Below are 144179 nucleotides of genomic sequence, written 5' to 3' on the forward strand. Positions count from 1 at the left end.
TCTTCCTAGAAACATCATCAAAGGCAAGGGAATCAAGGGCAAAAATGAACTACTGGGACTTCATCAAGAGCAAAAGCATTTGCACAGCAAAGGAAAGAGTCAACAAAACCAAAAGACAGCTGATAGAGTGGGAAAAGATATTTGCAAATGACATAACAGATAAAGGGCTAGTATCCAAATCTATAAAGTACTCAACAAATTCAACACCCAAAGAACAAATAACCTAATCAAGAAATGGGCAGAAGACATGAACAGACATTTCTGCAAAGAAGATATCCAAATAGCCAATAGACACATGAAAAAGAGCTCAACATCACTCAGCATCAGGGAAATACCAATCAAAACCACAATGAGATACTACCCCATACCAGTCAGAATAACTAAAATTAACCAGTCAGGAAACGACAAGCATTGGCCAGAATATGAAGAAAGGGGAACCCTCCCACACTGTTGCTGGTAATGCAAGCTGGTGTAGCCATTCTGGAAAACAGTATGGAGGTCTCTCAAAAAGTTGAAAATAGAACTACCCTATGACCCAGCAATTGCACTACTGGGTATTTACCCTAAAGATACAAATGTAGTGATCTAAAGGACACATGCATCCCAATGTTCATAACAGCAATAGCTACAATAATCAAACTATGGAAAGAGCCTAGATGTCCATCAACAGATGAATGGATAAAGATGTGTTATATATACACAACAGAATACTATGCAGCCATCAAAAGAAATGCCATTTGCAACAACATGGATAGAACTAGAGGATATTATGCTAAGTAAAATATGTCAATCAGAAAAAGACAATTATCATATGATCTCACTGATATGAGGAATTTGAGAAAAAGGACAGAGGATCATAGGGGAAGGGAGGGAAAAATAATACAAGATGAAGCCAGAGAAGAAGACATACGATAAGAGACTCTTAAACTCAGGAATCAAACTAAGGGTTGCTGGAGGGGAGAGAGGTGGGAGGAAGGGATAGGGTGGCTGGGTGATAGACATTGGGGAAGGTATGTACTATGGTGAGTCTTGTGAATTGTGTAAGACTGATGAATCATAGACCTGTAACCCTAATGCAAGTAATATATTATATGTTAATAAAAATATTTCATGTAATTAACTGATTTTGTTAATTAAAGACAATTCACATTAAAATTCACATTAAATTCACATTAAAGAACTATTTAATCAACTGGATATCATACAAAATGAGTGCTTAAAGGTAGTATTTAATGTTTACAACCATTTAATAATCAATAATTTATTTTTAATTAATAATCAATAACCATAATAGATTGTTAGTTAATAAATTATCGAATTATTTATTTAATAATAAATAATTTTATTAATTATTAAACCATTATTTAATGACTTATTGAATAATTAATACTTAATGATTAATGGTAATTATTAATGTTAATAGCTAATTAATAATTTCATGTTTGAAATAGGTACCAAAGATTGGGATACTCCTAGGTATGAATTAGCATTATGTATTGCCACTCTAAGCATATCTGCTAATGACTGGTCTGATTGTGGACCATGCCCTGGGGAGAAAGAGTCAAAAGTTTGAATTACTGTTAAAAACTATGCTTTTAAGTTCATAAGAGGAAAAAAAATATGGAAGAGGTGGTGCTAGTATGAACAAAATCTTTTCAAAAATTAATTAGGTATATATAATCAGTAGCATAAAGTGTAAACTTCAATGTAAAATAAAACAAAAACATTAATTAGGTATCATTTCCTTAAGGTTGCAAAATATTCTGCTTACAAGGTCACCGATGATAATTCATTTACTATACTTCCCCTTCCTAAAAATGAATTACAGAGAAATGCACAGTAAAATTTGTTTCCAAGGTCTGAATTTTCCCTACAGTATCTACCAGGTCAAAAAATTGTTAAATCAATAATCAATTCTTATACCTATACAGATATTTAAGTGAATATTAATTACCCAAGTTTATGTAACAGACTTAAAACATCTTATCTTGACCAGGAATTAAAGAAGTTCAGATAGAGGTAGAAAGTAAAAATACTTGTGCCCACTTCTCTAAGGGCTTTCCAGTTTGGGTGTTCTCCTTTTAACTAGCAGCTCCTTCCTCTTTTCATCATTTAGAAGAAAATGTTACTTAATGGCTTAGCATGATAAATTAAATCTCTCCTAAACTTTCTTACTAAGTTATCTAATCCTGCTTTGTATCCAGGCCACCCAAGGAGGATGCATGTTCTTTTATTAATCAGTACAGGATAATAGAAAAAGACAATGTGGTTGCAAATCCAATTCTGCCATGCAATAAATGACTGTAAGCAAATTATCTCTCTAAGCATTCATTTCCTTATTCAAGATACGATAGATAGTAAGAATGCCTTTCATTTTAAAAAGAATTGAGGGGGATACAAAGACATGTATGAAAAGTGAAATATAGAATCGATGGGTCTGGTTTTAAAATTCTCCTCCTCTTCCTCTTCATAATAAAAACTGTAAAACAAACTTCCAAATAGCTATGAGTGTCCATTGCTAACCTATACCTGCAAATTGTTCAAGCCATCCTTTTCCATTAAGAAGGAAGTTCTCATAAATATCAGGGTTTCTGTGCCCAGTGATTTTAACAAAAAGAGAGGCTAGAATAAAAAAGCCAACTGCCTTGTGACACACCTTTTATTTAACTCAGATAACCCATCCCTCTTTGCAGGATAGCTACTGCATTCTCTCTCATGGGCTAAGCTCTATTTCTTTAAAACTGGAGCCAACAGAAGGTATTGTGTCGTTTCTTCATAAAATGCAATATAAAGACTGGACTAATCATAGTTATTGTTTTTTTTCTGGGGCTTGACCTCCACTTTACTTCAAGCATTCATATTCAATTTGCCAGTATCTACTACTGCTGCTTCTCTAGTCATCATCAGATTGAATACTTTATCCCCACTTCTGACTACTAGTTTGTTATTAACCTCACTTTTATTAACTACTGTTTTTTTTTTTTATTTAATTCAACAACTGATTAGTTGTGATATTTTAGAAAATGTGTTAGGTTCCAGGGATTTAGGAATGAGTAAGTAAAATATTAAGTATAAAGGCTTAAGGAGCATTGCTGAGGAGATAATCAAGTCAGGAAATGTAGGCCACTGCCCTGTGAGCCAGGTCAGAGAGTTCATGGCTTCTGACAGCAATGGTTTGGAATTTTGCAAAGAACCACAAAGATTTCTAAAGTTGTGAGAAGGACTTAATGAAAAAAGAAGCACAAATTTGCTTTTTAAAAATATTGGCATGTACTCTAGATGGCTCAGCTAGAACTGAAAACAAATACTGAAGTTGTATCAACTACCATTCCAAATATTTTGCAGTTTTTTCTAAAAGTAATCTTTTAGTGCAGGAAAATAGAAAACGAGTGTTGCGGGTTGAGTGATGGAGGCAGTAAAGGATACAGGACTGTAATTTTGAAACTATTAATAAGGTAGTAGGCCAACTCATCACCAGTATGAGGGGGAAGTTAGACTAAGGTGACCATGTTTTCTTGGAGAACACTGTTGAGAAAAGCACCGAGTATCTCAATAGATTATAAACTAAACATTAAAGGATTTGGTCAGAAACTGAGGTGCTAGCATGTAAATATTAAACATTAATTAATCTAGGTGATTATAGAATCTAAAATGTGGCTCTGTGATGGGGTTCATGATCGGTGAGAATGCTGTGAGATCTTCTCCAATAATTGCACTGTAACTTGACTAGATCTCTACTTGTCTTTTACATGAATATTCTATTCCCTAACGTTTAGGCCTTGCCCATGTAAGTATGATGTCATTTTACATAATGCTGGATCTTACCAGGTTAGTATAATTCCTTATGTCTTCCTCATCATCAACTTATTTAATCAGTCAACACTTAATATCACTGTGACAGTCACTGACAGAAGATGAATACATGGAATCATCCCTCAATGAGTTCATGACCTAGTGTGGGACAGAATTAGTTACTGGTCTTTTTGGGTCTCAAATACTTCATTTGTAAAATCAACATCCTAAGACTGTTGTAAGGATTAAATGAGCTGATCAATAAAAAGCATTCGGCATAGTGCTTGGCACATTCTAAGAATATAATAGTGGCTAAAGCTAACATTCCTGGCCATGAGACTGGCCAGGACCAATGTACAGAAGCAGCTGAAGAGACAGTGTGTCCTGAGAATGACAAAAAGCCTGATGCGGCTACAACATAAGTCAAACTTATTATATAAACTCAAATTAGTATCAGTGCAAAAAAAGCAATTGGTAAAAAGAATCTGCATTGATAATTTTTACTAAGCATTCCAAAGTCATACTAAAATTATTTTTCAATTTTGAGCTCCCCAACTGTGGCTCCTTTGAACAATTTTGGTAAATAAAGGCTGATCCTCTGAGTGCACATGTGTGTGCAGGTGTGTCTGTGTGTGCAAAAAAAAGGAATAAAAATTTAGGAAACAAATACATTATAGGGAAAAGGAATTGCTACTTAAAAATAATCTCTTTACCCTTTTTTGGTAAACACATAACCTTAATTTAGTCTTTCTACTTGCTGATCTAGAATTCAGTTTCACTAAACAATGCCCCCTAAAACAGACTATCACTGTCATCCCTCTGATCAGAATGATGAAGAATCCATATTCTTAAGAGGAAGATATCCAACTTTTAAAACTGACTTTTCAAAATCTTCTTAATGTACATGCAATTTACCTGCTACCACTTCCCAATGAGATATTCCTTTCCCATGAAACCAGATGCTCTATGAAATTCTGATTTTTTTTTTATTTACTTCTATGTTGCATTCTCTGTAATTTCTGCCACCACTCTCTTTACTCCAAATCTTTTCCATTCTTCCTAAAAATTCAGCTTAAACTCTCATATTTTACATTATTCTTTTCTTGAACCCCCAAGTCTGCTGCCTCATTTAAAAGAACTTTGCATAATATAAGATTCATCTTACCAGTAATTATGCTGACCACCACTTTCTACCATTTAGTATTTTCAGAAATATAATATGTCCCCAACCAGGACCACAGACTCCTCTAAGCCAAAAGTTTTATTTTATAGTACTCACACTTCCAACATTTCTAGTCTGGTAGATACTCTATAACGGTTTAGTAAATTTAAAGACCATTTCTAAGCAAAACAATTTTGAGCACAAGTATATAATTTTATCTATGATGAACAAGCAACTGAAAAATACAGTTTTGACTCTGTCCTTTCTATGAATTTTCATACAGTTTATAGAGGATGTGAAAATATGTCATGGCATAATTTATAAAAACAGATCACAATTTACAGCTCTGCAGTGCCTCATTCCTATAACTGGCTTTTGGAAAATATGAACACTGTCAATAAATGACTAAGAAAACTAGATTAAGAGAATTATATAATTTAAATGACTATACTACATCCTGGCAATTATATTTGAAAGGACCAGGACTCTCATTGACTATCACCATTGAACTTTGTTTTGTTTTTCTTTATTTGTGGAAATCAGATGAGCATAAAAGTGTTCAAGTTTGTGTGTGTGTGTGTATCTCTTGATTTGAGAACTAGATACCCCATGGCAATTCAAGTTATTAGTTTACCAGTATTAAAAGTCAAGTTCACCCCATTCATGTGTATAATTAATACATTAAGAGTAATTTATTTGTTAGAAAGCTGAAGCAAATTTCATCTCTCCCTATTGGTACAATGCAGATACTACAAGCATAAAATCAGTTATCTTCTGTCTCAACTCAGATATCTGTTATGCCATATATCCAGAATTTTTTTTTTTTTTTTAGGATGTTGTTTAGTAATTAGAGAGAAAGGAAGGGGCACGTGAGTGGGGTGGAGGGAGGGTAGAGCCGAGGGAGGGGAGAGCAGAGGGAGAGGGACAAGCAGACTCCATGCTAAGCATGGAGCCTGATCTCATAATCGTGAGATCGTGACCTGAGCGAAATTAAGAATCAAATGCTTAACCAGCTAAGCCACCCCAGCACCCCCAGAAATGTTATTTTTTAAAGAGAATTTAAAACTGTGTTACTTTACGCATCTATTTAAAGGAGGTGATCGAGTATAACTGATTTATAATGAGATCTATATACACACACTCAAAGAATTGTGAATTTTCTGCATGAAGGGAAGGTAACCATGTGTGTTACCTAAAAATAATTTCTATGGGTTTGGAAAATGCTATAAGTTTAACAGAGAAGACTCCATTTACTAATTATATTAACACTCCTATTAAAATGAGTTAATATTCCCTGGGTACATATCCACAGAACATATTCTATGTATGAATAAATAATTCACATTGTGAAAGCAAAGAATAAACATCAGTTTAGTAGCAAGGCATTTTTCCTCATGTTTAGATATTCATATCCATAAAAATTAATGCATGCTCAGAACACTTAACAAATATACAAAACTTAATGATAGCTATTTTTTGCTTTTGAAATGGACTGTGCACAAGTAACAAGCTTTTTTTTTTTCTTTAAGATTTTATTTATGTATTTGAGAGAGAGATCACAAGTAGGCAGAGAGAGAGAGGGGGAAGCAGGCTCCCCGCCGAGCACAGAGCCCCATGCGGGACTCCATCCCAGGACACCGGGATCATGACCTGAGCCGAAGGCAGAGGCTTTAACCCACTGAGCCACCCAGGCACCCCAAGTAACAAGCTTTTGATGATAGTTTATCTTTTACAGTAAAACCAGCAAATAAATAAGATGCTGCTATAGGGGTGACCAATTAATATTGGGTAAAATATTTTGTGATTCTAAGAAAAAAGTGAACATATATTAATTTTACGGGTTTTATATAATTTTTTCAGAGAGATTCAGGTTTTTCCCTTATTCTAAAAGAAGAGTAAATTTTTCTCTCAGTATCGAAGGAAAAAAATTTAGTATGATTTGTTTCAGGTAAAATTGGAAATTCTGAAAGATCAATTACTGTCTTAAAAATATACTTTTCTTTTCTAGTATAGGTAGCTAAGAGCCATAATTCAGTAATGTCCTGGAAAAAGCACCTTAGAATATTTGGAATTATTTAATAAGTTAGGGGAAGAATACCTGGGTTTACTGTAATAACCCTTTCCTTTCTTAAACTGTTTGAGACAGCAAGGATTTTTCTTAGTTGAACAAAATCTATACATATAATGTTAATAGGATTGGCATGTTTTCAATGAGCAACCATTTTGTAAAGATGTTCCCACATTTACTGTTTTTGCCATATCAAATATGTAACAGTCATTCGGTACTTCCCTTCTTTCTTAGAGGCCACGCCTGGGTTCCTAATATCCAAAGCAAACCATCATTTGAGAGTGATTACATAGTTAATTCAGAAATAAGCATTAATTAAATTTCTGTTTAAAAGATCATGCCTCTCTACAAATTAAATTTATAAGTTCAATCAAATATTCAATTACCTTTTAAAATTACATATTGCCAAATTAAGTAATGTAGCCGGATTTGTCACTTCTTAAACTGTTAGGTTTATATCATGTAACTCTATCTCTGCGATCTCACCCAGAATAATGGGCAATGAGCCAGACTCCCACTGAATCATTTTGATGTAAATGATGCTCTGGGTGACCTGAGGCACAGTGTAGAATGCAGCAACCAAGTACCTGCTCATATCCAAATCTTCACATACCTGATTGCAATTTCAGTCTCAATAGCATCTTTAAAATAGAAATTTAGAACTGAAGTGTCTTTCCAAACAAAGAAACCTTGACATTAGAAACTCTTTACATTCTTTCCTGTTTGCTTCCTATTTACATGTAAAAATCCCATGAGTACAATAGAGTAAACAATTTGTTTAACTTAAATCCATCATGAAAAGGAAGTGTAATATTTGATGACAAAGCTCATAGTATTATCAACACCAAAGAAGTTATATTTGATTAGAAAAGTTAATTATATGCATATGAAGAGTTGAGATGCTAACAGCTAATTACTCATAAAGGGAAATTAAATCTAATTTTCTAACTGACAGTTGCTATCTGGCGATATTTTTATTAAACAAAACAAATTCCAATTTACTACAGTGGAAACTCTAAAATTTTATGGGGCACAATCAGATGTATATAAATTAGGTTAAAAGCCAATGAGTACAGAGGGCTGCAGCAAGTCAGCACAATTTTTTCAAAACATATTTTTTTGTTGTTTTGGTTTGCAATGTTAGCTGTTAGCAGCTAAACTAAACTGCAGTGATACACTGCAAAACCCTCGGGATCTGATTCTCTTTGCTGTTTTGCCATTTGTTTGCCTTGAGTTTTATGGTAAACTAAAGTGAGAAATTGCCGGGGATACTGAAGCCGGTGCACGATTACAGCTACTTTTTACTGGTGATCTTAACTGTTTGGTATTCAGTCTTTACTAGTGACCCAGAGCTTATTCATTCATCTCATAATGAAGCAAGGCCTCAAAAATGTGCTGAAAAATACACTCCTAATTAGGAAAACATCGCTGCAGATCTTCCCAACAATGATACAAAAAGAGAACAATAAGAACAAAAGCATGAAGAAAAAGTATTATTCTGAGGATCCAACTGTTTTAAATACTGGGATATATAAATTTTGAACTAAACGGCTCCAATTCAGAGTAATTGTCCCAGGGAAGGCATGACTTCCAGACAGAAGACATTACTAGACAAGATGGCAGGAAGACTGTATTAAGTCCTTAGGAAATAAATACTAGCTTACTAAGAAAGTGTGTTCCATCATGGAAATATTGGGGTTGCACACATTTTTTGAAGATGATTCCCTTTCCCTTTGTTTAAAGCATGTATATTCATTAAAAGCTAAACAGTGGTTTGAAGACTAGCCTTTGTCTTTGTTCCAATAATCTAGTTGCAGTTGGCCTGTTAATAGTACCCAATTCCTGTTTGTCCTAAGTCAGTGGGAGTCATTATAAAATAAATCCTAAAGGTTTTCCCACATTACTATAATTTGCTGCAAAATCTAGCAAACAAAATAAACATGTTCTTGACTCTCATTTTATGAAGGCTCTGACAGTTTGAGTCCACCTGGCAGTATGAGTAAAATTTTGATGGAAAAAAACAAGAAAAAGAAAAAAAAATGAAATCAAGAGATCAATTATTCTGGATGGATAAACATGGCTGCTTATTAAGTAAAAGCCACTACATCCAAATATGGTGCACACAACCGAGCTGTAGCACCTTTATAACATGCATGGAGGGTATTGGTTTTGTCTGGGAAATAAATTTTAAAGTAACCATGAATTAACTTCAAATTTCCCAGTAAGCAAACAAGAATCACGCTGTATATTAAAAAGTGTGATGATCATTTATGATCAGGTATATCAGGATAATTCCATAGAAATGTCTTAAATGTTGTCATAATTTCATAACATCATCAAGGAGGCTTTCTGAAGAGTCTAGATCAGAAAAGGTGAGAAACATTGAAGCCGTGCTCTTTCTAGAATCCATGACAGGTGTGAAGAACATTTAGTAAACATGTGACTTGAGGTTTGAGTGGAGTAGAAGTCCAAGGATAGATTCCTAGAAGCACTGTGAAACATGTGAACTTCTTTGATTCATTTCTATCTGCCTGCTCTCTGGTAGTCTGGCAGTTGGGGTGATTATGGTGACTATGGAATATGTAGGAAAAGTATTCTTGATGGAACTTCTCTCTTTTGACATTAATACTATAATGGGAGAATATAAGTGCATAGGAATTGTCAGAGAAAACCTGAAAATCAAATATTTAAAAACAACCCTTAGCATACTTATCAAATTTTCTATCACCCATTATTATACATATACAAAGCAAAGTTTAAAACAATTAATAACTTGGACTTCTGAACTTTCTCCAAAAGATTACCCAACCAAACACTTACCTCAAAGCACTTTGATGAGATATCCATAATATAATGCCTAGCATAGAATCAAACAGTATTTTTGATAAGTTAAATTGAACTCTGAGTTTATTTTCTTATTGCAGGAATATTTTAGTTTTCCAATTATAAATTCACACAGATGAATTTTTCTCTCACTGTTAAATAAACCCCATCTCCCTCCAAATTCACTCTTCTGATTCTATTGAACCTTATATAAACTATATAAAGGCAACAAATTACTTTCCAAGACAGACCAAGCTTCTAGTTCTATAAATCTCTAAGATTCAAATTACTGGACATAAGACCAGCTAAAACCCCAACTACCAGACTACCAGAGAGCAGGCAGATAGAAATGAATCAAAGAAGTTCACATGTTTCACAGTGCTTCTAGGAATCTATCCTTGGACTTCTACTCCACTCAAACCACAAGTCACATGTTTACTAAATGCTCTTCACACCTGTCATGGATTCTAGAAAGAGCACGGCTTCAATGTTTCTCATCTTTTCTGATCTAGACTCTTTCAAACTCTCTCCCACCCTAGTTCTCTAAAAGTAAAAAAGTCTTCACAGTCTATTCTACTCTTCACATTCATTCTGTTTCCCACCACCAGGCACATCTTTGAGAGGGAAAAATTCATACCGACATTTTCAAAACACAGTCATTTTAAGATGCAAGTATGTTTAAATCAGTTAAAAGAATAAGAGGAAAAGAAGTGTGTGTTTACACTGTTTTTTAGAATTCCCTACATAATTTCTTTTATTGTAGTGCTTTCTTTTTTCTCATAAACTTGTATCAATGTCTGGGGCCACTTTCTTTCAGTTTAATTAATTTCCTTTAGTATTTCTTTTAAGACCGGTCTTCTACCAACGGAAACTGTCAGTTTTGTTTATATAAAAATATTTACTTGGCATTTTTTTAAGATAGCTTTGCTGAATATAGGATTCTTGGCTGAATTACATTATTTCTTCCAGTGTGTTGAATGTATCTTCTGACCTTCATTGTGTCAGATGAAAAGTTTTTTAAAGTTTTTTCATCTTCCTTCATAAATGGTAGAGTCATTTTTTTCTACTGCCTTCAAAATTTCATCTTTGTTTTTCAACATTTTGACTGATATATCTGGGTTTGAGTCCCTTTGGGTTTATCCTTCTTCAGTTTCATTGAGCTTCTTAGATGTGTAAAGTAATGGTTTTCATCCTCTAATTTGGGACATTTTAAACCATATTTCTTCACATTTTTTTCCTGCTCCGTTCTATCCTACCTTTCCTGATATTCCCATTATACATATGTTGATATTCTTGGTAGTATCCCACATGTTGGAGACTGTTCATTTTTCCTCATGCTTTTTTCTTGCTTAGAATATACCATCTTGGTTGGTCCACTTCAGATCAAATCTGTTCTGCAACTCAAATACACTGCTCAGATGCTTTTATGAAATTTTCATCTGGTCATTGTAGTTTTCACCTCCAGAATTGCCTTTGAAAACTTCATTATTATTAGCATTACTATATCCTGTAATTTGTATAAAGTGGTTTTAGTTATTTGAACATATTTATACTAGGTGTTTTGAACTTTTGGTCTTCCTGGTCCAGCATCAGGGCAAGAACTAATCTCTAAAATTAGTCTCTTTTGCCTTTTCTCCCCCTACATACAGGTCAAATTTTTGGGTTTGTGGGCCTCATAATTTTTGCTAAAAATTTAACATTTTATAAAATATACTTGATTTTATATAAGTTAAATATATAATTTTCTATATTACATAGAATATAATTTTATGTAACATATTGTAACATCTCTGGATCCTGAAATTCCACCCCTCTTTTCTTGGGACTTGCCTTTATTTGGTCTTTATTTAGAACTGGCTAGATAAATTCCTTGAAGTCTATTTCTTCCACACTATACAACCTTTAATGGCCCTGCTCAGAATTTTTCCTTTATTTTTATCCTAATCTGGCTTTCTATGGTCTACATAAACTACTTATTAATCAAAGGCTGTACTTAAGCCACCACAGGCAATTACATGTTTACCCTTTACTGTTGTATGTAGGTGTGGCTTGCAGTTGATGGCAAGTTTACAGTTTTGTTCCTATGTTCACCCAGAGACTAGTAGTTCAGAGATTATCTCTTCAGACATTCTAAGAGTTGTGCAGACTTGAGCATGTGAACAGTCTTCCAGACTACCAGTAATTAGTGTGATTTTATTTTTAATCCAGGACTCAGGATTTATCCTGAGTCAGAATAATCTATTGTTCACCCAGTATTTGTTGAGAGTTTGTAAGCCACTTGGGCCACTTGAGCCCCTTGTGTTTTGCTGTTGAAATGGTAAGTGGCATGGGGAACATTTTACAGTCTTTCTACTGTGGGAAATCTGATTGCTCCTGAGTGGGTACAGTATAGCTAATATACTATCACAACTGCCAGACTCCCAGGTAATAATGATACCAGAAAAGTATCTTATTGGCTTTCCCTCTCCCAGTTCTTTCTAACTATTCTGCCATTTTGATTGTTGTTACATCATTAAAAATAGTACTATAAGTACCTTTTAGTTGCTCACCAAGATATCTTTTGTTTTTGAAAATATCATTAGGCTTGAACTTCTTCAGGCTCTATTCCAGATATAGACATATCTCCTTTTATTTTGCTTAATATCTGCTTCACAGATACTGTGTTTTACAAATTGAAGGCTTGTGGCAACCCTATGTCAAGCAAGGGTTATCATCAATATAATTTTCCAACAGTATTTGCTCACTTTGGTAATTTTCACAATATTTAAAACATTTTCACTATTTTTATATTTGTCACGGTGATCTATAATCAGTCATCGTTGATGTAACTATTGTAATTGTCAGGGGATGCCATGAACCATGCCCATAAATGATGGCAAATTTAACTGATACATGTTGTATGTGTTCTAACTGCTCTACCAACCTGCCAATCCCCCATCTCTCTCCCTCTCCTTGGACCTCTCTATTCCTAGAGACACAACAATATTGAAGTTAAGCCAATTTATAACTTTAGAATGGCCTGTAAGTGTTCAAGTGAAAGGAAGAGCTCAAGGTCTCACACTTTAAATCAAAAGCTGGGAATGATTAACCTAAAAGAGTTAGCAGAGCTCAGTGCCAGTAAAAGGTTGATACCATAAAGTTCTAACTTGGACATAAAACCACCTTTGCCTTTAAGCTAGACTATAAAAACTCATCACAATGCATACTACATGTTTTCCCCTATATATGTTAAAACTTTCCTAGTATTTGTGTTTGTATTTACATGTGGTCAGTTTGTGATTTTTAAACCAGAATTTGGTTAAAAATATATACAGATATATGGAAAATGGTTTAGTGTCCATCTTCTACACACAGAGAAGAATTGAAAATGGATTTTCCTGGTCTGAAGTGCTTCTCACCAGAGTTCAGTATGATACACTATTTTCTATATACTGACAGGTGGATTATGTATAGTCTGTATTGTCTGTAAACTCTATATTGTAAACCACATTCTAGGCAACTGTTGACTTTTACATTTTGAGTAGTATGTATTTCTGTATGTGATTTCTCTCTTGAAAGTTTAAAGCTATAAGGATGTGCAAAAGAAACATAAAATTTATAAATATTAACTATGTAATGTGAAAATCAACCATGTATGCAAAAATACTTTTGCTAGTCTTTCAGGGAATTAAAGCCAAAAAATTGAAACAAAGATTTGAATGATCTGATATACACTGAATAAATATAAAGGATATCAATGAACAGTTAAGATACTTCAAAAGAAATGATTAAATTTAGGGAGGAAGACATTTTGAAAGTGAAGAGAGGCTTAAAGTAGTACTCTGGTACCTAACAGCCAAGTTATGAATGCAAAGTAAAAGGTTTTGAAGAAAATTAGGAAAGCAAAATAGCCTTATTATTGATATGGAGAAAGTTTGAGCAGTCTGGATAGAAGATCAAACCAGACACAACATCCCTTTAAGCCAAATCCTAAGGCAAAGCAAGGGCCTGCCACTCTTCAACTCTATGAAGTCTGAGAGGTTAAGGAAGCTGTAGAAGAAAAGCTTAAAGCTAGCAGAGACTCATTCCTGAGATTTAAGAAACCGTCTCAGTAACATAAAACTGCAAGGTGAAACAGTGAGTTCTGATTTAAAAGACACAGCAAGGTATCTAGGAAATCTAAGATAATTCATGAAGGGGGATACATTAAGCAACAGATTTTCAGTGTATATGAAGCCTTTTATTGGAAGATGATGCCATCTAGGACTTTCATAGCTACAGAGGAGAAGTCACAGTATCTGGCTTCAAAGCTTCAAAGGACAGGTTGATTCTCTTCTTAGGGTTCAATGCAGCTGGTGACCTTATTTGAAGTCAATGTTCATTTACCATTGTAAAAATCCTGAGGTGCTTAAGAATTATGCTAGATCTACTCTGCCTGTACTCTATAAATAGAACAACAAAGCTTGGATGACAGCATATCTGTTTACAACAAGGTTTACTGAATATTTTAAGACTATTGCTGAGACTTAATGCTCAAAAAAAAAAGATGCTTTTCAAAATATTACTGTATTACTGCTCATTGACAATTCACCTGAACATCCAAGAACTCTGATGGAAATATACAATCAGATTAATGATATTTCCATGTCTGCTAACACAACATCCATTTTGCAGCCCATAAATCAAGGAGTAATTTCTACTTTCACTTCTTACTATATAAGAAATAGTAAGGAGTACTATTTTGTAATGCTCTACATGTCATAGATAGGATTTCTGTGATGGATCTGGGCAAAGTTAATTGAAAACATGGGGAGGGATTCACCACTTTAGACACCATTTAGGCCATTCATGATTCAGTGGAAGATCTCAATATATCAGTATCAATAGAAGTTTGGAAGAAATTGATTCCAATCCCCACAGATGACTTTGAGGAGTTTAAGACTTCAATGGAGACACTAACTTCTGATGTGGCAGAAATAGCAAGAGAACTAGAATTAAAAGTGGAGCTTGAAAATGTGACTCAAGTACTACAGTCTCATGATAAAATTGTAGTACATGAGGAGTTGCTTCTTATGGATGAGCAAAAAAAAAAAGTGTTTTTTTGAAATGGACTCTACTCCTAGTAAAGACCCTGGAAAGATCGTTAAAATGACAACAAATGATTTAGAATATTACATTAATTTACTTGCTAAAGCAGCAGCAGGGTTTGAGAGGACCTCAATTTTTAAATAAATTTTATAAAGAAAAATTTTATTGTGGGTAAAATGTTATCAAATGGCATCATATGCTACAGAAAAGTCATCCATGAAAGGAAAAGGCAGCCAATGAAGACAACGTCATTGTTATGTTAAGAAATTACCACAGCCACCCAACCTTCATCAACCACTACCTGACCAGTCAGCAGTCATCAAATTTGAGGCAAGACCCCCTACCAGCAAATGACTCACTCAAAGCTCAGTTGGTGGTGACCATTTTTAGCAAGAAATTATTTTTTAATTTAAGTATGTACATTTTTAAGATTTTTATGTATATTTTTAAGATATAATCATGTTGCACACTGCATAAACTACAGTATAGTGTAAACATAACTTTTATAGGCACTGGGAAACCAAGAAATTCATTTGACTCATTTTATAGAAATATTTGCTTTATTGCACTGGTCTGGAACCAAACCCACAGTACCTCTGAGGTATGTCTGTATGTATTTTCTGTCACAAAAGCCTAGAGGTAGGCAGTTCCAGGTTGTTGTTGTTGTTTTTTTTTTTTTTTCCCAATAACTTGATATTATCATGTCACTAAAATTACATTTACAATTGCCTTATCACCTTTTTTTCCCATAGTGGGTAAAATATAGTCACTTTGGGTCCATTACCACACCCTTATTCTAGCACATAAAGCAACAGAGGCAGAGTCTAAAATCTTCCTCAATTTGATTTATTTTCTTTATACTACACCACTTCAGAAGACTTTTTCTATTCCATTGGCCAAAAGGTGCTAATAAGATATATTGCACATGCCCTTCTTATTTTGAAATTAGATCACACACTGAGATTGAGGGCCCAAGTAATTCCTGGCTTTGACTTGGAAAACACAAAGTATATATTTTTGGCAGTTTAAATAAACATAGCTAAATTAAAAATAAAAGGAATTTCTCATGCAATCTAGGACATTTGGATTGTGACAGTGATGGAAAAATTATCAATAATATAAATACTAAACATAATCAGTTAATAAAGATAAGATAGTTATAGGCAAGAAAGCTAAAGAATAGCTTTGCTAATACATCTCTTGGGTTTATTTATAAATTAGGCAATGAAACAGTCATCTTATTAGCTAAACATCATCACTTGTAAGTAGTACATGGTTGTGTGTCTTGATTATCAAATGTTATTAGATCGTTAAAGATAAAATTATGCATATATCTGTAATTTATGCAGAACAAATATCAAAATAAATCTATAATGAATGTTTACAACATCATCATATTTGATTTATTTAATATACACTTAAAATGAAAGCATTTTAATTGCTTCTTCAAGCAGATTAGCTCTTCAAACAAACTAAATGGAAGAAGTCTTATGATTATATTTATACATACATTTTTTGGTATGTTAGACACTTCCTTTATGAAATTTTTCGTGTAATAGTTTCAGCAATGCCAAAGTAACAAAATATTTTGTTACTAAGTGTAAAGCTTCTAATCTAAGTTCCTGCACAATTTAGTCTATGCATTACAAAAACAGCCATCAGCAGCACCTTCAATACATGCCAGTTCTACTTCAAAATACATGTTGTTTCCTCACCATAATACACAGAACAGTATAGCTTGGTATCAAATTAAAGTGGATTCTAAATCCCGAGATAAAGACTATTAATTTTACCCTACAAAAATTGATGAGACTTTATAAGAAATCATTATTATTTAGCTTATTCATCTAATAAATATGTGTGGTATAAGTGGGTAGTATGATATATAGAAACAAAAATAATGCAGCTTCTAAAAACACATAATTTTTACTATAATTTATGGTTGTGGATGGAGTTACTTATAGTTTCTGATAGTTTCTATATATATATTATATATGTAGAAAAAAATATATATATATATTCTATATATATAGGAATATATATATTCTATATATAGAAACTATCAGTTTCTAATACTGATAGTTTCTATCATCTATATATATAGGAATATATATATTCTCTCTCTATATATATATTCTATATATATTCTATATATAGAAACTATTAGAAACTATCAGTTTCTAATACTGAAAGTTTCTATCAGTATTTCTGATAGAAACTAATAAGAATTCCCTGCCTTTCCTAAAAATAGGAATCTTCTCATTTCACAGGACAATTGTTCATGATAAATCACAGCATTTCTAAATTGCTGGTAGAAGATTTTCCTCAACAAAACATCTTCAAGGGGCACCTAGGTGGCTCAGAAGGTTAAGCCTCTGCCTTCAGCTTAGGTCATGGTCTCAGGGTCCTGGGATTGAGCCCCTCATCAGGTTCTCTGCTCAGTGGGGAGCCTGCTTCCACCCCATCTGTGCCTGCCTCTCTGCCTACTTGTGATCTCTGTCAAATAAATAAATAAAAATCTTTAAAAATAAAAATAATAAAATTTAAAAATAAAAAAAATAAAAAAATAAAAATAAAAAAATAAAAAAATAAAAATAAAAATAAAATAAAAATAAAAATAAAAAAAATCTTCAAGATGTGATTTTAAAACCAACTTAAATCTGCTTAGAGGTAGTTGAAGTATTGTTTTTTGTTGTTGTTGCTGTTGTTTTGTTTGTTTGTTTGTTTGTTTGTTTTAATAACCTAAGGATTTGGCCTTCCATGGTGTCTCTGTCTGATACAAAATTATAGAAGAAATTCATGTCACTTATCAAAAATCTCAGATTTTGGAGATGACCAAGATGGTTACGAAATTTTGTGAAACTTGGAATCCTGGTGAGCTCTCTTAAGATTTTCAGCTTCTGCTAAAATTATCGTTCTCTTTAAAGCTATCTTTTCACATCTTTTATTTTTCTCTGCATACCAAAATCCTAAACATCTTAAATCCAATCCCATCCCTGGTGAGGAGTCTACACTGATATATCACTTTTTAAAATTTCTATGTGATCTATTTTCTACTCCATGAATTTGATATTTGCTGATTCACATATCCCAAGGGAATGTTTCATGGCTCAAAGATCCTAAGGGAAAACACTGAGAGTAGAACTGATTTCTGTTATTATTGGAATTCGTCTAACCTCAAAGGATATATTAGGTAACATCATAATTTAAGGAATAAAGAAGAAGATTTGGAAAGAGGAAATGAAAAATACTACACTTTGATTTTCCTCTATAATGGCTCAGTCAAGCTTTTCTCATTTAGGTTTTTTAGTAGCAAATATCACTTTGCCTCACAAAATATCTATGCTTATATTATGTCTGAATTTTCTTTCTGAATGGTCCATACAAAATATTAAAAGAAAGTAAAGCAGGGCATATAGAGCTGATACAGTTGGATTTCAGCATGCAGTGAAATCCTTTGAGCCATGAAGAAAAAAAATAGACCTTTTTAATTACATCATCCAATGAAATACTTAAAAAATACTACAAGAGAACTTCTGGGTTCTGTGAAAATTAAATCTTTCTCTTTCCTCTTAAGAGAATACAATACATGTTTCCCTCCTGACCCTAGTCTTTGACCATGAATATCATAAACTACTTACACCAACAAACTCACATAGGTAACTTTGCCCAGCTAGTGTTTGGCACCATTTCAAATAAGTTGTACTTTTTGAATTACTTTCAGTGATATAAATGGATTAAGTAAATTATTTTTTAAGTAAAATATACACTTATAAAAGTGCATAAATCACAAATGAACAACTTAATTTTTACTAATTGAACATATCCATTTACCCAGTGAGCAGATCAAGAAATGAGTATTAGCATTACATCTGAAGTTCCCCACATATTAACTCTAATAATTTAAAGTCTAATGAGACAGAAAAACGTAACTATAAAATTATCACAAATTTAAAACAAGTGTATTACAGATATATTTTATAAAATGTTATAAAATTGCATTTTTATTATATTGCACGTTATACTGCATATAACACAAATATATTACACATGCCGTATAACAGATATATGTTACATACTATAAATATAATGCTATATATAATACCAGGAACGTTATATAACATATCCGTTCTATAACATATTTTAAATTTGTGATAATTTTATAGTTTTTTTCATTAGATTTTAAATTGATAGAAATTTTATTTTTACATTGCTATATTTCCCACAGAAAAGTGGTAAATGTGCTTTGTAGAAAATTAATAAATATTTATTGAATTATTATTTTTTCAGTGAAATCTCTACAACACTTCACTTTGGGGATTTGCTAAATGTTTACATGCTTTGTACTGCATTTCATGTGCTGCTGATGAAAACTGGTTTGTGAATAAGTTAATTTTATTCAATGGCAGATTTTGAAAATTTAGTATCTCAGTCTTGTATAACTTAAGATGATTTTTCTCTATCTGTATGTCAAATTATGGCATACAGATAGTTTGTTCTTTACAAATTATTACATTTTCAACCCTATTCTATTTGCAATATTAGTACTGATCATTTAAAGAAACATTAGTTTCCAAACTGATTTCAGGAACTTAATATTAAGTCTCTCAAATAAAGCAATCTCTACAATGTGCAGCCAAGCAAATGCATCCCTGGTTATTTCTTTATGGCAAAAGATGATAAAAAGTCATGTTTAAAGTTGTGTAAAATGAGGGGCACTAGGGTGGCTCAGCCAATTTTGCATCTAGCTCTTGGTTTTGGCTCAGGTCATGATCTCATGGGTCATGAGATCAAGCCCTGCATGGAGTTCCATGTTCAGTGGGGAGTCTGCTTAAAGGTTCTCTCCCTCTGCGCCTTCCCTCACTCATGTGCACAGTCTCTAAAGTAAATAAATAGATACTTTTTAAAATGTTACCTAAAATGAGATTTTAAAAAAATAATCCAAACAACCACTTTAATGGGAACCTAATTTAAATAATTATTAAAAATCAAAATAAAACACTTCAAACTTAATTATGATTCTGCTATTTTTCCTCCCTTAATATATTGGTATGAAGCTTTCAATTGGTTAATTTTTTCATTTACAACAAGTTCATTATTATTTAAGTAGATCTTTAAAAAATAATTATCATGGTAATTTTTGTGAAAAATGATTAGACTTACAAGACCACAGAGTTAAACCACAAAAGACAATGTAATATATCTCCAAGGAAGACATTCCCCCTCCAATTCTTTTTAATTTTTCTGAAATGTCAATCATTTTTACCCAAATTCTGTTATATTTTGCATACTTTTTACTTGCAATATGCAAAAACCATCATATACCTATTCATTTTATATTCTTTAAAGTGATATATGATTTAATGATCAAGAATATCATTCACATTCCACCATAAGCTTATCAAAAATTTAAAAGACACAATTAAGGAGTCAATACAAATGTACATGCAAATGAAAAAACAAATACAAATTATGAAATCAAGAAAGCAGTGTGGGAGTAGCAAGAATAAAAAATAAAGATAAAAATAAAGAATAAAGAATAAAGATATAGAAAGTATGTAATAGAAATAACTCCAGACATAACCATAAAAATGTGAATGGATTAATATGAAAAATTAGAAGGTAAAAATGAAAATATAAAGGAAGAGATTCTATATATTTATAAGGAAAGACATAAGTTTAACCAAACCATGCATTATAGAGAAAATCCCAAGGCAAATTAAAAAAGTTAGGGATGACAAAGCAAGAGAAGGATCACATATCAAAATTTATAGAATACAATGGAAGTGAACATTATGGGAAATTTTTTACTCTATTATTCCAGATGGTGGAGACAAAAAAACAGAAGTAGCTCTGAAAGCAAACATAAGGTGCTCAAACAAAATGAAAAGGAAGACTACTAAATTGGAGAAGAATTTTGCAAATGATATATCTGATGAGTGGTAATATTGAAGATAATATAAGCAACTCATATAACTCAACACCAATAACCCCCAAAATAATTTCACTGAAAATGAACCTAAAGAGACATTTTCCCAAAGAACACATACAACTTAACTACACAGCAGAGAAACCTATGGACAGCATGACAGAATGAATAGAATAATATAGTTTCAGGTGTCACACTCTTTGGTTTGACTCAGGCATCAGGCTTTCTTTCGGGCTAAGTTACATAACCTTTCTAACTTACAATGTCATAATTTTTACAATAATATTTAGATTATTGTATTGTATTGTAAAATCGGATGATGTAAACTTATTGTTCTAGTATCACTGCAGTAAAGATTTTCAACAAATTTAGAACCCCTTGTCCACATTCATTTTTTTCTGCCCCTCATTCTTTAAATACCAGTATTTACAAAGGACTCGACCTCTTCCTTAATTTTCACTGATACTTTCTCAGAAATATCATGAATTCTGGTATATCTTATTAAGTAGACAGCATCCAAAATTTATCACCACCAGACTACCTACTTGACATATGACCCATAGTCATTTTCAAATGGACAGAAACAAACAAACAAACAACCATTATCTAACTTCAAGAAACATTACCTCTCAGGCCCTTGTAGTCATTGTTTTTTTTTTTTTTTTTTTTTTAAAGATTTTATTTATTTATTTGACAGAGAGAAATTACAAGTACACTGAGAGGCAGGCAGAGAGAGAGAAGGAAGCAGGCTCCCTGCCGAGCAGAGAGCCCGATGCGGAACTCGATCCCAGGACCCTGAGATCATGACCTGAGCCGAAGGCAGCGGCTTAACCCACTGAGCCACCCAGGCGCCCCCCTTGTAGTCATTGTTTTAACCTCTACATTAAAGTAATTATTGATTCTCCCTTTTTATTCCAACTTTCACAATATGATAATGCTGTTGGGTTCTGCTTCAAAAAATGAGTTACATCCATGTTGTCGCAAAAAAAAAAAAAAAAATGAGTTACATATCAAGACCCTTCCCTACACCCTGAGTATTAGTTCTGACTAGGTCTTTTACACCAGCTTTCCATTTGAGCTGCCTGGCACCAATTTAAATAAGTATGGCTCATCTATTCTGTGTTGACTTTGGAGGATGCAACACTGAATATAACCCAGTACATGCTCTTCAGGTCACTGGACATTGCAATGTGGCAGAAAGGCTTAACAGTAATGATAAAGAAGCACTTGGGGGTCTAAACTAGTCTGGCAGTAAGATTTCCTGAATAAAGTAGACCTCAAGTAGAAGTTCACTTTTCTACTCTAGCCTTTGATTATTTATTAATTTTTTCTTTTTTTCCTTACTGGGCTTTTTTAAGTATATGGCCTTTTCACATATTATGATGTTGCCTGAAATATTATTTGTTCTCATCTAAATTCATATTCTTTAAGAGATGTTTTAAAATTCTACTACACCTTGAAATTCTAACTATTGCTCTTTATTATCTCTTTAAATTATAGCTTTCATTCTGATCTGCTCTTATTTATTTATTAATATTTCTCTTCTAACACACTGGGGTGAGTGTTATGTTATTTCTGTATCTACAGAGCTTGGCATAGTTTCTCTCCCTCAATAGGTGCTTGATGATATTAATATCAACAATACTAACACAATAATTGTACTTAAAAATAAATTGTAAGCTTCACATTTTGCTGGTTGAATAAGGGCCTCTTATCCTATTATGCAAGTTCTATTTTTATTCCCATTCCATATTTAAAAGAGAAGAGGACAGTGGAAGAGTGAGAAATTTGCCCAAGTTCACAGAGCAAGTGAGAATCAGATGGGAAGGAACCAGAGCACTCCTAACTCCTGAAGAGTAGCTCTGAACCATTATGTATAATGAATGAGCACCAAAAGGTGTTCAGGATCAAAGTTGCTTAAATACAGGGGCCAATTCTAAGTCTACATGTCTGATCGACACCTTTTTACTTTTAAACTGCAAAAGATGAGGTCTTTGAGATAGTCTCTTAGTCTTACTGCAACATTTTTCTTTGTGCATGTGACATTTTTTTTCTTAGGTTCATAGAAAATCAGTTAAACTATATTAGATTGTAGACTGAATTTTAAGATAGAGTAGGAACATTTTGTGAAGAAAATATTTTTTAAATTACACCAGCATCTTTGCACATTATTGAGATCTAGACTAAAAATCATTTATTCTGTTCACTCATTTATTAATTCTATGAGCATGTATTAAGTTGCCACTATGTGTCTGGAATTATCCCAATTGTTGGGGAGTTTACTGTCCAACTGGAGAATAATATATGTAAGTCACCATCTGCGATAGAGTCTTAAGAATCTATGATGGAGGTATACACAGGTATAATAGCACTTTCAAAAAGGATTATCTATTTTAGCTGTGGATGAAGTAACCTCAAAAACCTCCATGAAGCATGAAGCAGAAAAGAGGAACAAAGGGGACAACGGATGATTCAGAAGTATGGTAAGGAAAGGAAGTGATCATATGAAAGAACTGCAAATAAATCAGTGTAACTAGAGCAAAGGGTACATGTTGGAGAACAATTGGGGTGCAGGCTTGAGAGAGGGAAGTTGGGTACTAAATAATCTTTTGTTGTTGTTGTTCTGAAGATCTTGATCAGCTGATGAAGAAATTAAATGGAATAGGGACATAATTCAATTTGTATTTTAAACTGAATGCACTGGGGTATAGAATGGAGAACATCTGAAGTAAACATCTTGGCTGTAATTACCATGTAGGTGTGGTTATTGGTTATCAAGAGAAGGACTATGAAAGAAGGAACAGGTTTGACATATCTGTTGGATATCTTGATTATTACTCTGGCCTCAGACAATCACCTATAGCCCACCCTGGGGAAAGGACTGGTCAACCATGGCCTTTATGCCAAATTAGGCCAGCTGTCCATTTTGTATGGACCATGAGCTAAGAATGGTTTTTATAGATGAGCATTTCCATTTAATTTGGTGATAAGAAACACTAATTGTAAAATTCAATTAGCAGTATGTTATCCTCTCCGCCCCTGCAAAAAATAAAGTAAAAAAAAAAAAAATCCCATTCTTATTAACAATTACTATACTATTATTTTATATATATACTATATATAATATATTCAATTATTACTATATTTTGAACACCATCAAAATATATATTTTTAATAAAAATTCCTAAACTACTTACTATTTGGCACTTTACAGAAAAAGTTTGCTGACACTTTCTCTAAGGGAAAATTAAAATATTTAATTAAAGGACTATTAACACAGTTATGGGCAAGATTAATAGGACTAACAGGGAACATAAAGCGCTTAGGGACTGTGAAACAGAGAAACTCTTCATCATCTCATGGACCTAAGGGGGAAGAAGAAAGAGATTTTATTGGCACTCTGTGGGAGATGTAGTCCCAGAAATAAGCCTACCACACAGAAGCCATGAACTTAATGAACTCAGATACTGGGAAACCTCTTCACAGCAGGTAAGAGTAAGTCCCCTGACACATCCGCAGAAATGATACCTTGAACTGTTTTTGTTTTGTTTTGTTTTTTCAGTCTCTCACAATGCCTCCCATTGGCCTAACACATCAGAGAGTCAAGGGGCAAGGAGGAATCATGATACTGAATCCACAGAATTAAACTTCCCAGGACAAAGAGTATGATGGAAAAGAATGGAGCCTGGATTTGTAGGGGCAAATAAACAAAATGCCGGCAGAAATTTCAGAACATTAATAGGTATGTGAATGTAAGTATATGGAATGCAGAAAAGAAAACTGGACAGAACACATACATTTTAGAAGCCATAGGCACTTCGGTGGTTATTGAATTTATTGATATAATGCTTCTTAGGCAGATTTTTCCAGTAGAAGAGGATGTGGGCTGAAAACAAAACCATAAGTAACACAGACATTTAATAAATAAAGAAGAATAGCTTGCAAAGAATAAAGAGAAAAATATTAAAAGGTAAAAAGAATACCTCTTTAAAGTTATTATAGGAAAAAATAAATAAAGTTATTATAGGAATTTAATAACAATGCATGATTTAACTGATTGTTAGCTAAATGCTTTGGTTAAAAAAAGGAAGAAAAATAATGTATGAATTCAACTGCTTTGGTTCAAAAATTTGTGTGTGAGTGTAAATATAGACTCTAACTTCAAAATAATTCTTAAATTCTACCATTTTTTACCACCATCATGGCTACCATCCTACAAGAGTCAACAATTCTTACCTTAGCTACTGCCAAAACTGATTGTCAGTTGCCACATATATTCTAAGATCCATTTACTCATCACAGAACAGCTTGAATTAACTTCATTCTTCTCAAACCCACTTGAAAACTCCCATCACACTTTAAATGCAACCCAACTTCTTACTATGATTCCTCCTCAGAGAATAGTGCTCCTCAATTTTCAGTATGAAGATCTTTTTTCCATTTTGTGTCCCTTACTCATTTTCATTCTCTTTCATAGATTCTACCATCACTTGAAACTGTTATTTATTCACGTGTTTTCTTATTTTCTGCAATTTCCATTGGAAAGGAGGCTCACTGAAGATAACAACATTTCTTTTCTTGCTCATAGCTCTATCGCCAAAGCTCATGTGTTCAGTACAAGAATGAATTCCATTGTGCCTATGTCTCTCTATTGGCAAAAGACACATCTGTTATGCCGAGATTCCCTTCATCTCATAGTTTCTGGTAGCTCTTCTTGGTATGCTTGTATTTATTTTTTTTAAAGATTTTAGTTTTTTATTTGCAGGAGAGTAGGTAGAAGAGGGACAAGCAGATTCTGGGCTGAGCAGAGCCCAACGCAGGGCTCAATCCCATTACTCTGAAATCATGAACTGAGCGGCAATCAAGAGTCTGATGCATAACTGACAGCCACCCATGTGCCCTCTGGTAGGTTTTTATTATATGTGGATCCAAACTTAAAGCAGTATCACATCTGACTACTGTGCATTTTTACTATCTTTGATAAAACTTCAGACTCTCTCATCCAGTTACTGTTTTTTTAATCTAGTCTAAGTGTGGAACACAAGCCACCCCCTTAATTTCCTGAAGGCCCAATAAAGGCCAAGACTATACTTATTAATAAATTGCAGCTAATGCTGTGTTCAGGGCCCCATAGGATTAACAGGTCCTAATAAATGTACCTGAGGGCCTCATACTGAAACCAGTTAGATAGTTTTATGACAGGATCCAAGAGAAATTTCTACATCATTCCTTTCAGAGACCAAACTTCCAAATTATTTGGACCTCAAAAGCAAGAGCATCCTCTCTTCTTCAGATAAAGCATTTACATTCAATATCAAAGGGTCTCCAAGTTTCCTCAAGAGGAAAATCTTATACTCCTGAGAAAATACCCTACACCCATCGTGTGGTTGACTTCCAAAGACCAGAACGAAATAATCAGAGTAATTGATGGTGCCATTTCCCAAGGTCTATATTTTTGTATCTTAAATAGAATCATTTACATCAATTAGATTTTAAATAATATCTGGCCTAATCCATAGTGATGAAAAATGCATTTCTGATTCTTCAAGGGCACAGCCTAGCTAAAGACAAACTTAAAATATGTTTCTCAACAAACCACATTAATATCTCCCAGTCTTCAGCTTCTGAATTCAGATTTATAGTGACATCTCACTTTTCTCCAAGAATAATAGGCAGGCACTTGCTTTAAATTAGTCTAAAAAAGGCCCACCGTGGTCATTTTTTCCAAAACCTAGGAATTCTCTTCCAAAAGTAATTTATTCTCTACCTCCAGACGCTGAAACTGCCAACAATTCATAAATGCCATTTCCCTCAATTTGAACATACAAAGAAGTTAATAAATCAATGTGTCTCTCACCAGCTACCTAGTTATACATATATCACATAGAATCACTTCCTACTACTTAACAATCTTGTAAGTCTTCCTTCCCCTACTAAAATTTCAAGTCCTCACTTCACAAGGTATTTATTTATTTATTTTAAAGATTTTTTCGTTATTTATCTGACAGAGATCACAAGTAGGCAGAGAGGCAGGCAGAGAGAGAGGAGGAAGCAGGCTACCTGCAGAGCAGAAAGCCCGATGTGGGACTCGATCCCAGGACCCTGGGATCATGACCTGAGCCGAAGGCAGAGGCTTAACCCACTGAGCCACCCAGGTGCCCCTCACAAGGTATTTAAAACATTTCTGCAATCCACTTTCCTTTCAGATTTCCTGCTACCACCTTACCATTCTATTCCCTATTTTGCCAAGTATTTCTTAAGGGAGTTTATGAAGCATGCCATGATGTTTGGGGGCTGGGGATCCAGAAAATGTAAACCCCACCCATACCTTCAAAGAGCTTAAGGTCTAACAAACCATGCACTAAGACTTAGATAACCATGAAAGCTTTTGAAAACTAGAATAGGGTGATTCAAAAATTTTGACATGGGAATATAAACTAGTTTTAGACTTTAGGGGGAAAAAATCTCCTTGCAGAATTTTTTTTTTATCATGAGAAATAAAGAATGAGTAAAATTTCCCATATTCCATGCTTAGGGACTAGGAAGAAATGGTTCAAAGGGAGAAGGAATTTAATGTGCTATTACTTTTTCTGGCCCTTTCACCTTTGAAATTTGTTCTCTCTCACATGTCTTTGCGACCTTGTATAAAATGCAACCCCACTTTGAAAGCCTTCCCCAAATCCATTTAAAAACAAGAGTTAAAATAAATACCAGATTAATTTGTAGCTAGGATATACCTAAAATTAAGATTTGCCAATTGGCTGTACTTGTGTGAAAATTAGACAATGCAACCACTGATAGTAACTTTCAGATGCTCCAGGAAGACATACATCCTCTGGGAGAAGTGAGTGGTGGCCAGAAATGTCCTGTATATCCTAATGCCCAAACAGCAGTTTCTCGAGTGAGACTGTGGTAACCCTGACCTTCAGGTAGTAGCAGTGCTGGTGGTGAGGTCTGAAAACGAAAGGCCTGCTGGCAATGTACTAAATTGAACTCCTCTATCCCTCTACCCCAAAGATAGGTAAGTATTCGAGTCCCTGGGTTCAGTCATTTTCTGCTAGAAGTACCTTGGAAAATTTTTACTTTCTGAGCAGTCCTGACTGATGGAATGTTCTGTAGCATTTGCAAGCAGATGCACCTTTCAAAGATCTTAAAGTGATCTTTGTATCTTTATTTCCTTGTATATTGTCCATAGTTGCATGGCTCTGTATTAAAATAGGTAAGATGACACAGAGATTATGGATGTTCCCCAAGGACTAACACCAGGGAGTAAACTAAATCTGAACACATTTTATGATTAAAAGGACTTCTTTGGATTTAAGAGTAATCTTCAAATGCATAAATAACAGTGATTAATCAAAATCCTTTCATAATTTCCCAAACTGCTTCTAATTTGTTAACCTCTTAACATACTTTAGTATTTTAGAATTTTAAATATGACTCACAATTATTATGCATTTTTTGACCTCTAAATAGAATGCTTAAATGACATTGAATGTCATCAGAAAATAATCTCCTACTGTTTCCTAAATGCTGAGTCAAAGGTAGGGAAGTTATGAAAAATAAATGAGGTAAAGCCTAGATGTGTACTCTCAAAGCAGGAGGCACTAATCTTGTAACAATGCTCTGTTCCACTAGCATTGTTATTGCTGCCACATGGAGTGATTGATGGGGATTTAATCATTTTATCTAATAGCTCTGGGTATTAGAAAATGATATATACTATGCTACAGTTTTTAGAACATTCCAAAGTTTTCTAAAAGTAAGAAATCAGGTATGGAGTTGCATTTTTTTTTTTTTTTTTTACTTTCCTACATCTAAAATAATGTGTGTGGGGGTGTCCTCAGATATTAATTACACAAAATTCAAGATTATGTACTTCTATTATAGAGGACAAAAAAAGCAAAGGAGTCCATAATGTTAGATTATTCCTACTAACATACGAAATTAACACACTCCTAACTATGTGCTTTAAATGATGAGCATTTAAAATAAACCAAGATTGCTTTTATCGACATGAGACAGTTTAATACAAACTCTTGTAAACATAGGCAAAATTTAAATGATGTTAAGTGACTGACCACATTCCTTTTTACTTTAAGAACCATTTTTAAAAAATGTTTTAAATTATTAACATATAATGTATTATTTGTTTCAGGAGTACAGGTCTGTGATTCATCATTCTTATATAATGCACAGTGCTCACCACAACACATACCCTCCCCAGTGTCCATCACCCAGCCACCCCATCCCTCCCACCTCCATCCCCTCCAGGAACCCTGTTTGTTTCCTGAGATGAAGAGTCTCTCATGGTTTGTCTCCCTCTCTGGTTTCTTCTTGTTTCTCTATTCCCCTATGATCCCCTGCTTTGTTTCTCAAATTCCACATATCAGTGAGATCATGATAATTATCTTTCTCTGATCAACTTATTTCTCTTAGTATAATACTGTCTAGTTCCATCCATGGCATTGCAAATGGCAAGGTTTCTTTATCTTTTTTGAGGGGGGATGCCTGCACCCCAATGTTTCTAGCAACAATGTCCACAACAGCCAAACTATGAACTATGGAAAGAGCCCAGATGCCCACTGACAGATGAATGGATAAAGAAGATAAGGTACACACACAAAATGGAATATTATGTAGCCATTAAGAACCATTTTTTATTACGGACATTTCTTTAAAACACTAGATTGTTAAATTATATTTAGTCTACTTGATACCAAACAAGCAAATGATAACATATCAAAATGCAATAGGAGAGAGAGATTGATCTCAACTCTCCTGAAATAAGACGTGGGAGTTTCTTTCAAAGCAGTAGTGAGCTAGTGGGAAGTACTAGTGGATTCTGTGAAAAGTTCATCAGTGTGACTGGATCTGTATTTGCTAATTGGCCTTTATTGAATTAGGGCCTTACCCATCCACAAAGATCAGGAGATAGAGGCTCTATTTTTCCTTATGACTGTATTTCAAAGGGATGGATCTTGGCTCTGACATTCCAGTGTATAAAACAAGAGACTGGGAGATTGACATCTCAAAGGGACAGAGAAAGAATCTACAATTGCAAATTTTCTGAAGTAACTGGTGTAACGAAACAAAAGTCAGGGCCAAGAGTCAAGAAGAAACCTAAAATTTAGTCCAGTTAAGAGAATGCTAATACCACAACATCTTGCTCACTAATCATGTAGAAATATAGCAATAATTGACTGGAAAATTCTTACTTGATTAGAAAGCTATAAAAAGTGCTTATTAAAGAAAATAGGACTTTTAGAATTTTGACTATTTTATTAAAAAGCAAAAAGACAATACAGATCATTCCAAATTTATGCTATCACCAATTCATTGATATTTCCCTTTCAGAGTAACAATGTGAAATTTAAGTTACATTCTTATTTATTTATCATAACTTAATTTATTATTAAGATATTCCTAAAGCATGCTGACCCAACAGTTAAGAATTAAAGGCACATAATTAATACCTTTAAATTCCTACTTATATTATGAAAACAATAAATTTCTATAAATTCATCAAGTGATTTAATATTTGGTATTTTAATATAAAAATATATATTCTATGTGTTTATTATTGATAGGCTTATTTTATTTGATCTAATATTGTGTTTTCATTGTAATAAATTATACTCTTTTCCAGTATTCTGGTTATTTCTTGGTGATAAGAGTCTCTGCCTTATTAGTGCAACTTAAACAACATGCCCACTTAATTGTTATCTCTTCTAGCCTTGTCTTAATCTTACAAAGACTTTGATATTTAAAATTATAACTATAATCTGCATTACTTTCATTTCTTTTGTGTATTTTCTCTAGTTACATTTCTTCTTTCTTAAATGTTTTGGTAAAAAGTTTCAGACTAACAAAATGCTTGAACAAAGATTAGATTTTTTTTAAACAAAATTGTATTTCCTATTTTTTTTTTTTAATTTATTTGACAGAGAGAGATAGCAAGAGAGGGAACACAAGCAGGGGGAGCAGGAGAGGGAGAAGCATGCTTCCGGCTGAGCAGGGAGCCTGATGTGGGGCTCGATCCCAGGACCCTGGGATCATGACCTGAGCCAAAGGCAGCCGCTTAACAACTGAGCCACCCAGGTGCCCCAAATTGTATTTCCTATTAATGCCCTTCGTTATACTTCATATTTCAGGTCTACATTTTGAGACATTGTTAAAAAATGGGTTTGTAGTGTAATCTTTTCCAGCTCTACAGTTAAAGAATGACATCACTGTTCTATTAATTTAACTTTGACAAAATGTACAATTTATGTCTGGTACTTCAACTCATGCACTTTTTATTTCTAAAATTTTTTGAGAAAATATTAATATTGTTGAAAACACTATACAAATGCTTTTTTTTTTTTTTTTGGAGTACCCACTAATAGGTGCTATGATAAGCAATTTACATGCACTGCTTCATTCAGTTCTCAGAACTTGACTATTATATTAGTTGGCCATCTCATGGTAGTATTCCCATTTATTATTAGAGTATATATAGTAGTCCTCATAGTTTGGAATGTAAAACAAAACAACAAAAACAAAAAACCTCACATCAAAACTTGCTAAAACACAAACTTTCTAAATCCATCAAGAGATTTAACTCATATCTCTGGAACTTAAATATATATATTTTTTATTTGACCCAAGTGATTCTGAAGCAGATGAATTTCTAACCAGCTCTTAAGGAAAACAGTTCTATAGGAAATAATTTTAAGATGAATTAGTTCACCAGTTCTCTATAGTATTTAAATCAAGTACAAATAATAGTATATGTATAATCCATAATCTTATATATTTCTCAATGTTCTCTGTAGTATTTATACTCCTTAATGTTACACATACTTTAATAAAAGTATTTCTTAAGATTTTATTTATTTATTTGAGAGAGAGAGCATGAGAAGGGGGGGGGTCAGAGGGAGAAGCAGACTCCCTGCTGAGCAGGGAGCCTGATGTGGGTCTTGGTCCTGGGACTCCAGGATCATGACCTGAGCCAAAGACAGTTGCTTAACCAATTGAGCCACCCACGTGCCCCTAATAAAAGTATTTTTAATTTCTTTCAAATAAAGCATATTTGAAAGAGAATGTAAATGTGACTTCTATTCTCTACTAGTCTTTTTGTCCTAAGATTATTTGGTACTCAATATTATAATTTTAAATTTCAGCTTTTATCAGTCAAAATAAAGATACTCACTTTTTAAATATGAATTCATTATGTAATTTCTTTACATACATCCTGGAAAAACTTCATCAGATTGATTTTGCATTCTTTGAGATTCTCATGTGTTTATCTTAGATTATTTAACTAGTGTAGTGGTGCATGTGTATGTGTGTATGTATATCTCTGTGTGTATATGAATTGTCTTTATCTGAGCAATAGAAATGAAAGTTGTTCACTTCCTCAATTCAATTGTTTCCATATCTCTTCCAAGTAGATTTAATTTACATGCATTGAATATCTTTTAAATACATTGTTTTGTTCAAATTTTTCTTGCTTTCTCAATTAGAAGGGAATAGTTATGTCAGAGGCCTGCAAACTATTCTTTTCCATATTGGAGATTTCCCTCTGGGAAAGAAAGAAAGGTGACATAATATATTTACAAATCCATGCAAGATAATAGGTCTCCTGGCAAACACATTAATGGTTTCGCTAGTAAGAAAATTTTTCTATGAAATGCTATTAGTGGGATGTACCTAGTCCAAGATTGCTTATGGCCACCTGGAATGTATAGATTTATGGAACATAGCTCTTTAGAAAATGTCATAAAAGCTATGCAATTATATATTTATAAAATGCGCAAGTTGCGTGATCAAAATAGTGCTTCCCTCTTAAGTAATTTATATGCAGGCTTAGAAAACATGGACATAAATCTTGGCCAGTGTACATTTAGATGTAGCACAGAAGGACCTGCATAGCTATGGTTGGTGGTCTGTCCTTTCTCCCTGCTTCACTAATAACTTGTAAATACTTGTATTCTTGATATGTAAGATCATTGATTTGTGTGAGTCTCATTTGAAAATTAAATTGTCTTCTCACTCATCATACATGATTTCTACACCAAATGAGCATACCTCTCAATAATGTGTGTTGATACATATTATTAATTAGAATGACAGTTTATTATACTAGTGTAAAGAAATTTATAAGATTAAATATCTTTATTTATTCATATGTATCAATATTTGTATTTATATCTATATATTTTGCCTCTACAAATATTTCTACATATATAGGTGTGTATATGTACAAAGATATCTATGTGTATATAAAGTATATACACATAATATATACTTATATTTTATATGAGTAGATATGTTTCATTAGTGAAATATAATAAGTAGATGTTTGAGAATGTACATTCCGACAGATATAAGGAAAAATTTTGAAGATTTTACATATTTGCAACTTAAAAATGAGGTGTGGCAAGGATATTTTTGAAGTCTGACTAAGTCCCCATCCCTCTCTTGCTAATGGAATGCAGATGAACTAAACCAATGCAAGAAGGTAATTGGGATAAAAGTGTTTCATCTTGGAAAGGGACTTGGGTGAAGATATTTCATTAGAGATTAAAGAATAAGATGACACTGGGATATGCATTAAAATAAAAAATGTGTGCTTATCTTGCACAATTGACAGTATTACGTGTGTTTCAAATGTCTATCAACATCCTAAGGTTCTGCAACCAGCAGTAACAAAACAGGTATACATGAATCCTCATTTCGTTTCCCAAGTATTCTCCTTATGGCCTTTACTATATAAAAGGAATCCAAACATGGTAAATTCGGAGTCTACCATTTTGATATCCACTCTTTTGATGTATTCTTTTTAATTAACAGAGGCTGTTAATAATTTTAATGATTTCTTCCTTCATTTCTTTTTTTCTATTCTCTTTCTTTGCTGAAGAGAGTTATGATTAAGAGACTAATGGCACAAATTATTTATAAAAAGTATTTTACTTTAGCAAATAGAGTTAATAAACTTTGGCAAACATGGACATACAAAGAGAGCAGCATCTCCGAGTAGTACTGTTATGAATTCAACCTATATTAACAAGCAAGTTTTTAAAATCTTTTAAGAGCTATTGCTCCCTAGAAAACTGTCATACAAAACATCACTCATGTTTTAGTGACCACGAAATGTTTGTTTTTAGTCCATGATGACTTAAGGACAGAAACTGAAAGTAAGTATTTAGAATCTGTTCAAGCAATTTGACATTGGTCCAATAACCTGCATTGGGACCAGTGGGCTAGATAGAGACTAGTTAGTGTGCTGTCAAAGTCACAAGTGCAGAAGCTATGTGCTAGGACCATTTTACAAAATACGATGCTTTAAGATTAGTTTGCCAAATGTGGAAAAAAAAAAAGAAGAAAAGAATTCACATAATTATTTCACAGAAAGATAGTTTAAATGTAACTGTAAGTTTAATAACTGATCAAAGATTGAAGATGGGGGTGGTGCCTGGGTGGCTCAGTCATTAAGCATCTGCTTTTCAGGCCATGATCCCAGGGTCCTGGGTTTGAGCCCCGCATCGGGCCCCAGCCCCATATCATGCTCCCTGCTCAGCAGGAAGCCTGCTTCTCCCACTCCCCCTGCTTGTGTTCCCTCTCACTGTGTCTCTGCCAAAATAAACAAAATCTTAAAAAAAAAAAAATTGAAGATGAATTGTGAAATGTAATCACACTGAGAACTTCTTAAATAAAACTTAAGTGAACATTCTATTTTGTTCTTTGTTGAATTATGTTCGACAGTTAAGCAACTGATGCAGCTTTGGCTCAGGTCATGATCTCGGTTGTGAGATGGAGTCCTGGGTCAGGCATGCTTCAGATTCTGTCTTTCTCTTCTTCTGCCCCTCTCCATCCCCTGCTCATTCATGCATGCTCTCTCTCTCTTAAAAAAAAAAAAAAAAAAAAAAAAGGAAAATAAATCTCTTTTCAGTTCCTAACAAACTGGAAATGAAAAAAAAAAAAAAAACAAAAACAATATAAGTAAACTGGTCATTCAACACGTATTAAGAAGCTCTGAGCTACAGCATAGTCTGTGGCCACCTGAATCAAGGCAGCAAGGCAGCAAAAGTTCTCTTGAAGTCAGCTTGGATCTGTTGCACAAGAAAAAAACTGGGACTCTTTTTTTTTTAACCTAGAGAAACAAGCACTAGGCCTAACAGCAAAATGGTTGAAAAAATTATCAGAATCAGAGTTGACTCATCTCCAATAAATATATGATGCATATTAACAATTGCATTGCTTATTTTCATGAATAAATAACATCACATATCTGAATCATTATTTAATTAAGAAAATAAATAACACTGGTTGTCAGGAGTACAACTGATGGTTTTATTATCTAACTGGAAACAGGTACCACAGCCTTCAATGACTGAAATTTTCTATAAGAAAAATTTCAGATGTGTTTGAGAGGATCTCCTTATCAATAAAAACTTATTTTTAATATTTAAACAAAATTTCTAGGGGAAAATTGTATTTGATATGTAAAAAAAGTGGAGGACATTATTCTCAAGTTTAATATTTTAAATATAAAAATCCTAACAACCAATAGCTGTAGAGATATAGACACTTTTTTTTTTTTTAAGATTTTATTCATTTATTTGGCAGAGAGATAGCAAGACCAGAGAATACCATCAGGGAGAGTGGAAGAGGGAGAAGCATGCTTCTTCTGCTGAGCATGGAGCCAGTGCGGGGCTCAATCCCAGGACCTTGGGACCATGATCTGACAGAAGGCAGGTGTTTAACAATTGAGCCACCCAGGCACCCTGACAGACACATTTTTGTCTCATCTTTTTTTTAGTATGTTGTTAATGAACTATCAGGGTTACTGAGGACTGTGAGCTGTACCAATTTTTTTCTACTTGTACAAATTTCTAATTTTTATATCTCCAGGGACAAACCATATTTCTTATTTAGCTGCTTAAAGCACAGAGACAACATTTATAAATTGGTACACAATCTGAAGATAAACAATCCATCATATTGTATTAGATAACTCAAACTTTAATTACACAGATAAAACCACTTTCATTAAGAAACATGTTATATATTATACAACCAAATCCCTTCATTAAATTCTATTAACACAATTAATAAGCAATTCACCTGATGCATTGCTCTCTTTATCACTGGTTTACTTTGAATTATTAAACAAACCTCTGAGTAGAAGACCCCATATGAATTTCAAATACCACTTATTTATTTAACCAATATATACTACACATAATGCCTTTTTATATGCATGTAAAAAAAATCCAGTATTTGTTTATCTTTCAAGGACAATAGAATTGCCTAGATTTAAATTCAATTAATAAATTGTGCTAAGGAATCGAAATAAGAAAAAGAAAATTGGTTGCCAACTAAATGATGACCTTTTCCTTCTCCAGAAACCCTGGACACCCTAGGGGAAAAAATACTGATTTTTTTTTTTTTTTTTTTTTACTGTTATATTACTGCTATTTACTAAGTATCCCAGAATCAGGGTCTGGGCAATTTAAATGGTATCCTGTGCTCTCTGTGGTTTGGTACATTTTAAATATATGAGAAAAAGAATTGGGCTACAATAATTATATTTTGCAAATTTAGATCAGACCCAGCTTCCAACTTCAAGAGTTTCTGATATTTCTCATCCCCATTCCTTGATGTTTCCTCAGTTAAAATGTCAGCATTTCTTTTGCAGGACAAATCACATTGGTAGAAAATGCAGTACTGTCCAGGAGGCTGTTCTGATTAGTTCAGGATAGTTGGGAGGTTTCGATACATAGCTCATTTTATCAACCAGGAAAATAGATTTTTAGACAAAAAGTTGATGGTTTTCCATCCAAAAAATATTCTGAGTTAGCTAAAGGAGGAAGACAAACAGATACTTGCTATATTGGCTTTTTTATTTCATTTATAAATAGAGAAAAACAATTTTTTATCAACTTTGGTGTATCTTTTTTGACAAACTTTGCTTCATCTATAACTTCTTCCAAGATGAAATAGACTTTAACAGGATATTGTATTTTAATATCACAGTTTTAAAGTTTTAATGACATCATTTTCATTTGCATAACATACCATTAGGACCAAATCAAAAAGTAGAAAGTGTAGTTTTAGTTAAAAAAAAGAAACTCAATTCCTATCAACTCTACATTTAATATTACTTGAATTCATATTTAAAATTAAACTCAAATTTAAACTTCATGCAAATCTTAAATCAATCTCATACTTCTATACACTCATTTGTTCCATATAAATATATAAAGAAATATGTGTGTGATTGTATAACATGGGTATCTCAAATTCAGAACAAAATATATTTTTAAAAGTTTGATACTAAGGTTACTATGGAAAATCCCTACAAATATAAATGAAATAATCCTCACAGTGCATTAAATTTTAGATTAACAAATGCTAGGTTTTGTAACTGTGGGGGAAGTAAATACAAACACAGATCATTAAAACTTGGCCCTGAGCACCCCATAACTTTTCAACTGAGACCTAAGTTTTGCCAGTTATTCTCCCCAACTGTAACAGCCTAAATTCAATAATTTTTTTAAGGAAGTTTAGATATGCAATTTCAAAGAGCAAAGTGAAAGAATAAAATTAGAGTGGAACTGATTTTGATCTCTTAATTTATACAGTACCTTCCATATTTAAGAAAAAAATCTCCTGAAATTCTGGAATGATTTTTAAATGATCAAGTTCATAAAATGACCAAAAAAATGGGAAGGCCTTTGAAATATATTTTATCAACTTATCTTATTTGTCTATATCTGTAACCAACAATAGAAACTGTGACCAGCTGTCATAGGTTTTATTAACTTGATATTTAAGAAATCTTTTTATAACTTGAAAGACTGAATAAGTGAAAGAATATCAACAAACATTGCACCTTAAAAAATAAAAGATGAAGTAAGGACATTCTTATTACTAAAAATATAAAGTTGATTCTATCCAAGTTATGAATTACATGCATTACATTATTATATCATTATATCATTTCATATTATGTGTATATGTGGACAATATTACATACTTATACACACATTTTCTTGTAAATAAACAATCAATATTTAGTATCAGGCAATACATATCTTATATAAAATTAATTTTATTTAAATAAAAGAAATATCAATTAACGTGCTTCCTTCTTTGTCTTACATATCAAAAAATTCAAAATTAAATACAGCACTTAAGGTAGAAACTCAGTTCCCAAGTATCTTGCGCTTACAGTGACATACCCAAACATATGACAATAATTTTTTAAAGCATATTATTATATAATGTGTTTAGTCTTTAAGGTAGTAATTAAATTTAAAACAAAAGTTGTACATACACAAACTTTTCTAGATTTTTCTTATTGTTATTCTCATTTCTGGAATGTTTTCTCTGTGTCTCAGGACTGAGATGCTTTTTATGTATTGAGAGTACCTGGGCTTCAAGGTTAATCCTCAGTGTTAATATAAGTCTTATTATATATTTCAGCCTTAAATTCTTACACATTGTACTATTACAGTCCACTCTCAGCATACCTCAGTCATGAAGTTACTCACTGTTTTTCAGCCATATCAATCTGTCATAATTTTGCCAGAGACACCTCCAATTTATTCCAAAGTTTCCTTTTATAATCCAACTCTTGTTAGTTCTTATGTAAAAACTTTTGTAACAACACTTGCTATACAAAAATCTACACTAGTAGTCATAGAACTTTTGATCTTATAGCTATTTTTCATATAGCAATGCAAGCTCAGAGAAATCAAATGATTTATAAATTGTCAGGTCTAGAAATAAAAATTTTCATTTATTCAACATGCCAGGTTTCTGTGTTTCTTTTCTGATATATGAGTCACTTAGTCTTAATAGAAAAAATAGTTATAACCAGTTGAAGTTTATAGTGTAGAAATTTTCCTCTCACAAGTAGTTTAAAAAGTTTTAAGAAGCAAATCAAAATGTTAGCAATGTTGTATAAAAATGATTGTGAGTAAACACAAATTGAGGACAATGACACAATACTTTGGGGGCTTTTTGGAACTTTCTAAATTAATATCAATGTGTCAATATTTCTGTACATTTAACTGAAGAGGAATACCAAGTTTTGCTTTAATAATTTTAATAACTGTTACTTTCATAGCAAAATTAGATTCTCAACAATACCTCTGCTTCTAGCCAAGATACAGTAAAATTTACAGGATTCACACTTTCATTGAAAACAACCAAAAATTGAAGACAAAATGGGGAGAATGATCATGGAGAGCAGAAAAGGAAATAAAGTGAATACTATGCGTTCTCTTACTTATAGCTTGAGAGAATTTCTAGGCACAGGAACATGATACCCACATTAGGCTGGAAAGAATCATTGAGATGACAGATGAAGTTGAAATTCTGGGTGAATACAAATAAAATTTGTAGAATAAATACAGGAGAATAAAGTGTTGTGCAAATACAGAGCTCTAGATAAATGTGAAGGGCTTACCCCCACTATCCAGCAGAGTACTGACTATTGTATACATAAGAGAAAAGTAACAAAGGACAGGTAAATAAATGTTTGAGAGAGAGAGACAGATGTAAATTGTCCAGTGCTTATACTGGGCTGAGAACGTGGCATAATCCTATTGAAAAACTAGGAAATTATAATGAGCTAGCACCTCACACTTATCAAAATGGCTAAAATCAACAACACAAGAAACAACAGGTGTTGGGGAGGATATGAAAAAGTGAACCTTCTTACACTGCTAGTGGAAATGGAAAATGGTGAAACCACGGTGGTAAAAAGAATGGAAGTTCCTCAAAAAGGACTATGACTATGATCCAGTCATCACTCTACTGGTATTGAGCCCAAGAATACACATACAGTAATTCAAACAAGTACATGCACTCCTATTTTTATTCCAGCATTATTTATAATAGCCAAGATATGGAAGCAGTACAAGTATCCATCTATAGATGAATAGATGAAGAAGTGGTATATTGGAATATTATTCAGCCATAAAAATAGAATGAAATCTTGTCACTTCCAACAACATGGATAGAACTACAAAGTATAATGCTAGGCAAAATAAGTGAGTCAGAGAAAGCCAAATACCATATGATTTCATCGATATGTGGAACTTAAAAGAGCAAAAGAGACAGAGAATGAGAGAGAGAGAAAAAAATCAAGAAATAGACTCTTAACTCTAGAGAACAAACTGATGGTTACTGGGAGTGGGGGGAAGGGAGGATGTTGGGAGGGCAGCTGAAATAAGTGATGAGGATCAGAGAACATACTTATCTTGATGAGCACTGAGTAATGTATAGAATTGTTGCATCACTATATTGTACGGCTGAAACTAATTTAACACTGTATGTTAAATATATTGTAATTAAAATTTAAAAAATTAACTAAAATAGAAGAAAGATTTGGAAATCTCACAATTCATGAAGCAGTGGATGAAGTACATCAGAGACAAAAAAAGGTTTTGTCTCTGAACAGAGACTAATTAGCACTGGGTAAAGCATAGCTCTGGTCCTTCCACCAAATAGTAAAAGCAAAAATAAAAAATAATAAACCATTTTTAGATAATTTAACTGCATCTCAGAACAAAGGTGATAAAGATCTACAAGAGAAAAAACAAATCGAGGAAAGATTAGGGTAATAAAATCTAATAAAAGATTGTCAGTGAAGCAAAGATTAAGAAAATTTGACCAATTATGAGGAGAAAAATCAATGAAGTGAAACTGACACAAAACTAAACCAGATGTTAAAATTAGCAGCCAATGACACTAAAAGTACTGAATTTGTATTCCATATAATAAAAAAAAAATTATAGAGACATGAAAAAAAAAATGCTTTAAAAGATTCAAGGTTAAAATCCAGAGATTAAAACTATACTGTCTCTGATGAAAAATACACCAGATAATATTAATGGCAGATTAGATATTTTAAGGAAAAAATAGTGAACTTGAAGTTATTGGGATTAGGAATTTAGCAAATGAAGACAGAACAAAAGAAAAAAATTAAAAATTGTTACTGGGCTGTAGGTAAACACTGAGTGGCCTGGAGACCTAATATGTAACTGGAGACTTCAAAGGAGAGAAAAATGACAAAAAAAAAATGAAGAAAATATGGCCAAAATTTGATGAAAACTATAAACCTACAGATCCAAGAAGTTCAGCAAACTTAGAGCAAAAGCAACATAAAGAAAACTACATCAATGTGCACTCTAACCAAATCATCCAAATCATATGACAAATGTAACATTATAAATTTATCCAAAGTATTTTCAAAAGACCAAAAATAAAGATGCCTGCAGAATCATTCTTGGAAGTTATCCATTTTTTAAGAAACGAAAAACAGAAAAAAGAAAATTATGTTATGAACTCAATGAGTTCATATGAGATCATCCAAAAATGATGATAAAATAAAAATCTTTTCAGACATACAAAACCTGAAAATGTAATTACTACCAAACCCACCCTTTAAGAAGTGGTAAAGTCTTTTAGGCAGAAAGAAAATGACAGTAAATAGGAATCAACACAGAAGAACAAAGAGGACCAGAAAGAGCACATAAGTAAATAAATTATTCCTTTTTATTTAAATATATTTTTAAAATAACTGCTTCTATAAAGGCAGCAATTTATCATATAGTTTATAACATGTGAACAAGTAAAATATATGAAAATATCATAATGGCTAGAAGGGAGAAATGGGAATTTTAATACTGTAAGATGATTATACTGTAGGTAAAAGTGGGATAATACAATTTGAAAATAGATGGTATTAAGTTAAAATATACATTGTAGAGGTTAACATAGCCACTAACTTAACAAAAATAATAATAGCTAATAAGCCAACAAAAGAGACAAAACTGATCATAAAATTACAAATGATGGCAGGAAAAAAAAAAACAGGTAGCATAAATGTTTTTTTTTAAAAAGCAGATGATAGGGTGCCTGGGTGGCTCAGTGGATTAAGCCGCTGCCTTCGGCTCAGGTCATGATCTTAGGGTCCTGGGATTGAGTCCCGCATCGGGCTCTCTGCTCAGCGGGGAGCCTGCTTCCCTCCCTCTCTCTCTCTACCTGCCTCTCTGTCTACTGTGATCTCTGTCAAATAAATAAAATCTTAAATAAAATAAAATAAAATAAAAAATAAAAAGCAGATGATAAACACACTTGGCCTTATGAATGGTCCCATTAATTAAAAAGGACTAAATACCTCAATTAAAAGTCAAATACTATCAGTATAGATTAAAACCAAGACCTAGTTATACGCTGCTATTAAGAAATATGGTTCAGAGGTGCCTGGATGGCTCAGGGGGTTAAAGCCTCTGCCTTTGGCTCAGGTCATGATCTCAGGGTCCTGGAATCGAGCCCCACATCGGACTCTGCTCGGCAGGGAGACTGCTTCCCCCTCTTTCTCTGCCTGCCTCTCTTCCTGCTTGCCTCTCTCTCTCTCTCTGTCAAATGAATAAATAAAATCTTTTAAAAAAATGGTTCAATAAAAAAATTAAGTTAGAAGTAAAATGTTTGGGAAAGATATGTCATGCTAACAGTAGTCAATAGGAAGCTGAAATGTCTATATTAAAATCTGATTTCAGAGCACAAATTATTCCTGGGGGTAAGAAGCTTATTTTCATGATGATAAAAAGGTCAATTCTTTAAGATGTTTTAGAAATCTTATAATTGATGTACTTGGATAACAGATTCAAAATATTTGAAACAAAAATTGGTAGAACCAGAAGAAAAACAGACAAAAATTTAATTGTGTTGATGATGTCAATACCCCTGTATCAACTACTGCTAGAATGTGTAGATAGAAAATCAGCAAGAATGAAAGAGTTGAGAGAAGGAGGCTATGAAGATGAAAGAGTAGGAGGACCTAAAGCTAGTCTCTTCAAAGGTATATGGCTAGATAACACTCACATAAGTGTAAATAAGAAAATTATCCAAAGACAGCCAGAGAAACCCTAGAACTAAATGTACAGAAGAGGCCACACTGAAGAAGGTGAGAAGGGTAAAGATGTGCTTTATGAGTGAAACAGACCATAGTTGTCTGTTGTGGGGAGAGAGCTAATGCCATGGAAAAGGACAAAGACAGACTTTCAAAGTGGGGATCCCAGATATGGAAGACAAATCCCCATAACATTTGGCTTCGAAAGTGAGAAGGTTGAATTTTGTGAGTGCTTACAAGCAGTGGGACTTAAGCCCTGGAATTTTTAAAATTGGCAGGCTTGGCTGTGGGAGAGTCTGAAGGGTACTTCTCACCCTTAAAGAGGTAGCAAAACAAAAAACCCTTGCAGATACAGCTATAAACTGGTGGTTTGAAGAATAGCAGGAGCATACAGGGTAAGAGAGTTTTACTATCTCAGAGAGTAGACCTGAGAGCGAGGGAACACAGGAAATGGTACTCACCATCCCCCAACCCCAATTCCCAGTATAAACATATTGCTACCTGCAGAGATGAGCACAGGGACATATTTGCTACCTAAGCTGCTTATTCCTAGCCCATCCCTCTGAGTGTCTGTGGATCTGCCCTTTACAGTGATGTTTGCCTCAGTCCTGGTGCTGTGGGACCTTTTCCCCCAGAAGACCAGCACAAACCCCACCTTATCTTATCTTCCAACCTACATGTTTTCTGGGATCTCAGTTCCAGGGGTGGTGGTGAAAGCAATAGCAGATCTCATTTCAGAAGTACACCAGCCCATACCTTGTTAAAATACACCTGACCCCTGCTGGGGACCAAACATTGGCCACAATATACAAAGAGAGACTCTGCAAACAACTGGACTAAAGGAAAAATGGGCAAGAATTCAAGAGCAAATGACCACAACACACATAGGAAATACTTCCTAAAGTGTCAGGCCCTGGGGAACAGGGGACACTGAACTGTAGAGCATGATAAGACTCTTCTTCATAAGGCCCTTACCATCAAGAGCAAGACATAGTTCACATTGCTAAGACACAGAAACATACACAGAGAGTTAGAAAAAATGAGGAGACAGAAATGCATCCCAAATGAAAGAACAGGACCAAACTACAGCAAGAGACCTAAGTGAAACAGGTATGAGTAAGATGCCTGATGAGAATTTTAAGTAATGATCATAAAGATACTCACTGGACTTGATATAAGACTGGAGGATATCAGTTGAGACCATTAACAGGGAAATTTAAAAAAAAAAAAAACAAGAAGAAATGAAGAATACAATAAATGAAATTAAAAATATGCTTGATGGAATAAATAGCAGGCTAGATGAAGCTGAGGAACAAATTAATTCTGGAAGATAGAGCAATGGAAACTGACCAAGCTGATCAAATGAGAGGGGAAAAAACTATGCAAACAGAACAGTCTTACAGAAATCAGTGACTTTTCAAGCATAGTAACATTCCCATTATAGGTATTCCCATTATAGAGAAAAAGGGGCAGAAAATTTATTTGAAGAAATAATATCTGAAAACTTCCTGAATCTGGAAAAGGAAACAGCTATCCCTATTAAGGAGACATAGAGCTCCTCCCAAAAAATAAGCCCAAGAAGGTCCACATCAAGACACATAGTAATTAAAATGGCAAGAAGTAGGGATAAAGAAAAAATTTTAAAAGCATCAAGAGAAAAGAATAGTTATATACAAGGGAAACCCCTTAAAATTTTGAGCAGATTTTTCAGCAAAATCTTTGCAGGCCAGAAGCAAGTGGCATGATAAATTTAAAGAGATGAAAGGGAAAATCTGTAGCCAAGAATATACTATCCAACAAGGTTATCAATCAGAATACAAGGAGAAATAAAGAGTTTTTCAGACAAATGAGAACAAAAGGAGCTAATGGCCAATGACCCAGCCCTACAAGAAGCATTAAAAATAAGTATTTCTGTAAAAATCAGCTAAGAAATTAATAAATTAAAAGGATGTAAAATATGACTTCATATCCCTAAGATACAGGGAGGAGAAGAGTAAAGAATGGACTCAAATTTAAGTGTCTGTCACCTTAAAATAGACTGCTATATGAGGAAAATGTTATATACAAACCACAAATCAAAACCCAGTAATATATGCAAAGAATAAAGAGAAATAATTCAAGAATATCAGTAAAGAAAGTCAACAAACCATGAAAGAGAGCATGAGAAGGATCAGAGAAAAACTACAAAAACCAAGTAATAAAATGGCAATAAATACATACCCATCAATAATTACTTTGAACTTTGAATGTAAATGGACTAAATGCTCCAATCAAAAGACATTTGATGACAGAGTGGATTAAAAAAAAAATCCATCTATTTGCTGCCTGTAGGAAAGTCATTTCTTTCCTAAAGACACATGCAGGTTGAAAGTGAGGGGATAGAGAAATATTTATCATGCAATGGCTGTCAGAAGAAAGCCAAGGTAGCAATACTTAGATCAGACAAAATAGACTTCACAACAGACTATAACAAGAGACAAAGAAGGACACTATATAATAATAAAAGGGACAACCCAACAAGAGGATATAACAGCTGTAAATATTTATGCACCCAACATGGGAGCACCTAACTACATTAAAAAAAAAAGTTACTAACAAAACTACAGGAAATAATCGGTGGCAATACAATATGAGTAGAGTACTTTAACACCTCATTTATATCAATGGACAAATAACCCAAACAGAAAATCAACAAAACAATCATGGCTTTGAGTGACACACTGAACCAGATGTACTTAAAAGATACATTCAGAACATTCCATCCTAAAACAGCATAATACACATTCTATTCAAGTGTACATGGAACATTCTCCAGAAGAGATCATAAAACACAGTCTCAACAAATGCAAAAAGGTAATTTTTGTACCATGCACCTTTTCTAACCACATTACAAAAGTAGAAATCAACTACAAGAAAAAATCTAGAAAGAGCACAAATACATGGAGGTTAAATAGCATGCTACTAAACAATGAATGGGTCAATAAAGACATCAAAGAAGAAATAAAAAATTATATAGAAACAAGTGAAAATCTAAACATAATGGTCCAAAATCTTTTGGAGGCAGCAAAAGCAAATATGAGGGAAGTTTATAGCAATACAGGTATACCTCAAGAAGCAGAAAAATTCCAAACTAATCTTACCCCTAAAACAAAGTAGAAAATGAACAAGTAAAACAAAACCAACAGAAGGAAAAAAATAATAAAAATTAGAGCACATCTAAATGATATAGAAACTAAAAAACAAAAACAAAAAAACAAACAGATCAATTAAATTGGGAGATGGTTCTTTGAAAATGAAAAAAACACAAAATGATCAACATCTAAAAGACTCCTCAAAAAAAGGAGAGAGAGGGGGCACCTGGGTGGCTCAGTGGGTTAAAGCCTCTGCCTTCAGCTCAAGTCATGATCTCAGGGTCCTGGGATCAAGCCCCGCATCGGGCTCTCTGCTTGCAGGAGCCTGTTTCCCACCCCCCTCCCTGCCTGGCTCTCTGCCCACTTCTGGCCTCTATCTGTCAAATAAATAAATAAATAAAATCTTTAAGGAAAAAAAAGGAGAGAGAGGACCCAAATAAAATCATAAAGCTGAGAAATAACAACCAATACCACAGAAACACAATTTTAAGAGATTATTATGAAAAATTATATACCAACAACATGGACAACTTAGAATATATAAATTCCTAGAAACATATAACCTACTAAAACTGACACAGTAAAAAAGAGAAAATTTGAACAGACTGATAACCAGCAATGAAATTGAATCAATAATTTAAACAATCCCCAAAAATGAAAGTCCAGAGCCACCTAGCTTACAGGAAAATTCTACTAGACATTTAAGGAAAAGTTAATACTGATTCAAACTATTCTAAAACCTAGAAATGGAAGAAAAAAACGTCCAAATGCATTCTATGAAGCCAGTTTCACCCGATAAAGACACTTTAAAAAAAGAGAAATTTACAAACCAATATCTCTGGTGAACATAGATGCAAAAATTCTCAACAAAATACCAGCAATCTGAATCCATCAATACATTAAAAAAAGTACACCATGATCAAGTGAGATTTACTCCAATACAAGGGTGGTGCCATAGTCACAAATCAGTCAACATGATACAACACATCAATAAGAGAAAGAATAAAAACCATATGGTTATTTTAATAGATGCAGAAAAAGCATTTGATAAAGTACAAAATGTATTCATGATAAAACCCTTTACTAAGTAGACCTAGGGGGAACATACCTCAACATAAGAAAGGCCTTGTATGAAAAACCCACAGCCAACATCATAGTCAATGGTAAAAACAACAAAAACAAAAACAACCTGAGAGCCTTTCCCCGAAGATCAAGAACATGTCAAGGATGTCTATTCTCACCATTTTTATTCATCATAGTACTGGAAGTTCTGACCACAGCAACAAAATGAAATAAAAGGCATCCAAATTGATAAGGAAGAAGTAAAGCTCTCATTATTTGCAGGTTACATGATATTATACATAAAAATCCCTAAAAAAACATTATACATAAAAATCCCTAATAAACATTATACATAAAAATCCATCAAAAAACTACTAGAACTGATAAATGAATTTTGTAAAGTCCCAGGATACAAAATCAACATGCAGAAAGCATTTGCATTTCTATACAGCATTAATGAAGAAGCAGAAAGAGAAATTTAAAAATCTATCCATTTACAACTCACGAAAACCAGTAAGATACCTATGAATAAACCTAACCAAAGAGGTGAAAGACTTGTACTCTGAAACCTATAAAATGTTGGTGAAAAAAACTGAAGATGATCAAAGAAACAGAAAGACATTCTATGCTCATGGGTTTGGGAGCAAATAGTGTTAAATGTTTGTATTACCCAAAGCAATGTATGGATTTAATGCAATCCCTATCAAAATACCAACAGCATTTTTTTTTTTTCACAGAACCAGAATAAATAATCCTTAAATCTGTATGGGGCACAGAAGACTCTGAATAGCCAAAACTATCTTGAAAAAGAAAAATAAAACTGGAGCCATTACAATTCCAGATTTCAAGTTATAAAACAAAGCTGTAGTGATCAAAACAGTATGATCCTGGCATAAAAATAGAGACATAAATAAATAGAACAGAGTGGAAAACCCAGAAATATATCCACAATTTATGGTCAATCCTCAGTGAAGCAAGAATGAATATACAATGGGAAAAAGAATGTCTCTTCAACAAATGGGGCTTCCTGCTCAGTGGAGAGTCTGCTTCTCCCTCTCTTCATCCCCCTACTTGTGCTCTTCTCACTCTTGATTTCTCTCCTGCTCTCAAATAAACAAATAAAATCTTTTAAAAACAAAGCAAAACAAATGGCATTGGGAGGGGTGCCTGGGTGGCTCAGTCAGTTAAGTGTCTGCTTTGGGTTCAGGTCATGATCTCAGGGTCCTGGCATTGAGCCCTGCTTGGACTCCCAGTGGGGAACCTGCTTCTCCCTCTTGCTCTGCCTCTCCCTTCCACTTGTCTCTCTCAAATAAATAAAACCTTTTTAAAATATGGTGTTGGGAAAACTGGCCAGCTATAGGCAAAAGAATGAAACTGGACCACTTTCTTTCAGCATACACAAAATAAACTAAAATGCATTACAAACCTAAATGTGAGACCTGAGAGAGAGAGAGACTCTTTGCAGATCACATGTGGGAAAACCCCAAAGACTCAACCCCCAAGTCATTAGGTTTCATATAACAATTCAGCAATGTGGCAGGATACAAAATCAATGCAAAGAAATCAGCTGCCTTTCTATGAACTAACAATATAAATGAAGAAAGAGAAATTAGGGAATCAATTCCATTTACTCCAAAAACCATAAGATACCCAGGAATAAATCTAGCCAAAGAGGTAAAGGATCTATACTCTAGAAACTACAGAACACTTATGAAAAAAATGTAGGGAGATACAAAGAGAAAGAAAAACATTCCATGCTCATGGATTAGAAGAATAAACATTGTTAAAATGTCTATACTGGCTAGAGTGATCTACAATTTTAATGCCATCCCTATGAAAATGCCATTGTCATTTTTCACAGGACTGGAACTGATAATCCTAAAATTTGTATGGAACCAGAAAAAAAATCTAAATCACCAGAAAAATGTTGAAAAAGAAAACCAAAGCTGGGGCATCGTGTTGTATATGAAACAGTTCCTATTAATTACAGGGGTGCATGGAAAAGATACAGTTATTTTTTTTTAATTTTTTATTTTTTATAAACATATATTTTTATCCCCAGGGGTACAGGTCTGTGAATCACCAAAGATACAGTTATTTTTAAAGAGATTTTATTTATTCATTTGACAGACAGAGATCACAAGTAGGCAGAGAGGCAGGCAGAGAGAGAGGGGGAAGCAGGCTCCTCGCTGAGCAGAGAGCCCAACACGGGGCTCAATCCCAGGACCCCGGGATCATGACCTGAGCCAAAGGCAGAGGCTTTAACCCACTGAGCCACCCAGGTGCCCCTAATTTTTTCATCTTACATAGGTTGCCATGGACTGATGTTGTATGATTTTTTTGATGATTAGAGAGATTGATTCCATCTTTACTGTAGGAAAAATTTTTAAGCATCAACTATTTTATCAAAAAATAACCTATGTGCTTTCCAAATTACTGGAGAAAAACACTGAAAGAAAATACAGTTATGGAGCAAGAAATGGAATACAAGGAAATAAATAAGAAGCATAAGGTGTGAGAATAAACAACCGCATACAAAAAAGACAATATGCTGTTTTGTGAAACAGTACAGTGTAATGTTTAAGAACATAAGCTCTAGGGTTTAACCACCATGATTTGAAATCTACCTTGGTTTCCTAAATGTATAGTCTTGGATAAGTGATTTAATCTCCCTATGCTTCAATTTCCTCATATAAAATACAAGTGGTAATAAAATATACCTGTTTGGTTTTTTGATGATTTAATGTATTTTGTGAAGACTGAAGCCCTTAAAATAGTGTCTACTTTTTATTATCACCACTTATTCTTGCACATAAAAGTAATGAATTAAATATACCCATTAAAAGAAAAATCACCGTTAGAGTCAAAATAGGTTATAAAGATTCTTTAAAGATTACATAGTTAACACAGTGATAGAACAAGAAAGCAGAAGATAAATGTTTCAGAAGACAGGAAGCAAACACAAGAGAAAGGTAAAGACAATTAGCAAAGTAACAGAAAGTTGCAGAGTTAATCAGGATGCCTAAATAATTATTAATCTAGAGTGAAGAAGACTGATAGGAAATCCAGTAGAGACATCTCAAGGGGAAAATATCTATTATCTGTTTAACTTGACTTTAAGAAAATAATGTTAATGTATGTTATGTTAAGGTATGAAGAGACTGAGTCAAATTAAAAGAAAGAAGTAGAAGAACAGGAGGAGGTGAAGGAATTAAACTAATGAAGCAGTGAGTACATTATTAATTCCAGTGGTGGAATGAAAGTCATAAAGAAAATATAATCATAGTATACTATTCTGACTAATCAGTGAATTGTTAGGTAATGGTATGAGTTAAAATCTTTAACATAATGAAGTATAAATAAACATATCTTAAATTTATGAAATAAGAGCAGTATATTAAACTTAATTAGAAATACCCAAACAAATAGCTTCTAAAGTTGCTATTTTTTGCCATTAGGGTTGATAAAAAGGAAAGAAGGAACATAAATTGTGTTTTTGGTTCTATGGTTGTCAAGTGATCAAACAGTTCTGGTGGTGGCCATTGCTAGCTTGTCCTGCCATATTTTTACGTAAGTAGTCAGTAAGAAGAAAATAAGCCCAAATGAAATTAGTCATTTTATTACTTAGAGAAATTATAGTAGCCAAAATCCTGTGTTTATCTCAGTCTCCCTTGCTCCTATTTTCCATCAGGGTGATGCAAAGGCAGAACAGGTGGGTGCTGTACACAACATGCCTCAGTGTCACAGCTAAAGATCACTCAACTCAGGATAGATCCCTCACCCATTTTTTACAAGGACTACTGTAAATCTGATTATTTCCTTTGAGAAAAGACATTATATTTCTTACACTAACACATAGCATATTTTTTACAAGAATGTGACTGATGGACTTTTATTTTTACTGTCCTGTAATGTCTCTGAGTGAGACCTTTTCTATCTTTATTATCTTTTAATAAGAATAAATCTTAAAAAGTGGCTTTTTATGCCTGGAAGTAAATGAACATGACAGAACCTTCCCCAGTAGTGACTGCGTCCTTCTTCCCAGAAACTTTAATCACCATTTACCAATAAATGTTCTTGAACTGGAGGAACACATAATGATGTAATATGCTATGTCTATTTCAATTCACTATTCTCCTGGACTTGAGTGTAACCTAACAAAAAATAAATATATTAACAAAAAGGTAATAAAAGTACCATAATTTGTGGATGACAAAATTGTCTAGGAAGATTCTCCTAATAAATGAATTCAGCAAAGATGTTAAAATTCAATATATAAAAATCAATTAAATTTTTATATTAAAAGTAAACAGTTGGAATGGGAGAATGTATTAAACAATTATCAAAAAATGAACTAATATCCAAAACTTATAAAGAACTTATGCAATGCAAAAAACATGATTAAAAAAAAATGGGAAGAGGGCCTAAATAGACATTTTCCCAAAGAAGATATATAAATTATAAACAGATATATGAATAGATGCTTAACATGACTAATCAAAGAAATGCAAATCAAATCCTTAATAAGGTAACACCTTACACCTGTCAGAATGGCTAGCCTCAAAAAGACAAGAAGTAACAAGTGTTGGTGAGGATGTGGAGAAAAAAGAATCTTTGTGCTCTGTTGTACATGTAAGTTGGTGCAGCCCATTTTTTGCAGCAAACAGTATGGAGGTTCCTCAAAAAATTAAAAAAAGAAAAAAAGAAAAAAAGAGAGAGGGGCACCTGGGTGGCTTAGGTTAAGTGTCTGACTCTTGATTTTGTCTCAGGTCTTGCTCTCATGGTTGTGGGTTTGAGCCCCTCATTGGGCTCTGTGCTCAGTAGGGAGTCTGCATGAGATTCTCTTGCTGTGCCCCTCCCCCAACTCTCTCAAATAAATAAATCTATAAAAAATATTTAAAAAATAAAAAAACAAACAAAAAAGATATACCCTCAGATTCAGTAATTCCACACCTAAGTATTTGCCCAAAGAATACAAAAACACTAATTTGAGAAGATATATCTACCCCTATATTTATTGCAACATTATTTGCAATAGCTAAGATACGGAAACAACCCAGGCATCCATTGATAGATGAGTGGATAAAGAGGAGGTGGCATGTACATCTCATATATATACACATATATGGAACTGGAGGATATTATGCTAAGTGAACTGAGTCAGAGAAAGACAAATACTAGATGATTTCACTCATGTGGAATTTAAGAATCAAGTCAATAAAGAATGAAAGAAAAGAGAAAAATAGATTCAAATACAGAGAACAAACTGGTGGTTAGTGGAGGAGAGGTGTGCGTATGTGTATTGGGGGAATTGGGTGATATAAAGGAGATTTTTTTTTTTTAACAAGTGAAAAAATGAGAAAGATAGGCAATTCCACCCTCTAATGTAGAGCATGTTGGTACAAGTCTTCCATGGGCCTCTAGGACTGCAAACTTGGGAATTAATCAAATTTCAGTTGTGAATCTCATAAGTTTCAGTTGTGAATCTCATAAGTATGAGATTATTCTTGGTAGAAAAGCAGTGAATAATTCACTTTAATAACCTACAGAAAAAGCAAGAGAAGTAACCCAATAAAAGTACAAGAATGAATACCATTAAGAGCACAAATTATTGATATAGAAGACAAAAAGGCAAGACATGATGAACCCTGGTTCTTTGGGAAAAGCGGTCAGTAAATTGAAAAATTCCCAGCAAGGTTGGACAAAAATAGAGGCTGAATAAATAAAATATATTAAGAATGAGAAGGAATACTATTACATATGCCATTAATTTTTAAAAATATGCACTAGAAGGGTCTACACTACAATAGTGAATACCCTTAGAAAAACAATGGCATTTGATAGGGATATGGAAATTTATTCTTATTCTCTAGAATGTACATTAATTATGAAATGTTAACTTAAAAATCATCAAGCAGATGGTCAAAAACATGAATACACAATTCCACACTTAAATTGGAATTCTAACTCCAATTTTTAATTGTTGTGTGACTTTGATCAGTTTACTTAAGGCCTAATTTCCTTATCTACTATATGTGAATAATAACAGCTGTTTGTTCTGAAAATTAAACTTAATAAATTTAATATTTATGAATAATATGTATATAACACTTATGTAATAATTTTAATACAAAATATATTTGTAGAGAGCAAATCCTCAATAAATAGGTTCCAAGTAGCAAACTACACATTGATATGTAGATAGTATACTCAAGACAGGGACAACACACAAATATTGAGTGTAAGAGTAATTATTATGAACAAATACTCCTCTGAGAATGTGAAAGGTCACCTAACTCAGACTACAGAGATGCAGGATGTGGCAACAATAAGCAAAGTCTTCCAGAGGAATTTGATATATGAGTCTGGTAGACAGAGAAGCTACATCATTCAGGGTGTAGAATGTCATTCTAGAAAGAATGGACACATGCATGTTTTGTATGGTTTGAAGCACACATATAAAATATAAAATTACATATAAAAGGGGATATTCAGAATAACTGAAGTCACAACAAAATACAAATTTTTAAAACTTGGCAAATACTCAAGAACAAAAGCAGAAAAACAACTTTATTTTTCCTTTAGTCAATACCAAATAATTTTCTCTGAAATTATATGTACAGTTTTTGGATACATGCTTTTGTCTTTTATGTAATAACTATTTTGTAGTGTCATTGTCTATAGAGATAATGGAAATTTCCATTCTTTCTCTAGCACAGTTAATGGCTTCTAAAAAAAGATTTGTTTAAAGAGAGAGAGAGAGAGAACATGCCTGTGCAAGTGGGAGGTGGTGGAGCCTAACCTGGGGCTTGATCCCATGACCCACAAGATCATGACCTGAGCGAAAACCAAAAGTTAGATGCTTAACTGATGCAGTCGCCCAGGTGTCCCTAAGATAGTTAATGGCTTAAAAACAAAACAAAACAAAACAATGGTTTACAACAGATTTTCTGAATTCCTAAGTTATTATTCACAATATCACAAAATTTCAGAATTTGTTTCCAATTTGAGAAGAGAAAGCCACCAAATTTCTTTATACATGGATGAAAGATTTCAGGATATTTCAATTCATTTTGTGTAAGGAGTAATCTTAATCTTCGAACTGGCTCTACATGTTTACCATCCATATCCTTCTTGGAATGGCATACTGAGAATTTATCTTTGGTGCTTTAGTATTTTATGTTAAATTTGCTAAAAATTAGTAAGAACCTGTACTGTTCTAATTAGACAAGGCTATTACAGAGCAAAAGTACATGTATTGAGGCTTTGTCACCATAAGAAGTTCGGGACTTGAAGAGAAAAAATGGTAAATTGTGTCCAGTTCTCAACATTGACTAAAGGTAGACTACTGGGTTGCCTGGGTGGCTCAGTTGTTCAGTGTCTACCTTTGGCCCAGGGCATGATTCCAGGGTCCTGGGATCAAGCCCCGCATTGGGCTCCTTGCTCCACCGGAAACCTGCTTTTCCCTCTACTGTTCTCCCTGCCATGTTCCCTCTCTCACTGTGTCTTTGTCAAATAAATAAATAAAATCTTAAAAAAAAAAATAAGTAAAGGTAGACTACTATGTTTTGGGATTAGAAAAGCAAAAGCCTGGTGATACGTTGAGTTAAAAAAGTGTACATTATTCTGTAATTTTAAGACGATTAGCCTTTGTAAGATTTATTGCTCACTATCCTAGAAAACCTTCTAGCAAAAGATTAACTAAACCGCATTGTGATTGCAGGCTATATATTTATATCTCAAGGGAAGTGAATTTAACATTGAACTTATAAAGCCTAAATTTTTTAGGACTCCTAACTTGCACAAAGCTCTGTGAGTAGCCCAAGGAATTTCACATATTTTTTCTAAAGAATATTTTTATTTATTTATTTGTTTGTTTGTTTATTTATTTATTTAAAATATTTTTTTATGGACATATATTTTTATCCCCAGGGGTACAGGTCTGTAAATCACCAGGTTTACACACTTCACAGCACTCACCAAATATTTTTAAAGAATATTTTAAAGAATATATTTTTTTCTTTTAAGAATATTTTTTCACAATATCCTCTCAAATGTCATAATCTACACCCTTTAATTCTAGAGCTATTCTTAATTCCAGTAAACTGAAATTGAATATATTCCCAAATCAAGTTTTAACCACAACCCCAAACTGCCAAATATGGTCACTACAAAGCACCCAAAATGAAATAAAATGTGACTTTTGTCAGAGAGTAAGGTGAAATGTAAATGGCTTAACCAACTAAATGTTTCAATAGTTTACTGAGACAAATTTTACAAAAATGCATATGACTAGGTAAAGATAATATTAGAACCTTTTTCAGGTTCTTGAAAGGAGGATAAACAACTCAGTGTCTTAAGTTTCACTAACCTCATGGTAAATCTGTCCTTGGCTAACAAGTTTTAATGTTTAATGTTATCCGGAAAACAGTATATGTTCTATAAAGATCATAATTAAAGGATTTTCATTAAGTAAAAGGACAATAGTCCCAAGTACTTTTCTATTCTCACATCCTTCATAGCATGTAATAGTTTATAACACAATACCTTAAACCTAGAAGTCATGAAAGAAAAACATGAAGAAATGCATGTAGATGTTGATAGTAATTTTAAATCTACACACTGATATTTTTTTCACTAGTAATAAAAGAAAATTGTATATTCCATCAAAGGTAAAGAAGAATTCACAAAATAACGCATTTAATTTGAATCCTGTCTTAAAAGTACAGTAGTTTTCCTAGAGATGTATTAGATTAAAATGTTTCCAAAATAATCCACATAATTTGAATCCTCTTAAAACTACAGTAGTTTTCCTAGAGATACATTAAATTTATATATGTGTATGTATATATATTTATACTCATATACATTTCACATATATATACACACACATGTATGTGTGTGTGTGTGTGTGTGTGTGTATACCATGCCATTTTCAAAAACTTAATTCTTATTGAACTGTGTGAATTTGAATTATTTGAAGGTGGTATTGAATCTATAATATTTTATTCTATTTGGTTGAAACATAAAAATGATTATTTTGTTTTTCAAATACATATAGCTTAAAATGATAAAAAAAATAACAGGACAGAGAAGAATAGAATATTTTCATTGTTTGAAACAAGGTAGAAACTACATTAACCCTGGAATTTAAAGACTGAGATTAATGTGCCAACTCTGAGATATAGTAGTTCTGTATCTATGAGCAATCACTTATTCTCTTTATATGTAATTATAATATATGTGCTCATGTCTGTAAATTTAAGAATGTATTGTTACTAATTTAACTTGAAATAAATTTCTTTAGGTAAAAAGGACAAGTGAAGACTTTTTATAATACTATAATATGAAATATACAATATAAATACCCAATCGTGTTTCAGATATTAGACTACACACTTTCCATGTATTATTTCATCTAATTATCAAATCATTCTTTTAGATGCCAACACTAACATTTTTACTCACACAAAAATTTGGATAAAAGTAAATATTTGCCCAAGACTATCATTATTTGAGGATTTTTAACAGTATACTTGGCTTTTCTAGCTGGTCTGTTTGTACAAATAGATACATGTTGCCCTGTATTTTTGTTGCAGGTGAACTCAAAACTGAGTTTTTTAAATGTTATTGAAAGTAGTAATAATAAATGTTTGACTAAAAACTATATTTAACAACAGAAAAGTTTAAAATTACCTAGAATGGTAGCACCGTAAAATTAATGTTAACCCATGACTTATGAAATTAATTGTGACATTGTTTAAAACACAAATGTTGTTCAAACATAAGATGAGAGAATATATACTTGAATTCTAAAATGGATTTGCATATAGCCAAAGCAAACTGTGGCTATTGTGGCTAATTTATAAATCCTGTTTGTAGATTATTGGTTGCTTCTAATTTGAATATTCAAAGACAGTATATGGTTCCTCAAATAATGATTTAACCAAACATCTACCCTACCTTCCCTTTTATCTTTGAATCCTGAGATTCTTTCCTCTTCAAGCCCCTATTGGATTAGAAAAAGCAGAGGAAAATAATTTAAAGGTTGAAAGTAGACTCTACAATGTCCTGTCTTTCCTTTAGGCTTATTTCCAAGGGAAGATTCTTACTTTCCTTTAATTTACTTAATGAACATTTATAGTTCTGTGATGCATGAGGTACTTAACACTAGGGATAAAAAATTAAGCCCTCACCATCTGGTTAAGAAAGGTTTAAAAAAAAAAAAAAAGAACTTACAAATCAGTATAGAAGGACAAAAGAGGATTTACAAAGACAAAGCAAAAGTATTTAACATTGATTTTAAATGATGAGTAGTGTTTGTTAAATTTTTTATAGATGAGTAACATTTGTTAAGGGTTTATCAATTTGTTTTATTTTTTTTGTTACATTTGTGAAGAGAAATTAGAAGAGTAGAGAGTAAGAATAAAGATAGTTTTAGTAGCCTCTATAACTTCCTAAGGATAGAAAAAAAAATAAAAACAAGATGTGTTTGATGAATTAAACAAAAATCATACAATTTAGGGTGACTTACAAGAAAAGGCTGGACTAAATGCTGAAGTAAGCAAGAATCATATCATGAAGGCAGAAATGGAAGTAATTTTACCACACAAGTGAACAGGAAACCATTAAGATGAGCAAAACCCACAGATGTGCATTTAAGGAAGACTTTAAGGAACAAAACCCACAGATGTGCATTTAAGGAATAAGACTTAAAGGTGTATGTTAGTTATTCAGAAGAAAGATGATAATGTCCTATTCTGTAATGGTAGACAGTGTAGTTGGGTATAAGAAAAAAGACTGAATGGTGCCAGGGAAAGTAAAAGCAGCAGATATTGGATGTTTAAGTGGAGACAGATGACAAAGTGAAAAATGAAGGAGTTTCTGAATTAAATAACTTGGGTGGATAATTATGCCTTGAGAAGAATAAAACTAAGAAGATGGGATTTTTATTCAGGTTTGGAATTGTAAGTAGGGGTTCTATATAGATGGAAAGGTAGATAGGTACAATAGAGAGATGGTACATAAATAGAAAGATGATAGATGGTATCATCTATTATCTATTTATCTATATATATTTATATATATATGAAAGACAACAGATAGATGTTAGATAGATGACAGATGATGACAGATGATAGATAGATAGATAGATAGATTTGCCCAATAAAGAATTGCAGAAACAGGATTTAAGTCCCAGAATAAACATGGACTTAAGATATTGGTTTTGCAATTAAAGACATGTTGATCTGTCATTTTCACTGAAAGAGATAAATAAAAATGTCTGAAACACATTTGCAAACTCTAATGTCCACATGACTTTCATGCCCGATTACTGTGAGAAAAATGAAAAGAAACATTGATTCTCACTCAAATCAAGATAGAAACACTAAAAATTATAGATTTCAACTTCACCATGAAGATGTGGCTAAATATAAAAACAAATAGACAAACTGAATTCCAGAAAAGGGCAAGCCCTTCATAAAAGAGAAAAAAAGTACAACTCCCCTTATCTGTGGTGGCAGGTCCAGACAAAGAGAAATCTACCCTAGATGAGGAAAAGCAAAAGTGGGTGCTTATTTAACTTGTAAAAAAAAAGTTTTCACCTACTAAAAGATGGAGAAGAGGGAGCTGAAATAAATCTATGTAAGTTTTATAGTCCTGTGTAATCCTACAGTCCACCTATAGAAAACTGGGGTCAAGTCAGGATATTTGAAAGAAAAACTCCTTTAGACACATCAGGCTTTTAGCTACAGAAAATGAGCTAGGACTGCTGAGAAAGTACTCTCTAAGCCATTCTGGGCCCTTACAAAATATAAGATGGGAGGCTAATAACAGAGCACAGAGAGATGGCCCAAAAGACACAAAGACACACAGATGAGAATAGAAAGCAGAGAGAATTTGCCAACAACCCATAAAACTGACAGCCAGAATCCAAAGTAGAGATATCTCATTATGTAAAAAGCTGATGGATATCTTGTAAAGGTTAAAGAAATTCCTCAAACCTTGACAGTTCAAAGAAGACAAGACCTTTTGAAGAAGTAGTCCAAAATAAGCATCCAAACATTTTAAGTCAGTAGTAAACTGAATCAAACTAAAGCTTTAACAAAGCCTGAGCAGGTTCAGTTGCAGATTAGATTCATTTAGTACCACACTGTAGCATCAAAACAGAAAAATTGATGTAATGTTGTCTAAGGATATATATATTATTTGATATCTAGTAGTCTTTTGCATAAAATATATAGTGTAAAATTTAGAAAAAATATATAATGAAAAAGCTGTGTCTTATCATCAAGAAAAGGAATAGTCAATACAAATAGACCCAGAGATTGAGCAGATGGTTTTATCAGATTTTTAAAAATTTTTTCAGATAGTGTTTTAAAATAACTATGATAAAAATAGCTACAAAAGGTGTTTGAAAAGGTAGACTTAGTGTGTTCACTTCAGCAGCACACATAACTAAAATTGTAATGAAAAGGAAGTGAATAAAATAGAAAATAAAACAATGTGTCCAAGATACGTAGAGTAATATTATATGGTGCAAAATGAGTGCAATTTAAATCTCAGAAGGAAAAGAGAAAGAAAATAAATCAAAATATATTTGCAGAATTATTACATCATAAAATATATTACAGATTTGCTGGCCATAAGTTTTCCAAATTTGTAGATAGATATAGACAAAGAGTCATAATATTCAATGAAATAAAAACTAATGGGTCACTTAAGAATCACATCCAATCATATCGGCATATTGTATCTCAATTGCTGAAAAAATAAAAATCAAATCACAACATAAAGTGCATATTTTTGTATGCAGTTAGAGAAAAAATAAACAATACATAAAACAATAGAACAAAGGCCAATTTTGAATGGAAAGAGAGCAGAAAATAATACACTTATTTTGAAAGTTCTCAAACATGAAAACTGTGTCTAGAGTTCTATATTCAACTATAATTTCTTACTATAAGAGAGATGAAGATATTTTCAGAGACATAAACCGAGACAATGTGTCATCAGGAACACTAAGCTACAATAAAAACTAACAAGTTACTCACACTGATGTAAAATGGTATCACATAAACTATAAAACTGAAAGAAGGAATGAAGAGAAACAGAAAAATGCAATATTGTATAAATGTTTTAAAAAATTTATAGCACCGTTAAAGTAGAAACAATGACCATTTATTTTAAGTTTGTAGGATAAAATATGAGTTAATAAGACAAAAAGTGAAACTAACTATACTCTTGTAAAGTTATTACACTGTAAAGTACTTAGCTATCATTTGAATAGAATTAATAAAAAAAACTAACATACATATCTTATTAACCATTAAAATATTACACTGGGAATATAAGGCCCCATAATATGTGGCTTTAAAAATCAGTGGGGCTTAACTCTCAGGGAATGGAAAGACTTTACAAAACTAAGACTATTCTTAGACGGCCAGTATGCTATATCTGTAAATTGGAGACCCAGCATAGAATCAGCAGTTTCAAAAGTACCTCAGTGATATTTTAAGGAGATTTATAGACTAATTTGAGGTTGTACGCCAGAGAAGAAGGTATTATAGGAGCTTCATTCAAAATACAAAAGTGCTAGTAGTGCCATTTTTCTTGTCCTCCTTCAGCCTTGCTTGTAGATGCTGGTTCTGTCATTTTCCATCTACCTTTCTAGCAATGCTTGCCCTGTCCCCTGGTTCCCATGCAGACCTGGCCCACTCATCCTTCCCCCCATGGCAAGCACCCCTACAAAGCTTTTCCTGCTCAGCCACACCTGGTGAGCAGACTTGGTCAGGACTAGCATCCCTCCAAAATGACGACCACATCTCCCTCCACACCCAGCAGGCAGCCCTAGCTAGAACCAGAGCCCCCTCTGCACACCCCCAAAGTCACCCCATCCTGGTTGAGGGACAGCCCTGCCCACTAGCACACCCACAGTAGCTACATCAGGCACTCTCAGCCAGTTATAGGAGGAGATATCTCAACCCATCAGCAACTCAATAGAATTACAGCTGTTTACTACATGCACCTGGGTTAGGGGCAAGCCCAGGTACTTCCAGTGAAACTACAGTTAAGCCTCACTGCCAGGCACAATGTGGGACAGCCCTGTCCCATAGGGTACCCACAGCAATTGTGGCCCAGTAGCAAAAGTGGGTGCATGCAGTCCACACAGGGAACATCCCTGAAGGACCTGGTTCTGGTGACTAGGAGGAATTGTGTTATTAGGCCCCAGAGGACACTCTCTACATAAGTCTACTGCCTTTAAAATCCTAATCTAGGGAAGGAAACAGATGGCCAGGCCCAGGAAGCACAGAGTCCCTAATGAGATTAAGCCAAGCAGATACACATCAAGACAAAAAAAATTAAAATGGCAAAGATTAAAGAAAGATTCTTAGAAGCAAAAGGAGAAAAGCAAAGTTATATACAAGGTAAGCCCCCTAAGACTACCAGCTGATTTTTCAGCAGAAATTTGATGGCCAGAAGAAATAGTAAGATATATCCAAAGTGCTGAAAGGAAATTCTACAGTCAAGAATATATCCTTGGGGTGCCTGGGTGGCTCAGTGGGTTAAAGCTTCTGCCTTCAGCTCAGGTCATGATACCAGGGTCCTGGGATTGAGCCCCACATTGCACTCTCTGCTCAGCAGGGAGCCTGCTTCCCCCTCTCTCTCTGCCTGCCTCTCTGCCTACTTATAATCTCTGTCAAATAAATAAATAAAATATTAAAAAAAATTTATCTTTGTTGGGGGGCAGCTGGGTGGCTGTGTCAGTTAAGCACCTGCCTTCTGCTCAGATCATGGTCCTGGACCTGGGATTGAGCCCCATGTTGGGCGCTCTGGTCAGTGGGGAGTCTGCTTCTCCCTCTCCCTGCCACTCTTCCCGCTTGTGCTCTCTGTCAAATGGATAAATAAAATCTTTTAAAAAAGAGAATATTTACCTTATGAAGGTTATCATTTCGAACTGAAGGAGAGATAGTTTCTTAGAAAAACAAAACTTAAAAGAATTTGTCACTACACAATAATTCTTATGTAAAATTTTAGAGGGACTTCTCTTTTTTTTTAAGATTTTATTTATTTATTTGATAGAGAGAATGAGAAAGAGAGAGCCTAAGAGGGGGGCGGGTCATAGGGAGAAGCAGACTCCCTGCCAAGCAGGGAGCCCAATGTGGGACTCGATCCTGAGACACCAGAATTATAACCTGAGCTGAAGTCAGTTGCTTAGCCAACTGAGCCACCCAGGTGCCCTAGAGAGACTCCTTTAAATGGAAAAGAAAAGGCCAAAAGTAAAAAATAATGAAGGAAAAATTTGCACAGATAAAGACAAACATATAGTAAAGGTAACAGATTAATTCCTTATAAAGTATGCAATCAAAAAGACTCATAAGAAACATAAGTCCAGGACTGCATGGTTTCAGAGGTGAAGCCTACCAAAAATTGAAAAGAGTTAAAACCTATTCTTCACTATTCCAAAATACAGAAAAGGAATGAGTGCTTCCAAACTCATTATACAAGACCAGCATTATCCTGATAAACAAAACCACACAAAGAAACTAAAAAAAAAAAAAAAAAAAAAAAAAAAAAAGAAAGAAAAGAAAGAAAGAAAGAAAGAGACCAATCAATATCCTTGATAAACACAGATTAAAAATCCTCGACAAACTGTAAGCCAGCAGGAGGCCTGAAGACTCAGTTGGTTAAGCATCTGCCTTTGACTTAGGTCATGATTCCAGGGTCCTGGGATTGAGTCCCACATCAGGTTCCTTGCTCAACTGGGAGCCTACTTTTTTCCCTGCCTGCTGCTCCTTCTGCTTGGGTTCTGACAAATAAATAAATGAAATCTTAAAAAAATATATACAAACAAGTCAAATACAACAATACATTAAAAGGATCATTTACTACAATCAAGAGGATTTATTCCTAGGATGGATGCATTGTTCAATATATGCAAATAAATCAGCATGATATACTATATTAACAAAATTAAAGATAAAAATCATGTGATCAGCTCAATTGATGCAGAAAAACACCTTGCATAATTCAACACACATTCATGATAAAAACTATCAACAAAGTGCATAGCCAAAGACTATAATAAGAGATGAAGAAGGACACTATATCATACTCAAAGGGTCTGTCCAACAAGAAGATCTAACAATTTTAAATATCTATGCACCTACCATGGGAGCAGCCAACTATATAAACCAATTAATAACAAAATCAAAGAAACATATCGACCATAATACAATAATAGTAAGGGACTTTAACATCACCTCACTGATATGGACAGATCATACATGCAAAAGATCAACCAGGAAATAAAGGCTTTAAATGACACACTGGACCAGACAGACATCACAGGTATATTCAGAACATTCCATCCCAAAGCAACAGAATATACATTCTTCTCTAGTGCACATGGAACATTCTCCAGAATAGATCACATCCTGAGTCACAAGTCAGGTCTTAAGTGACACTAAAAGACTGGGATCATTCTTTGCATATTTTCAGACCACTATGTTTTGAAACTAGAACTCACCCCCAAGAGGAAAGTTGGAAAGAACTTAAATACATGGAGGCTAAAGAGCATCTTACTAAAGAATAAATGGGTCAACCAGGAAATTAAAGAAGAATTTTTTTTTTAAATCATGGAAACAAATGTAAATGAAAACACAACAGTTAAAAATATTTGGTATGCAGCAGAGGCAGACTTGAGAGGAAACTGTATAGAGATACAAGCCTTTCCCAAGAAATGAGAAAGGTCTCATGCACAGAAACTAACTCTACACCTAAAAGAGTTGGAGAAAAAAAAGCAGAGAAAGCCTAAACCCAGCATGAGAAGAGAAATAATAAAGATCAGAACAGAAATCAATGAAAGAGAAACCAAAAGAACAGTAGAACAAATCAATAAAACTAGGAGCTGATCTTTAAAATAATTAATAAGATTTATAAACCCCTGGCTAGACTTATCAAAAAGAGAAAGGACACAAATAAATAAAATCATGAATGAAAGAGGAAATATCATAACCAACACCAAAGTAATACAAACAATTATAAGAACATGTTATGAGCAACTATACACCAGCAATTTTGACAGTGTGGAAGAAATGGATGCATTCCTAGTGATATATAAACTACCAAAACTGAACCAGGAACAAATAGAAAACATGAACAGACCCATAACCAGTAAGGAGATTGAAGCAGTCATCAAACAAGAACAACAATCTCCCAACAAACAATAACCCAAAGCCAGACAGCTTCCCAGGGGAATTCTACCAAAGAGTTAAAGAAGAATTAATACCTATTGTCCAGAAACTGTTCCAAAAAATAGAAGTGGAAGGAAAACTTCCAAATTCATTTTATGAGGCCAGCATTACCTTGATCCCCAAAACAAAAACCCCATCAAAAAGGACAATTATAGATCAATATCCCCAATGAACATGAATTCAAAATTCTCACCAAAATATTAGCCAATAGGATCCAACAGCACATTAAAAAGATTATTCACCATGACCAAGTGGGATTTATTCCTGGGCTGGAAGTTTGGTTCAACACCCATAAATCAATCACTGTGATACAACATTAAAAAAAGAAAGAACAAGAACCATATGATAGTCTGAGTACATGAAGAAAAAGCATTTGACAAAGTAAGGCACCCTTTCTTGATCAAAACTCTTCACAGAAAAAAACAAGACAAAACAAAACAAAACAAACTCTTCACAGTGTAGGGCTGGAGGGTACATACCTCAATATCATCAAAGCCATCTATGAAAAACCTACAGTGGGGACGCCTGGGTGGCTCAGTTGGTTAAGCAGCTGCCTTCGGCTCAGGTCATGATCCCAGCGTCCTGGGATCGAGTCCCACATTGGGCTCCTTGCTCCACAGGGAGCCTGCTTCTCCCTCTGACTCTTCCTTCCACTCTGTCTACCTGTGCTCGCTCTCACTCACTCTCTGACAAATAAATAAATAAAATCTTAAAAAAAAAAAAAAAAAAAAACCTACAGTGAATACCATTCTCAATGGGAAAAAAAAACTGAAAGCTTTTCCATTAAGGTCAGGAACACAGTAGGAATGCCCATTATCACCACTGCCATTCAACATAGTATAGAAGTCATAGCCCCAGCAATCAGAGAGCAAAAAGAAATAAAAGGCATCTGAATTGGCAAAGTCATATTCCCATTTTTTTTGTAGATGATATGATACTTTATGTGGAAAACCCAAATGACTACTGTAAAATTGCTAGACCTCACACAGGAATTCAGGAAAGTGTCAGGATATAAAATCAATGCACAGAAATCAGTTGCATTTCTATACACCAAAAACAAGACAGAAGAAAGAGAAATTAAGGAATAGATCCCATTTACAATTGCACCCAAACCCAAAAAATACCTAGGAATAAACCTAACCAAAGAGGCAAAGAACTTGTACTCAGAAAAATATGAAGTATTTATGAATGAACTTGACAAGACACAAAGAAATGAAAAAATATTCCATGTTAATGGATTGGAAGAACAAATACTGTGAAAATGTCTATGTTACCTAAAGCAATCTACATGTTTAATGCAATCCCTATCAAAATACCATCAACTGTTTTCAAAGAAATGGAACAAATAATCCTAAAATCTATATGGAACCAGAAAAGACCCCAAATAGCCAGGGGAATGTTGAAAAAGAAAACCAAAGTTGGTGGCATCAGAATTCCAGACTTCAAGCTCTATTACAAAGCTGTCATCATCAAGACAGTATGGTACTGGCACAAAAACAGACAAAGCAATCAATGGAATAGAAGAGAGAACCCAGAAATGGACCCTCAACTCCATGGTCAACTAATCTTCAACAAAGCAGGAAAGAATGTCCAAAGGAAAAAAAGACAGTCCTTCAACAGATGGTGTTGGGAAAATTGTACAACCTCATGCAGAGGAATGAACACTGGACCATTTCCTTACACCACACACAAAAGTAGACTTAAAATGGATGAAAGACCTCAATGTGATATGAATCCATCAAAATCCATGAGGAGAACACAGGCAGCAACCTCTTTGACCTCAGCCACAGCAACTTCTTCCTAGAAACATTGCCAAAAGCAAGGGAAGCAAGGGTAAAATTGAACTACTGGGACTTCATCAAGATCAAAAGCTTTTTCACAGCAAAGGAAACAGTAAACAAAACCAAAAGATGACTGACAGAATGGGAGAAGATATTTGCAAATGACATATCAGATAAAGGGCTAGTATCCAAAATCTATAAAGAATTTATCAAACTCAACTCCCAAAGAACAAATAATCCAATCAAGAAATGGACAGAAGACATGAATAGACATTCTGCAATGAAGACATCCAAATGGCTAACAGACACATGACAAAATGCTCAAAATCACTTGGCATCAAGGAAATACAAATCAAAACCACAGTGAGATACCTCCTCATGCCAGTCAAAATGGCTAAAACTAACCATTCAGGAAACAACAGGTGTTGGCCAGTATGTGGAGAAAGGGGAACCCTCCTTCACTGTTGGTGGGAATGCAAGCTGGTGTAGCCACTCTGGAAAACAGCATGGAAGTTCCTCAAAAATTTGAAAATAGAACTACCCTATGACCCAACAATCGCACTACTGGGTATTTACCTTAAGATAGAGATGTAGTATTCCGAAAGGCTACGTGCATGTGAATGTTTATAGCACAAATGTCCATAGTAGTCAAATTATGGAAAGAACCTAGATGTTGTTCATCAATAGATGAATTTGTAAAGAAGATGTGAGATATATATCTCACATCTTCTTTACCTATATATATAGAGATATCTCTCTCTCTCTCTATATATATATATATATATAAAGATGTATGTATCTTTATATATATATCTCACATCTTCTTTATACACACACACACACATATACTATATATACACATATACACATACATACACACATACATACAATGGAATACTATGCAATCATCAAAAAAAAACCACCAAAATCTTGCCATTTGCAATGATGTGGATGGAACCCAAGGGTATTATGCTAAAGGAAATAAGTCAATCAGAGAAAGATAATTATCCATTGATCTCTGTGATATGAGGAATTTGAGAGTCAGGGTGGGAGGTCATGGTGGGTAGGGAGGGAAAAAATGAAATAAGATGGGATCGTGGATGGAGACAAACCATAACAGATTCTTGATCTCAGGAAATAAGCTAAAGGTTTCTGGGGGGTGGCTGGGTTATGGACATTGGGGAGGGTATGTACTATGGTGAGCACTGTGAATTGTGTAAGCCTGATGATTCACAAACCTGTACCCTTGAAGCAAATAATATATTATATGTTAATAAAAAAGAAATTATTGAATAGATACATGTTCAGTGTAGGAAAAAAAAAAGAATAGTTGTTAAAGTTTCTTCTAATGTATGTGTGTACATATGTCACATGGGTGAGTTTACATTATGTATGCATACTTAAAAATTATCATAAATTGATATTTACTTTAAAAAATGACAAGATCTGACTAGACAGTATCCCAAAAGAAGACATGGCCAACCGGCATATGGAAAAAGACTCAATATCACTAATCATTAGGGAAATGCAAATCAAAACCATAATAAGATATCATCTCAGGCTAGTCAGAATAGCCCGTATTAAAAAAAAAAAAAAAAAAAAAAGAAGTAACAACTGCTGGATTAGGCTATGAGAAAAAGGGACCCCTCATGCACTGTAGGTCAGAATGTAAACTGATATAGCCACTATGGAAAACAGTATGGAGTTTCCTCAAAATATTAAAATTAAAGGAAATAGCATATGACCTATTATTCCCATTTCTGTACTTACATGAAGAAAATGAAAACACTAAATCAAAAAGAGATATCTGCCCCTATGGATACTGCAGTATTATTTACAATAGCCAAGATATGGAAGCAACTTACTCATCCATTGATAGATAAATGAATAAAAAGATGGAACTTTATCCAGCAATAAAATAAAACAAACTCTTCTTCCCATTAACAACAGAATAGAGGGTTTGAGGCTAAGTCAAATAAGTCAGAACAAGACAAATAATACATGTATACTCTAAAAAAGGAATTGAAGAAACAAAAACATGGAAACTAAGTAATGAATAAAGAGAACTGGTAGTTCCCAGAGGGGAGGACAGTGCAGCGATAGGTGAAATAGATGAAAGGGATTGGGAGGTACAAACTTCCAGTTTTAAAGGAACAAATTCACAAGGATGTGAAGTTTAGCATTGAGAACATAATCAGTAATATTATATCAACATTGTATGGTGACAATAGTAACTATGCTTATAGAGGTGAGTACTTACTAATGTTTATAATTGTCAAAACACTATATTATACAACTGAAATACTTTGTCAACCATATTTCAATTGAAAATAAAAATTTAAAAATTGCACAAAATGAGAAAAAAAGTATTTCTAGAGAACAAAGATATATACTGATAAAACAATGACTCAGTCAAGAAGGCATGATGATCCTGTGTACCAAACAACATAGCATCCAAACATTTATTAAATATTGACAGAAAACAGATTACAAAAACTCTACAATAACTGGAAATTTTATTTTATGTTCAATATAGGTATGAATTAATGAGTGCCTGAAAGTGGAGGAGAGGGAGATAAATTTTACAAGTATTATGAGAAAACACTTCATGGATATGCAGGTGGAGAATAAAATAAATCATGGAATCTAGATAATTATGATAAAAATGCACAGAGACTAAAATCATATTGAGAAAAAGACAGAATAAGGAAATTGGTATGGAGAAATAAGGAAAACACTTGATTTGTATTATTAAAAATTAGAAACTTTGAGCAGCTTACCTAATTCTGCATTTTTACTGCTTTTTAGATCATTGCTTATACTGACTGTGGTCACAGACAGGGAGATAAAGGAGAAATACTTTTCTACCTGTGTGAAAAAAATCTTACATTAACAATCTCCAGAATGGCTTATCTCAAGTATTTGGCATTTAGGGAACTACATAGGCCACCAACTTTGGGGCGCCTGGGTGGCTCAGTGGGTTAAGCTGCTGCCTTTGGCTCAGGTCATGATCTCAGGGTCCTGGGATCGAGTCCCGCATCGGGCTCTCTGCTCAGCAGGGAGCCTGCTTCTCTCTCTCTCTCTCTCTGCCTGCCTCTCCATCTACTTGTGATTTCTCTCCGTCAAATAAATAAATAAAATCTTTAAAAAAAAAATAAAAATCTCCTCCCACTTAAAAAATAGGAGCATATTTTCCTTTTTATAGCTTTTCACACATTGGTGTGAAAAAGAAATCTTGTACATATTGCACATGTCTTTGCACATATCTTAGCACTACGCCTTGAAAACTGGAGTCTTTCTGGGATTGGTTCACGGTTATATTTTTCATTATTTCTTAACCTACAATTCTTGAATTACAGGCATCTTTTTAAAGTCAACTGTCCTTCTTGGATGCAGAAGGATAAAATTCTAAAACCACATGGAATCTACTTTGTTTATTTTACATAGAAATGCCTGATTTTGCTGTATATTTATGTGGTTTCTTGTCCTATTCTAGCTTATGTCATTATTCATTATTCACAATAATCACTAATAAATGAAAGAACTATTTTTGTGTAGCTTTCAGCAATGAGCTCAACGTAAAAATCACAAATTGGTTCTTTCATTTATGAACCTTATATATGCCAAGAATAGATTCAAACTCCACAAAGATTGTTTTCATCTTATTAAAAACCAGAGAGCTGTGATAGTATTTGCTCATTCCATATTTCATGATATTAATGCTACATAGATTTCAATAATGCCATTTGATAAATTTTATTATAATATTTAAATTGCTGTTTTAATAATACTTGCATTACAATAAACATTTCTCAGCCATTTTGTCTTTGATCTATCTTGCTAATTGGACAATAAAGTGAAACAATAAAATGCAAATTCAACAAATAACTTGTCCATAAACACAAAATGTTAAACAAAATGAACCAATCATGATGGAAAAGAAAAATCAACCCAAACATTCATTATATTTCATGTATTTCATGTTCCCTCAGAATACTATCAGACTATTTGAGAACCACTGGGTAAACCAAGTGACTGTCAATAAAATATGTTGGTGCTCCCTTTAGTATGTAAGACCAGATGAATTTATTGCTGTGTTCATCAAAACATGGAATACCTTTGGGTAAACTTTCAGTTAACTTCTCTTTCATTGGTTTTCTCCATTACCATAGAAATCCAAGCCTTTGTACTTAAAAAATGAATCTATTATCCTTCAATAGCCTTATATCTTGTGTCCAATGGAGCAGTTTGAAGCTTTCATAGATGGAAGTTATAATGGATAGAAAGTAAGACCCAGATCCAGGATCTCCAATATGGTAGACACTATTCAATCCCAACTTCTTCACAGTTTATTAGACTAGTGCTTCTCAAAGACTAGTGAGCATACCAACAGCCTTTCAAAATGTATAATTTATATAATGGGGCCTGAGATTAATATTTCTAACTAGCCTTCATGCATCGAAGATATCAATAAAAACTGGTAGATTTATATTTACGTACACATATATCTCTGTTGTTCACTGATATGGTTGTCATTTTTTACCTTCTGTATCTCCGATAGCCTTCTCTTATACTTTCACTATCTCTCCTTCACAAATTTTCTCAAGCAAGGAATTTTTAAAATTTTAACTCACATCCCTGATCCTGATGTGATTACACAAAAATATTCTTTCATATTATTTTGATTACTTCTAAATTTTCTTTTTTTTTTCTATTGTATGTTGTCATTGCTGGTAGGTTTCACAATATTTTCTTTCTGATTTATTTTAGAATTACATAGTTTATGAAAACTGAAATTATGGTAGCTGACAAAATTTTATACAAATACAATAAAAAACTTTACTGTAGTCTCATTGCATAACAATTCCTGTGCGAGGCAAACGTGATAACCACTACACTACGGAAACGCGGCACATAACAATTCCTGTAATGACAGAATTTTACAAGTAGTTCTATTGTTTGTTGGAATATTGATGGCAATTTTGAATATTGTTGCATAAAATGTAGACAGGATCAGTGTGCAGAGATGAAAACATAAAAAACTTTTTAACAAATCTTAACCTTCAAACAATGATTTTGAGTCCAGATATCTAAATAATAACACATCAAAGGGATCATTAAAAACTATAATAATTATGTGTCATAAAGATACAATTGTTTTCAGTATTTGCATTTGTAAATTTCAACAACACAGATAACATGTATATGTAAATATAAATCTACCTGTTTTTATTGGTATAAATATTATTATAGTTTGGACCAACATAGTAGCAGTAGAAATTCTAGAAATTTTTAGGTTTGGCAAACATTTCAGGGTTGGAAGTGGCCAGAATTTCTTATGTATTGGATATGTGATTTAAGACAAAGAAACCTAAGACGTTTTTGCTTAACAACCTGAGTTCAGGGAGTACTAATTTATTGCAATGAGAAACAATGGGGGAAAAGGTGATTTAAGATGGTGTTTCCATTAAATATTTGTACAAAATTTGAAAATACTTCATGATTCTTTTTTTTTTCTTGTATAGAGATTTTAAGGCTGCGAATTGTTTATAAAGGTGTTGGAAGCACAAATTAATATGGTAGTAAGTAAGGGTAATGTTTTTTAATGCTGTTGCCAAAATATCTCCAGCTTCCTAAAGACTTTTGAGGTTTGTGTGGCAAAGTGACTTTTATTGTTGGCTAATGAGAAGCAAAAAAAAATTCTGGGAGCTTCTTTACCCCTGCCACGGCAGTTAGCAATGTTTCAGATGGTAGACAGTCTATGATTTTGCATATCTGGGTCCAGCTGACATGGAACAGAATCCCCAAATTATCCAGTGGTAGACATGTAGTCAGAGTAATAAATTAGCCAATGTAATTTTTTTTAAGCTGTTTGTTATAGCAGTTTAAGTTATCACTTACCAACCAAGAATTTATAACTAGTCAAATATAAGTTACTTCAATGAGTTGGGAAAATGGCTCAGTTTTCCTTTCTTTCTGCATTCAAATCCTTTATCCATGCATTCCATTGGAAGGATGGAATGAAGTAGCCAGCTAGCAAGGCAGATTGGGAAATATAATTTATGTTTTCTAAATTGAAAGTAGGAATGAGGTATGAAATGGGTGGGTGTAGCGCTGAGGGAGAAGACAATATTTGGCACTATTTACTACTTGGTTGCTCAGCAAAGGACAGTTACAATATTTCTTCCTTACAAAGGATGGAACTATCCTAGTTTCATGCTTTCAAAAAAGGAAGACCAAAGTCATCAGTCACTGCATCTGTCTCTGACTAACATCAATTTCTCTTCTCATTTATTTTCCACTGATAAGGATGTCATCACTTTTTTTTCAAGCCCAATTATGCTCGATAACTAATCCCACAAGTTTTGTTTCCTCAGAGACCTTCTGGCTCAGTAGTTTATCAGTCTTCAATCATGCAAGCAGAAACTACTCAAGGAATTTAAATGGTGATAATTTAGAGAATTCGTATTTCAAAAGCATGATTAAAGAACTCCAGGAGGAGAAAAAGGATAGGTGAGATTACCAAATAACAAATAACTGCAGGACATCACTGTTCATTTTAGGGGCAGAGAAAGATGCATAGGGGGAAAGCTGTTGTTAGTCTAAGCCTGGGATTGCTCTCCAAGTGAGGCTTCTGCTGCTGTCTTTCGAAATAGCTAAACAGGAAGCCAGGGGTTTGCCAACACTTATTCATTCTTGATGCAGCTGCGACTGCTATTATAAGTGCTGCTGCTATCTCCACCGTTTCTTCTGCACTACCGCATTACAAGATTTTCTCAATAATGCCATCTCCACCAACAATATTGGGACAACCATTGCCGGAGACACACACAGAAGCAATAAAAATATTTTATAATCTGGAAGCCATCTGGCAAGAGGGTCTGTAAAATATAGTTTGTATCATTCCAGGTGGGGATGGGGAGTGATTTAGATGGGTTCCTAGGATACTAACTGGTATCAGACACTCTTGTACAGAAAAGGATAGTAAAGAGAATGGCTTAAGGCATGCCACTTTTGAGATGTGGGGTGTATATAAAGGCCTAAGATTCAGGAGGAAGTTCTGGAAAGGAGATAAAATTCTGGAATTATTTCTCTGTAGGTGGCCTAATCACTTGGGTATGATCACCCAGAGAATGACTATTAACAGAAGAAAATTCATGGTAGCTCACAATCCTAGGTTACCATTTGAAATGCATATCAGCAAGAAGAAAAAGATCCATCAAGGGAGATTAGGAAGGACTGAGCAGAAAATAAGCTCTCATTATGGCAAAATTTAATGAAAGTAGGGTTTCAGAAATAAGAGAACAATCATGTCATGCTGTTAATCAGTCAAACAAAATGAGATCTGGGAACTTAACCATGGCTTGGACAATATGGACATCATCAGTGGCCTTGATGGCAGCTGCTGCTGTGAAATGCGGGGGAGACTAGGATATGAAATGATGACTCTGAATGCATGCAGTAGTTAAGTAATTTCACTTGAAGTGAGAAAAGTGCTATGAAAGCTGGAAAAGGATAAAGAACCAAGGAAAAAAAAATTCTGGATTTTTAAGGTGGGAATAAGGTTTGTGTGGTGATGAAGATGAAACAGTATAGAGGAAAAATTAGTGTTTCAGAAGGGAGAGAAGAAAATTGTAGAAGGAATGTCCTTGATTTGGTAACACAGTGTGAAAACTATTACATAGAGAGTAGGGAACATCTTGTATAGGAATAATGATATTTTATCTATGTATTTCAGCAGAAATAAGCTGAAAGCAAATTTATTCCAATATTAGATATGTATATGTAGTACTAGGAAGATGTAGAAGTTAAGTTATGATTAATATATATTTCTTAGGTAAGGGAGAAAATGAGTGAAAGAGAAAAGAATACCCTGATATTCCTTCAGAACCAGCCAATACTAAAATCAAGGGCTCAGAGTTGTTAAAGTCTGGCCTGGCACTCAGGGTTAGGAAGATGTTCTCTTAATAAGCACAAATAATTTTGCAAGGCAACATTAGGAAAGGTAACTCTGGTGATAGAATTTTCTCTACCTTGATGACATGGAAGTTACACAGCTGTATTCAATTACCAAAATTCATCAAACTTTACACTTAAAATGAGTGGTTTTCATTGCATGTAAATTATACATTAAAAAAGAAAAAAAGGGAAGTTAAAAAAGAATTGAGTCTTTAGGTATATTTCTGAGAACATAAATCAAGATAATTAGCATTGGGTGGGGGATCAGGTGAGCAGTTCAAAAGAAAATCAATTATTACTCCAAAGTAATATTTCACTGTCATTCCCTTCAGTATATAATACTGGGTGGTCTCAGTTGTGTAACAAAAACCTCAGAACTTAGAGCTATGCACACATCTATGTAGTAAGTTCCAATTAATGTCAAAGGCTTAATTTCTTGAAAATAATCAAAATTTCTATTACATGGGCATTTAAAATTGAGATTTTTAAAATTATGTGGATGCTAGCTCAAAACCGGCCAAACCTTAAACTGGTGAGGTTTTCAAGGAAATGCCATTTCTGGTAGCCATATTGTAAACTTTTTCTGATGTTGGATTTTATGCCAGTAAACATGCCAGTAAACATATTATTCCCACAAGTACAGTTATTAACAATTATTCTAAATTATTAAAGGATATTTTTGGGGAAAAAGAAAGTATTCTGTGAGGAAGTGAGTGTAAAACAGGAAAACAAAGATCTCCTCATAATCTTGTCTAAGGAAAGATTTAGATTTAGTAATCTAAAAAAAATTAGGTTACTGTGAAAAGTATAAGAACAACATATAACTCATGACTGCTGGCTGCAGAGCACTCACATACCAAGAGAAATTGGCTGAAGAGAAGGTGGATTTTGGAAGTTGGATATTTTACAAAATAACCTATGAAATCATCACCTAAGGAGAATAGGATTATTAATTAACTTCAGTCCTAGAAAGAATGTTTTAAATATTGTAGGTAGTGCTCTAAGGGTAGGATAATTGAAACTGAGATTTGCGATGTGCTGCATTTATTATAATGACAACTTTAAGAATATAATCTTAGGAGTGTAACATGGAGGAAAATTCAATGAAAGTGAAGACAAGGAACCAAACAGACACGATGCTAGGTGATTATTCAAATGTTAACGCAATTTTGAAAAATGCTGACTGGGACAATGATGGAGTAGATGTCAATAAAGTAGATACAAAAATTATCCCTGAAAAAGGAAAACTGACCAGAAACACTATAAAGAGTGATGACAGAGGTACAGCCTAATAGCATGAATCCTAAAGGAGTTGAGTGTGTGTGTGTGTGTGTGTGTGTGTGTGTGTGTATGTATGTGTGGGTAGGGAGGACAAATTCATGGTAGTATGAAAATAGTAATTAAGAGTAAAAAATAAAAATAAAGGGGAAGAGTAACTGCAAAGCCTGTAGAAAGCAGTAACCTTAGGAGACAAGGTGAAATTGGAGGCAGAGGGTAAAGGAATGGTTCTGAGAAAATTTTGAGGATACAGGATGTGACATACCATGATGACAGTCCAGGAATTTCAGGGACATTAAGAAAGAATTTATGGGTTGGGAATGAAATGGGATATAAGTTAGATTCAGGGACATACAAAATAATGTAAGGATTAGAATCTAGTTAGTACAGAAAGAAAGATTTCAGTTAATGATGAAAACAACAATCATGATAAAAGAAGTCCAGATGACCCCTACATGAAGAGATAACCAATTCTCAGTGAAGTCTCTTACTGGAGCTTATATCCTCAGAATTTTGAGGTGATGTAGTAAAAATGGGAAGGGAGAAGAAAGGTGTTATTTTTTTCCTTTTTGTTTTTTAAGGAAGAGCAAAGTTTTGATATTATAAGGAATATGCCTTTAATCGCTCTTGAGAGTTAACCCTGTACATAAACAATTATTCATTTTATTTGTCAAAAATGCTAGGAAACTCCTACTATCATCAGGAAACTGTTAAAGAAAAGGAAATCTGAAATAGACTCATACAGGTAGACACTATGGTATAAATTTCAAGCCAAGACAGATCATAATTTTTCTTCACAAATTACCCCTTTCAGAGAAATCTGTTAGGTCAAATAAATTCAAACAATAAAACATAAGGACGTGAAAATACTAAAAATCTATATTGCATATAACTTTTAAAACAAATGTGCAGTCTGCCTAAAAACTATTTAATTTTATGTGTGTTTATATTAGATTAGCCATGAAGCTTTAAAAATGTGACCTATAATAAAGTTATCTCACTGCCTGAGTGTGCAAAAATTCATTTTAATATTTTTTTAAAGAAGTTTCAGACAACTTCTAAAGCATGCCCATACAAAAGCAGTTAGAGGAAACCATTAGATAGTTGCTTAAAGCCTAAGTTAACTAAAATGATCCAGGCAGTTTTCCCTATTTAGAAAAGGATATTCAGTAAAGCAATTTTTCAACAGCTGCTACAAATTCATTCCTCTAATGAGAATGTGTGTGTGTATGTGTGCACACAATCATGTGCATGAATGCACATGGTGTGTGGAGATAATGGTGTTAACTAAAGCTTAAAATATGGTTATTCATATTTCTTGACACTACAAGATGCATTTCCTAGAAGCTAATCCCTTATTCATAGTAGCTGATATACCTTAATGATACTGATACAGAGAAGAGAGGTTACATGAGGCAGAAATAGATTAAATGACTTGCTCTATAATATTGGAAATGATCCCTGCTACCTAGTAGAGTGAGCTTTCCTCCCATCTCCTGCAATAATTTTCCTTCTTTCTTGTATAATAGTGTACCATGAAGTGACTTCCAGGAACATGTCACAGGTTCAATCAATTTGGATTGACACAACACTTTCAGGAATGATTAAAAAGCACAGCATTGCCCACTGACTGTTGGGGTAACATGTACATGTTGGAGAAGACAGCCCTATTGAGCAGTTATCAATTACAGAAGTGTATGAAAATAGTAACTTCTCTATTTTTGAGGATATTTTAAGTGGGATGTTATATCTGATATGCTTTTATCATAGGTGTAATTTCCTCTCTAAGCTCAGATGAAAAGGTATGAGACAGTGCCAGATCAAATTGACATATTTGCTATCTGATGTGTCCAATGATTTTTAATTAAAGTGTGTTTTGATTTGAGGAAATTAATTTTATACCCTTCACAATACCAAATGACAGATTAGCAGAGCTAAGAAATCATTAGCTGGCTTACTGAGACAACTGTTAATCCATTATAATTACTTACATCAACTTTTATCTTTACATAACCTTATACTTAAAGACACACATGAATTGTTCTTGATGGGGAAAGTTAATACTGAGTTAAACTAATTTTAAAATACTGATAATATACCCAGTATAACACTGTCAGGCTGCTTTATATGTAAAATATTTCCTTTGTTTTCTTTCAATCTGAAAAAAATAATAACAACAAACCAATGAAACAACCAAAGCCCCCCCTCCCCACTCATTGGGTAGCTTCCTGGTAACAATTTCTACTAGAGGAAAAAGAGACTTTATCTAAATGGGACATGTGGCATAGATTCATTCAACTAAAATAACCAAGAGTACTAGATATGCATCCCTATTTCATAAGTAATATGCAACGAAGTGTCAGAAGTAAATTACTCATTATTAAGATATGCTAATGGATCAAGAAGATGTGGTATATATACACAATGGAATACTATGCAGCCATCAAAAGAAATGAAATCTTGCCATTTGCGACAACATGGATGGAACTAGAGCATATCATGCTTAGCGAAATAAGTCAAGCAGAGAAAGACAACTATCATATGATCTCCCTGATATGAGGAAGTGGTGATGCAACATGAGGGGTTAAGGGGGTAGGAGAAGAATAAATGAAAGAAGATGGGATTGGGAGGGAGACAAACCATAAGTGACTCTTAATCTCACAAAACAAACTGAGGGTTGCTGGGGGGAGTGGGTTTGGGAGAAGGGGGTGGGATTATGGACATTGGGCAGGGTATGTGCTTTGGTGAGTGCTGTGAAGTGTGTAAACCTGGTGATTCACAGACCTGTACCCCTGGGGATAAAAATATATGTTTATAAAAAATAAAAAATTAAATTAAAAAAAAATTTTTATTTACAGCTAAAACTATTTGTCTAACTCCTAAATATAACACATATACAGATTCAAGGGGAAGGGGACAGTGTGTGATTACATTTTATTCAGCAAGTTTAAGAATAACATATATAAAAGAATTATAACTGGAGGGTTAATATTGAGGTTTATAACTTTTTTCACTTATACTTTATTTTAGAATAATTTTACTCTCCAATAAATAACAAAATACTGTCAGGGGTTAAATAAAAAAAAAATAAAAACATCCTTTATAACCATTTTATGTGTCTAGAAGAAGAGTGTAAGAAAAATGCTACTTCTCCAGAGGCATTTGGCAAACTTCTTTTCCAATCTCACTTAGCAAAAAAATTATTCCCTGCCATCTCTGAACTGGTATATGTTCCAAGAGATGGTTTGTGTTTAATAACTAGGAGAAAGTTCCTATGAGAGTCAGTGTCAGGTAGAGATGGGTTTGCCATCACACAAATCAGTTCCACACCTTAAGTCAGTGGTTGTCAATATCCCATTAGTATTTGGGCTACAAATGGAAAGAATGTATACCAGACCATCTATCACAAAATCATCATTCATTCTTAAAAAATGAATAAACTGAGTATCAAAGAAATTCAATGGCTTTGCCAAGCTGATATATTTTATCTTATAAATCTGAAGTGAACTAAGTTATGTAAAATAACTTGGCATAAGCACAGATCATGTATCTCCCTCATCACTGTACCACTGCTAATCAAGTCTAGGGAAAGCAGTACATACATAGAAGTTTTGACTCACTTTTTCCTGAATCCTGCACAAGGTAGGATATTTCTTAAAGAGGTATACTAATGTCTCTTAAGACCTTAAAAATTTTAATTTTAAAACAAGTTATTAGAAAAAAATTAAAATTAGTAACATATTGGCATGCACATAAGGCTTAAATCTATCAGTGAGAGACATGTCAAGGGCAACACAAAACTCAAGACAGTATGTCTTGGGCCTTCTATGTTACTTGTCAATATTCATTTCTTCTCCTATCTTTTTCTGCTGTCAATGGTATTTTTGCTCCATCCTGTGTACTTGAATCTTTCCTCAACTTACCAATGACTTCAATATTATCTTTTACTTCTCCTCTTGTATGTTTGGGCTCAAATATAAACAAGTCCAAAGAAAATTTTACTTAGTATCAGTTATTCCATAATTGCCTTTATAAGTCTATAAATTAATTTCTAATTTGTACCAGCTGGCTGCTTATAAAAGTACCAACTTTCACTTAAGTCTGAATAGATGTAGAAATTTAAGTGTTGTTGTTTTTTTTTAAGATTTTACTTATTTATTTGACAGAGATCACAAGTAGGCAGAGAGGCAGGCAGAGAGAGAGGGGGAAGCAGGCTACCAGCTGAGCAGAGAGCCCAATGTGTGGCTCGATCCCAGGACCGTGGGATCATGACCCAAGTCAAAGGCAGAGGCTTAACCCACCGAGCCACCCAGGTGCCCCTTAAGTGTTTTTAAAAATAAATTTAAGTAACATTTAAGTTGTTTTTACCTCATTGAAATTCCATATTCCTACCAAAAAATTAGAAGTAGCTGGAGGAAGATGGCAGTGTAGGAGGAGCCTGAGTTCAATTCATTCCACAGACACACCAAGATAATAGCTACTTATGTATAACTAACTCTGAAAATGACCTGAAGACTGGAAGAATAGACCATCTATAGTTAATTGTAGAGGAAGCCACATTATGAAGGGTATGAGGGGCAGAGAGACATGGGAACCAAATTCCTGGCAAGACTAATATGCACTGTAGGCACCCTGCTATTGTTGCTGATCTAAGTTTGCCTTCAACCCATTCATCTCCTATGATGATTCCCACAAGTGGGAGGGATATCACAAGCACGAAGAAGCAAGAAGATCAGAGCACCCACTAGGCACTCTAGGCACTGAAGACTGGTACTAAAATGAATCCCCACAACATCTGGCCTTGAAAACCTGTGGGATTTGACTTTGGGAGCTTTTAAAATCATCAGGGCTTAACTTTAGGTATTAAAAATCAGCAGGTCAAACTCCAGAAGAGCTGTATGGAGATAGGAAATTGAGTGCAGCCCTTGAAGAGTTAGTATAATAAATAAATTGTCCTGAGACACAGCACTGAAGTCGTTGTTTAAAAAGCACCTGTCAGGGAAGCACCTGGAGTATACTTGGAGATTTTTTTTTTACTAACCTCAAAACATATGATAGGCAGGGATCTTCAGAAGCATTCTCCAAGAACAAGAGTGCTGGCAGGTGTCATTTCTCTTCCCTTCCCCCAGTCTGGGTAGCCAGACACTTACAGGAACGAGCAACTAACACTCTTCACTTAACTAGTTAGCACTACTTGCCCCGCCCTCATACTCTCCTGCCAACTGGCTCCATCCAAGCCGGCAGACTCAGTAGAACATGTTCCATGTTCCTGGATTGGAAGAATAAATATTGTGAAAATGTCTATGCTACCTAAAGCAATCTACACATTTAATGCAATTCCTATCAAAGTACCATCCATCTTTTTCAAAGAAATGGAACAAATAATTCTAAAATTTATATGGAACCAGAAAAGACCTCGAATAGCCAAAGGGATATTGAAAAAGAAAGCCAACATTGGTGGCATCACAATTCCGGACTTCAAGCTCTATTACAAAGCTGTCATCATCAAGACAGCATGGTACTGGCACAAAAACAGACACATAGATCAATGGAACAGAAGAGAGAGCCCAGAAATAGACCCTCAACTCTATGGTCAACTCATCTTCGACAAAGCAGGAAGGAATGTCCAATGGAAAAAAGACAGCCTCTTCAATAAATGGTGCTGGGAAAATTGGACAGCCACATGCAGAAAAATGAAATTGGACCATTTCCTTACACCACACACGAAAATAGACTCAAAATGGATGAAGGACCTCAATGTGCAAAAGGAATCCATCAAAATCCTTGAGGAGAACACAGGCAGCTGCAGCAACATCTTCCTAGGAACAACGCCAAAGGCAAGGGAAGCAAGGGCAAAAATGAACTATTGGGATTTCATCAAGATCAAAAGCTTTTGCACAGCAAAGGAAACAGTTAACAAAATCAAAAGACAACTGACAGAATGGGAGAAGATATTTGCAAACGACATATCAGATAAAGGACTAGTGTCCAGAATCTATAAAGAACTTAGCAAACTCAACACCCAAAGAACAAATAATCCAATCAAGAAATGGGCAGAGGACATGAACAGACATTTCTGCAAAGAAGACATCCAGATGGCCAACAGACACATGAAAAAGTGCTCCATATCACTCGGCATCAGGGAAATACAAATCAAAACCACAATGCGATATCACCTCACACCAGTCAGAATGGCTAAAATCAACAAGTCAGGAAATGACAGATGCTGGCGAGGATGCGGAGAAAGGGGAACCCTCCTACACTGTTGGTGGGAATGCAAGCTGGTGCAACCTCTCTGGAAAACAGCATGGAGGTTCCTCAAAATGTTGAAAATAGAACTGCCCTATGACCCAGCAATTGCACTATTGGGTATTTACCCTAAAGATACAAACGTAGTGATCCAGAGGGGCACGTGCACCCGAATGTTATAGCAGCAATGTCCACAATAGCCAAACTATGGAAAGAACCTAGATGTCCATCAACAGATGAATGGATAAAGAAGATGTGGTATATATACACAATGGAATACTATGCAGCCATCCAAAGAAATGAAATCTTCCCATTTGCGACACCATGGATGGAACTAGAGCGTATCATGCTTAGCGAAATAAGTCAAGTGGAGAAAGACAACTATCATATGATCTCCCTGATATGAGGAAGTGGTGATGCAACATGGGGGCTTAAGTGGGTACGAGAAGAATAAATGAAAGAAGATGGGATTGGGAGGGAGACAAACCATAAGTGACTCTTAATCTCACAAAACAAACTGAGGGTTGCTGGGGGGAGGGGGTTTGGGAGAAGGGGGTGGGATTATGGACATTGGGGAGGGTATGTGCTTTGGTGAGTGCTGTGAAGTGTGTAAACCTGGTGATTCACAGACCTGTACCCCTGGGGATAAAAATATATGTTTATAAAAAATAAAATATTATATTAAAAAAAAGATCTAAATGTGAGACTTGAAATACTAAAACTCTTTAAAAAAAAAAAAGGAAAGACCTATCTCAATGCAGTCTATAAGAGAATCACTTCAGACCTAGAGACACAAGCAGACTGAAATGGTTAGTAGACATATACCATGCAAATAGAAGACAAAGAAGAAAGAGAAGGAGGAGGAGGAAGAGGGGGAGAAGAAGAAGAAGAAAGAAAAAACAAAAAAGCTAGAGTAGTGATACTTTCACCAGACAAAAGACTTTAAAAGTTGTAAATACACACACACACACACACACACACACACAGCCCTACATAATGATAAAGGAAACAATCTAGCAAGAGGATATTACAATTGCAACTATCTATGTACCCAACACTGGGGAACCTAAATACACAAAGCAATTATTAAAACAAAAAAAGGAATTGATTGTATTACAATCAATTGATAGTTGATAGCATTACAATACTAGAGGCTTTAACACCCCACTTACATCAATGCATGTAAGCCAGAAAATTAACAAGGAAACAGTGGCTTTGAAAGACACTTTAGGTCAGCTGCATCTAACCAATATGTACAGAAAATTCCATCCCAAAACAGCAGAATAGTATTCTTTTCAAGTACATATTGAATACGCTCCAGTAAAGATCACGTTAGGACACAAAACAAGTTTCAATAAATTCAAGAAGATATTTCAACCACAAAGGTATGAAACCATAAATCAATTATAAGAAAAAATAAATCATAAGAATTTTAAGAAAAAAAGTAGCTAGATTCAACAAGAAAAAAAAGAAAAAGACAAACAAAATAAGAAAAAGAAGAGGAGACATTAAAATTGATACCGCAGAAATACAAAGGACATATAAGACTACTTCAAGCAATTATTTGCCAACAATGTGGACAACACAGAAGAAATTAATAATTTCTCAAAACTAGAACCAAACAAGACTAAATAAAAAAGAAATAGGAAATATGAACAGACCTGTACTAGTAAGGACATTTAATCTATATTCAAAACCTCTCAACAACAACAACTACAACATGCCAGAATCAGATAGTTTTACTGGTAAATTCTACCAAACATACCAAGAATAACATCAATCATTCTAAAAATCTTCCAAAAAATAGAAGAGGAGGAAATACTTCCAAACTCATTTTATGAGGCCTGCATTTTCCTCATACCAAAACCAAAATTATAAGTCATATGCCAAGGAAACCACAGGCCAATATCCCTGATGAGCATAGATTCAAATATTCTCAACAAAATGTTAACAAACTGAATTTGAAGTACATTAAAAGATTATGCACCATGATCAAGTCAGATTCATTCTAGGGACACAAGGATGGTTCAATATTTATAAATCAATCAGTATGATATACCTCATTAACAAAATGAAGGATAAAAATGATATAATCTTATCAACAGATGTTGAAAAATCATTTTACAAAATTCGACATCCACGTATGATAAGAACTCTCAACAAAGTGGGAATAGAGGAAATGTACTTCAACAAAATAAAGTCAATAATCGACAAGCCTACAGGTAATATCATAGTTAACAGTGAAAAGAGAAAACCTTCTCCGTATTTAGAGCAAGAGAAGGGGGTTCACTTTTGCCCCTTTTATTTGGCATAGTATTGGAAGTCCTAGCTAGAGCATAAGAAAAAGAAATAAAAGACCTCCAAATCATAAAGGAGAAAGTAAAATGGTCATTATTTAATGATGACATATTATATAGAGATAAGCCAGAAGACTCCACCAAAAATCCATGAAAAGAAATGAATGTAGTAGAGTTGCAAAATATAAAATCATTATCCAAAAATCAACTGTTTTAATACACTTATAAGAAACTATCAGAAAAAGAAATTAAATAATTATGTTCATACTTATATCAAAAAGAACACCTAGGAATAAATTTAACCAAGGAAGTAACAGACCTATACAATAAAAAAATAATTTTAATATAAAATTTTTAATATAAATTTAAATTTTCATTTTAATTCCACTTAACATACAGTGTAATATTAGTTTCAGGTGTACAATGAAAATTATAATACACTGACAAAAGAAAAGGGACAAAACACAAATGAATGGAAAGATATTCCATGTTCATGGATTAAAAGAATAGTAAAGGTCCATAATTCCCCAGAGCAATATAGTTTCAATGCAACTGCTAAAAAAATTCCAAAAGCATTTTTTGCTAAGAAAGACCAAATAGTTCTATAATTTTTATGGAAACACAAAAGAATACAAATAATCAAAGCAACCTGGAGAAAGAAAAACAAAGGTAGAGGTATCACACTTTCAATTTCAAATTGCACTACAAGGTTATGGTAGTCAAAACAATGTGGTATTGACTAGGACTTCCAATAGTCTCTTAATAAATAGTGTTGGGAAATCCAGAAACTACACAAGAAGAATGAAACTGGACCACTTTCTTATACTATCCAAAAACAAATGCAAAAAAAAAAAAAAACAAACAAACCCTCAAAATGGATTAAATAATTGAATATAAGACCTGAAACCATTGAACTCCCAGAAGAAAACAGAGGTGGTGGTAAGTTCCTTCAATCAGCCTTCATATATTTTTCTGGGTGGGGGAAGGATTTGACATCAAACGAAAAGTCACAAAAGTAAAAATAAACAACTGAGACTACATCAAACTAAAAAGCTTCTTACAGCAAAGGAAATCTTCAACAAAATTAAAGGGCAACCTACCAAATGGTATAAAATACTTGAAAATCATATAATAGGAGACTAATATACAATATATACAGAGAACTCATGTAATTCAATAACTCAAAAATAGTTTGCTTAAAAATGGACAGACAACCCAAATGGACATTTTTCGAAGAAAACATATATGTGGCCAACAGGTATATGATGAGATGCTCAACATCACTAATTATCAAGAAAATACCAATTAAACCACTCTGAGATATCATCTCATAACCGTTAGAAAGTCTATTATCAAAAAGACAAAAGAGAATCAGTGCTGGTGAGGCTGTAGAAATATACAACCCTTACACACTGTTAGTGGGAATGCAAATTGGTACAGGAACTGTGAAAAACATTATGGAGGTTACTCAAAAAATTAAAAACTAAAATATCATACAATCCAGCAATTCTACTTTTGGATTTTATTCAAGGATGAAAAGACTAACTCAAAAGATATATGTGCCCCATGTTTACTAAAGCATTATTTACAATAGCCAATACATGGAAACAACTTCAGTGTCCATAAATGGATAAACAGATAAGAAAAACTCACACTCAAATATTCAGCTATTTAAAAAATGAAACCTTGCCATTATCAAAAACATGAATGGACCTTGAGGACGTTATTCTAAGTGGAATAAGACACACAGCAAGAAATACATTGTAATTTCACTTACATGTGAAGTCTAACAAAAAAATCTAACTCACAGAGGAAACAGATTCATGTTTGCATGAATTGGTGATGCATAGGGCAGAATGGGTGAAGGTGGACAAAATGGACAAACTTTCAAAAAAACCCACAAACTTACAACTATAAAGTAGGTAGTGGATTTTTAATGTATAAAAATGATCACAGATTAAAATGTGAATTATATATCTGAAAATTGCTAATAGTATATTTTAAAAATTATCCTTTCAAGAACAAAAACCTGTATATATGCATGGTGATATGTGCTAACTAGGCTTATTATGGTGATCATTCAATGAATATCAAGTTATTATATTATATACCTGAAAATAATATATGTCAATTACATTTCAACTAAAAAAATATATACAGCAGTGCATTAATATTGAAAAACCTCTAGACAATCTTGACTTCCAAAAGAGCTGAAAACTTATACTGCATGTTGATCATGAAGTTACATTAATTAATATAGTGTGCAAGGAAGACAAAACAGGAAAATTGAACACATGAAGAGTCCAGAAACAGACCAACAGATATTCACTCATTCAATTAATGAAACAGTGAGTCTACAGTGCTTTTCAGAAAAAATGGGTTGTATGATAAAGAATCCTGCTAAAATTTGGTACCCATATGGGGAATTGGGCCTTTTTATCATACTCCATGACATCAATTCCAGTTGAATTGTAGATAACCAATTCAAAAATAAAACAACACATTTTCTAGATGAAAACAAGAGAGTTTTTTTCATAATCTTGGGCTTGCAAAAGATTTCTTCAATAGTTCACAAAAATTATTAACTATAAAAAAACTTTGAATAGCAAGGATCATCTAGTAATCTGCTCAAGGCAGATATTCTCAAAAGAATCTTTTTGCCCTCTAAGTACATAGTCAATTCAGGGTGTCTCCCTACTTATGCCAGATGAAACCATTAGTAAACCCTCTGGCCCTGTGGATTATCAGGAGAATTTGGAGTTGAAGCAGGACATCATCAATTCCACTATCCTAACTTAGCTAAGAGCTGAATCCATGTATCCATCTACCCCCAGAAATAAGGAAAGAGGTTTCCAAGTCCAGTTGTTGATTACCTCTATCCTATGCAGTCAACCATATGAAACTGGATCAAATTGTTTTAATTATAAGCTGTTCATATAATTCCTTCTCCAGCATATTTTAATACCATTTAAAGGGTATAAAAGCAAAGGAATGTTGCCAAAATGTTAATGATGTGTGTCATTAAATGATGTGTTTACTCTTTTTAAAGATGACATTTCATTTCTCCCCATAATCCATCACAAATGTCTTCATAATTATGCACAAACTTGACAACTCTTTTAGCTATTTCTATTCCTCAAATTTGACCTTTAAGCAAGGGATCAGTAGACATTTCTCCTTCAATGATAGTTACAGCCTCATGGGAATTTCCCTATGATTAATAGAATAGAGAAAGTCTTGAGCTTGGTTCATGGATAAATGAACTTGATGTACTGGTGTAAACTGAAAATTTGCAGCTTTGAGACTGTAGTTCTATTCAAGTGTAGCCCTAAAACACCCATCGTTAGTGAGAGATCTCTCCCATTGCCAGAGTGTCATGTAGCACACCTGACCATATTCTTCGTATGGAGTTAAGAAGTGGTGTGAAAAAAGATATAGCACACCCCTAGACAGTAGCAAATGGTGGCTTGTCAGTCAAAAGTTTGGTTAAAGATTTGAATATTAGAAATGATTTGGGGTGAAGAGAAATGACAATGGACTCTATGAAGTATTGGCACAATATAAAGAATGGCCTTTTCTGCTTTTTATTGTTATTTCTTCATAAACTAGACTCAGTTTATCAGGTGTTATTCTTAAGTTTTGACAGATACTTTATTAGGTTGGATGATGGCTCCACAAAATATATGTCCACATTCTAATGCGTAAAACCTGTTAAGATTATCTTATTTGCAAAAAGGGACTTTGCAGATATAATTTAGTTAAGAATCTTGAGATTAAATCTTCCTGAATTATGCTTAAGTCCATTTAAAACATCCTTTGAGACTTAAGAGAAAACAGACTGAAAAAGTAAAAACACAGAGGGGAAGGTCATGTGAAGACAGAGGCAGAGATTGGATTGATATAGCCACAAACCAACAAATATGACAGTCATTAAAAGTTGAAAATGATGAGGAATGGAATCTCCCCTCAAACTCTGAGCAGCTCTGATGACATTCAGATTTCTGAATTCTGGCCACAAGAACTGTGAGAAAATAATTTTCTTTTGTTTTAAACCACTCATTTTTGATAATGTATTACAGTAGCTACAATCAACTAATACAGTAGGGGTGCCTGGGTGGCTCAGTGGGTTAAAGCCTCTGCCTTCGGCTCAGGTCATGATCTCAGGGTCCTGGGATCAAGTCCCACATCAGGCTCTCTGCTTGAAAGGGAGCCTGCTTCCCCCGCCCCCCACCTGCCTCTCTGACTATTTGTGATCTCTGTCAAATAAATAAATAAAATCTTAAAAAAATAAATTAATATAGTAACTTCAATTTATATTATGATGAAAGTAAAAATTTCCTAAGATTTAAATAAATTTATGTAGAATTTAATTGTTCCAAGTAATCTAATTTCTAGTAGCCTTTTAATATTTATTTACTTATTTATTTATTTTTAATTTTTTTGATAGAGAGCACACATGTGGACAATTGAGCTGAGGGAGGGGGAGAGGGAAGGCATCTCAAGCAGACTCCATGATGAGCACAGAGCCTGAATGGTGCTTGATCTCAGGACCCTAAGATCATGATAGGAAACAAAATCAAGTCTCAGATATTTAACCAACTGAGCCACCCAGGTACCTCATGTAGTGGCATTTTAAAAATTAATACAAATATGCTTTATAAACTCTTCTGAAAAAGAGTTACATTTTCCTCTTTTCATTTTCTTTGATCTATTTCTAAAATGTTTAAATATCTGGCTATTTCTTAGAGAAATTTAGTACTAAAATTTGAATTAATCTGGTCAGAATAATAAAAGAGGAGTGTCAAGTACAAGAAAAAGATAACATTTATTACCATTGTGATACCCAATGAATGTTGTTGAAATATAATTTGCATATATTTCCCCTGTGAGAATGAATTTTTATAGCACTGCCTAGATTATTAATAAGTCTTATTACTCACTTGTTCGCTAAACCATTGTTCAATGCCAAAAAAGGGGGGGGCAAAACAGATGACAACTATAACAGCTCCTTTGCTTAGAATAAATTTTATACAGAAAAAGAGTACTGATTGTAACATCTTTAATTTGAACCAACAAGATGGGTACATGTGCAAAGAACTTACAGTGATGTCACTTAAATTTGAAGACTAGAAAATTTTACGATGTCTTAGAAAACTTAGAACCATTCTTATATTTTCTCAGTAACATAGTTGATCCTAAATTATTGGTAATTAACTTTGCTGAAATAGTTCTAAATTACAAAGGAAAAATTATTCTTTTTTCAAATGAAGGAAAAATTATGATGGTCAAGGATCACTGTACATCAAGCAATATATTATATATTTGAACTCATAAGCAAATACTGTCTACAGGGTCTTTGCTTCTGAAATTTTTGTCTTTCATTGGTAACATTTACTCTAACTTTTCCTTAAAACTTTCTTTGGTACCAAGGAAAATATGCCAAAGATAGCTTAAACTGTTCTATGCCATTGGCTATACTAGTCCAGTATTTTACTAGTCCAGCATTAAAGAATTAATGAGGAATTATCTGTCAGAACATGTAAAGGTCTCCGTAAAGCAATACATTCACAATGCCCTGTAGCTTATTCAATAATAAGCTATGTCTCCAGCTTTTAATTTATGATTGAAATTTACCATTTGGCTTTCAATTCCTTCCTTGGCAATTGACCTATGAATAGTCAATCCAGGGAATCATGTAGATAAGTACTCTTAAGTTGGTATATTTAGTTTCCTCATAAGGAGTTTTGATAGTACTTCTAATCGTAATAGCAGTAGTAATTGCTCCATTCTGGAGGGATTATAGTGAGTTAAAAATGTTTTATATATCAGAAAAAATACCTGTTTGCAAGTGGATAAAGTATGTCATTTTCAGTTTGTTTGTATGTGTAGTTATGAGACAATCTTAAGACTGTCCAGGATAATTACCATAATTCAGTATTGCTAATACAATATTTAACAAGGAAATAAAATGAGTTTTTCTGTGTTTGACACAAATGCACACTTAATGTTATTAGTTATTGAGGATTTTAAAAATTGTTTTAGCAAAGCTTAAAGCTATATTCTAAGCGTGTTAGAAGGTAGGAATTATGAATAAGGCATATTATAGGTGTGAAATGATAATATTCTTTACTCATTTTGTCATACAGTTATTTCTATGGAACTAAATGGACAATCTTCTATAGTATGCTTTCTTAACCAAATGTGATTTAGCTGCATATGATAGTAAACTAGATATGGGAGAGTTCATTAACTCTTTCAGAAACTCACAGCACCATTAGAGTCACTACAATAATGTGGAAAATTACTAACAAAAGGATGTGTATGTGATGAATCTTTCACAGTTGATCATTTATGAGTTAGACATTCTTGATTTAGATTTTTATTTTACTAAATGGTACATTATTTATAAATCACTGAGTTTTAACATATTTGCTTTCAAGTGTATAGAGTAGACTTAAATTTCAATCATCTCCTGCACATCAGGGACTATTCCTTTCCTGGACTGCTTTCTCTTACCAACTTCTAAGCCTACCTGGTGTCATGGCACTGAGAAAATTCAGTCTTAATACCTGAGGGGAATATGATGGGTGAGTGCCATTTCATCTGAAGAGATTTTATGGAATATGGTTTTGAGTACCTTATTTATGTATTTGGAAAATAGTCACCTATTTCCAGTTTCTTAAGAATGGAGATTGTCTTTCGGTTCTGTAAAGGTAAAACTGATTGCTATTCTCCTTCCTTGTTCTTAGCTATACACGTTGCACAAATCCTTTTTATAATAATACCAATCACTTTCCAAACTGCTAAATAGAATATTTTTAATTCAAAATTAAATTTTCCAAGGAAAATATGATGGCAAAGAATTATAGATTTTTTTTTAACCTTATCTGTTAATTTTAGACAATAATTTTCAGCCCTGGCTATGCATTAAACTTGATCTTCACAACTGGATCTTGAGTTTTGAAAAAAATCTCTGCTCTTCAGATTACAGAAGTAGTACTGCATTGTATTCACTCTTTTGTAATATTTTTAAATTTATATTTTGCCACTAAATTTCATTTATTATGTTAATTCAGTTGTAGTTTATTTCCATTATTGAATTGTCATTTTTGTACTTATGTATAGCATAGTATGATTATCCATTCTCCACTGAACAGATTTTAGGACTGATGTCAGTTCTATCATTTTGTTATTACAAGTGATGTTTCTATGCACATCTTGGAAATGTCCCAAGTATGCATATATCAGAAGGCTTGATTACAGAGACATCTCGTTGATTTATGTTCAACCACATAATACCAGAATATATTTTCTTTTCTTTTTCAAAAGCTTTTATTTGAGAGTGTGTGTGTGAGCACAGGCAGGGTGGGACAGAGGTAGAGGAGTGAGAGCCCTAAGCAGACTCCATACTGAGCACTGAGCCCAACACAGGGCTCCATCCCATGACCCTGGGATCATGACCTATTCCCAAACCAAGAGTTGGATGTATAACCAACAGCACCACTCATGGCCCTGCTATTGAGACTATACCAAAATCAAAAAAAGACAATCTACTGAAAAACAAAATATATTTTCAAAAGACATATAAGGGGTTAATATCCAAAATAAACAACTATACAAGTTAACACCCCAAAACAAAACAAAAAAAATTAAAAATTGGGCAGAAGACCCAAAAAGACTTTTTTCAAAGAAGACATACAGCTGGCCAACAGACACATGAAAAGATGCTCAACATCATTAATTAGGGAAACACAAATCAATACCACAATGAGGTATCACCTCAAACCTTTTAGAATGACTAAAATCAAGAAGACAAGAAATAAGTGTTGGGAAGGATGAGTAGAAAAAGGAAGACTGCGCAGTGTTGGTAGAAGTGTAAATTGGTACAGACCCTATGGAAAACAGTATGGAGGTTCCTCAAAAGTTAAAAATAGAAATACTATATGATCCATTAATTCCACTACTGGATACTCAGCTAGGGAAAACAAGAACAGTAACTTGATAAGACACCTGCATCCCTATGTTTATTGCAGCATTATTTACAATAATCAAGACATGAAAACAATCTAAGTATCCATCAATAAACAAATGGATAAGGGAAATGGACACACACACACAATGGAATATTACACAGCCATCAAAACGGATGGTGCTGTGCCATTTGAGACAACATGAGCGGACCTAGAGGGTATTCTGCCAAGTGAAAAAAGTCAGACTGATGTAGATGTGATTCTACCCATAAATCGACTCAAAAAAAAAAAAAGACCAAAAAAAGAATTAGAACTTTAAATACAGAGAACAGTATGATGTTGCCAGAGTGGAGGGCATTGAAGGTTTGGGAAAATGGGTAAAAGAGAGAGGGAGATATAGGTTTCCAGTCATGGAACAGGTAAGTCAAGGCAAGAAAAAGCTAAGCATAATGAATACAGTCAGTTATAACATAATAGGGATGTAATGAGGTACATAATAGCTATACTCATGACAAACATAATATATAAACCTGTCAAATCACTAAGTTGTATACCCAAAATTAATGTAACATTGCATAACAACTATATTAAAAAACCTTATAAAACCTTTGTCATTATTTTATTCAAATATTTTTCTGAACCTCATTCCTTTTGAGACTCCAATTATACATAGTATTAGACAGCCTGAAATTGTCCTAAAGGCAGTGATTCACTGTTCTCTCAATGCTTTAATTTGGAAATATATTGTTATATATTTTTTATAATACTTCCTAATATAATACATAATCTATTGCTAATCCCACAGAGCAAAATTTAAATTTCATGTATTTAATTTTTAATATCTTGAAATTCCATTCTATTCTATATCTTCATTTTCTATCATCAATATATTTAGGCTTTCTTTCAAATAATCCAATGTTTTATAATTTCTAATTTAAGGTTCTGTTCTGGTAATTCTAGGATCTCTGTCACTTCTGTGTTAGTTTATATTGATTGACTCTTTGCTTGTTTATATGTCACATATTTCTGCTTCTTGAAAAGTGTAGTAATTTTCTATTGCATGCTAGACATTGTAAAAATTATGTTGTCTATTGTCTCTAATTTGCTGTCCTCTATTAAAGATTGTTAGACTTTGTTCCAGCTAGTACTTTAATTGGTCTCTACATGCTTAATTTTTCATTTCATTAATAATTCAAGATTTTTGGACTTATTACTTTCATATCTTCTAATCACAGTCACAAGCTTATCTCTATGCACAATTACAGGGTCATTGTCAGGCTCACCTTGTTTGTTTCACTTCTCACAGTGATCAGGTTTCTTCATCACTCTGTGACTATTGTTTGAAAGCAACCATTTCCTTTTCCCCTTGTTTTATTGTAGTCTACATTGGGAGGGTTAATTCATTTTTGTTGCCTTATCAGTGGCCAATTATGGAATCCTATATACGTTAGTTTTAATTTACACCCTACCATAAGTGATTGATGTATACAACTCACTCATACACACAACAGGGGTGGTTATTAGCATTAAAGAGATCCTAATACTGGAGCCAAATAGCAGATCTAAATGCCAGAAGATCAATGCTGCCTAGAATATTAGCAAAAAGACTGATGTTTTTCACTTGAGTAACTGGTGTTCAAATTATGGGTGTTTTATGGGTATAATTAGCTTTTGTGTAGTGTTTTCTAGTGGCTCATTGGTCAACATATTAACATCTTGAATGTCATTTTATGCCCCATCTTCTTTTCATTCTTTAAGAATGCTATAAAATCTTTCATTTTATATTCTGTGGGATATAGAGTACAAGTTTTTTGAGTTATGCTGTTTATATACTGTTGCTTCCTATTTTAATGAACTTTTCTTGCAGAGTGCTTAACTAGCAGACAGGTGGTATGTTACTGATTATATAACTGTACTTTGCACTATTTGCCAATAAATGTTTGGCTATGTAGTAGATTCATATTGGACATATTTGATGACAAGCATCTTTCTGAAAGCAGGGAAATAACTCACAAGGTCCTGTAAAGGTTGATTTTTATAAAAATAACCTGACAGTTATCAGTGACCAAATTGCTTAAGTAACTCCTTAATCGCAGATACATATTGATTTATCAGATATATATTATATATATACATATGCATATGTAATTTAATAATTAGAAATATGCTCATATCCCATCACTAGAGTTTCTAATTTTCTGGAGACCAAAGTATCTGTATTTTTTTTCACATTTCTATAACTTTTTTCTGATACACAACCAAAACTGAAGATCACAATCTTTTCAAGGGACCTAACAGATGATATAATTTGATTCCTTTAACATAAAAAAGATGAATCAAAAGGATTTTTTTAAAAAATTCTGAGATTGTGTAAAATTTGGCTTCTAAGAACTTCCAAGTCATTTCCTTCTTCCTATAATATGCTATTCATATCCTTGGAATTTTTAGATTCTTAAGAAATTTATTAGATATGATGCTGCACAGAGTACAACACTGTTTCTGTGTGCATTTTGTTTCCATTTTGAATCCATTTTTTTGTGTCCTCATCTTTTCAACAGTTATTTTATATGCAGTGTAAGAGTAACAGCAGGAACAGAGAAAAAAAATCTTAAGTTTTAAATGTCATTTTTGAGACATAATTTCAGTTATATTTTGCTGCTTATTCTAAATTTACATAACAAGGATACATGAATTTATATTGTGACTCATTGTCATGTAAATATATGAAAAGTTCATAAATTTAAATGTTTTTCAGACATCTGTTTGACCTGTTGTGGAAAGTTTCTCCTCAGGGGGTATACATCTACTTCACATTTGATAGCATGACACTTTCTGCATCTTATTGTCTTATTTTAGAAAAAGAAACAGCAGACCATCATTGTGAGAACAGAATACCAATAAACTGGTAAAATCCTAATCAAGTTTGAAAAAGTGATTTGAATTGGGCATGCCATTCAAAGCTCTAGCTTACTGAAATGTGATTTTAGAAAATAAATTTGCTGAACAATAAAAATGGTAAGTCTGAATACAAATACAAAGAAAAGATAGCAGAAAAGCCTAGTGTTTTATTTTAATGTATTCAGATTTTTTGAAGTATGTTTATTATTTGCTTATAAGCTTAAGTCAATAGAAAGACCATCATAATATAAATACTTCATATTAACTTCTAAAAATATGATGAATATTCAAAAGATACTGACAAGCAGATGGTCATTGTGGGTATTTTAGTCAACATTCTTGACTGAGACTTTTGCTTCAAGGTTCGGAGAGAAAAATATTTTAATGTGTTTGGATATATAAATATCAGAAAGAATGGTGATAGAAATTCAGAGAGACATAAAACCATAAATCATGTTTTATGTCATTAAAAGTCTGGATGAATAATTTAATGAATAATCAAATACATTGGAAAATTTAAAAAATTCATTATCTGGATAGAACAGATTTAATTAACATTTGGTACACGTTTAAAATGAGAAACATATATCCTATGCTTTATGTAAATCATAAATATATACTTATAATATGTGTTCTATATGTATTATATATGTTTAAATTTTATATTGTAATTACATGCAGAAAAAGGCACATATATTAAGTGTACAGTTAGCGTATTTCATAAATTGAATGCACTCTTATAACCAACAGATAAAAAAACAGATATTACCTAGAGAAAACAGACATTACCTAGAAAATGGAAGCCTCAAATTCTTTTCCAGTCCTAGTCAAATTTTAAGACTGACTTCTAATAACACAAACTAGTTTTGTCTGCTTTGGCACTTTATATATTAATGGAATCAGAGAACCTTTATCCAGAGTCTAATGAACATCAATGTATCTATGAGTCTTATCCATACTTTTGTGTATAGTAGAACATTCATTTGCCACTGTTTCATTTCTCTTAATAATCTAAAAACTAGTAGTGAGAAATTTTAATTTTTAGAATTAGAACTCAGTATCTGATGTAAACAATCCAAAGCAAATGTGAATAGAAAAATCTGATTGTTGTGGGTTTTTTTTTTAAAGGTTTTATCTATTTATTTGACAGAGATCACAAGTAGACAGAGAGGCAGACAGAGAGAGGAGGAAACAGGCTTCCCACTGAGCAGAGAGACCGATGTGAGGCTCGATCCCAAGACCCTGGGATCATGACCTGAGCTAAGGGCAGAGGCTTTAATCCACTGAGCCACCCAGGCGCCCAAAAAATCTTATTGTTATCAATTAAGAAATACTTCTTACAAACTAAATCTTTGACAGTAATTTTTAAAAAAACACAAATATACAACTATTCATGTTGAAATAATCTTTCAAGATATTTTAATATCAATTAACAGTAATGTCATACCGAAAATGTTTTTTCTTTCCTCCTTCCTTCTTTCCTTCCTTCCTTTCCCCCTTCCTTCCTTCCATCCTTCAAAAGCAGGAGCAGAAGGAGGGACAATGGGAGAGGGAGAGGGAGAAAGAGAGGGAATCTTCAAGTGCTCTCCCCACTGATCTTGGAACTTGATGTATGGCTTGATCCTAGCATCCTGAGATCACAACCTGAGCTGAAATCAAGAGTCGGATATTCAACCAACTGAGCCACTCAGGTGCCCCCTTTATCTTTTTAAAAAAGAAAATATAGTCTTTGATGTTTAAAATAAATAGAAATAAATTTAAATACAGGTAAGTCATTATCATAACAACTAATAGAAAAGTTAGTCAACACTACTGCCTGTATTTTCCTAAAAGATTCTAAATCTGTTACCAAAAAAAGTTCATGAAAGTGGTTCTGCATACACAAATTAGAAATTGCAGCCCCATTATCCATAAAAAATCAGATGCTTTGTGTGAATGAAATGCTAGGAATGGTGTTTTTTAATTGCTCAGAGTGAACTGTTTTGTTTTTTTTTCCCCCCTAGCAGCAATGTGCCATTTTTAAGATTGGCATTTCTACCTTGGAGAGTAAAACAGAAGTGATTTTATAGACTGCATATTGCTCTCCTCCCAAAACACCTTTCCAACTACATGTATTTATAAATTACTATACAGTACTGATAACATGAAAGTACTATGTAATAGTAGCCTTGTGTATAGTATAATTGATACACACACATACAAATACCTGATGAATGTTGTTCAGAAACATCAGATCTTGAACATTTAATCATTTATCTTAGCATTTTCAGTATAACATAGTATGTGAAGCTCCATAAAAAGATAACTTGGATTTAAATAAGCAATGTATTTTACACTATAAAAATAATGGTTACTTTTAGGTTTTAGTCATAGTGTCTTGTTCTTGATTTTTTTTTCCTTTGCCATCTGTAGTGTAAGTAACTGTCCTGTTACCTTATAGTTGTAATACCTATCTACCTTTATATTAGATGTTTAAAATAGGTTTATTGCATGAGTGAGAGCATTTGTCATTGTGGAGAGATAACATTTTCACTTTCTAAATTAAAAAAAATATGTTTGGGAATTTGAAGTGGTCCCTAATTCATTTGGGACATTTAGGTCTGCCCAAATTGTACATGCCACTGTTAAGATGATTTTTAAAAAATCTAAAACAAATTGGAAAGAACTTTAATTTCACACTCTAGTTTTTAATAACAGTGTTGCTCAATATTTAAGGACATTAAGTTTTCTGTAGTTATGTCCAACAAATATATTTAATGCATAGTGTCTAACAAAAGAAATTTTTTATATTTAATACTTATATAATTTATTAAGACAACAAATAAATATTATATCCTACATGGCATATCTAACATTCAAAAATGTGTGAAATAAATACCTCACTAAGGTCTACTAGAATCTGGAGTAATTTAATCAAGACTGAAAGAGGGATATTTTTAACTGAAAATAAATGAAAAGGAGCACTTTTATTGCCAACACTGCCATAGTTTTGGCCTTCTACCCATATTATGCAAGACTTTCGAATTTACCTTTCTGATACATATGTTGTCATTATTAAAATGCATATTTAGTTAACTATATTTATTATGGTTTATTAACTTATAAGCACACTAGAAGCAAATAATTCACATGTATGACATCTAATGAACATGGCCTCTTCCAGTAGGAACTGAAGTTACTAGAACAGAAAATCCCAATACAGCTGATTGTATGAGAAATTCTCCTGGCAAATGAGCCCCAAACCAAGGACTAGCTTCTGTTAAGATAGACTAATGGATTCTTCTGTATTTTGTTACTTTTATAATTCCTTTATTATTGAAAATGATGCTTTCCCAATCTTTCAGTGAAACAGCTGTTACAGGGAATACCATATGCTCACGGAGTGAACTTTTCAGCAAATTACTATCTTTCAGTTAGTTCTCAAAATACTAATTGTTATACCTCCCCCAAACTCCTGATTACAATTTCCTGTATATTTCTTCTATTTCTTCCTATTTTTAATAGAAATATTCTAGCACTCTCATTCTCATGTTCCCATGTCTTCACTACCAACTGATTCTACTAATCAGCATGTTTAATCCAGACAGCAATGAGGTTGGATATTTGTGAAGAAGCATAGAATTTTTCTTTCCTAAGTGGGAGGAGACAAAAATAATACATAACTGTAAAACATTATTTGACCTGAAGATTTTATTGCTTCTCATTAGTATTTGTAGACCCCAGCAGAGAGGAAACAAAATTCTTATTTTGGGTCACTGACTCAACTGCATGTTGGAACTATGCTCAAGACAATGGAGTTAATTGGATTCTGTGTAAGAACATTAGGTACAGGTCTTATTGTGAAGACTAAGGAGCACATGTTTCACTTCAATTAGGACATGGATATTCAGATAGAAAATTTGCATTTTGATTACATGAATTAGTACTGAGTTAGGCAACTACCCTGTGACCTTGGGTAGATTAATTATAGGCATGCTTGGAGTCAGATGGCCTTTTAGATTGTCCTTTTGCATTTTAAATGACTTTTCTTGACCTATGTTTCTCCCTCTGAGAAGATGATTGATACTGGTAGCTAATTTATATGTGATATGGACTGGATAATTTACCTGATGAAGATTTCAAAATAATGACCATAAAGATGCTCACCAAATTTGGAATAGAATGAACACAGTGGGGACTTCAACAAAAAGGTATAAGGAAGTACCAAATGAAAGTCACAGGACCAAAGAATATAATAACCAAACTAAAAATTATTCTAAAGTGGTCCAAAAACAAAGTAGATGAAGCAGGAGGGATCAGAGAACTTATAGGGAAACACTCTATCAGAGCACAAAGTATGAAAAAATTGAAGATAGCTTGAGAGACTTAATAAGCAATATTAAACAAAATAATATTCGTATTTTAAGTCCCTGAGGGAGAAGAGAGAGAAAGGGGTAAAAAAAAAAAACTTATTTAATGACATAATGATGAAAACTTCCCTAGCCGAGGGTGGGGAAAAAAGGACATTCAAATCCGAGAATCCAGGGAGGATGAACCCAAAGAGACCCACACCAAGACACATTATAATTAAAAGGTTAAAATTTAAAGAAAAAGAGAAAATGTCCAAAGCACCAGGAGAAAGAAAGAGAACAAAGAAGGGAATTCTGTAAGACTACAAATAGAGTTTTCAACAGAAATTTTGCAGGCCCAAGAAAGTAGCACGATATATTCAAGGCATTGAAGGAAAAAAAAATAACGTCAACCAAGAATACTCTACTGGGCAAAGTTATCATTCAAAATTGAAGAGGAGATAAAGAACTTTCATAAAATCAAAAGCTAAGGGTGTTCTTTATCATTAGGCCAGCCTTACAAGAAATGCTAACCATAAAACTCCCAGAAGAAAACAGGGTTAAGTTCCTTCACATCAATCTTGGTAATGATTTTTTTGGATCTGACAACAAAAGCAAAAACAATCTTGTTAGACTACACAAAACTAAAAGCTTCTCTACAACAAAGGAAGCCATCAATAAATGGAAAAGCAACCTACTGAATGAGAAAATATTTACAAATCCCTTAGCTGATAAGGGGCTAAGGCCCAAATATATAAAGAACTCTTTCAATTCAACAGGGCAGAAACAATCTGATTAAAAAATAGGCAGAGAACCTGCATAAACTTTTTTTTTCCAAAGACAACATACAGATGGCCAATAGGTACATAAAAAGATGCTCAACATCACTAACCATCAGGAAAATATGAATTAAAACCACAAAGAGATATCACCTCATACCTCTTAGAATGACTACTATTAAAAAAAGATAACTCATACTGGTGAGAATGTGATAATAGAGAACGCTTGTGTGCTTTGTGTGGAAATGTAAATTAGTACAACCTCCATGGCAAAATATATGAAGGTTCTTTAAAAAATTAAAAATAGAACAAATGATTCAGTAATTCTAGATTTATATATATACATATTTATAATTTGTATTTAAATTATTTAAATTTATATTTAAAACATAATTTTATATTTATAATTTACACTTAAATTATTTAAATTTAATATAGAAATATATATTCATAATGTATATTTATATATAAATGTATGCATCCCCATTTCTCTGCAGCAACTATGTACAATAGCCATGAACTAAGTGTCTACTGATGAATAAATGAATCACTAAAATACACACACTCACACACACACACACACAAATATTTTAGCTGTAAAAAGTAATGAAATCCTGCCATTTGGAACAGCAATGGATATTGAGGGCATTATGCTAAGTAAATTAAGTTAGTCAGAGAAAGATAAATACCTTATGATCTCACTTTTATGTGGCATCTTAAAAATGAAAAAAAAATTAAAATTAAAATAACTCATAGAAAAGAATGGTGGCTGCCAGTGGCAAGAATTAGTGATTGGCACCATAGCAAGTGAAGTCAAAAGGTACAAACCTACAGTTATAAAATAAGTAAGGCATAGGGTATTGTACACTTGGAAACTAACAATGTTGTATGTCAACTCTATGTCAATGAAAACACATACATACATGCATATGTATCAGTCAGTCAGCCCTGGGATTTAAGGTACAGCATGGAGACTTCTGTTAATTCTGTATTGCATTTTTGAAATTTGCTGAGCAAGTAGATCTTAAAGTTCCTATAACAAGAAAAAAATTTCTAACTACATATGGTGACATTTGTTAATTAGATTTATTGTAATGATCATTTTCCTATATATGCAATATTGAATCATTATGTTGTACACTAAAACAAATATGTCAGTTATATCCCAAAATAAAATGTACATAGATTTTTATTGCATTTACACTGTACTATACTGCTGACACTACTATTCTGTACTGTTGACACTATTATGTTACATTTATCATTATTATTATGGACTGTATATTTTCACAATTTTATTTGTTTAGCCAAGAAACAAGTTTAAGATGGGATCAATGGAGCAGGCCCATGTTGTATGGACTAAATCCACAAGAAATTACAGTTAAAATGGGAGCATACAAGTAAAGATCTCATTTTCCATGTCAGTAAAGAAATTAATTAAAAATAGTTTTCTTAACTGTTTTGGAATTTTTGTGTATAGGTAGACTGTGTACAAGATTGTATGTGCTGTTTATTTATTTATTTTTTGAAGATTTTATTTATTTATTTATTTGTCAGATTGAGAGAGAGAGGGAGAAAACACACAAGCAGGGCAAATGGCAGGCAGAGGGAGAAGCAGGCTCCTTGCTGAGCAGAGAGCCCAATGTGGGACTTGATTCCATACCCTGGCATCATGACCAAGCCAAAGATAGATGCTTAACCAACTGAGCCACCCAGGCATCCTGCTGTTTACTTATCTCCCTCTCATATCTTAAAAAAATCTAAGACAAGAGCTGACAACCAGTAGAATTTAGTATTGGGGTATTTTGGCATTTTTTAATTAACTACATCATTCACATGTTTGGGTTGTGAATTCTTTACTTACTGGTAAGTTTAGAACAGCTTAGTATTTCACATGTTATAACAATTGTTCTGAAATCAAGTTGAAGAGATAAAGTAAGATGAAAATAAAGAGAAGATAGGCTTTAATTATTATATAGAATGATTATATATATAATTTTGAATATATATACACATGTATTTACTTAAAACAGCATGAATCATCTAAAAAAGATGAGGTAGACAAAAGATGTGGAAAAATCAGAACCCTGTAGTCCAATTTTTCCCCCAGTAGATTCAAAAGAACCCAGGAGTGAAAAAGGCTATAATGGATATAGCAGTAAAAAATGAAACAAAACAAAAAGTATTCCAGTATAGCATGGAGACAGACAGAAAGACTATGTGGTAATGAAGGCATCTCTGTAAATTTGAGATGACATAGATCATCACTGAACTTGTATGGAAGAAACTAATTTGAGCTATCCCAGAAAAAAAGATTCTGATTACAAAATAATTCAAACTAACTGCTTTAATAAATGCCAGATTGTTTTTTTATGACATCAAATCTCTCATGATTTAACATAGCCAAAATATTAACCTATGTGGCACCAATGATTCAAACAATTCAATTATGTTAAAAAAATATATTAAGACACATAGGCACTCACACTAAGAATAAGAGGGCTATCAAGCACCAGGAATGATGGTAAAGCATGTAGCTGTACAGTTAGTATTTGTCAACACTATGTGTAGAGCGTCTGGGTGAAAGAAGATCTAGAGTGAGAATATTTTGATCATTAAAATTAATTTTAAATTTGCAAGTTAGTATAAAGAATCTAAGGTCAGAGAAGGTCATTATGCCAAAAGTGGGTTTAAAGGCACTTTCTGTATTATAAACCTTTGAAAATTTTGAACAAGTAGGGCTATGTAGATACATAGCATGCAATAATAATTCTCTATTTTGTTTTTATTGATTGTGTCTAGTAAATTTTTAAAATATACACTGTATTCTCTGTAAGGATATTATTTTCTCCCCAAAATGACTTTTAATATTAATATCTTATATTTTTTGAGTGCTTAAAATAATCTGTACACCTATTAATTGTACCTCCCCAAATACATGAATCAGGTATTGGATTAGTGGATTATAGTTAAAATAACTGCAAGACTCATAACCCCTTTATACAAACAGTCTTTAGGGAAATCCAAAGACAGTGGGTGAGATAACAACAAGGACAGGATAGGAAATTTTAATCTTTGACACCTACAGCTATGAATATGAAGGGTCACAAAGCATGGGGTGGGGGAGGAAACACTCTGTAATCCATGTTATCTTTTAGGAAGTCCATGACCCCCAGCTACAAAACATGTATATAATAAAATTGACAAGGGTTTTGTAATCCTTTTTCTCTTTTAAAAGATTTATTTATTTATTTATTTTAAGATAAGGAGAGGGAGAGGGAGAAAATGCACATGCACAAGCAGGGGGAGTGGCTGAGAAAGAGACCTAGAGAGAAAATCTCAAGCCGATTATGGGCTGAGCTCAGAGCCTGACAGGGAACTCAATCTCATGACCCTGAGATCTTGACCTGAGCTGAAATTAAGAGTTAGAGGCTTAAGGAACTGAGCCTCTCTGATGCTCCCATTTTTTAATCTTTTCTTATTCTACCTGCTCCATTCTACTATTTCATTTTCTTGAGCTGTCACTATTAAAACCAAGGCCATCAATGATTTTAGTTCATTTTAAAAAATCCTTTGTGAATTGGGACACTAATTCATGTGGTTAATGATGCAGAATGACATAATGATTAAGAGTTTGGGATCTGTAGTCCGTTTTCCTGCTTTTAAGTCTTGACTACTACTTATTAACAGCATAAGCTTCAGCAAGAGTCCTCATTAATTAAATGGGAACAATGGTTGTAATAATAACAACTTCACAGAGTTTGGTAAGGATTAAATCACTACAATAATTAACGTAGTATTAGTGATTGCTAAGATTCAGGGGCAAACGGAGAATATGGACACAACTATCCTTAACAAAATAATAACGGAGACTACAGCAAAATCTATAAACAATTACACCTTGACCAACTGAGGTGCATTTGAAGGATTTAAAGCTGGTTTAATAATTAAAAATCGATGTATTTAATACTAGAAGTCTAAAAATAGAAATCACATGATCCTACCAATTGATAAATATCATTGATAAATTCAAAACCAAAATTTGGTAAACACTGAAAATTTTTAGAAAAACTTCTCAATTTGATAAATATCATCTAAAAAATATGTACAGCTATTATCATCATTAATGGTGAAAGACTGAATGCCTTGAGATTATGATCATGGCAAAGGTATCTACTCTCCCCATTGCTACAGTATGTACATAACAATGCATGTCTATATACTAACAGTGAGCACAAAAGATCAAAATTTCAAGTAATGTTTGCCATCATTCAAGAAAAGAAATACAGAGTGTAAATCTAACAGAATATATATAGCATTAGTAAGCTGAAAAATACAAAAACTACTGCTTCTGAGTTAAAAAAAAAAAAAAAAGGTGGAGGGAACACCAGATTCTTTTAAACATTAAATTGTTCTTCATTATTTATTATTATAACAATGAGGGTCTTGATTTTTTTTTTTTTAAGAAAGAACAAGGAAAAAATAAGAAAATAAGTACTTGGATGTACTTAGTGTAAGTACTTGGAGCAATTGGTCAAGTTTCCTGATTTATAGGAGAAATACCTAAAAAAGAGGCTAACTAATTTAAAACCACTTTCAGCTGGTGGCTTCTCATTACTGATTAGCATTCATTCTGATCATTTTTACATACATTACACTATCCTTATATCTATATATTTTTTTAAAGATTTTATTTACTTATTTGACAGACAGAGATCACAAGCAGGCCGAGAAGCAGGCAGAGAGAGAGGAGGAAGCAGGCTCCCTGCTGAACAGAGAGCCAGATAAGGACCCTGGGATCATGACCTGAGCCGAAGGCAGAGGCTTTAACCCACTGAGCCACCCAGGTGCCCCATATATCTTTAATAATCTTGAATTTGTAATCAAACCACCTGTCAACAGTATTTTGACCTTCAAAGTTAAACAATTATTTTTATTTTAAATGACTAATATGCTCAAGTAGCTCTGGATTCTGAGGGTTTCTATAAGGTTTTCTTTTGTTGCTGTGACTATTTTTTCTTTTTGTTTTCCCCTACAATGAGCATACTGATCATTTCCAAGTAAAGAGTTGTGTCTCGAGGTTCACACAAATAAGGAAGAGAATTATGGTATATTACTAAAATATCAATAATCTTCAAGACCCCTACTATTGAATGGTTAGCAAACATCATTTTTCACATAGCCACAATATCCTAGCCTGATAAATCTTAGATATATATTTAAAAACATTTACTCAAAATACAGTTATGGGTGTTTGTGTGAGTGTGTGTGTGAGTGTGTGTGTGTGTGTGTGTGTGTGTGATAGCCTATATTCTAGGCACTACAAAATAGTGACAAACTGTCACATTCAATTGGGAAATGCTTAGATGGGATAATTACAAAGAATCACCAAACCAACCATGTAAAATGTAGATCAGTTACATGGTCTTTAATATCTCTATGAAAATAAAATTGTTATTACTAAATTATTCAGAGAAATATTTTCTTAGATTAATTTTAAAGTGCTTTGAATACAATTGAGTATGTATGTGAAAACATTTCTATATTCTACAAAGATGTTTTAATTATACCATGGGCACAACAAAGACCTGAAATTAACCCAGCATTCACCCTGGGGATAAACTTTTATTTATAGAATGACTATTATTTATTCTGCTCTTAATATCTCTAAGTCCCTCATTAATTTTCTGTAAGCTTCTAATTTGAAGTGGTGTCATGATACCCTAAGTTCATCTCCAAGAAGGCCACCAAGATTTTTAATATAGTATACTATGCCCCAAGGCTCTCCTCTAGGAATATTAAGTACATTATTCCAATATTGCTAAAGCATGTAATGATCTGTGTTAAATACTAATCAAATATTTAAATAAGTGCATTTCTTTCGATGATAGTATTACTAAGAACTTTGCTTAGTTTGTGAATCCATTGATTAAATCAACTAATTATCGTAATTGAGCTATTTGATGAATTTTTTAATCACAAAGTATTTGTTAAAGAACATCTATTTGAGGGTCATAAAAATAATTTTCTACTACTTTAAATGCAATCTCTTCAGATAAAATATGTTCTGATTAAAAAAACCTTTAAACTTCACATGTACAAACATTTGTATTATTTTGTATTTTTTTAAAAAAGCATATTACACTCAAAAAACAATGTACTCTAAAATATTCATTTTTAGTCATTGTACATATTGGTTTTTATGGTCATTATACATAGTGGTTTTTAGAAAAAGTGAAATATACATATACAAATTTTAGTCATTATACATACTGGTTTTTTAGAAAAAGTGAAATAGCACTTTTTATTTGGAATAGCTGCTACACGAACTGGATTTAAAAAAAAAAAAAAGACATTTATGTACACTTACCTGGCCTGTGGAAAGTTGTACTGGTATATGATTCTTTGTGATAAAGGATTAGAGAAAGAGAAGTAGGTGCCCCCTGCACAAACTGACTCTTTGGTGTTTAGTTTGAATTAAGGACTTAAATATACAGTTCATTTGTTAACTAGTTCCTTAAGAATACTACTTTTTAGGGCACCTGGGTGGCTCAGTGGGTTAAGCCTCTGCCTTCGGCTCAGGTCATGATCTCAGGGTCCTGGGATCGAGTCCCACATCGGGCTCTCTGCTCAGCAGGGAGCCTGCTTCCTCCTCTCTCTCTGCCTACTTGTAATCTCTGTCAAATAAATAAATAAAATCTTTAAAAAAAAAGAATACTACTTTTTAAAAAATTCATTCTGTGGATTAATTCTTCTTATTAATATTAATAATAAGATATTAATAAAATTATCTATGTTTAAGGCTATCTGCTGTTCTAAGCACTAGATTAGGTATTTCCTTCCAAGATATCTAGTGAGAGAAATGTGAACTGGTTTGAATTTTCTCTCACTTATCATGCATAATATTTTTGTACTTATTACATATTTTTCAATGATTATGTGAGGGATAAGTAAGGTTTCCCTCTGAAAACTATACTTGCAAGAAAGAGCAGGAAACACATGAGATTAATCATCCAAATGAAACTTTTTTTGCATTTGACCAAGATAATATGGAAATATGAATCTTGATTGCCATTTTTGAGTTTTTATATAGGTACCATAACAACTTTGCTTCATCTGTCTTAGCACAGTTAATTTTGTCTAAGAAAAATAATTTTGAGCTACACTGTCAGTTATCTGTGTAGAAATTTATGTGCATGTTGAACAGTACCTGACATACAATGTCTGATAACAGGAGTATTATTAGATTTTCAATTTTCACATGAGCTGAAGTAGTAGGAGGTAGGAAAAGAAGAAAATTATAAAACAGTTTTTTAATTAATGAAAATATTAGTTCTTCTTAGTAATTACTATAAGTGATTAGTATCCTAATAGTTATCTTAGTAATAAGATTTATTTTTTATTTTAAACATTATGTCTAATTAAAAATGCATTTTTAAAAAAATTCTGTATACCCCACAAAAGCTCCATTTTTTTCCCTTCTGTTCTAGTAACTGACAATAGTTTAGCACACAGTTTTCTTTTCTTTGTAATCATTCATTATTTTCTTTTTTCATAACAAAATTTGCAGAATCATGTTATAGTTATAATACATAAAATAAGTTTCAACATATTTAGTCAAAATATACTTTTTATGGATAAAATATGCAATTATATAAACTCTTACTTGATATTTCATAAATACTGTATTATTTCTATTTAAGTTACTCCTAAAATTTTTTATTACTCAATTCTTTCCTATTGAGGTCACATAGTATTTAGATTAGTGAAATATAAAATAAGTTAATTAAAATCTGTGGTTCTTTGTTTATGCACAAAAATATGTCTCAGGGTATAGACACATAAACACTTTGCTTGCACAGAAGACAATACTCATCATTTGGGAGCAATCATTTTATTTTCATTCATTTTAACTAACTATTGCCTTATGAAAATTCAATCCACAGTCTTAATTGATAGGTGCGATCAGCTTGCCCTGTGTATCATTAATGATTCTTTGCCTTTTATTTAAAAATGATATTAAAATTCATAACATTTGCATTTATATTAAAAGAAATAAGAGTATTTTTCTAACAATGTTGCTTTTTAAATAGGCTATTGTTTCATTCATTAATTGGGACTACTTGGTTTTCTTCCTTTCATTCTCTGGATAGATTTTTTTCTTGCGATACAAATACACTAGGAGTTTACTTCATCACTGATAATGGATATTTTAATACATACATGAAATCTTACAATCTATTTCAGGTATCACTGAATTAAATGCTTATCTTGGGTGGAGCTACTTAGAGATCCATTGTATTCCTTTTTACTGAGTATGTATTGAACATGAAGTCCTACAATAAGAAGGAAACCAACCACTTTGCACTCATGTTGTATTTGTTATTTTTGTAAGAATTATAAAAATTATTCTTCCTGCAGTAATACCTTCAAAAGATATTTTGTCTTCAGACATAATTAAAAATATTTGGAATGTCAGAGTACCATACATAAAAGCAAATTGATAACTAGACAATATAATTAAATCAAGTCACTGTCATCATTTTGGCTACTTCCCCATGAGGTGTTTATTTTGCCTGACTAGTTTAAATAATCACTAGGTAATTGGAAATATGGTTTAATTTGGAAGACAAATATTAACATGTTCTATAAAACACATGAAGTCAGTATGTTCTTTTTATTGTAGATAAAAGACAAACCAGTAAAAATGTCAAGGAAGACAGAGAGAACTCCTGAATACAGACTTTTGCCATTACTTGATAAAATGGCAATTATCGGGGCACCTGGGTGGCTCAGTGGGTTAAAGCCTCTGCCTTTGGCTCAGGTCGTGATCCCAGAGTCCTGGGATCGAGCCCCGAATTGGGCTCTCTGCTCAGTGGGGAGCCTGCTTCCTCCTCTCTCTCTCTGCCTGCCTCTCTGCCAACTTGTGATCTGTCAAAAAAAAAAAAAAAAAATGGAAATTATCATCACCTTCCAAAAGAGAAGTCATCATTTTGGAAGTCAGTTCTTTACCAGTAGAATTGTTTTAACACCTCTGTAAAAACTCAGTGCACCACAAATGTTATTTCTGGACCTTCATATCTATTCCATGGCAACCCTCATATCAGTCACACGTTGTCCTGATTACTGGAAATTTGTGCTATGTTTGAAATTGACAAGTATGAGTACTGCAACTTAATTTTTCCTTCTCAAGATTGTTTTGAGTATTCTAGGTCTCTTTAAAACACTTTTTTTTTTTTTTTTTTTTTGGTCAGAGAGAAAGAGCACGCACACTCATGAGCAGAGGGAACAGCAGGCAAAGGGAGATGTAGTCTCCCTGCTGAGTAAGCAGCCCAATGTGGGGCTCAATGTCAGGATGCTAGAATCATGACCAGGGCCAAAGGCAGATGCTTAACTGACTGAGCCACCCAGGCATCCCACATTAAGTCTTTCAGTCCATGGATATGCAACACTTTACCTTTTATATAAACCTTCAATTTTCTTAACTAAAAAAGTTTTGTGGTTTTCAGCATATATAATACCTACTCTTGATTTAATTTGCTCTTAATTTCTTTTTTATTCTTTTAAACATGTAATTATTTTGTAATTAAATTTTCAAATGATTCATTGCTAATGTAGGTAAATATAATTGATTTTTCCATTTTGATCTTGTAAGTTTTATTTTTTTTACTTTTTTAAAATATTTTATTTATTTATTTGACAGAGAGAAAGAGGTCACAAGTAGGCAGAGAGGCAGGCAGGCGGTGGGGGAAGCAGGCTCCCTGTTGAGCAGAGAGCTCAATGTGGGACTCAGTCCCAGGACCCTGAGATCATGACCTGAGCCGAAGGCAGAGGCTTAACCCACTGAGCCACCCAGGTGCCCCGATCTTATAAGCTTTAAATTTGCAAAACTTATTAGTTCTAGTAGTTTTAATATAGATTACTTGGGGTTTTCTACATGTCATCTAGAAATAGATGACATTTTAGTCTATTTAGACTAAATAAGTCTATTTAGACTGTTCCTCCCTAATCTGGATGGTCCCTCCCCCCCTCCCCCCACCCGCCTAATAACCCTGGAAATAATTCCAGTGTAATGTGATGACATGGCAGAGAGAACATTTTAATCTTTTTCCTAATCATGGTCAGGAGAGGGAAAGAGACTGTCTTTTCCATCAAGCATGACGTTACCTCTATGTTTTATGTACAATACCTCTATCAAGTTTTGCAAGTTCTCAACTATTCCTACTTTTTTGGATGCTTTTACCAAGAAAGGGTATTGGGTTTTATTCTCAGAAAAATACTGTTTCTGAGTTGACCTGGATGATAATAGGGCTTTTTTCCCCCCTTTTAATCTATTGATGTATAGAATATTGATTTTTTAATGGTAATAAAGCCTTACATTCCTGGCATAAACATTTGATTATGGTGTATAATTTTTCATATATTTGTGGATTCAGTTTGGTAGCATTGTTGAGGATTTTATGTCTATATTCCTAAGAAATATTGGTCTGTAGTTCTGTTTTTAAGGTATTTTTGTTTTTGTTTGGTTTGGGATCAGGATAATAATGAGATGATGAAATGTGTGTTGAAGTGTTCCCTCCTGTAATTTGGAATGGTTTAAGGAAGATTATTATGAATTATATTTTTTATCTTTGATAGATAAACCAAAGATTACCACCACTGAAGTTACTGGGAGCTAGCCAGTTTTAATTTACTTTTATAGGCCTATTCAGATTTTTTATTTTGTATTGATTTAGTTTTGGTAGTTTGTATCTTTGGAAGAATTTGTCCATTTCATTTAATTTATCTAATGTGTTGGCATGAAATTCCTCAAAATATCAAATATGTTCCTTTATATTTCTCTAGGGACAGTAGTAATTTCAGTCCTTGATTCCTGATTTAAATAATTTGAATTTTATTCTCAGTCTAAATATTCGTCAATTTTTTTTTTTTTTTTACTTTTATAAAACGCCAACTTCTAGTTGTTGGTTTTCTTGATTGTTACTCTATCCTTTATTATGTTCATTTCACTTCAGTATTTATTATTTCCTTCCTCCTACTTCGTTTGGTTTTTTCAAGTTCTTATTTAAATTCCAGTTAGATGACACATAGTGTATTATTCGTTACACGTGTACATACACAGTTATGTAGTGATTCAACACTTCCATCCAAAGCGATACTCATCACAGGTGCACTCCTGAATCCCGATCACCTATTTCACCCATCCCCCCCCACTCACCTCTGCTCTGGTAACCACGCATTTGTTCTCTACAGGTAAAAGTGTTTCCTGATTTGTCTTTCTCTCCTTTCTTCCACTATGATTGTTTTTTAAATTCCACACATGAGTAAGATCATATGGTATTGGTCTTTCCCTGACTTATTTCCTTTAGTGTTATAGTCTCTAGCACCATCTACATCATTGCAAATGACAAGGTTTCATTCCATTTTGTAGCTGGTTTATTCACTCTCTCACTCCCTTTCTCTCTCTCTCTCTCTCTTTTTTTTCTTTAATTTTCTAAAGTAGGAGGTTGAATAATAAATTTAAGACTATTCTTTTATTCAGGTATTTTTAGCTATAAATTTCACTGTAAGCACTTCATTACCAGAATCTCAAAGGTCTGTTAGGATTGATCTTCATGTTTATTTCATTCTTAAGTAATTCCTTTTTCCTCTTGCATTTTTCTTTTTTACTCATTTGTTATTTAGGAGTCTGTTGTTTAATTTCCCAACTATTCTTTTCTTTCTTTTTTTTTTAAATTTATTAAGGCTTATTTTATGGTCCGACATATGATCTATCCTGGAGAAACGTTCTGTGACTTAAGAGGTGAGTGTATTCTGCTGAAGGGTAGAAGATTCTATAGATGCCTGTTTGGTTCAATTGGTTAATAGTGTTGTTCAAATTTTCTGTTTTCTTACCCACTTTTTAACTCCTATTCACCAGTAGAAGTGCAATACAGAATTCTCTAGTATTTTTAAATTTTCTCTTTTTCCTTTAAATCTATCCATTTTTGCTTCATGTGTTTTTTTTTTAAAGATTTTATTTATTTATTTGACAGAGAGAAATCACAAGTAGATGGAGAGGCAGGCAGAGAGAGAGAGAGGGAAGCAGGCTCCCTGCTGAGCAGAGAGCCCGATGCGGGACTCGATCCCAGGACCCTGAGATCATGACCTGAGCCGAAGGCAGCGGCTTAACCCACTGAGCCACCCAGGCGCCCGCTTCATGTGTTTTGAAGCTCTATTTTATGATACTAGTGTTTTCAATTATAAAACCCTTCTGATGGACTGACTCAAATTATGAAATGTCCTTTTTCTTTTTAAAAAGATTTTATTTATTCATTTGACAGACAGAGATCACAAGTAGGCAGAGAGGCAGGCAGAGAGAGAGGAGGAAGCAGGCTCCCTGCTGAGCAGAGAGCCCAATGTGGGGCTCATCCTCAGGACCCTAAGATTATGACCTGAGCTGAAGGCAGAGGCTTTAACCCACTGAGCCAACCAGGTGCCCCCCTGAAATGTCCTTTTTAATTTAATAACACTTTTTCCCTAAGTCTATTTTGCTAGATAGTAGTACAGCCATTCCTAATCTATTTTGAGTCTTCATTTTGCTTTTCCTTTAATTTCAAGCTATTTTTGTCTTTGAATATAAGGTATAAGATTTTGTATATAGTTGGGTCAAATGTTTTGTCCATTCTTTCTTTTGACTGGAACATTTAGTTTATTTACGCTAAATGCAATTATTGATAAAGTAAAAATTATATATGTCATATTGCTATTTTATATGCATTATGCTTTTATTGTTCCTCTATTCTTCCATTATTGCCTTCTTATTAAATATTTTACAGTATACCATTTTAATGCCTTGATTTTTTTTACTCCATTTTTTGAGCTGTTTTCTTATTGTTTGCCAAGGGTATTAAACTTTGCATGTTACCTCAAAATACTCAGATTTGGAGAAAAACCTATCTAATACAATATAATTAATTTTTGCTCCAGTATAGTTCTTGCCCCTATCTTACATGTTAATATTTTAAATAAATAACTTTACACATGGTAAGCCCATCATCACATACCATATCATATCAACAAGACCTGAGTAAAGATAACAGGGATATATAGCTAACAACATAGTAATAATCTTCCTAGGGACCAGCACACAAAAGACAATCCAAAGCCACATAGAGACTCAAACAGATATCACCAGATGAATCAGAAAGAATTGGTGCCCATGGTATAATAAACCACAATGTAGCCAATGATAGCAACAATAAAACTCAAAAACAACCCATATTTTGACATTAACACAAATCTCTTCATTAAAGACCTAGTGGAAAGCACTAAGCTTCAAAATAGATTTTCCTAATTAATGTTTGTTTTTACATAAAATTATGTGGCACAAAAAAGGTTAAAATACCACCACCACCTCTTTGAAAGACAAAACAATGATCAAAACCATGCTCAGATATTAAAGAGGTGTCAGAAATATCAGATAGGAATTTAAAATAACTGATATATGTTAAAAATTCTAATGGGAAATTTACACAATGTGCAAGATCAAATACGCAGTTTCAGAAGGGATATAGAAACTATAGGAATCAAAGAAATGCTACAAATCAAAATTACAGTAATAGTGATAAAGGTCTTTGATGCCTTTATCAGTACATCAATAAAGCTGAAGTAAGGATCAATATGCTGGAAGTTACAAAAATTAATCAAATTGAAATGCAAAGAGAGAAAAGAGTGAAGAAAAACAAAGGATATCATCCAAGAAATAGGAGACAACATAAAGTTGTCTGAATCCATGAAACTGAAACTCCTGAGTGGAATATGATTGTGAATACCTTTAAGAAATATTTGAAGAAATAATGTCTAAAAATTTCCCCAAATTAATGACATTACAAATCAGAGATAAAATAAATTCAGAGAACTCCCCACACTCTAAAGAGCACAAAATCACAACTAGCAAAATCTTTAAAACTGCTGAAAAATAAGAATAAAAAATTCCTCAGAGCTAGAAAAAAAAACTTACATAAAATGAAACTGGAATAAAATTACATCTTGAAAATATTTTTTTGCCATTGTTTTCCACTGTGCATAATCCCTAGTTTTTCACATTGCTTGTTTATCTCTACAAATTTTTTAAGCATTATATATCATTTCTTCAGGTAAGGAATATGAATATTTGACATTATATCACAATTTGAAATGCTATCTCTACTAAACTCTGATTTCTAGTTTTTTTAAGACTTTTTTTTTTTTTTTTAAACTTTAGAGAGAGCATGTGCATGCTCACACAGTCTGGGAAGGGCAAAGGGAAAGGGGGAGAGAGAGTCTGGAGCAGACCGGGCTGAACACGAAGCCAGACACGGTGCTGGATCTCATGACCCTGAGATCACGACCTAAGGCAAAAATCAAGAGTTGGATGCTTAACTGACTGAGCCAGCCAGGCACCCTGATTACTAATTTCTAAACTTGGTAGCAACATTATTTAACTTCACAAGAGAATTTAAAAATATTTGAAATTTCTAAAATGTTACATATCTGATAGATGATCGTAACACAGAGTGAGGCTCCTTACTATGGAGAACCATGGAATGTCTCACCAAGAGGGTATTAGAATTTATTCAGTTTGTTCTTTGGTTAGGCAATATTGGGGAGAGTGTAAGAAAGCAGGGATTTACTCTATACTGGGTGTTATCACAAAGGGGAACAATTTCCTGAATGGATACCTCAATAAATCTTATCTGTGGAATGAGCACACTGAACGAAAGATACAACTACTACTAGTCAATGAGTAGAAGTATTTTTAGCAGAGAGCGTATATTTGCTATTTTGTGATTGCACAGTAATCTTGTCTTTGTCCCACTTTATCATGTTTAGGGTGACTGTGTCTGATGTTGATTGTGCTGGGAGAAAATTTTTGTCTATCAGGGGAAAACCATGGCCAGTGTTTCAGGCCAATGTGAAATAACACTGAGGCCTTAGCTTTGTGTTAGACAAGCTCCTAATAATATTAAGGCCTAACTGGGACTCTTATACTCGTTCCCAGATATGAGGGGCTGGTTATTTATTACTCACCAAGAATAACACACTCCATGAAAATAGAAAAAGCTTTTTAATTGCAGCCAAGAGATGCCAATCAAACAAACCTTTTCTGCTTCTTTCCTACCCTCCGCCCATACCCTCTAATCATTCTTTTAAAAGAAGTCACAACAAGTGTGGTTGGGAGGAAAGGAAAATAGTGAACATGGGCCCTTTCTCTTCCACTCAGGTTTTCATGTTTGAAGCACTCTGGACTTGGGGAGAAGAGTTTTAATGAAATTTGAGTTTTTGGTATTATATGAAACAGTTCCTATTAATTACAGGGGTGCATGGAAAAGATAAAGTTATTTTTAAAAAGATTTTATTTATTCATTTGACAGACAGAGATCACAAGTAGGCAGAGAGGCAGGCAGAGAGAGAGGGGGAAGCAGGTTCCCTGCTGAGCAGAGAGCCCGATGTGGGGCTCAATCCCAGGACCCTGGGATCATGACCTGAGCCGAAGGCAGAGGCTTAACCCACTGAGCCACCCAGGTGCCTCTGGAGAAGATAAAGTTATAATTGCATGTTCCTTTTTAAATAAAATTAGTTCATACATAAGAAATAAAGCAGAAGTAGTAACAATTACCTGGCTTTGTTACTAGGATCAAAGTTCAACTGAGTAGCTTTGCTCCTTTTGGAAGGCAGAAATCATTTTTATTTCATTTGTGCATGGTCTCAATCATCCATGAAAAACAATGAAAAGTTCTTTAAAAACATGATTTTCAGAGAAAACTGCAAAAGATTTCTATCCCTAAATCATATTGTCTTTTTAGTGTTCTCTTAAAAACATAGTACCTAACTTTTAAGTGGGGGTTAAGGAAACATTATGGAGTATTCTTGCTTGTCAGTCTAAAGGCATCCTATTTGGATATTAGGTCCCTTTATTATTAGATCACTGTAGGAAGAAATTTCTGTTAATTTATTAACAGTCCTCAATAAACACAATTTATGATGGTAGGTAGAATAATTAATTTTTCTTGCCTTTATTAGGTTTATGGAAATCTATTTCACCTCTGACATGTTTGTGGGGCTATTCAAAAATGGTCAAAGCATAATAGTGCCCTTACCCTTAAGGAGTTGAATTCAAAATGATAGAAACAAATAGCTAAAATATTATGTGGTAAAGAGATTAATAGAACAAAGTGTTAAGGGAGTGCTGAAGAAAGAATGACAGTTAATATTTAAAAGCAAAGTTTTAATTTTGTTTAATCAAAATTAAAACAAAAGCAAGGATTTGAGAATTGTTCTCCAACAAATCCATTTTCAAAAACTTTTCTGTAAGAATAACCAGTCTAACGTATCAGAAATGTGTTCAGCAAAAACTAAAAATTCCTAAAATAGTCTGCCTGCACTTTAATCAGATTGAACGCTGAAATGAAGTGGCACAATATGCCAGCACACCTGGTCATTACCCCCTGTGGCTTACACATTTTCCAAAAGGTTGGCATTGATGTGTCAAAGTAAGTAGCAGGTGGTCTCAAAGTCTTAGTTCCCTCTGGTGATGGATGTCAGTTGGTTCTTAATTTTTCCAAAGAAGGTGCCCTAAGCAAATTAGCAAGCAAAACCTACAAACCTTTTTGACCACATTTATGCAAAAGAAAGGCAAGAGAGCATTTTCACTCATCATAAGACGTATCAACTCATTAAAAAGTGCTTCAGTTCCTCACTGGCAGGTCAAGGGACAATACCCGGGAACTCTACAACTTCTAGGCTACTTTATATGCTGTGTTAAACAATTTTTGGCTTTGTACTTCCTAATATTCAAAATTTAATCATACTTCTATTACAGATTAGGTTGTTCATTCCTCAATGTCTAAGACCAGTTCTGTTGTATTTTGATTTAACAGTTATGCAGCACTTACAATATACCAACGATTTAAGGGTTTTACAACTATGAACTAAATCTACTTAACCACATTATGAAAAAGGAATGGACCTTATTCCCATTCACAAATCAGGAGACTCTGGCATAGAGAGGTTAACTAGCTATTCCACGGTCACAGAGCTGCTAAGTAACAGAGCTGGGAATTGAACCTAGGCATACTGACTGACATCAGGTGAATGTCAACAACTTATTGTAGGGGTTTTTTTGGTTTTGTTTTTTTGTTTGTTTGTTTTACCTTCAATGTATTTTACTAATTTAATTAGTCTCTTAGCAATTGGGTAACTTGTCATTAAAGATCTTCACAAGCTAAAGGTAGACTTTGGATGAGTATGTGGCTAATGATCTTTGTCTCACAGCTAATGATCATATATATTGATTTAATGTTGCCTAAGGGTATCCTGATGAACTGGTTCAGAACATTCATTACAGATTTAAACTGAAATTATATGAGTATAGATGGTGATGAAGTTAATGTTGATTTTGATATTCTATTAATGCCATATTCTTTTTCCAAATATGAATCATAGGATAGCTTTAATAAATTTTCTTGCCTTTATGTGATAATTTAGCACACATAAAAAATTCATAAGCTACACAACTCATAAGCTACATCCTTATGAATACCAGGAAAGCTTCCGGATATAATATTTTAAAGATGTCTCCTACTCAGAATACTTGCAATTCCAATGCCATGATACAATTATGGTTATTTTCATTTTACTACTTTTACTTTTATTATGCACATTTCTACTTTTTAACATAATGTTTTAACTGTATTGCTTAATTTCACTGAGGTCTTCATTAAGCCAGTTCTGATAGCACTTGTCTATGTTACCTGGAGCATTGATGGCAGCTTAATAGTAAGAGATGATCATAAAACACCTATCATCAATGACACTGTTAGCTCATTTATATCTACTTATTGCTGCATTTTTTTCCCTTAATCAAATTCAAGGTCCCTTGGTAATAGAAAGGGAGCCCTGGAGTTAAAATGACAGGAACTAAAAAGTAAATGTTATCTATCAAGAAACCCTGATTTGTATTTTCCTAAACTTAACGAAATCACAAAATATTATTTTCTTGTGCTATTTATTCTTTATCACATAAAATACTACCTTTAATAATTTATTATCCTATAAAAACAAATGACTAAAGTGTATGTGGTTTTATTCTTCAATGTCTGACTTATTCAGTAATAAGGAATTACAATGCAAATATCAAATATTTTTTAAAAATAACTTGAGAGCTATAGTCAATGCTGATGGTTATCCCAAAATGAATTAAAGACACACTTTCTGGCTTATAAGTTAATAAAAAAGATAGACCTACAAATATAAATTCTGTCAATATCTTAACTTTTTATTTTTGTTTATTTTTTTAAAAGATTTTATTTATTTATTTGACAGAGAGAGAAATCACAAGTAGGCAGTGAGGCAGGCAGAGAGAGAATAAGAGAAGCAGGCTCCCTGATGTGTGGCTCAATCCAGAACCCTGGGATCATGACCTGGGCCAAAGCCAGAGACTTTAAGCCACTGAGCCACCCAGGTGCCCCTGTCTTAATTTTTTAAAAAAAATTTTCCTACAACTCAATATTCCACATTGTGTTACAAAAAACCTGCAATACTACTTTCCCATCAGAATTTTCTGAAGGACTCAGTTGATCTTAACAGATAAGAAAACTTGTGGATTTTATACTAGTTATCAACACATGACTCAAATTACTCTCTTTTGTTAATTTTTCATTGTACATTATCCTTATGAAGAAGCATTAAGGGAAACTTTCTAGCCAGTGGCTGTCCTTGCTCTTTTTGCACTACTAATTTGGAGACCAGAAAACAAAGTTACTATTTATTTCCTTGTATGTACTTCTAGATTCTCTGTATGAGATGAAACCTAAATGAATAGTTTCATGAAAGGCAATTATTCCAGCATAATACATTTCTATGGAAGAAATTCTCTTAACAGATGTGCATAATATACTTCTGGCTCTTATCATGATAGTAAGTTGCAGAGTAATACTGAAGATCCAGTTCAAAATTAGAAGAGAATTAGTACTATGTCTTATATAGGTTTCTTGATCAATGTATATTTAAAAGATCAGGTTGATTTCAAAGCATGGTCCAATTACTCTACTGTTAAAACTGAAAGCAAAACAACTATCACAGAGTTATTGGGGAAGAAGAAAAGTGCTAATGAATTAAGATTTTTTTGTTTGATTTTTATCATATTGACTTTGATGTGACTTACTCCTAGATGATTCATATCCTTAACTTTTTAGCTACCTCTGATATGACACTTTAACATTTCATACAAACTCAGTGTCTGCCTGAGCATTTGCAGATCTAGAATCTGGCCTTACGAATGAGTATCACAAACTGATTTTATACAAATGACTTTGAGTATTTTTTCACCACTACAGAAATGTAACAGTTTGATTTTTGGCATAATCCTGAGAACTCGGAAAACTTAATTCTGTAAGAATCCTTCAGTTATTATGGGCTAAACTACAAAGTCCAGCATTTTTTATAACTTGAGATTTAAATTTTAGTTTATATCTTCCAAATATAATTAAAATTATACTGAAATTATAAAGTCAAAATTTTCCTTCACATGGATACAATGTGTATATATACATATGCATCTATCCTACCTATATGTATTACACTGCTGTTTAATATTTTCATTAAACCACCTCACATTCGGAACATGCCGTTTCCAGGATTTTTAAGCGCTGAATTGCAGGCAGCTGGTATTTTGTAAAGTGTGGGCAGCAGTAAAAATACTCCTTTTTAGAAATATTGAAAAATAATACTCAATGTTCTCAGCCCTTGTCATTGACTACCAGATTTTAGTTTAATATTCCACAATGAGGCAAGTATTCAAAGTGTAAAGTCTCCTATGCTTTTAATTATTGTTGCTAATTATGGATTTCAAAGATTAAGGAAAAAAAGGTAAGACTGAGGGCCAGCTCCAAATGTGGATTATAAACATAATATTTATTTATTTATTTATTTTATATTTCATTTATTTTTAAGTGCTGATTTTATTTAATCATGACACTGGCTTAGAAATAGTTGATAAGCTCTGGAGAAACAGATATTGGAGCTTTGAAAGACAATGATCTACATTGTAGAATGACAGATTTCATTGAAATGTTAACTGTGATAACACTGAAGAGAGGCCCTAAACTTAATAATCATGCAGCCCGAGGTAAAATGGCTGGAAAACAGATTATCAATAGATCAGTTACATCCACCTGTGTTTGTTGAAGAAGTGGGGCGGGGGGGGGGGGAGGAGAAGGAGAAGGAGAGAAAAGAAAGGGAAAAGGAGAGAAGTTGGAAGCAGAGTGGGAAGGGGAAAAGAGAATGAATGGACTTTGCAAAACAACTGGAGACTAAATAGGGTCCACAAATTAAGAAACTAGCAGTATAGTTTAAAGCAACAACCTGCAAAAAAATAAATGAAAAGCCTTCAATAACAGTACAATCCAAAAATCAGCCTGATATCAGCCTTGATGACTATCACCATTTTTTAAATACCTAACTAGATTAAGATATTAAGCAATAACTGCTTTGCAAGAGTATAATACTCTAGTAAATCATTTCAGTTCAACAAAATATCCTAGGTAGGTCACTGAATATTTTTCTATTCCACTACAATCTGAAAGGACAAAATGCTTACAATTGAACCAAGAACGAGAATCATATTATAAAGGTGTAGAAAAGTAAAAGAATATAGTAAATATAAAATAAATAGCCAAAAAATAATTATGAATTTATTTACTGATATATGGTGCTGTCTGAATTTAAATTAGTGATAAGCCAATTTTTGAGTTACATTTGCAACATACTGATTTTTATGCATCTATACCTCCATCTTAATATATGCATTAATTCACACAATGTCACAGATATTTTGGTATGATGAAGAAATAGATGTATTTCCAGATCAAATGAAGACTAAAGAAATTTATACAGTAATAAAAGAATATTGAAGTGTCAAAATTAAGAAATTTTTGTAAAGGAGAATATTAGTATCAATGTATTTCAAATAATTTAATATATATTCATAGGATATTGCTCTGATAATTTAAGGTACTATTTGGAATACTCTTTCACCAGGCAAGTTTTACTAACCTTCATGAATTTTTCTTTACCATAAATATGTTGCCAATTGTAACAAATATTAGTTTTCTATAGTGTGATCTCCCTGGATAGTAGAGCAAGATGAATGTGAGCAATGTAGAGTAAAATAGTTCTGATGAGAAGAGCAGCTACTGATAAAATGTCAACCTGATTTTCTACTTTCTAATATATCTACCAATCTAACACATAATCTAATTCAGGGTTTGATTATCATATTTAGGCTCTACAGTCTGATATTGAGAACTTGAAATATCATCTTTCATTTTCTACCTAAATTTAATTGTAATCCAATAGCTGTCCACTCCTTCAAAGTAATAGAGAAATTTTTGCAAAGGTTTCTAGGGTTGAGAGTCCATGCCAGGAGTCCTGATTGTGTTGTCTATATGAAAGAATAATGCAAAAGCTCATTGTATTGTGAAAATAGTCTATGAAAAATACCCTAATAATTTTGATACTATACATTAATGTGTTTATATATTTTATATGATGTATGTATTTATATATATTTATGCATACATATATACATATGCCTATGTGTTTTGTTCTGAAGCAAACTGGGTAGTTTCATTCTTGGATTATAATTTTTTAGCTTCATATTGTCTAAGTGGTCACTTGAAAGTAGCAGATAATAAATTCAATTATATAATTAGATAGAAAATGTCATAAATTCTGCAAAGATCTCTAACTGAAAATACAATAATCTCAAAGGAAAATAGACACTTATTTTACTAATTTCCCTACATTTTAAGCAATAAAGAACACTCACCTTAGCACATACCCTACCCAATCTTTCAGGACCACAAAGTGGTTTTAAAGACAAGGTTAATTTTAAGTATTTTTAAATTGAAGTGAAAAAAACTTGGAAGGAGACAAAAATTTGAAAGTAATGTTATCAAACTCTGTCAGTAATAAGAAATAAACAACCTGTTATGGGCAGAGTATATATATATTTTTTAATGCTAGTCACCATATAGTGTATCATTAGTTTTTGGTGTAGTGTCCCATGATTCACTGTGTATGATACCCAGTGCTCCATGAAATATGTGCCTTCCTTAATACTTATCACTGGCCTAACTGATCCCCTTGCCCCTCACCCCTCTAAAACCCTCATTTTGTTTTCCAGAGTCCATGGGCTCTAATGGTTCTCCTCCCCCTGATTTCCACCCCCTTCATTTTCCCCTTCTTTCTCCTAATGTTCTCTGTGCTATTCCTTATGTTCCCACACATGAGTGAAACCATAGGACAATTGTCATTCTCTGCTTGACTTATTTCACTTAGTATAATCCCCTCCAATTCCATCCATGTTGATGCAAATGGTGGGTATTCATCCTTTCTGATGGCTGAGTAATATTCCATTGTATATATGGACCACATCTTCTTTATCCATTCATCTGTTGAAGGCCATCTCAGCTCTTTCCACAGTTTAGCTATCTTGGACACCACTGCTGTGAACATTGGGGAGCATGAGGTCCTTCTTTCCACTACATCTGTTTCTTTGGGGTAAATGCCCAGTAGTGCAATTGCTGGGTCATAGGGTAGCTCTATTATTAACTTTTTGAGGTATCTTCACACTGTTTTCCAAAGTGGCTGCACCAACTTGCATTCCCACCAACAATGTAAGAGGATTCCCCTTTCTCCACATCTCGTCCAATATTTGTTGTTTCTTGTCTTGTCAAGTTTTGCCATTCTATGTGGTGTAAGGTGGTATCTCAATGTGGTTTTAATTTGAATTTCCCTGATGGGTAGTGATGATGAATATATTTCATGTGTCTGCTAGCTATTTGTATGTCTTCTTTGGAGAAGTGTCTGTTAATGTTTTCTGCCCATTTATTGACATGATTATCTGTTTTGTGTTTGTTGAGTTTGAGGAGTTCTTTATAGATCTTGGATATCAGGCCTTTGTCTGTACTGTCATTTGCAAATATCTTCTCCCATTCCGTGGGTTGCCTTTTTTGTTTTGTTGACTGTTTCCTTTGCTGCACAGAAGGTTTTTATCTTGATGAAGTCCAGAAAGTTCATTTTCACTTTTGTTTCCCTGGTCTTTGGAGATGTGTCTTGATAGGAGTTGGCTGTGGACAATGTCGAAGAGGTTACTGCCTATGTTCTCCTCTAGGATTTTGATGGATTCCTGTCTCACATTGAGATCTTTCATTCATTTAGAGTTTCTTTGTGTATGGTATAGATGAATGGTTGAACTTCATTTTTCTGTATATAGCTGTCCAATTTTCCCAGCATCCTTTATTGGAGAAATTGTCTTTTTTCCACTGGCATTTTTCCTGCTTTGTTGAAGATTATTTGACCATGGAGTTGAAGGTCCATATCTGGGCTCCCTATTCTGTTCCATTGATCTGCGTGTCTGTTTTCCTGCTGGTACCATGCTGTCTCGGTGATCACAGCTTTGTGATATAGCTTGAAATTAGGCATCCTGATGCCCCCAGCTTTTTCTTTTTCAATATTCCCTTGGTGATTCAGGGTCTTTTCTGGATCCATTCAAATTTTAGGATTGTTTGTTCCAGCACTTTTAAAAACGCCATAGTTATTTTGATCAAGATGGCGTCGATTGTATAGATGGTTCTGGGCAGCAGACATTTTAAAAATGTTTATTATTTCAATCCATGAGCAATGGAATTCTTTTTCATCTTTTTGTGTCTTCTTCAACTTCTTTTGTAAGTGTTCTATAGTTTCTAGAGTATAGATCCTTCACCTCTTTGGTTAGTTTTATTACAAGATATCTTATGGGGTTTGGTGCTATTGTAAATGGAAATAATCCCTTAATTTCTCTTTCTACAGTTACATTGTTAGTGTATAGGAAAGCATCTTAATTATGTGGGCCTAAATTAATAAAATTGTGAAAGAAAGGGGAGATATCATGACTAAGACTAAGGAAATAGAAACAATTATCAGAAATTATTATCAAATAACATATGCCAATAAATTAAGCAACCTGGAAGGAATGGATGCATTACTGGAAAACTATAAACTATGAAGACTGAAGCAGGAATAAATTGACAACCTGAATAGACCAAAAACCAGTAATGATTTTGAAGCAGTGATCAAACACCTCCCCAAAACAAGAGTCCAGGACCTGATGGATTCCCTGTGGAATTCTACTGAATATTCAAAGAGGAAATAATACCTATTTTCCTGAAGCTGTTTCAAAAAATAGAAACAGAAGGAAAACTTCCAAACTCGTTCTTTGAGGCCAGCATTACCTTGATCCCCAAATCAGGAAACAGTCCTATCAAAAAGAATTTCAGACCAATATCTCTGATAAGTATGGATGCCAAAATTCTCAAGATCCTAACTAATAGGATCCAACAGTACTAAGGATTATCCATCATGACTAAGTGGGATTTATCCCTGGGATGCAAAGGTGGTTGAACATTTACAAATCAATCAATGTGATAGAAAACATTAATAAGAGGATAGAGAGGAACCGTATGGCCCATTCAATTGATGCAGAAAAAGAAATGACAACTATAGCATCCTTTCCTGATTAAGACTCCTTAGGCACAATACCTTTAAAATTACACCTAAAATATTTGGGTACAAAATTATGTAAGAATTTTCCATTACTCACTCTTCTGTTTTGAGGTCTCATTTCTTACTAACTATGACAATTAAGCCAGCAGAATGAAATTCTGCTTCATGTCTGAATAAAGGGTCAAGGAATTTACAGTTTAAAAAGCTGATTAGTATTTTGAATGTTTTATAGACTTTATATTTATAGACTTTATATTTGGATATAGATAGATTTGAAAAAGTTATAACAGTAGGAATGGAAATAACAAGCCCCCCAATATGGAAACCTGTTTAACTGAAGAAGTGAACAAAACATGAACTAAATCCATTTGTAAACAGGGGCTCCCAAAATGCAATTTAAAGCTAGTTTATTCTTTTATATTTATTTATGCTTTTAAATGAACATTTTTATGTCTACAAATAAATGAAAATGGAGGTAAATATCTAGTTGGAATTATGATAGGTCTGTCATCTCTCTCCCTTCAAAAACAATTAAACAGACATACCTAACTGGTCTTGATGCTTTGAGTTGACAGCAGCTGCAGAATCCATTCCCACACCATACGTTATTTTTTTGTTTGTTTGTTTGTTTGTTTGTTTTTAAAGTACAAGCTGAATGAATTAGCAAAGAAAATAAGGAAAATCTCTTGTTCTTACACTTCAGGAAATTCACACACATCAGTATTACATGCTCATGGTCACACTACAAACTGGTCACAAAACTAGGTCTAAAATGGAACCAACATAAAATTATGTAAATGTTTAGGGTAGGCCCAAAATCTTTTGTGATCAAGAAAATGCTCTATTAATTAAGCATGTGGCACTTTAATTGGGTCAATCAACACATATCAAACAAAAAAAAACAAGTGTTTTGGTACCAGCACGAAGTTTGGTTTCTCTCTCCTTCCTCTCTAAATCCTCTTCTTACACTCTCATTCTGAGAGAAAAGCCAAGTAAATATACCAAAATTCAAGTAATTCTCCATATGTATTAAAAAAAAAACTTTGAAATTTCACAACTTTAAGTTACTTTCTGGTATCTTACTGAAGCAGGAATTTAGCACACATTTTGAGCATCCTTGGATGGCCATATAAACACATGACTAGCAACATTATGTATACTTCCGTAATTAGCTGAAATGCATTTGCATTTATCAGAAAATATATTCAGAATGTGAACACACAGGTCAATGAGAGACATTTTGTATGGAGAAAAACCATCTTGAGAATTTACATTTTAAAGTGCTTCACTTGGCAAATTGGTGGAGGAAGGGCAGTGACAGGAGTAGAGGACAGACCTCATTCTAAACTTGCTTTTTGATACAGCTGGAGTTTTGTTTTTCCTTCTATAAAATAAGCAGGATGGTTTTGTAAATCTTCAAAAATATTTCTAGACCTATGATTCATCAATTGTGAATTTATAATTTATCTATAATATAATTGTGTTTATTATAATACAATATTCATATAGAATGCATAATATATAGAATGCATTAACTAAATAATTTTGAAAAATGCACATCTATATTTAGAACAGATCTCTAAATTTCCTTTTCACATCTGAACTGTTTATTTTATTAAATTATAAAAGTTTAGTGAATCTATCAAAGCAAGAGCTTAAAAATACAGAGAAAACTGTCAAAGCAAGTTTCATTAAATGTCAGTAGGGAATCAAGTGTTAATGTGGTTAAAGCATTTTTCCATCCCTGACATGACTCTGTCTGGATTATGCATTGTGAGGAAAAAGTGTATAGGAGACGTGTTCACCACAGTGGAACAGGAAAGTCTGCCTATGGACAGTGGAGTGGAAAATCAAGGGCAGAGGAGTGTGGTAGACCAGACAAAATGACAAAGTCTTTGGTGTATTAGTAAATAAAGGTGTTGAAAAAAGAGAAAGCAAAAAGTAGATTTCATTCCTTATTTTAAAAATCTATAAAATAGTTTCAGGATTCTAATGTACTCTAATGTCAGAGTTTTCATAGAGTTGTATTTGCAAGCAAACATTAGCTGCATTTTCAAAGTACAAACTAAAACAATGGGAAAGTATCTTTTGGGATCCTCTTAGTGCAAATAACCTGACCAAATGAACTAGGAAAAACACACATACCAATTGTTTTTATTCTATTATTCTTGTCATACTATTTTTCATTGTCCCCCTGAAAATTAAGACTTTACTTTAGTCAATTTGATGCCAATATGTGAAAATATAGTTAAATTATAGACATTTCCAGATTAAATAACTAGAATTCTTCTGAATTTTCATCATGAAGATTTACTTCTCTGTTTTTTCTTAAGAGTCTTATAGTATTAGCTGTATGTTTAGATCTTTAATCCATTTTGAGTTAACTTTTATATTTGGTGTTAAGTAAGGGCTTAATTTCAATCTTTCACACGTGGTATCCAGTTTCTCTAGCAGTATATATTGACAAGACTGTCCTTTACCAATTGTGGCACCCTTGTCAAAAGTCAGTTGACCAAAAATGTGAGTGTTTCTTTTTGAGCACTATTCCATTTGTCTATGTAGCTGCCTTTATGATAGTACCACATTGTTTTGATTACATCATACTCAATGGTGAATACTAAAAACATTTCTTCTAAGATCAAGAATAAGGCAAGAATACCTGCTTTTGCCACTTCTTCTGAAAATAGTACTGGATATTCTAGCCAGAACAATAATCTCTGTTCACAGATCATGTAATCTTATATGTAGTCCTAAAGATTCCACAAAAAAGTTAGAAATAAATAAATTCAGCAAAGTTACAGAATATAAAGTTAATATTAATATCTGTTGCATTTCTCTATACTATGACAATCTGAAAATAAAATTAAGGAAACCATTTCTCTTATAATGTCATCAAAAAGAATAAAGTACTTAAGCAGTAACTAAGGGAATAAAAGATTTGTAACGTTGAAATCTATATAACAATGCTGAAAGATGTTAAGACCTGGAAACACATTCCAGGCCCATGGATTGGAAAGCTTATATTTTTAAAATGTCAATATTACATAATAGTACAGATGCACTGTGAACCCTATCAAAATCTTGATTTTTTTTTTTTTCCTGACAGAAAATCCATCTAAAATTCATACAGAACCTCAAGGGACCCTAAAAATTGAAACGATCTTGATAAAAAATAAAAAATAAACAGCTGGAGAAGTTATACTTACTCATTTCAAAACTTACAAAGCTACAATATAATTGTTTTTGTGTTTTGCACCAACTGTCTAAGAAATATAAAAATCATCAAAAGAAGATGCAGGAGTGAGGTGCCTGGGTGGCTCAGCTGGTTAAGCATCAGACTCTTGGTTTCGGCTTAGATCATCATCTCGGGGTCAGGAGCTGGAGCTCCTCATGGGGCTCCCTGCTCAGCCAGGGGTCTGCTTGAGACTCTGAGGCAGAGAAGTTGAGGACAGAGGGAGAGAGAGAATCTTAAGCAGGCTCTGTGCCCAGCAGGGAGCCTGACTTCTGGGCTTGATCTCACAACCCTGAGATCATGAGCTGAGCCAAAAATCAAGGGTCAGATGCTTAGCTGACTGAGACACACAGGCACCCCAAAGACACTCTTATTAAAAAAGAAAAAAAGAAAAAAAAAACAGAGAAAAGAAAAGCAATCAGGAATGGTTTTAGATTGCTGGGCTACAACATTTATTTTATCTAGAACTAATTACTACTGACTTATTCATTTACAAAATGTTTAGGCAATACAAAATATAAAGGCTCAGTGGTGATGATAAAAAAGATTTATTTATATCATTTTATTTATGGGTTTTTAGATAATTTTCATCATTCGATTGATAGTACATATTTTATCTAACAATGAAAATTAGATTTTCACAAACAATTCCCAAATGCATTAAGTAAACTTGGATAAGTTAATGTATTGAAAATGTTTTTCCCTTCACTTCTATAAAATCTTTTATTATGAAGTCTGACTACACATAATCAAACCAGAGTGACTCTTCCCCACAAAATCACTTTTTTAGTGTTCTATGTTTAACATTTACCACATAATAATTCATTGCAATTTTACATTTATTCATATTCTCTTCTCCCTCCTTCTGAACCCAGAGAAAAACACTTTTCAGGATGGAAGTACAGTTTTTGATACTTCATTTTGCCACAGTATCTGGGAGAATTACTCATAGCTTTCATAGACCTTTACAAAATTCTTATTCAACATATTTAATGTTACAAATTTGGACCCACAATTTGGTCATGCAGTAAACATAAGCATTAGTGAAACAAAGTAGCTTAAGTGAATCAAGGGTTGAATACAATAAAAAGAGCAATAAGAAAATTATCCCTGCCCCAGGAGTTATTTGTATAATTAAAAAACATGAGCCAATGTCTAACTTTGCTAATTTTGTTAATTATGTTAGTTCATATTGAATCATGGATGTATATTGAATGGACTTACCAGAAACCTATTTATTGTGTTGTTCTCCTCTATGAAAAATATAAAACAAGCCTGTGTTAGGTTCTTATATATGATGGATTTGGCCAGTACCATCATTAACAGGCGCTAAAACAAACAACCCACAGTCCAGTGTACTTAGCTTACTCAATCCAGAAATGCAATCAAGTACAGAAATTGTCAAATGCCTTGGATTTCAAGATATCAATATAAACTTTTTAAAAGACTCTGCACCTGTTTCTTCAGCCCCAATGTGGAACCTTCCATTTGTTTATCAGAATAATTGCCTTATGGGTACAAAATGTCAAATGTCAAATTCAGGAGGATACCATTACTAGACACAGGACAATCAGGTTATCAGGGGAATTTATTAAGCTTTCTCTTATTCTGCCCTCTTCAAAAAGCTGATTCCTCATGCATCAATTTCAGACTCTAACTTTTCCTTCTGGTGCTTACCGTCAGAGTTCTAAATGGTATGTTTGTGTCCATGGGCAATACTGATAATATTTAACAATGCAAATATCACAGGCACTGAACCATCACAAAGAATGCCCATACTGCCATTGTGTTCCAGTTCAACAGTTGTTCTAATTTACTAAAATTTTTTACCCCAATTTTTAGAAATATTTGGTGAATATACTTGGTGGATAAATGACTTGGCTTTATATATTGTATTTTATAATGAACTATTAACTTTATGTCTCAAAATTATAAAATAACTATCCTATAAATGGTCAAATACAGACACCATGGTTAAACATTTTCTTGTTTTCCTTACATCAAGGCTTAATGTCAAATTTAAGTTTTCTTTCAAAGTTTAATAATATACCTCTAATAACTTTTTTTCATTAATATATTTTTAATTGTCTTTCCTCTTCCTTGATGACAGTAGGAATACTTATGTTCTGTCTCATTGTTAAATATTCTAGTTCATATTTAACTTTTTTCCTGCAAAGCTCTCACTTCACAACATATTTTACTACACTGCCATTTGCCTTAGATACCATGCCTTTTTTCTGAGAGCCTCAAATATGTGTCTTCATGATTTGGTGGGAAAAATACCTCAACCTTTGATATTCTGCCAATCTCTTTATTATGATTTCTACTCTAATATTTGTTTGATAATTAATAGATTACATATTCTTAGATTCAAAATCATTTGTCCTTAAAGTTTAAAGGCTTTACTCATCTTCCAGTACCAGTGATACTGAAAATACTGCTGTTAATAATAAAATAAGATTGGTGGGGACAAGATGGAGGGGAAGTAGGAGGAGGCATCATTTCACCCTGTACCCTAAAGTGAGCTGATTACCTACCAAAGAACTCTGATCACCCATGAAATCAGCCTAAGATTAAAATTATACACTTCTGGATCTCTACAGGGGCAGAAGACGCCTGTGGGCAGGTAAAGCAGGGTGGGAATGTTGGACTGATATTGGAAGATAAACAAAAGGGGGAGGGAGCCACCAGAAGCGACCCATTGGAAAGTAATACCCCAATATGAGAGTGCCCTGTGATTGGGGACCAGCATTAACTTGGAGTCTGGTTGAAAGCATTCAGAAAGAGCAAAGGGTCATGAGGGGAATTTGTCGGAATCGGGGTGGTTATAGACAGGGGCTTAAGTCCCCAGACCCAGGAAAACCACCCCAAGCACAGAGCCAAAGAGAGTGTGGTGCAGGAGCCAGGTCTTGGTCCCTGAGCTGCCAGAGCACCTGAGAGCATCTGGGTGGTGGCTCCCATGAGAGGCAAGGAGCCTCGCCAGCTGGCAGAACCGCAGCCTTTTACACTATCCACGTGCACCCATGCTACCAGAGTCTGAGTCGCGCCCCACACCTCTCCCTGAGAGAGGTGTGCACAGGCGCTAGCCAGCGCTCTCTCAGATCCAGAGAGTCAGAGCACTCCCAGCCCGGGCCAGTGGGAAAATCTCAGTGCCCTATAGCTGCTTGGGACCTCTCTGGCAGTCTAGAGCTGCCCAGACAGCCTTGGCTATCATGGTTTTGGAACAGGCAGGAGTTCCAGTGACCCCAGAGACTGTGACTGGGAACATGCTTTGCCAGCGGCTGAGGGGGAATTTATGTGCTATGGAGCACCCAGAGGGAACAGACTGAGGCTTCTCTCTAAGAGGGAGGTCTAAGGGTAGTTTGCCTTTCTCTAAACCTCCAAAACCACCAAAAGCTGCCAAGGCGAGAGAAAATAAACAAAGAAAAAAGTCTCCAGAGAACAAAAACCTGAAAAAACGGTTTCCTCAGAGCCCACCCCCTTGATGGGGCAGGAGGACTTAACTCTAGGGACATTGCCTGAAAACCCACATGACAGGCCCCTCCCCCATAAAACCAACCCCCCCCCCCAAAAAAAAGACAAGAGGACAACCACCACTACTTCATAGATACAACTTTTATTTTTAATTTGTTCCCACTATTCTGGTTCATTTTTTTATAGATAATTTTTTAACCTATTTACCATCACAGTGAGATGTCCAGTACGTTAAATTCCATAATAACCTTTTAATCTGAACTTTTTGATACATATTCTGTTTTTCTTTTGCTTCTCTATTTTTTAATTCTTTTAATTTTATTTTAGTTTAGCTTATTATTTTATTTTTTAATATAGACTTAAACTTCAAGGTAATCCCCTTTCCCCAATCCATGCTACCCCTATAGGTAAACCAGTTCTTAATCCCCCTTTATCTTAGGAAAGTTGAGTCCTTTAACAAAGATATCAAGATACATCCAAGAAGAATCAAAAAAAGCTTCCTCACCCACACTGAGAATTTATAACCACTCTCTCATCTTTTTCTTCCACCAGTGTTTCTGTGTATTTGTGTTTGTCCTGGAAGTATATAAATCTTTTACTTGGGGTTCTCTTTGACAAGGTTCTTTTTTGGTTGTTTGTTTTTATATATTTATTTTTTTTCTCTTGCCATCTACTTTTATCAGTCTTTTTGTTTGTGTACTTCATAAATCTTACCTTGGGGCCGATTTGGGCTGGGCCTTCTCTCTCTCTTTTTTTTTAAAGATTTTATTTATTTATTTGACAGACAGAGATCACAAGTAGGAAGAGATTCAGGCAGGGTGTGGGAGGAAGCAGGCTCCCTGCAGAGCAGAGAGCCTGATGTGGGGCTCGATCCCAGGACCCTGGGATCATGACCTGAGTGAAAGGCAGAGGCTTTAACCCTCTGAGCCAACCAGGCACCCCTGGGCCTTCTCTTTTATCTTTCTTTTTTTTCCTCTCTCTCTCTCTCTCTCTCTCTCTCTCTCTCTTTTTCTTTCTTTTGGGTGGGGACTCTTGATTGCTCATAGGCATTCCAGGGTGAACCTTGCCAGCTATGTCCATTCAGCCATCTCTCACCAAAATGACTAGGAGGAGGAATGCCCAACAGAAGAAAAATTTAGAGGCTGGGCCTTCTGCAACAGATCTAATGGGTATGACATAGACAATATGTCAGAAAAGGAATTCAGGCTAATAATTATCCAGGCAATAGCTATGTTGGTGAAAGCCATGGATGACAAAATGGAATTGATTAGGGAAGAAGTGAAAACCACCAGAGATGGTGTTCACAATGTTTTCAGTGAGTTCCAATCCAATCTAAATTCTCTAAAAGCTAGGGTAACTGAGACAGAAGACATAATTAGTTATCTAGAGGAAAAAAATTTAGAGAAAAAGGATCAGGAGGAATCCTGGAACAAACAGCTTAGAAGCCATGAAAACAGAATTAGGGAAATAAATGATGCCATGAAATGTTCCAACGTCAGAATTCTTGAATTCCGGGGGGGAGGGGGAGAAAGAAAGAAGACTAGAAGATATAGTTGAACAAATTCTCCACGAAATTTTCCCAATCCCATGAATGGAACCAGCATTCATGTACTAGAGGCAGAATGGTCTCCCCCCAGGATTATAGAATCTAGAAAGACTTCAAGACACCTGATAGCAAGAATGAGGAATCATAATTGTAGAGAGGAGCTCCTGAAAGCAGTTAGGACAAAGAAATCCCTTATATACAGAGCAAAGCCCATCAGAATAACGTCAAACCTGTCCACAGAACCCTGGCAAGCCAGAAAGGGCTGGCAAGATATATTCAGGGCACTAAATGAGAACGTGGAGCCAAGAATACTTTATCCAGCAAGACTGACATTCAGAATGGATGGAGAGATAAAGAGCTTCCAAGACTGACAAGGTTTAAAAGAGTATGCGACCACCAAGCCGACACTGCAGGAAATATTAAGGGGGGGTTCTATGAAAGAGTAAAAAAATCCTAAGAATATTATTGAACAGAAATATATGGAGACAATCTATAGAAAGAAAGACTTCACAGGTAACATAATGTCAATAAAGACGTATCTCTCAATAATCACTCTCAATGTGAATGGCCTAAATATGCCCCAAAAATGACACAGGGTTGCAGATTGGATAAAATGACAGGGCCCATCCATATGTTGTTTACAAGAGACCCATTTTAAACCCAAGGAAACACCCAAACTGAAAGTGAAGGGATGGAAAAGCATCTTTCATGCCAGTGGGCTTCAAAATAAGGCTGGGGTAGCAATTCTTATATCAGATAAATTATATTTTAAACTAAAGACTGTAGTCAGAGATATAGAAGGACACTACATCATTCTTAAAGGGACTATCCACCAAGAAGATCTAACAATTGTAAATATTTATGCCCCCAATATGGGAACAGTCAATTACATAAGAAAATTGTTAATCAAGATAAAGAGTCAAATTGATATGAATACATTAATAGTAGGAGATCTTAACATGCCACTCTCAGTAATAGATCATCCAAGCAGAAAATCAGTAAAGAAACAAGAGCATTGAATGACACATTGGACCATATGAACCTCATAGATATATATAGAACATTCCACCCTTAAACAACAGAATACTCATTCTTCTCAAGTGCACATGGAACCTTCTCCAGAATAGACCACATACTGGGTCACAAATCAGGGCTCAACTGATACCAAAACTTTGAGATTATTCCCTGCATATTCTCAGATCACAATGCTTTGAAACTGGAGCTCAATCACAAGGAAAAGTTTGGAAGGAACTCAAACACCTGGAAGCTAAAGACCACCTTGCTTAAGAATGCTTGGATCAACCAGGAGATCAAAGAAGAAGAACTTAAACAATTCATGGAAACCAATGAGAATGAAGACACTTCAGTCCAAAACCTATCGGATACAGCAAAGGTGGTCCTAAGGGGGAAATACATAGCCATCCAAGCCTGCCTCAAAAAAATTGAAAAATCCAGAATACACCAGCTGTCTCTATCCATTAAAGTACTGGAAAATCAACAACAAATTAAGCCAACTCCATACACAAGAAGGGAAATAATCAAGATTAGAGCAGAGATCAATTAGATAGAAACTAGAGATAGAGTAGAACACATCAATGAAACTAGTAGCTGGTTTTTTGAAAGAATCAATAAGATCAATAAACCACTGGCCAAACCCAAAAGAAAAGAGAGAAGGCCCAAATTAATAAAATTAAAATTAAAAGGGAGAGGTTACAACTAATACCAAGGAGATAGAAATAATCATCAGAAGTTATTATCAACAGTTATATGCCAATAAGTTAAGCAACCTAGATGAAATGGATGCATTCCTGCAACTATAAACTTCCAAACTATAAACTTCCAAAATTGAACCAGCAAGAAACTGACAACTTGAATAAACCGGTATCTAGTAACGAGATTGAAGCAGTGATCAAAAACCTCCCAAAAAACAAGAGCCCAGTACCTGATGGATTCCCTGGGGAATTCTACCAAACTTTCAAAGAAGAAATAACACCCATTTTGAAGCTGTTTCAAAAAATTGAAGCAGAAGGAAAACTTCCAGACTCTTTATGAAGCCAGCATTACCCTAATCCCCAAACCAGGCAAAGACCCCACCAAAAAGAAGGATTTCAGACCGATATCACTGATGAATATGGATGCTAAGATTCCTTTTTTTTTTTTTTAAGATTTTATTTATTTATCAGAGGGAGAGAGGGGGAGAGAGCGAGCACAGGCAGACAGAATGGCAGGCAGAGGCAGAGGGAGAAGCAGGCTCCCTGCTGAGCAAGGAGCCCGATGTGGGACTCAATCCCAGGACGCTGGGATCATGACCCGAGCTGAAGGCAGCTGCTTAACCAACTGAGCCACCCAGGCGTCCCTGGATGCTAAGATTCTTAACAAGATCCTAGCAAATAAGATCCATCAGCACATTAAAAAGATTATCTACCATGACCAGGTGGAGTTCATCCCTGGGTTGCAAGGATGGTTCAACATTCGCAAATCAGTGTGATAGAACAAATCAATAAAAGAGAGAAGAACCACATGGACCTCTCAATTGATGCAGAAAAAGCATTTCACAAAATCGAGCATCTGTTCCTGATTAAAACACTTCAAAGTATAGGGTTAGAGGGAACATTCCTGAACTTCATAGAATCTACCTATGAAAAACTCACAGCAAATATCATCCTCAAAAAAAAAAAAATAGGAAAATAAAAAAGCTCACAGTCTTTTCATTGAGATCAGGAACACGATAAGGATGCCCACTCTTACCACTCTTGTTCAACATAGTATTAGAAGTCCTAACTACAGCAATCAGACAACAAAGAGAAATAAAAGCTATCCAAATTGGCAATGAAGAAGTCAAACTCTATCTTTCTTCGCAGATGACATGATACTTTATATGGAAAACCCAAAAGACTCCACCCCCAAACTACTAGAACTCATACAGCAATTCTGTAATGTGGGAGGGTACAAAGTCAACATACAGAAATCAGTTGCTTTCTTATACACTAACAATGAAAACACAGAAAAGGAAATTAGAGAATTTATTTCATTTACTATAGCACCAAGAACCATAAGATACCTGGGAATATATCTAACCAAAGAGGTAAAGTATCTGTACTCGAGGAGCTATAGAACACTCATGAAAGAAATTGAAGAAGACACAAAAAGATGGAAGACCATCCCATGCTCTTGAATCAGAAGAACAAAATTGTTAAAATGTCTATACTGCCTAGAACAATCTATACTTTTTAAAAAATATTTTATTTATTTGACAGAGAGAAATCACAACTAGGCAGAGAGGACCCTGGATCCCAGGACCCTGGGATCACAACCCGAGCCGAAGGCAGAGGCCACAACCCACTGAGCCACCCAGGCGCTCCATAGAGAATCTATACTTTTATAGATTGATCAAAATTCCACTGGTATTTTTCAAAGAGCTGGAGAAAATAATCCTAAAATTTGTATGGCATCAGAAGAGATCCCAAATTGCTAAGGAAATGTTGAAAAAGAAAAACAAAACTGGTGGCATCACATTACCTGATTTCAAGCTTTACTACAAAGCTATGATCACCAAGACAGCATGCAGCATGGTACTGGCATAAAAACAGACACATAGACCAGTGGAACAGAGTAGAGAGCCCATTTAGGGACCCTCAACTCTATGGTCAAATAATCTTCGACAAAGCAGGAAAAAATATACAGTGGAAAAAAGACAGTCTCTTCAATAAATGGTGCTGGGAAAACTGGACAGCTATATGTAGAAGAATGAAACTTGACCATTCTTTTACACAAACATAAACTCAAAATGGATAAAAGACCTCAACATGAGGCAGAAATCCATCAGAATCATAGACAGGAAACAATGTGTGTTGGAGAGGATGTGGAGAAAGGGGAACCCTCTTACACTGTTGGTGGGAATGCAAGTTGGTGCAATCACTTTGGAGAACAGTGTGGAGATTCCTTAAGAAATTAAAAATAGAGCTTTCCTATGACCCTGCAATTGCACTACTGGGTATTTACCCCAAAGATACAGATGTAGTGAAAAGAAGGGCCATCTGTATCCCAATGTTCATAGCAGCAATGGCCACAGTCACCCAACTGTGGAAAGAACCAAGATGCCCTTCAACGGACAAATGGATAAGGAAGATGTGGTCCATATACACTATGGAATATTATGCCTCCATCAGAAAGGATGAATACCCAACTTTTGTATCAACATGGATGGGACTGGAAGAGATTATGCTGAGTGAAATAAGTCAAGCAGAGAGAGTCAATTATCATATGGTTTCACTTATTTGTGGAGCATAACAAATAATACAGAGGACATGGGGAGATGGAGAGGAGTAGGGAGTTGAGGGAAATTGAAGAGGGAGATGAACCATGAGAGACTATGGACTCTAAAAAACAATCTGAGGGTTTTGAAGGGGTGGGGGGGGTGGGAGGTTGGGGGAGCCTGGTGGTGGGTATTATGGAGGGCATGTATTGCATGGTGTACTTGGTGTGGTGTATAAACAATGACTTCTGTTACATTGAAAATAAATTAAAGTTTAAAAAATGGAAAAAAAAATAAAACAGAACAATCTTATGTATTGTTTATAAATTATAAATGTACATATGTGTGTGTATATATATATATATATCAAAATTTTAAAAACATGGAATATTTAGCAGATTAAAAAAATAATAAAATAAGATTGCAGTTAACATGAACAAAGTTTTCTCCATGGAAATTTACAGAAGTTTTTATTTAATTTTGGTATCCAAAAATATCACAAAAATTTCTCCAAATGTCAGGGTTATATTGTTTAATAATTTTCCCACGACAGTAACAATCAATTGATTTTCCTTGACAGAGTTATGTTTATTATTTCCTTAATTGTTTCTTTTTCTTCACTCTAGTCTTCCTTTTCAATATTAGGGAATACACTTTGGTCTATATGGATTGACACAGCATGAACAAGATTTTTGTCAAATCTTATTTCCCTCATCGTCCTTAACCTCATCTCTGTATTTTCATACTGCCTTTCTAGTAACTTTTTCCATAGGCAAAATTTTCTCAATTATCCTTATTATAAAAGCCTCTTCCACTTTTATGAATACCCTATCTCCCTAATATCATAGCACACTAAATATGTCATTTAAGTTCTCTTCTGTTCTCTGGATTGTGTGTTTCCTCTATAACAACTTGTTCTGTCATCATTCATGCATCTCTTTTTAAGTGTTGATCGTTTTTCTCATTTGCCTTGAGAACTTTGATTGTTAATTGCTCCAAATCAAAGATAAATTAATATTTTTTTTCCTCTCTAATACATAAAGATACAGAAAGTCTACTTCTTTTTAGGGATGATCTATCTACTGGCTGTTTTCCCTTTGGTGTGCCTAACGCTCAAAGTTGTGTTAACTCCACTCTCCACTACCATTAGCAATACCCATACAAGAATGCTCTATTCTAGTCCAACAATTCTTGCTCAGGAAGACTCAGAATCACCTATCCTAGTGCAACCTTTTTTCAACACTAGTTCTCCAGCTTCAAAATGGTGGTAAGGACCTCAGACATAAAGGTGATAGAGGGATTAAAAGGAGGTATGTGAACTTGAGCTACAGTCTGGCTGATACTATTTTAATCTGCCATCTTCATTTTAACACTTTTTCCTCACTTCTGCTTTTAACTGATGATTTCAGTTTTAAAACTGGACAGGGTTCCACGATGCTTCCTACTGTTTATATTTTTTTCTGGTAATGTAATGTGAGATGGAATTCTCTTTTAATATTTCTATTATTAATGCTAATATATCTTACTTCTCCTCAATGCTTTACTGAATGTATCCTTAAATATATTGAATAATGTACTTTCCGTAGATTTGGGAAGGAAAAATAATCATCTGTGGAACCCATCTATAGTTTGTTACTGACACATTTTAGTTTCTTCATTTCTAGGTAGAAGCTATTTTGAAAAAAAAAAAAAAAGCATAATGAATTATCAGTTAGAAAAAAATGTTATTTTTAAATATCTCCACAAACACAAATTTGTTTTATTATAGAGTGATCTAGATTCCTATTTTTCTTATGGATCAATGATATTCTTATATAGCTGATTTTTTTCTCCTTACACTAAACAGAAATGGTATGCTCTTTTAGATAATTTTTTTTGTTGTTAGTCTTTGACACAGATGAATCATCCCTATTTATTTTAATGATGTTCATTATCTGGTGGTTATTCCATAATGGAGAAAGTTGATTTCAGGTGAAAAGCTTAGAAAATAAATTGAAAACTGCTATGATTTATACACAAATATATCTGAACTATGTATTATAATTTCTTTTTAATTTTAGGATTATGAAAACTGCTAAGGAACACACTTAGCAAATGAGATCACCGAGGGAATGATTACAAAGAGACAAGAGAAGATAATATCAGACATTTTTAATTCCAAAGAATGAGGACATATATATTAGAAAATGTAAATGCAGTCAGGAAATGAGAATGGGGAATAAATTTGGTAATGTTCATGTTACTTGATTTTCTTCATAGAGGTAAAAGTGACACATAGAGGTAAAAGTGACACAGAGGTATAAAAGTGACACATATATCAGTGGATTAGAATAGAGAGAGCAGAATAAAGCTTTGCTTATATAGTCAATTAACCTGCGACAAAGGAGGGAATAATAGGTAATGGAGAAAAGACCATCTCTTCACAAATGGTATTGGGTAAACTGGACAGCTACATGCTGAAGATTAAACTGAACCACTTTCTTAAACTACACATAACAATAAACTCAAAAAGGATTAAAGATTAAAAGTGAGGCCTAAAACCACAAAATTCATAAAAGAGCACAGGCAGTAATCTGTTTGACATCATCTGGAGAAATATTTTTCTAAATAGGTCTCCTTGGACAAAGAAACAAAAACAAGAATAAACTATTGAGACTACACCAAACTAAAAAGCTTTTGCACAGAGAAGGAAACCATCAACAAAATGATAAGGCATCTGACTGATGGGAGAAGGGATTTACATCTGATTTATCTTATAATTGGTTAATATTCAAAATAGACAAGTTATTCAACTCAAACAAAGAAAGAAAGAAAGAAAAAAAAAAACCCTCACAAATATTCCAGTTAAAAATGGGCAGAGGACCAGAATAGATGTTTTTCCAAAGACATAAAGATGGCCAGACACACGAAAAGATGTTCAGTATCATTCAACATCAGGGAAATGCCAATCTAAACTACAATGAGATATTACCTTACACATGTCAGAAAGACTAGAATCAAAACAAACAAACAAGAAATAACACATAGTGGTGAGGATAAGGGGAGGAAAAGTGGAGGGAGGGAAGGAACCCTCAGGCACTATTGGTGAGAATGGAAACTAGTCCAGCCACTGTGGAAAGAGTATATGGGTTCCTCAAAATTTTAAAAATAAAGTAAAATCCCACTACTGAGCATTTAACCAAAGAAAACAAAATTCAAAAATATGTATGCATTCCTATGATTAGTATAGCATTATTTACTATAGCCAAGATACGGAAGCAACCCAAGTGCCCATCCATTAATGAGTGTATAAACAAGTATTGTTTATATACAACAGAGGATTAGCCATAAAAAAAGAATACAATTTTTCCATTTGCAACAACATGGATAGACCTAGAGAGTATAATGCTAAGTAAAATAAGCCAGAAGACAAATACCCTAAGATTTCACTCATACATGGAATTTAATACAGAAAATAAATGAACATACAGAGAAAAAAGAGACAAATAGGCTCTTAAACAGGTGGTTCCCAGAGGAGAAGTGGGTTGGGGGGGATGTGTAAAATAGATAAAGGAGGTGAAGCATACTCTTCCAGTGATAAGAAATCAGTAATGCACAGAAATATTGAATTATATTGTACTGAAACTAATGTAACATTATGTTATTATTACTTCCTAAAAAAATTTTAAGTGTTTTGGACTAGGAAACTTAATATAAAATGTTGTGAATATTTTTCAAAGGATAACAAATCCATGAAACAAAATTTAGTAATAAAATATAGACAATAAATCTCAGTAATACATGCATGTATTTTTAAATAATAAATTCTATTTCATGTGGAATCCATTTCTTCTTGTCTACAATGGGAAAAATAATTATGCCACCTTAAGGGATGTGTTTAATTAAATTTGATAATACAGGTAAAGCATTTAGCATAATCTCTGACATATTCCAGGTCCTCAATGAATGCTTTATCTATTTTTCATCTTACTAATATTAACCACTTGTCATTTTACTACAGATTGTGACTATTATACCACCTTACAGATCAATAACCTGAAAGATTAAGCATTATATCCAACACAACATGCAGTATTAATCAAAGCTAATCTAATGACCAACTGTTATTTTATTCCCAAGTACCATCTCCGGAGCTCTTTAACTAAACTTGGGAATTAATACTTCTTTCATTTAATCATGACCAGTTTCCCTAGCTAATATAGGTGGAATATTTTATCTACTACCTAGGAACATTGATCATGATTATATAAAAGAAGTATTAATTCAAATAGCCAATAAGCTATTGCTATATTAGAGGCATTAATGTGGGTTCAGTGAGTTAAGCAAGCAGAAAAAAAAAAAGCATTTTCCCTCAAACAAGTCACATTCTAGGAAAAAAAATTAAGTATCATAATGAGTACACTGAGCAGCTCTGTTTTCTGGTGAGCTAGTTTACTTGCATTAATCCTCATGCTGAATATACTACACAGTGATAAATGTGACTTTTGTTATTTGTTTTAAACATGAAGGCATCAAAATGTTGTCAAGTCCTAATATTTAATGAAACAAGAGTTTTGATATGCAGCCAAACATGAGAGCCACTCTTGCCATAAGGGTATTTTCCTTCTCCATACCTTGAAAACCTGTTTGATGGATTCTCAGGACAAGAAGAATATCAAAGTTCAGTTTAACATCCAAGGAGATGAAGACACAAGAACAAATTTCCCCCTCAAACATACAAGGTTAAATTGTATCAACTTCAGGGTAACGGCAACCCATGCAAAAATCATAAACCATTCCGATTCCCCCCAAAATTTAGTCTTAAAATTGGCTTAATGTGATCTTTAATTGGGAAAGCCACCAGATGCCCTACAGAAGCAAACAGTTATTCCCATTTAAAGGGGATTTGTATTCCCTCAAAGTAACTTTACTGTATTCTTCAAATGATTTATAAAATATATTATTTTTTCAAATACTTTGTTCAGCCAATGGCTAAAAACAAAACATAAGGGGAAACTAGATTCAAACACAAAGAGCCAGGCAAAACACCGGGGACACACTTAATTTCTAATAATTTTGGAAAGATAATATATACAATAACAAAATATGTTGAAATAAAAAATGAGTTTAAGGTCAGAAGAGGTGGAGTGGAAGATGTTTTGTGATTTGGAATATGTCAGAAGAAATTTGTGAGAATGTTTAGGCAAGAGAAAAAAAGAGGGGGAAATACAGAAATAACAGAAATTTTGCAGAGCAAAAATATGCTCTATGATGAATGAATAGTACAGTATTTTTGTGTTCTTCATACGGGTCTAGGTGAACAGGACTTTAACACTAAGTTGCATTAGAGATTTAGAATAAGGGACTGGTTTTTAGAAGTTATTAAACCACTACAAATGAATTTAAGTAGTAAAGAAGATGATGGAATTGAGCATCACACTTTAGTATTTCAGTTTGAAAGACTGGATGAGCTACAAAATAGGGCATCTGCATTTTCCCCTTGTATTACATACAAGGTGTGTATTAAATACCTGAAAAGAGACTTTGAACAGCAAAAAGCAAAACAAAACAAAATAAAAACAGTCGATATGGCAAGAAATCATCATATCGTAGTTTGATCAGCCGATCTGCTCTTTTTCTTCCTTGGTACACATAAGATAGTGATTGCATTTTGGGATGTCTGGGTGGCTCAGTCCGTTAATTGTCTGCTTTCAGCTCAGGTCATGATCCCAGGGTCCTGTGATCCACCTGGGGTCAAGCCTGGCTTCCGGTTCCCGCTCCCTCTCCTTCTGCTCTTTCCCCTCCATGATTTCTTTCTCTCTCAAATAAATAAATAAATAAAATTTTTTAAAAAATAAAAATAAAAAGATTTTGATTTAAATATTATAGAAATTAAAAGTATAAAAATCACAAAGGCACTAGTGTTACCCTGTACCATGAAAAGTTCACATATATACAAATTCTATACTTTATCCTCTATAGTTCTGAAAACTTATAAAAAAAAATTCTCTAAAGTATGTGTTCTTGCTCCCCCCTGTATTAGTCAGTGGGCTAAAATCTCAAGAGTTATTTGGTAATTCTGCCTTCTAATTTATTCTAAGTTTAACTTACTTATTGTATTTTAGAAGTTTACAGCCTATTATAAGTAAATCTGAAGCTAACATTTTTGGTAAAACCAAGATTTGGTGCTATATTTATTATCATTGCCAGAAAGTTTCTTTTCATCTTTAGAAACAGTGGTTGGCTAAAAAACTGATTTTACCAAGATGTAGTTGATTGTCTCGTAAGTTAGATACACTGATGAATCTAAGTACAATTCAGATGTGAAGGGACATTATACTCTCATTGAGCACTGGAAAATGATTTCATTGTTGAGCATATCTAATATCAGTAGCACCATAAACTTCTGCAAAAGCTGAAAATGAACATCCTTCTGTGACACTGAACCAATATGCCTCAAAAAATCTAAAGCAACAAACTAAGAAACTATTTTATCAATTACTTGATGTTTTACTCTTCAGAAGAGAGACTTTAAAAAATAATACTAATGATTTTTAGTGCTTATGCACATGGGTCCTTGTATTACATGGTCCACATCCAAAACTTAACATTTCAAATAAAAATTTTTCAATAAATTCCAGAAAGCATAACCCAGATGAATGATACCAAAGATCCAAAAGAATTTAAAATACATGCTAAGTTAAACTTGAATGCTTTAAATTAGAAGCAGATTGATGATTCAAGGCATTTGTTTTCCTAATATGAATTCAAGAAAATTATTTTAACCAAACATTTAAGGAAAACAAAGTAATTCTTCCCCTAGTCTCTTCATTTTAGTTATAAAAATAATTCTACTTTGAAGTAAGAAGTAAAACATGTGGGTGTCAACAACTTATGGATTCGGTATGTAACAAACAAACTGGCACTTTGGGAAAAAATGAAGTGTTACGATTAACACTTCATTGATTATCAAACATGCCCCAAATGAAAATTTCTCTATTGTGGCAATGCTTAAAAAGGAAAATGTCATTAGCCATCAAAGAACCCCTAACATAAAAATCAATCATTCATTTCATTTAATAGACTATTCTTGAAGGTATTTCTAACCACATTTAGCTAGTCAATGTACAAACAAAAAGAAAAAGAGTAAGTCTGACTAGAATATTATTTTGTATTTTTCTAATAATTTGGTTACACTCATATTATACACCTTAAAGGGAATATAGACACTCTGAGTCCAGGTGGAATGAAAAAATATAATTAGGCAGTATAATTATGAACTTGTTCCTTCTGGTTTGATGAAATGCTTCTTTTCTGTGCTGTATAGTCTCCACACTCAGGAACATCAGTACTTATATTGTTGTGTAGAATGAACAGCT

This window comes from Mustela lutreola, chromosome 5 (assembly GCF_030435805.1).
Source record: "Mustela lutreola isolate mMusLut2 chromosome 5, mMusLut2.pri, whole genome shotgun sequence".
Taxonomy (NCBI): Eukaryota; Metazoa; Chordata; class Mammalia; order Carnivora; family Mustelidae; genus Mustela; species Mustela lutreola.